The 129,279-nt window shown below is 43.5% G+C and overlaps 1 protein-coding gene across 2 annotated transcripts; it reads left to right on the top strand.

Annotated features, from left to right (window-relative positions):
- Positions 1-13,039: 13,039 nt before the first annotated feature.
- On the top strand, positions 13,040-101,924 carry BAALC (BAALC binder of MAP3K1 and KLF4). Of its 2 annotated transcripts, XM_065895595.1 has the most exons (7): positions 13,040-13,199; positions 29,236-29,244; positions 46,124-46,156; positions 56,169-56,202; positions 58,382-58,410; positions 88,030-88,196; positions 101,814-101,924. In XM_065895595.1, the coding sequence occupies exons 1-7, from the start codon at positions 13,040-13,042 to the stop codon at positions 101,922-101,924; spliced, it is 543 nt and encodes a 180-aa protein (XP_065751667.1). The 2 variants fall into 2 exon arrangements, with proteins under 2 accessions (XP_065751667.1, XP_065751669.1); XM_065895597.1 differs by lacking the exons at positions 29,236-29,244; positions 46,124-46,156; positions 56,169-56,202; positions 58,382-58,410.
- The last annotated feature ends 27,355 nt before the right edge of the window (positions 101,925-129,279 follow it).

Below are 129,279 nucleotides of genomic sequence, written 5' to 3' on the forward strand. Positions count from 1 at the left end.
CACTGCTTGGAACTGGAAAATTTCTCCCACGGCCTTTTTAATCTTCATTTTTCTCCTGTGAACAGTAGGAGAACACACGTAGCTTTCCCGCAGTGGGGTTGCCCTTGGAGAAGACCTTGCAGGCTCTCCACCCCGGAGCCATGACATACGCAGCTACTTAGATGTTTGCAGGTCGCCAGCCCAGGTGAACAGCTCTCAAGTGGGAGATCAGCATTGTGATCAATGAGTGCATGGACTTTGGTCATAAAGACCTGGGTTTAACTCTTGGCTTTGGTGTTATGGTTGACATTGGATAAGACACTTAGCCCCCCTAGGTCTCAGTGTTCTCATCGTGACAATGGGGCTTTTAATGGCACCTACCTCTTAACATTGCTGTGAAGAGTAAATGAGCTAATCCATGTTCAAAGTGCTTATTATACAAAGACTGGGACATATAAGTTCTCTGTAAATGTTGGCTATCATTAGTCACAGGAGCTGGGTGAAGGACTGCTGTTCCCCCGAGTATACCTGTTCCAGCCTGGAAGCCGTCTGTGTGTACAGCCAAGGGCCATCTGATCCACCGTCTATCAGAAAGGTGTTCTTGTGGGGATGGACACCAGCCAGTAGGCCCCGTCAGTTTCCATGGTCACCTCTGGGTGCAAAAGGCAGCTGCCTCTGGGCAGAAACTGGTACCTGTCTATGAGCTCTCTGCCTGTCTGGCCAGAAGTGGAGACACCAAGAAAGGGAGAGGGGCCTCTGTACTTTCGGAGTCCCACTGGGGGTTAACTTAGCTTGTCCCCACTCTTTGTCTTGCTCTGAGGATGCCAGGGCTTTAAGGACACTGTGAGAGAGCAGGTCCAGGCAGCCCAGCAATGTCAAAAACTGGACAGAAAGAAGACCCGGCTGTCACAGTCAGTCAAGGAACAACAGTGACAAGAATAAAACATTTTTAAGGATTAAAATCATAGCTGCCATCTTCTGAAGACTTGCTATGTGTTAGGACTTGTGTTCAGAACTTTCCAAGCACCGTGCCCTCTTTCCAACAACACTGTGAGGCAGGTACCATGCTTATTTCCATGTCATAAATGAGACCAAGGCACAGGAACATGCTTGTGGTCTCACAGTTAGTAAGTGTCGGAGCCAAAATTTGAACACAGGTTTGTTTGAGGGGGAAAATGCACAAAACATTCTAAATCCTTGGTTTACCTACCCCCCAGCACAGGCAGAGTCGGGTGAACCTCCCTAACGGACAGCGCACCGGGAGCTTCATGCATCTGGACAAATTCTGCCTTCAAAATGCCCCATGGGCTCTCTCGGCTTCTTTTCATCAGCTCCTGAGCTGCCAGCTCTCTGCCGAGGCAGTGCTTTCACTGGATTATTACAAATGAAAGACCTGATTGTCTGTCCTGCTCTTTTTTTCCTTCCCCTATTTACTATAATCAGGAAGTCATGTTTTTCATTTAGGGTAAGGCAATTACTTTTCTGCTGACTGAAGACTAGCAGAAAGCAAACTGAGCCTCATTTCTACATTAATTTTATGGGGACAGGATTGAGAGATGGCCTGACTTTCCAGGGTCTCACCCCCTCTCTTCTAGGTCTATTCCTTATCTGATGAAGGCATCAACCACAACAGCCACCACCGAAATGGCATTGACAGTGTAAATGACTGTGGTCCTTTTCCCCTCACCTGGGAAATGATGAATAAAAGTTGCCATCTGCTGCCCTGAGCTCTGCTGTGGTGTGATCTAACATTTATACTTAGGTCTAGTTAACGGTCTGCCTCGCCTGAAGGAGAAGTGTAATAAATATGAAAATCAATTTTTTCACTTGCCTGGGACTCATTTTTATTTGCTCTGCCTGTAGAGGCAAGCAACTCTTTGCAAAGGGAAATGAATAAGACACACCACCTCTCTTCAGTGATCAGAAGTCCAGGTTAACTGTGATATGATTAAGCAAACAGCAAACAAAAATGGTCTGAAAGTGCTTTCTTTTCTTTCAGAGAAAGAATCTCAATTATCTAGCCTACTCTGTGCTACGTGAACATTTCTGAGAACCTTCAAGAGCCCCAAGAAACAAGTTGCCTCCATTTTCCAGGCCACGGTCAGAGGTGAGGAGAACATTCTGTTTCACATCTTTGAGCTTTGCCTTAGAAACGCAAGCCCCGGAAGTGCAGAGGACGATATTATTAATTCAGCCAGTACAATGTTAGAAGACGTAGATCATGATGACTCTAAAGGTTCTTAAGAATATGTAATGCTATGTGGGTATTCTATCAAGACCTTCTCTGGGTTTTCAGAATTCTCTTTGGAAGTAGTTCTGTGTGAATATGCCTTTCTGGATCTATTCTCACCTCTAATTCAGTACCCCTCTTTTCCAACTATCACAATTTACAATTTGAAGTTGTTCTGACAATTAAAAAACTCACCCATCCACCTCATCATCACCAGATTTTCCTCTCCAGGCCATTTCCAGTAGAATGTGGCTCATATTCCTTTGTGAAAGAACAAATTGGTTATTCCTTACATCTTGCTAATGAGCAGTGCTACACAGAAAGGAAGCATAATGAAATCAAAAACTCGGAAATACCCGCAACTGCTTTGTCCCGGGTTTTTATTTGGGGTATGATAAAATGCCACGGGACACTGATTCAGGCACTGAGACAGATTTTGAAGTTATTGAAAGAACTTGCTGAATTTCTTTAGAATTAACCCAAAGGAGCAGACCTCTCTTCTCATGAGAATTATTTGGTTTAAAGATGAGTGGAGGGAGAATTTGTGTTTCATTTCACATTTAAATTTCATTTCCTTTATAAATGTTTTGTGGTATCATATTTAATTACTTTTATTTTCCAAAATTCCCTTTTTCACATTTTCTAACCTCCTCAACCAAGTCAAAAACCCATTTCCCCTTTTGCCATTTTAATATTGATATTTCAGTTTCCCTTTCCTGTTTCCACCCTGGTTGTCACGTTTACCCCATCTGTCTGCATCACCTGAAGTCCAGGTGCATCGTACATTTCCCCCGGGGCATGGAGTCATTCTTCAAAGGCGAGAGATGCATGAATGGGCCCACGTCAACTGGCACTTGCTGACTTTTTTTACCCAGATGCAGAGAATGGTATCAGATTTTGTCGTTTGGGGCGCTAACCTCAAGCTCTTCCTTCACGACAAAAATTACAGTTTGTAGAATAATGAGGACCTGTCAGCTAGCCAAGACTGGGGACTGGGAGGGGTGCTCAGTGGAAGCTGCTTTAACATCCTCCAGAGGGAGGGTAGGGGCTGCAGTTCTGGTTTGCTCTGCTGAATCTGGAGCAGTGGAGTCCTTGCTGAGGGCTGGCATTCAGGCCTAAAGAGACTTACCTGGGGTCCGCCCTGGAGGCCAGAACTATTGCTGCTATTGCTCTTCCTCTGTATTACTTTTTTTCACTTGGAAAATTGAAACTTATAAGGCGGTGAATCTATCTTTACTCATTTTCAGATGACTGATCCTGATGGCAGGTTTGGGGTCCTGTGGAGCTTCTGTTCTGAACCCTGACCGCCTCACCCAAGGTCTCCTTTCCCTGGCTCACCAAAGTTTGGGCAGAGCCAAGCCCAGTGCTCCAGTTTCCACAGAAATGAGTCAGGGGTGGTACCCACCACAAGGGGTGTTAAAGTCTCAGATATGTTATTTTGAGAATCCCATCACGTAACAAATACTACTCAGCAATAGTTTTTGTTGTTTTTTTTAAGGTGTGTAAGTTTTATTTTGTACTGTCTCCTCCTTAAAAAAAAAAAAAAAAAAAGCCTGTACGCCATACAATGTTTTTTGCCACATATTCAGGTATTTTTAAAATTTTAATATATTGACCATTATCTATCTGGCATATCGTGGCTAATACTTATTTTTAAAAAAACTTTCTGTATCACCTGGCATTAGTGAGTATTTCATAAAAGTATGTAGTCCAATATTATTTGTTTGTTAATCCAATCTGAAAAGCCTTCTCTTTAAATGAAGGACTTAAATACATTATTAATTATTATTATATATTTTTCCCATCTTCCTTCTATAATCTAAGTCTACATTTATATTTTTAATATTAGAATGTATCCCTGTTTTATTTTTTTTTAACATCTTTATTGGAGTATAATTGCTTTACAATGGTGTGTTAGTTTCTGCTTTATAACAAAGTGAATCAGTTATACATATACATATATCCCCATATCTCTTCCCTCTTGCATCTCCCTCCCTCCCACCCTCCCTATCCCACCCTTCTAGCTGGTCACAAAGCACCGAGCTGATCTCCCTGTGCTATGCGACTGCTTCCCACTAGCTATCTATTTTACATTTGGTAGTGTATATATGTCCATGCCACTCTCTCACTTCGTCCCAGCTTCCCCTTCCCCGTCCCTGTGTCCTCAAGTCCATTCTCTAGTAGGTCTGCGTCTTTATTCCTGTCCTGCCCCTAGGTTCTTCATGACAATTATTTTAGATTCCATATATATGTGTTAGCATACGGTATTTGTTTTTCTCTTTCTGACTTACTTCACTCTGTATGACAGACTCTAGGTCCATCTACCTCACTACAAATAACTCAATTTTGTTTCTTTTTATGGCTGAGTAATATTCCATTGTATATATGTGCCACATCTTCTTGATCCATTCATCTGTCAGTGGACACATAGGTTGCTTCCAAGTCCTAGCTATTGTAAATAGAGCTGCAATGAACATTGTGGTACATGACTGTTTTTGAATTACGGTTTTCTCAGGGTATATGCCCAGTAGTGGGATTGCTGGGTTGTATGGTAGTTCTATTTTTAGTTTTTTAAGGAACCTCCATACTGTTCTCCATAGTGGCTGTATCAACTTACATTCCCACCAACAGTGTATGAGGGTTCCCTTTTCTCCACACCCTCTCCAGCATTTATTGTTTGTAGATTTTTTGATGATGGCCATTCTGACAGGTGTGAGATACTGCATTCAGCAATAGTTTTGAAAGACATAATCGACTTCATTGCTCTGGATGACTTTGGCTAAGGCTTTCCAAAGTTGCAACCATCCCCACTTTAAAATAATTCATTCTTTTGTTTGTTTTTCAACTTGATGGAAAAAGATGACTAATCCATGCCAGTCGAGTTCTAGATTCTGAACAGATGGTTTAACATAATTTATTACACTTTATATATTACATTTAATTTATTACACTTATTCTGAAAGTTTTGGGAGAAAATTCAGTACCAGCTAGAGAGTCGTAATTAAAGGAGCACAGAGCCAAGCAGAGGCTCCAAGCCCCTATTGAAACTTCAGCTCTACCAGAGACAGCACCTTCTTCTGTGACTCTGGGTGATTCCACAAACCTCTCTGAGCTATGATTTCCTAGTTGGTAAAATCGAAGGACTGGATCAGCTGATCTCTAGGTTTTTCTGGGTTCAAAATTTCTCTGAATTTATGGCACTACATAATAGCCAGAAGAGATTCCATGAAAAAAATAGACTGTTCCTCTGCGATAATGATTTGGTAGGGATGGTGGTAAGAAATTTTGTTTTCAGGAAGGTTGATAGTAGTAACATCATAAAGTGAAGGAAGGAAAAGAAAAAAAGGCTACTATTTACCAGACTTTTGCTGTGTGCTACGCAAATTCACAGACATTACCTCATGTGAAAACACATAATTTCGGAGATTTCCTCTGTAAGGGAGAAAGATGCCATTGTTTCCCCTTTCCCCCAAAGTGCAGTGATAGGTAACATTGATGAGTGCTTTCTATGTGCCAGGCACTCTTCCAAGCCTTTACACCTACTCACACAATTCATTATCCCCATTTACAGATGAGAAAACTGAGGCATAGGTGATAGTAACTTGTCCAAGGCTATCCAGTTGGTAAGTGGCAGCGTCAAGCTCCACACTCAGACAGTTGGGCTCTAGAATCTATATTCTTAACCACATCCTCATACTGCCTCTTGTCATTCATTCATTAAGCAAATATTTGATGAGCATTGACTACATGAAGGCATTGAATTAATCTTTCTTAAGGATTCCAAGCTAAATGAGACAACACCCTTGTCCTTGAGAAGCTTAAAATATACATGGTAGATGTTCAGAAATGTGTGTGCAATCAGTGACCACACTTAATCCGAGAACTTTACAACTATCTCCTGTTTTCTGGAAGTGTTTGCAATTCCATTCACATCAGTGGGCAGTACCTGGCAAGAGGGAGCCCTGCTCCAGGCCCCTGTTCTAGAGGCCCTACTCTGGTTTTCTCTAGGGGCCAGGAATCCAGGGGCCATGGGCTGCCTCCACCTGGAGTCTGGGCCCCAGCTCCTTCTAACCTCCCTTCTGGGTATCCGGGACCTTGCAATTCCCTGCCCCAAAGGCCCTGACCCTACTTCCAGAGCCTGCATTGGAAGCAAGCCCCTTGAGGGCAAATTGCATCCCCCAGTCACAGACTCCTCAGCCAGCGGGTGGCCAAAGGCAGCGATCTGTAGGAGGAGAGCGTAGATGGAACGTGGACTTGTGGGTTTACAGCGATGTGTGTCCACAAGGACTCTTGCAGAGCAGGACTGACTTGGGGGCAGGGAGAGGAGTCACAGACTGGGTCAGCTTGGCCTGCTCTGCCATGTTTGGCGCAGAACTTCAAAGACTCCGAAAATTCTACTTTAGAACCTGGGCTTTCAGGTCGTTATGAAGATAACTTGTCGAGATAAGAGGATAGAACATATTTTTCCTAAGTGTGCTAACTTGGTTTATAAACCTTTAAAAAGTAGATATATGGTATGAGGGTTTCCATTTATACTTTTACTCAGGCCCCTTAGCCTGTCCACAGGTTTTGAATGGGCAGTTGTCTGATCTCAGCACTTTTTAGGGGTCCTTCTACTTGGGGTTTCAAAGTCCTGCTGCTGCTGTCTCTACCATCAACCCCCACGTCTCCCAACCGGCTACCTAAGGGCCCTACAGTAGAAGCTTCTTGGCCTCCATGGAGCCTCACCTCGTCCTCCTCCCCCATCAGCTCCCTCCCACACAGTGGGTTCCATGTGCCACTATTTCAGTCACTTCCTGGTCCCTCTGTCTTTGCACATTACCTCTTCCCAGGCTTGGCTGAACCCTCACTCATCTGGAACTTGCACTCGGGTAGCTGAACTCTGCTGAGGAATCTCCACAGTCAGCAGCCTCAACTGGGCTGAGGACTGCCCCCCAAAACCTACAGCTCAGTCTTCCAGTCTCTGTAATAATGATGGAATCCTTCTCTATTTTTCTCAGTCTCTGAAATCCTCCTCCACCCACTCTCAGTGGCTAACCTTGCTTCTTACTTCACAAAGAAGATAAACCCCATCCCTTTGGAGAACTCTCAACATCCTAGTTCCAAATCTGAAATCCTCCCAGCCCTCCTCCTGCACTCCTGTTACAATAGTACAGATAGAGGTGCCCTCCTCCCACGGGGGCAATCCCATCGCACTTCTGTGGCTCTCCCCCTCCTACCCCCAGGTTTCAGTATCCTCACCTCCTCCTCTAGCCCTAAACACGCTCTAGTTTCTTCAATTAAAAAAAGAATTCTAATGTGGACTTTCCCTCCAGCTGCTACATTGCTGTCTCATCCCTCGCCTCTCCTTTACTCTTGAACCCACTTCAATTTGGCATCCACTGCCAACATTCCACTGAACTTGACCTCCCTGATGTTAGATCCCACGGTCCGCTTCTCGGTCTCCGTGTGATGCAATCTGCCTTTTGTAGATGCACAGTCAGAACTCTCTCCTCTCTCAAGATCGTTGACGTGCCACGCTCCTCTACGATTTCCCCTCTATGGCCTTTGCTGGCTCTTTCCCTTCACTCACCCTCCAAATGTTGAACATCCTCCGTGCTCACTACCAGACTTCTCTTCCCATGCTACCTCCCTAGGATCTCACTGACTCCTCTGGTCCCAGCCTGGACCTCTCTTCTGGACTCCAGCTTTGTATTTATCTAACTGCCAACTTGACATCTTCCTACACATGTCACCTGGGCAGCTCAAAGTCAACGAGATCACAATTTCACCGCACCTGCTCCCTAATCTGACTCTGATGATCCCCATTCCCGCCTCTTTTCACACTCACCACTCCAGCTTAGCCGCCTCCCAGAGCCTCAGGAAGCTGGGTTGGCAGAGTACCTTCCTGGGGTGTTAATCCACATGGGCACTGAAACATCGCTGGAATCGATCAGAAACATGAGGCCAGTTTACGCAGTTTTCCATTCCTGTCTCTGGTCACTGGCAAAATGTCAATTGGCCCTATTCCCAATCGGTACATATGTTAGATACCTTATTTAGAATCTGAATATGTGACAAGAAAAAATGATTGTTACTTATGATCCTCCACTGCCTGGTAATGGAGGATCTTTCAAAGCTGAATGTGGACAATATCTTCGTCCTTCGAGTCTTTGATACGCCTGAAGAAAGTGTTAAGCTGTGGTTGAAATATCAAACGAGGAGTCAGATGCTGGGACAGAGGTAAGTTGCTTCTCATAAGAAAGGGAGCAAGACGGGGGACAGGAGAGATTGAGCTGCAAGGGGTTGGGGGCGGGAGGCAGGAGCTGGGGAGGTTGAACACTAGAAAACAAGAACAGGGAAGGCCAAACTATTTGGCCAAGCTATTCAGGTATATTTCATATGCTGATATCTCCTAAATTAATTTTCTAGCTGAGACCTCTCTCCTGAGTTGTAGACTTAGAGCCATGTGATAAGGAGAACTAGCACTTATAAAGCCACTTGTACTATATTCTGGCAACTAAGCTAAGTGCTATGTGAACTCATGTCTCAGAGGCATTGCAAATTCAACCAAAACGGTATTCCTCATCTACCTGCCATTTCCAGACCTCTCCATGCAGATAACAATACTAGTTTGCCTCTAGGATTCCTCTTCTCAGTACCTGGCAATCCTATCCACCCAACTCCTCGCATCCTCCCACATCATCATCTCTCTCTGCAAGCCTCCTAATGCTCTCCCAGGACCCAGTCTGGCCTCTCTGCCACCCGTTCTCCACCTACCTCCAGAGTGACAGTTCACTAAAGCAGATCTGATGCTGGCAGTGCATGGCTTCAAGCTTACCAGTGTTTCCCATTGCTTTTAGGATGAAGTCTAAATCCCTTTCTGTAGTCCTTTCCATGCCTGGGCTGGCCCAGACTACTCCTGCAACTCCTCTCATGCTCATCTCATTTCCTTTGCTCACAATGCTCTGGCAGCTGAAACAAGGTTGAGAAGACCTGCTGGGGCGTCTTAAAAGGAGAAGCAAAGCCTGCAGAGGAATGGCCAGCCTGGGCCCTGGGGTTTGGCAGGCTCTGGGCTCAGCGTGAGGAGGAGGAGCCCCTGATCTTGGCTCAGTGAGTCTTTGCTCACTTCTGCATTATGGATCCTGATTAGTACCTGCCGGAGGGACGTCTAACAGCTTTGTGCTAAACTAGATCTTCTTTAGTCCACATTACTCATTCCTACTATGTGCCAGGAATGCCCTGGACTTAGCCTACCTACTAGATGCTACATACTGAGTGCTATAGACCATGTAACCTAGTCTACATTCTATCCATTATATAGGATATAATGAATACTATACCTATATTCTGTATACTTTATAAGATATAATAACAGTACACATTACAGTATATATACAATTGGTAATAAACAAAATGTATTAGATGGGTATTATATCTACTAGCAGTGTTTTGCCATAATAGGTATTTAGTAAGTATATGTTGAATGAGGGAACATACCCCAACATAATAAAGGCCATATATGACAAACCCACAGCTAGTATCATACTCAGTGGTGAAAAGTTGAAAGCGTTTCCTCTAAGATCAGGAACAAGACAAGGATGCCCATTCTCACCACTTTTATTCAACACAGCAGTGGAAGTCCTAGCCACAGCAATCAGATAAGAAAAAGAAATAAAAGGAATCCAAATTGGAAAGGAAGAAGTAAAATTGTCACTGTTTGCAGATGGTATGATAATATATGTAGAAAATCCTAAAGACCCCACCAAAAAAACTATTAGAACTAATAAATGAATTCAGTAAAGTTGCAGGATACAAAATTAATATACAGAAATCTGTTGTACTTCTATTCACTAAAAATGAACTTTCAGAAAGAGAAATAAGGAAAATAATCCCATTTACAATTGTATCAAAAAGAACAAAATACTTAGGAATGATTCTGATCAAAGAGGTAAAAGACTTGGAAAACTAGACATTGATGAAAGAAATTGAAGATGACACAAATAAATGGAAAGATACACTGCACTCATGGTTTGGAAGAATTAGTATTGTTAAAATGACCGTACTCTGCAAGGCAATCTACAGATTCAATGCAATCCCTATCAAAATACCAATGGCATTTTTCACAGAGCTAGAACAAATAATTCTAAAATTTGTATGGAAACACAAAAGACCCTAATAGCCAAAACAATCTTGAGAAAGAACAAAGCTGGAAGTATCATGCTCCCTGATTTCAAACTATACTACAAAGCTACAGTAATCAAAACCGTATGGTACTGACACAAAGCGACCCATAGATCAGTGGAACAGACTAGAGAGCCCAGAAGTAAACCCATGCTTATATGGTCAATTAATCTATGACAAAGAAGCCAGGAACAGAAAATGGGGAAAAGACAGTCTCTTCAATAAATAGTGTTGGGAAAACTGGACAGCTGGATGCAAAAGAATGAAACTGGACTACTTTCTCAAACCATATACAAAACTAAACTCGAAATGAATTAAAGACTTAAATGTAAGACCTGAAACCATAAAACTCCTAGAAGAAAACATAGGCAGTATGCTCTTTGACATTGGTCTTAGCAATATTTTTTTGGATCTGTCTCCTCAGCAAGGGAAAAAAAAGCAAAAATAAACAAATGGGACTACATAAAATTAAAAAGCTTTTGCACAGCAAAGGAAACTACCAACAAAATAAAAAGGCAATCTACTGAACAGGAGAAGACATTTGCAAACAATTCCAATATCCACGATATGCAGAGGACTCATACAACTTAACATCAAAAAAAATTGAAAAATTTAAAAATAGGCAGAGGATCTGAATAGACATTTTTCCAAAGAAGACAAACAGATGGCCAACAGGCATATGAAAAGATGTGCAACGTCACTAATCATCAGGGAAATGCAAATCAAACCCACAATGATACCACCTCATATCTGCCAGAATAGCTATCATCAGAAAGACAACAAATAACAAGTGTTGGTGAGGATGTGGAGAAAAGGGAACCCTCAGGAACTGTTGGTGGGAATGTAAGTTGGTATAGCCACTATGGAAAACAGTATGGAGTTTCCTCAAAAAATTAAAAGTAGAACTACTATATAATCCAGCAATTTTACTTCTGGGTATTTACCAGAAGAAAACAAAACTACTCATTTGAAAAGATATATGCACCCCAGTGTTTGTTGCAGCATTATTTACAATACCCAAGATATGGAAGCAATGTAAGTGTCCATCAACAGATAAATGGATAAAGAAGATGTGGTATATAGACAATGGAATATTACTCAGCCATTAAAAAAGAATGAAACCTTGCCATTTGCAACAACCTGGATGGATCTAGAGAGTATTGTGGTAAGTGAAATAAGTCAGAGAAAGACAAATACTGTATGATATCACTTACATGTGGAATCTAAAAAACAAACCAAACAAACAAGCTGAAAACAGACTCATAGGTACAGAGAACAAAAGAATGGTTGCTAGAGGGGAGGAAGGTGGGAAGGTGGGTGAGATAGGTGAAGGGGATTAAGAGGTACAAACTTTCAGTTATATAATAAATAAGCCACGAGGATGTAATATACAGAATAAGGAATATGGTCAATAATATTGTAATAACTTTACGGGGACAGATGTTACTAGAATTATCATGGTGATCATTTCATAATGGATACTAATGTCAAATACTATGTAGTACACCTGAAACTAACGCAGTATTGTACATCAAATATATTTCAATTAAAAGTGTATATATAATCTTGAATGAATGAAAACAATACTTACTCAACACTATGGCATTCTGACAGAGCCTCGTCATTGAGGATTTATTCTTTCAACCCTTCTTTCTTAGCTGTCTCTTTAAGGCAGTTTCCTTCTTTTACCACGTGTCCTGGCTCCTTTGGGACAGGCAAATTCTTTGGCTTACCCAAGTCTGAGCTCTAAGTGTGCGCACATGGAGCACGCAGAGCTGAGTGTGCACCTGGAATATCAAGGCCCTCAGTGGGTTTGGAGGGAAGCCTGCCACACCTTCCAGCCCCATCCAGAGAGAGTGTTCCGGCTGCCCTGCGATTCCTGAGAACAAAGTTCGAAATCACAGAACTGGAAAGGGTGTTAGTGACAGAGAGTCCAGCCCAGCTCTCTCAGAAATTATAGGCCCTACTCTCTGCTCCTCAGACCAACTAGGACAGGCAGGGGGTCTGACTGCTCCTTAATTCTTCGTAGCAATAGTTTCTCCCCTGTTTCTGGGCTGTCACCAGCTCCACTGGTTTTGAACAAGTGGCCAGAAAGCTTGGGGTACCTTCCAAAGCCCCCAGGATGGATGAATGGAACGAAGGTGGAAGGAAGAAAGGGAGGGAGGGAGGGAGGTTGGGAGAGACGGATAAATAAAGGGGTAACCCTAGCCGGCGAGGCTGAACCCCTCGCGGAATCCACCCACTCCCATACCGCCCTCCTCCTGTTCTCAGGCCGCCTCTCTTGCGTCCCACGTCCGGCTGGGGCGCACCGAGGGAGCATGCGGGGAAGCGTTTGACTTGGCACGGGATTGGGGTTAGGGCAGCAAGGGCGAGGGGAGGTGGGGGAGGAGAGGTGGGGAAGGGGAGGGCCTTGGAGGAGGAGGAGAGGAGGGGCGCGCTGGGAGCCGGCGCGGCGGAGGGGGCGACTGGCGCCGCGGGAGCTGGGCGTCTGGCTGCGGCGCGGGCGGGCAGGCGGGTCGAGGGACGCGATGCCGCCGCCGCCGCTGTCGCCGCCGCCGCCGCTGTCGCCGCCGCCTCTTCCTCGCCGGCCGGGGCTGCGCCGCCGGGGCTGAGCCGCCCTAGAACCGCGAACCGAGCGGCCGCTGGGCGCGCCAGCAGCGCAGGAGGATGGGCTGCGGCGGGAGCCGGGCGGATGCCATCGAGCCCCGCTACTACGAGAGCTGGACTCGCGAGACGGAGTCCACATGGCTCACGTACACCGACTCGGACGCGTCGCCCAGCAACGCCACCCCGGACAGCGGCCCCGAGGCGGGCGGCCTGCACGCAGGTGAGTGCGCCTGGCTCCCGCAGACCCCCAGCGCTGGGAGGCTGGGCACGGGAGGGGGAAGCGGGAGGGACGCGGGGCGCTGGGGCAGCCCAGTGCCCCAGAGAATTCTGTGCGGAATGGTGTTGGTGTTGTTGGGGCCGGGGGAGGAGCGGGGAGGCGGGAAACAGCACCTGTCTGCTGACAGACTGACCGACCCAGGCCCAGGGAGCAGCGCCAACCAGAGACCCCTACAAAAGGCTGAGCTAATCCCCTGGGCCTCGCGGAAACCCCGCACGTCTTGGCCTCCGCCCGTGCCTGCTCATTGGCCGGGGCCGGGTTGGGTGGGAGGACAGCCCGCGCGGCTCGCACACCTATCCCGCCGCCCACCCAGGCTTCTCGCCCGCTTGGACTCGCCTCCGCTGGATTTTGGCCCGTTTCCTCCTCTGGCCGCCTGGGCACTCTCTCCCTTGATTTATAGACTGGTCCAGATTACCTGGGTGGTTTCTTCCTCGTGGCTTCCCCCTTTTCTCCCGTGTCTCGAGTTTTGAAAACCAGAATCCCAGTTCAGGGCAAAATAAACAACGGCCGCCCCATCACTAGTTCTGCACTTCAGCTTACTTTTCAGGCAGTTGTTTCATAGCAAGGACTTCCTCTCTACCCCACGGTGCCTCGATGCTTTATATGAGGCAGGGCATGAAAGCGGATTACGACTATAAATTAAATACTCTTACCATTCTGGCAGAAATCTGATAGAAGGATATGCGAAGAACTTTCTGGACCTGTCACAAATCACATTTTGTTTTTTCTTTTAAAGCAGACAGTAATAATTGTAACGTAGAGATGAAAACAGACTGTTGCCACAGACTGACCTTTAATCATAAACTTGTTAGTGACGTTAAACGGAAAGAAACTCACTGCTTATTACATGGATGTTGTCAGAAGCCAGATCAATATTTGTATAAGAATGTTTTAACTATTTCCCTTTATGTTGCTGGCATTTTTAAATATTGAAATCTAAAATAGAAAATGAGGTTAATTTGAAGAATAGCATATATTATAAGGAGGAGGAGAGAAATGTCAACTACTCCTAACACATCAGTAGTCCTAAATTCCTGCCTCCTAAATAAGAGCTGTCACTTTAATCCTGAGACTCTGTCTCCATCTTTTAGGACCAAGCTGGGTCCTTTTTCACATGAACTTTGTGATTTTTTTTTTTTAAGCGAGAACCGTCAGTGAAAATTGTGCAAGGCATAATACTTCATTTGTCTCTAATTTTTCTGACTCACAGTAGCAATCATAATGGTTATTTCGTATTGCTGATGCTTTCAGTGGGCTTTCAAATGGTGTTGGCTGAATTCAGTGTCAGAATGAGGATAAGACATGAGCCTTCAAAATAGACCTGGTAAATGTTAGATGGAACAACATTTCCTGAGGAGGTATGGTACCTCTCAGGAGACACTCAGAAAGACCAGAGCTGCACTCCAAGGAAATAAGGTTAAAAACATCTAATGTGGAAAAGAACAAAGTACAGCTTCAGGGAATGGTTGCCTTGGTGACTGGAAGTATATAGTGTGTGTGTGTACATGTGTATGAGTGTGAGAGAGTTATTATGGGATGACTAAATATGTACATATTTATTTGTTTCCAATGCTTATTCATTTATTACTCTGCCATCCTGAGTCATGTCCCATCATGCATCATGAGATCTGGCTCCCGCAACAGGTGGGGTCCGGGACAAGCATGCTCATTCGTGGTACCCTACCAAACATGGGACAGCCCTGCCAGGCAAGTGGTCCTGAAGACCTGAGTCATTCACAGGAAGGGCTCGGCTCCAGTCTCAGAACAGCGCCCTGAAATTGGCAAGACACTTAGATGGGCAGGATCATTTCAATTCCCTAGAAATTTCCATCAGCCTCAGAGGAGAGGAACAGTTCTGAAGATCAAGATGGACTCAAGCTGTCCCTGGAAATCCACTGGCATTCCCTTTAGAGCCTTTAGAAAAAATGTCTTCTTGATTCTTGTGGATTTTCCAGACTAGCAATTTGTCATCTTTGGTCAGAGTGGGTCATTGGAGAAAGCGACCGTTCTCCTGGGTTTCAGCCACCCTGCGAGATTAGCCAGCATCCTTTATTTTTTTCTTCCCTCCTGCTCCCCCAGCCTCACCCACCTGCTGCCAGTGCACCACCTGTGAATTCAGTTCCAGTCTTCCGGGGGGCACCCACTGGCCCGCAGTGACTGTGTGGTGATGAGAAGCCAGAATGCCACTTTTTCCTGTTTCCATCAACTCTTTTCTGATGGGGGGACAAAAGGAAAAGCTGGATTTAGGGGAATTCAGGTTGTAAAATCATCACTAAGGCCTTCATGACTAGAACTCTAGAGCTGGAGAGGCTCTCTGAAGGTCATCTGTTGAAGGCAGATGGGATTCAGTTAAGTTGCCCAGTCTGCACTGCACAGCCTCCCAGTCCTTTCACAGTTCTTACCCCCAGCTCCCTCAGTCCTCAAGAGTCCTTTCTTTCTGGGCCCCTGGTCACTCTCCTTTAGTAGCACATTGAAGCCACTTTTCTTCTAGCCCTCCCAACCTCAGGAGCTCTGAGGGCAGGGAGTGGACTAATGCATCTTTATATCTTGTCCTTAGCCAGTTACACTGTGGAGCCCCCAGCTGGGATTTTCTTGAATGCGTAGGCTCTCCGTTTAACCCTCCCCTCCCCTGTCAGCGCTTCCTAGGTTCCCTCCCCCTTTGCTCTGCCTTGCATCCCTTGCTGCCGATGTTTTCCCACTTGAATGAGTTTAACCTAGATTCCTCCAAGTGTCTTTCTGAGCCCACAGCTTTTCTTTAACAAGTGCCCTCAGCTTTGCCCTACCCCATTGAAACCCCTGGCCCAGCTCAAAGATGCCATTTCTTCTGTAGCGCCACCACCCCTCAACCTCAACTCCACACCCATATCTACCAAAAAGCCCTATTTAAGCACATCTGCTTGTAAGCCTCATTTCTATTTCTCTTAGTCCAGTCCAGATTGAGGTCACGTCACATGACAGGTGTTCAGTATTTGTTGAATGAATTCTGCATTTCACCGCAGGAAGGAGGCATGTTTTTCTGCCAGTTCCACGAAGGAGAGAGTTTCTTTCCTTCTTCTCCTTACTTACAGGATCCTTACATGATCCTGAGCCTTTGATCTCTGTGTTTGGGGATCACCTCCACTTGCCAGCAGAATTCGATTTTTAGATTTAGCTATTATGTAGGCTGGAATTAAAGACCTAACTGAAGCCGCAGTATCTGATATCCATGGCTTCTCTGTGTCATCGAAGCCTGTCTCTCTGTCACAGGAGGAAATTAAATTGGTCTGGTGTGATTTAGTTCTCATAACATCAGTTTACTGGATTGATTTTTACCTCTGTGGTCTGATGGAGGTCTCCTATGGAGAAAGGGGGTCTCTGAGGTTGCTCTACCCCAGCCTAGCTCAGCCATTCCATACGTGAATAACTTCCTAGCTTCACCTCAATTTAATCACGAGTCCCTTAAATTACATCCTTAAAGATCCCCTTTTCTTTCTTTTTTTTTTAAACCTAGTATAGGACATAGACGATTTTAGATAGTCTATAGATTTTTTCTTTTTGGCTTCATTGCGTTGGGTCTTCATTGATGCGCGCGGGCTTTCCCTAGTTGCAAGCGGGGGCTACTCTTCGTTGTGGTGCGTGGGCTTCTCCTTGCGGTGACTTCTCTTGTTGTGGAGCACGGGCTCTAGGTGCGTGGGCTTCAGTAGTTGTGGCACGTGGGCTCAGTAGTTGTGGCGTACAGGCTTAGTTGCTCCACGGCATGTGGGATCTTCCCGGACCAGGGATCAAACCTGTGTCCCCTGCATTGGCAGGTCCCTCCCCTTTTCTACTGTTAGTATTTTTCTAATGTCTCTAGAGAATAAAACATTTCAAATTTCTCTAAAATGCTTCTACTTTATAGTTTTAAATTGCTATAATAAGTGCTTTAGTGAATGCAAGATGGAAGATTGCAGAATTAGACTCACAGCAAAATGATTTATCTAAATCAATTGAAATATGTCAGGTGAAATGAAGAGCACTTAGTATTACCATTAGCTAACATTTATTGATATCTTACCAAGGGCCAGGCACTATACTTAGTGGCACTTTATGTAAATCATCTCTCTTAATCCTCACGAGGGGGGATGAGGTAGAACTATTGCTATCCTTCTTTTGCAAGTGAGGGAATGAGGCTTAGAGTGTGCAGTAACTTTTCCCGATCCAAGACTCGAATCCAGCTTTTTCTGAATCCAAAGCCCGCACTCCTAAATCCTGCCCTCCTGATGAATGGGGGGATCAACTATAGAATTCTTGATTTGACAGTGGATGGCACTCAAAGTCTAGTGTGGTCTCTTGGCAGTCTAGTCTGGTCTCAGCACAGTTTTCTTCCGCAGCATCTCTGAGGAAGGGATATCTCTTCCCTAGGGATGGAGGTCTACCCATACCTTTGTGGAGCAGTTTCCCTTGCAAGAAACTCTTCCTGCTGCCTTGTAATTTCCACCTGGTCTCACATAGATCGTTCCTTCAACATTTGAAGATTGCTGTTGTATTTTCTCTCACTGTTGGTCCGCCAGGCCAAACACATGCAATTCCTTCAGTCATTTCTCAGACTTGTGTGGGACTGACCATATTTCTACAAATGCACCGTTTGGTTTGTCAAAGTCCCTCTTGATACAAGGGACCTATGCTGCTGACATCAGCTGAAGAGCAGAAGGAAATATGAGGTCTGTTATGATGTGGACACTGACCCTTTCCCGATGCAGGTAAAACCAGGTTAGGATTTGTTTGTTTTCCTGCTGTTGTTGTTGCCACGTTACCTTGATGACTCACATGAAGCTTGCAATTAGTTAAAACCCTTGGATCTTTCTTTCTAGTCACATTTAAGTTCTGTGACATCAGTGACATTGTCTGGTTTTCACTCTACATACCCAGCACCTGGAACAGTGTCTAGAATATAGGTGACACTCAATAAATGTTTGTGGAATGAGTGAATTTTTTTCCCTAATGAATCCTACATTTGTACTATTGATTTCCATATCCCAAATTTGGGATTTTTACAATTCTTCTTGTTAAAACTAATCGTGTTGGTTTCAGTTTCATGTTTAAACTTACTGACCTTGACTCATTTGGGTAGTGCCATGAAGACAATAGTCTAGGTCTTCGTTGCCCTCTGTTGGAAGTCTAAAGATAAAGGACATTTATTTGCTCGTTTGTTTATTCAATATACCGCTGGCACAAAGATGAGTGAGATATGTTCCTCGACCTGAAGAACTTAATAGTACAGGGGACACAGGTGGACACACTTCAGGTCAGCATGATGCACACTGGAACAGCATGAAGGAAGGGTGCTGGGGGAGTGCAGAGGACTGAGTAGTTCATTTTGCCTGGGGAGGGGCCAGTGTGTACAGACCCCTGCAGGAGGCTTCCCTGCAGAAGGAAGCAGGACTGCTCCTGCAGACTTGCACAGCCGGTTACCCTGATTCCCTCCTTGAGTGAGGGCACCTATGCAGAACCCACCAGGGGCTTCCTGGTGGATAAGCCTCCCTGCTTCCCCCAGCTCTCTCTATATACCTGTTACCACTTGGTTATATTTTCAAACAATTTTTTAAATTGAAGTATAGTTAATTTATTAATTTACAATGTTGTGTTAGTTTTAAGTGTACAGCAAAGTGATTTTATATATATATAATTTTTCAGATTCTTTTCCATTATAGGTTATGACAAGATATTCTAGCAATTACTAAGGTCTTCCCCCGTGGGAATGACTTGCTCCGTTACTTAGGTAAGGTGTCTTTCCACTGGCCATTGTAGTCCTGTGCCTAACGCTGGGCCTGGCTATAGTAGGACCTCAAGCAATCTCTCTTGAATGAATACATCTCCTAAAACTTCTGTGTCCATTTCGTTCTTCGTGCAGTGCCCAGAGTTAATGTTTTCTTTCCTCAAAAGTTCCATCTGCTCGTCCTTTTCAGGTTCTTGTCTACCTGATGGGTTGTATAGTAAGAAAACATCCCCACCTCTCACACCCCCTTTGCCAAACACAAGCCCCTTTGTTATAAGGGTGGTTTTGCAAAAATCACTTCAAGAAACAGGTGGCAGCAAACCCGGGCAGTTCATCAACATCTAGGAAGTCTCACCTCTCATGGCCCTGGTCTCTCGAGTAGTCACCCGTCCTGCCCCAGGCTCTCCAGGTGCCTTGTCCAGCCCAGTAAGAGCAGGGGTCATACTGCACTGCCGGGCGTGTTCCCGTCTGTGTCTCGGGGTAGCCTGTGAGCTCTGCCAGGTTGCGGACTGCGTGATTGGCATTTGCATGCCTGGTACCTACCACATGTATGTTGAATGACTGTAAAAGTACCTGGGTGGATGAATGATCCAGCTAGGCAAGTGAGTTGTGTCTGTCTGTCTTGTACCCTCTTTCCTGAGTCCTATCTTAGACGATTTTGTCTTGGACATTAGTCCAGTGAACCGTGTCTTCATTGGACACTAGATAAAGCTATTCTGGCTCTGATCAGAAATGAATTTAAGGCTCCAGGCTTGGGCCCCAATGCGAGGAAGAGAGTCCCCTCTCAATCAGCAGGGAGTCTTTTCGTGCACTCAGCAGTCCCCCAACCCCTGGAGGTCCTGCCTTCACCCTGGGATCTGTGCACCTGTGACCCTCAGCCCCTTCCCGCAGATAAGACCATTCTGTCCTTGAGTGAAGCTGGGAGTCTGAGCCTGTTGTTCCTTACCCATGGTGTCTGGGCTTTCATCCCAGGAGCCCTTCTGTGTCAGGCCCATGGCCTCTAGCCCCTCTCAGAAGACTATTTGACCCTGCTAGGACTCTTACAGAGGCTCTCTGGCTGGTCCCAATGCCACCTTTGCTTCCATCTGTAGAGGGGACTGGGTGGGTGAACCCTGAGCCACATTGTGGTCCAGCCCCTTCCAGCTCAGCCACCAGCAGAGTTCACTTCCTCACGTGCTCCCCTCCCACTCTGCCCCCCGCCCAACTGCCTCCTTCTCTCCGGAGATAAAGCTCTTTCAGAATGTTGCTGTGGGCTAAACTGTGTCCCACCAAGTGTATATGTCGAAGTCCTAACCTCCAGAATGTGACATTTTTTGGTTTTTGTTTTTATTTTATTTTTATTGAATTCAATTTACAATGTTGTATTAGTTTCTGGTATATAGCAAAGTGATTCAGTTATACATGTATATGCATATTATTTTTCATATTCTTTTCCATTGTGGTTTATTACAAGATATTGAATATAGTTCCCTGTGCTATACAGTAGGACCTTGTTGTTTATTTTATATATAGTAGTTTGTATCTGCTAATCTCAAACTCCTAATTTATCCTTCCCCCACCCTCTTTCCCCTTTGGTAACCATAAGTTTCTTTTCTATGTCTATGAGTCTGTTTCAGTTTTGTAAATAAATTCATCTGTGTCACATTTTAGATTCCACATATAAGTGATATCATATGGTATTTGCCTTTCTCCTTCTGACTTACTTCACTTGGTATGATAATCTCTAGGTTCATCCATGTTGCTGCAAGTGGCATTATTTCATTCTTTTTTACGGCTGAGTAGTATTCCATTGTATATATGTGCCACACCTTCTCTCTTTATTCATCTGTTGATGGACATTTAGATTGTTTCCATGTCTTGGCTATTGTAAATAGTGCTGCTATGAACATGGGGGTGCATGTATCTTTTCAAATTAGAGTTTTCTTTGAATATATGCCCAGGAGTGAGATTGCTGGATCATATGGCAACTCTATTTTTAGTTTTCTAAGGAACCTCCATACTGTTCTCCATAGCGGCTGCACCAATTTACATTCCCACCAACAGTGCAAGAGGGTTCCCTTTTCTCCATAACCTCTCCAGCGTTTGTTATTTGTAGACTTTTTAATGGTGGCCGTTCTGATGGGTGTGAGGTGGTAGGTACATCACTGGTGGTTTTGATTTGCATTTCTCTAATAATTAGTGATGATGAGCACCTTTTCACATGTCTATTGGCCATCTGTACGTCTTCTTTGGAGAAATGTCCATTTAGGTCTTTTGCCCATTTTTTTTTATTGGGTTGTTTGCTTTTTTGTTATTGAGTTGTATGAGCTCTTTGTATATTTTGGAAATTATGCCCTTGCCGGTCTCATTGTTTGCAAATATTTTTTCCCAGTCCATAGGTTGTTTTTTCATTTTGTTTATGCAAAACCTTTCATTTTATGTAAGCAAAAGCTTATAAGTTTGATAAGGACCATTTGTTTATTTTTGTTTTTATTTCTATTGCCTTGGGAGACTGACCTAAGAAAGCACTGGTATGATTTATGTCAGAGAACGTTTTGCCTATGTTCTTTTCTAGAGTGTGACGTTTTTTGGAGATAGGGTACTTACAGAGGTAATCAAGTTAAAATGAGGTCATTACAGTGGGCTCTAATCTAATGTGACTGGTGTCCATATGAAAAGGGAAATGTGAACACACAGACAGACACTCAGGGACAATGCCATGTGAAGATGAACGCAGAGATTGAACGGCCAAGGAAGGCCAAAGATGGCCAGCCAAGCAGCAGAAGCTACAGGAGAGGCATGAAACAGATTCTCCCTCACAGCCCTCAGAAGGAACCAGCCCCACCAGCACCTTGATCTCAGACTTCTAGCCTCCGGAACTGTGAGACGATACATTTCTGTTAAGCCGACTGGTTTGTGGTACTTTGTTACGGCAGCTACAGAAGACTAATAAACATGTATTTATGAGCACAGACACTGAACATTTGGAAATAATAAGAGAGAGGATTTCTGTGGTCACTACCTCACACTTCCTTCAGAGATTGGGTCTCTTTCCTTGTCATTTATATTCAAATAGCATTTATTGAGCATCTACTATAGGTGAGAATTTTTCTCTTGGGATGTTAGCTTACATAACTCTCTAAAATTACCTCAGAAATCATTGCTATCACCATCTACCAGATGAGGAAACGAGGTTCAGTGAGATTAAGAGATTGAGCGGTTTAAACACAACACTGTAAATCAACTACGATAAAATTTAAAAAATAACAATACTAGTAATAAAAGAGATCGAGCGGGGTCACCCATCCAGGAAGTGGAAGCACCCAGCTCAGACTCCAGTTCTCTAGTTTCTAAATGCAGGGCAGTACTAACAACTAAGCACAAATTTAGGGCCCTCCTCCACCCCATCTGGTTTGGCTTTTTTGAAAACATGAGCCACTTGGAGTGGGAGCCTCCTGCCAGCATTCTCAAGGATGAGGACAGGAGTCTTTGGAGAGACACGTGCAGCTTTGTGACACCAACGACACCCCCTGCCTGTGCTGAGTGTCCCCAAGTAGGGCTGCCGGGGCTGCTCAGAAAATCACCTGCATCCCACTCAACCTGATGGGCTTGTTAAAGATGGAATAGTCTTTGGGCAGAATAAGATTTTTTTTCTGGTTTCAAACGAAATGGGTGCTCCTCAAGAAAATCTAGAAAGTGCAGAGAAGCACACAGAAGGAAATAACGCCTCTGTAACATTTAGGTTTTGTCCTTAAGGTCCTGCATCTAGGTGTATACGGTGCACATTGTATCTTCTGTAGGGTTTATGTTTAAAGTTTGAGGGGGCATGGGAAAAATATCCCTCAGATTGCTTGGAAGCTCAAAGGCCAAGAAAAATAACTTTTTTGTTTCTTTGTGTTGAGGAAAATATTTAGAGGTCGTGGCAGCCAAAGTCTAGTTTGAATGGGGGAAGAGCAGGGGCCAAAGACCCTGGATCAGCGAAGGGATTTTTCTCCCTGTTTTCTTTCAGCACTAAGCAAACGTAGTTGAATTCAGGTAAGTTATGTACTAGGCTAATGTGTAGTGTGAGTCCATTGTGTGTAACCCCTCCACCTCCCCCTTTCACCTCCCTTCCATCCCCCACAACTGGCTCGGGCTGAGGTTGCTGTTTTATATTCTGCCTAGCTGTTTGCTGGGGTTTAGAGTTGCTTTATGGGTGTAGAAACATGGTGTGTGTGTGTGTGTGTGTGTGTGTGTACACGTGTACCAGCTCTCTGTCTGAGTCACAAATGCCCATGAGGTCGTGCAGGTTGGCTGCCCAGCGTTGGGGTTGCTACAACCCCATACACTGCAGCTCATACACAGACAGAATAGATACGGAGTGTCTGCTTACATCTTGCCATGTGGCTTCTGTGTAATGAAGCAAAGCCAGAAGCCTGAGTAGATTTTCCTTAATCTAGCTCTATCTGCTTTACGAATAGTGCCAGTTTTTCCCAGATTCCAGGATTAGGTTGTCCATTAGTCCTTACTTTGGGTAATGTTGTGAGTCTTGGTTTTTTTCTGTCTTCATAGGCATTTTAATGGGCATTTGGGCAAGGCTGAGTCAGCGGCTCCTAGCTAGATGCCCTTCAGCCTGGAAGTCCAACCCAGAGCCTCTAGACCTTTTCCTCCAAGCCACTGCACCCACAGCTGTCAGACAGCCACACCTACGGGAGGGACCACTCAGCCAGATCTGATCTCTGTTTACAATCTCCTTCTCATGTGACCATGTCCTAACTTTTCTCTTCTTCATCATCATCATCACCATCATCATCAACAACTTCCTTGTTATTTTGCTTGGAGATAGTATAGTTCAGTGGTTAAGGAATTAGACTTTAACAACAGACATTTACCAGCCGTGTGACCTTGAGCAAGTTTCTTAGCTTTTCTGGGTTTCAGTTTCCACACTGTAAGATGGGAGTCATTGCAGAATTCATGTACTCACAAATATGAAGGGCATAGTTTCTTTCTTCTTTTTGTTTGTTTGTTTGTTTTTTGCAGTACGCGGGCCTCTCACTGTTGTGGCGTCTCCCGTTGAGGAGCACAGACTCCGGACGTGCAGGCTCAGCAGCCATGGCTCACAGGCCCAGCCGCTCCGCGGCACATGGGATCTTCCCGGACCGGGGCACGAACCCGCGTCCCCTGCATCGGCAGGCGGACTCTCAACCACTGTGCCACCAGGGAAGCCCTCTTTCTTCTTTTTATACAAAAGGATTTATTAAAAAACCAGTAAGACCCTACTATATCATGACACGGTCACCCTGGGCTTTTAACACAAGACTTGCTCTACAATACTGGGGAGGGCAGGGCATAAAACACAAATTGATTCTGAAGCATAGCCATTAAGAAATAAAGCAATGAAAGCAAATTTATTTCAATGAGAACTCAGAATTAAACTCCAGAGGGACCCAACATCATACTTCCAGTTCGGGGACTTGATACAAAAAATTTAGTTTGAACTGCTATCAGCAGGTGGCAGGGGCCACCTTTAAGTGAATCTTCAATTTGGAAAATACTGCTTCACCACCTGTTGGGGCTAAGTTGCAAATGGAACAATTTAGTATGGTTTGCAGCTGTTTTGATGACCACCTCACCTGGATACTTTCCCATAACCACTGTGCTGGTCCCCACCTCTTGCGCGAGCTCTTCCTGCAAATCCTCCTCTGGATCCCCACTGTTGCTGTCGCTGATGATGTTCCTTCGATATAGCTACTTATATCTCACATTTACTAAGACCATCATTGTGGTATTTCTTTTCCATTATCTTCTTCACTGGTTCCTCTTCCTTAAAGGTAATAAAGCAGAATAAGGGCATAGCGTTTCAGTGCTGCCCATCCTGGCACCCAGGATCCCCTGCCTCTTCAGTCTCGCCAGTTGCGAACCCGGGGCCACCCCTCCTCTGTTTCTGAGTTGCTTGGCATTGCTGTTGAAAGCCGTGAGTGTTGGCCATTGCATCCAGTAGTGATTCATGCCTAGAACCTCAGTGTCTTTACCAGTTCTTGGCAGTTCTGTTAGTTCCTTATTAATGTGCTGTCTGTCTTAGTCCCCATGTAATGCTCCCGATATTATTCCGTTCTTGCCCTCTGAATGCTAAAACAATGGAAGACTTTCTGTGAATTCTCCCATCTCTTCCTCCAGTCACCTATTGTATATCCTTCTTGCCGCCTCAGCATTTTTAAACATCTTTAGCCATCTTCTCTCCTCAGATCTGCCTGTTTGGATTCTAGGCCCACTGATGAGGTTGTTCCTTGTTGTAACAATAGATGAGGCCATCACAGGTGGTTCCGTATTTTTTCTGCTCTTAACGAAAAGTCTGGAGATTGGTAGCCATGCTGCTCAAGGCCGCTATCAAGGACCCAGGCTCTTTGAGCTTATTGTTTTGCCATCCTTGTTGTGTGGATTTCATCCTCATAGTTGCAAGTCGCTGTGGCATCTTATTTTAGATAGGAAGAAGGGGGAAAGGTAGAAAGAAGCATTCCACCTAAGTTTTCTTTTTAATCTGTAAAACAGTAGCTTTCCCAGAATCCAGTAAACTTTGCTTGCATGTCACACTGGCCAGAACCGTGTTACACGGCTATCACAGGCCTCAAGAGCCTAGGAAATCAAGACTTTTAGCTGCGCTCATGACCCCCTAAAAGTAATGGGTCCTTTTGCAAAGAAAAAAACGGGGAGAATCGATATTGGGTAGGCTGCAGGCAGGTGCATGTACCTTTCATCCGAAGACCATGTCAGAGGAGAGAAGAGTAGCAGGAGTCAGGGGAAAGGAGAAAAGGAAGTAGAGAGGGGAGAGGCGTAGGTCTGCCAGAAACCAAGACAACATAATTACTAGTGTTAAGATTTTGCTGTAATAATAATATATAATAATAATAATTGTGTGCTTTTAGCTTTCCCATGTGTCAAGTGAATTCATAAAGGTGAATATTTGCTGAAAAAGTTACATGTGCCAATATTGAACTAATCTCAGAAATACTGCAGTAATAGCCCAAACTGAAATCTTTTTAAATGGTCTTTCGACATCAGACTCTGTGCTGTGTACACACGACGCGTGGTGGACATTTCCTTGTTTTCCACTTCATTTTCTTGCAAAGTTAATGCCAGCCAGAAACTGATGTGCCAGCTGATCCTCTGTGGTACCTATGTCCAACTAGTGGGAGCATTTGTGCAGGTTTACTGTGCAGGGTCGCTCTGATGCCCGGGCTGGGGGCTTCTGCTGGAGAAGCAGCAGACAGCCAATTGTCTAATTTAAAGAGTTGACAGCATTTCCTGTGAAAGTTTTAAAAAAATCACCCTGCTATTGTCTCCAGGTCTGGTGGACTTTAGGGCACAGGGAAACCAAAAGGATTTGTAGAAAATAGCAGGGCTGTTTGGGAAACTGGTCGCCATAACAACAGGGCACAGCACAGCAGCAGTTACAAGGGAAGTGGCGATGGCCAGCGCCCTTCACAGGAGGGACGATTCAGGTTTAAACACCTCCATAAACAACAGTTGTGTTTGACAACGAGGCGTCCATAAATTATTACGTCCAAGAGTCACTTTTCAAGGACTGTCTTCATAGCAGCCAGGTTCAGATTTGCTTGCTGGGGAGATAAGTGATGTGTGTGCCAACACTAAGGAGCATAGCCACTGCCTCGTGAGCGTGGCTTCTGTTAACTGAGTGCCCAGCACGTGCCAGGACTTGCTTATTCAGTATCTAATTCTGTTACCCCCATTTTACAGATTGGGGGAAGTCAGGGAGGTGAGGTACCTTGCCCAAGGGCTGCACATCAGGTTCTCTTGGGGAACCTAAAACAAAGCCTGTACCCCAAACCTGGGGCTTCAAATGTGGTAGATGGGTGGGGCCAAAACTCCTGCATCTTTAACAGCTTCTTTAGGTCAACACTGAGAGGCATTCCCTCTGTCTATGGTGGAGCCAAGATTCTGCATTTCTAACAAGCTCTCAGGTGATGCTTGGACCTCTCTTAGAGAAGGGAAGTCCTAGATCAGAGCCTGGCAAACCTTTTCTGTAAAGGCCCGGATAGTAAATATTTCAGGCTACATGGGCCACTGACCTCTGTTGCAACTACTCAACTTTGCTGTTTTTAGCACCAAAGCAGCCATAGGAAGACATACATAAATGAGTGGCTGTTTGTTTTTTTGATATTGAGCTGCATGAGTTGCTTGTATGTTTTGGAGATTAATCCTTTGTCAGTTGCTTCATTTGCAAATAGTTTCTCCCATTCTGAGGGTTGTCTTTTCATCTTGTTTATGGTTTCCTTTGCTGTGCAAAAGCTTTGAAGTTTCATTAGGTCCTATTTGTTTATTTTTGTTTTGATTTCCGTTTCTCTAGGAGGTGGGTCAAAAAGGATCTTGCTGTGATTTATGTCATAGAGTGTTCTGCCTATGTTTTCCTCTAAGAGTTTGATGGTGTCTGGCCTTACATTTAGGTCTTTAATCCATTTTGAGTTTATTTTTGTGTATGGTGTTAGGGAGTGTTCTAATTTCATTCTTTTACATGTAGCTGTCCAGTTTTCCCAGCACGACTTATTGAATAGGCTGTCTTTTCTCCACTGTATGTTCTTGCCTCCTTTATCAAAGATAAGGTGACCATATTTGTGTGGGTTTATCCCTGGGCTTTCTATCCTGTTCCATTTATCTATATTTCTGTTTTTGTGCCAATACCATACTGTCTTGATTACTGTAGCTTTGTAGTATAGTCTGAAATCAGGAAGCCTCCAGCTCCATTTTTCGTTCTCAAGATTGCTTTGGCTCTTCAGGGTCTTTTATGTTACCATACAAATTGTGAAATTTTTTGTTCTAGTTCTGTGAAAAATGCCAGTGGTAGTTTGATAGGGATTGCATTGAATCTGTAGATTGCTTTGGGTAGTAGAGTCATTTTCACAATGTTGATTCTTCCAATCCAAGAATATGGTATATCTCTCCATGCAGAAAATTATAAGACACTGATGAAAGAAATTAAAGATGATAATCTTTAATTTCTTTCATCAGTGTCTTATAATTTTCTGCATACAGGTCTTTTGTCTCCTTAGGTAGGTTTATTCCTAGATATTTTATTCTTTTTGTTGCAGTGGTAAATGGGAGTGTTTTCTTAATTTCACTTTCAGAATTTTCATCATTAGTGTATAGGAATACAAGAGATTTCTGTGCATTAAATTTGTATCCTGCTACTTTACCGAATTCATTGGTTAGCTCTAGTAGTTTTCTGGTAGCATCTTTAGGATTCTCTATGTATAGTATCATGTCATCTGCAAACAGTGACAGCTTTACCTCATTTCCAATTTGGATTCCTTTTATTTCGTTTTCTTCTCTGATTGCTGTGGCTAAAACTTCCAAAATTATGTTGAATAAGAGCGGTGAGAGTGGGCAACCTTGTCTTGTTCCTGATCTTAGTGGAAATGGTTTCAGTTTTTCACCATTGAGGACAGCGTTGGCTGTGGGTTTGTCATATATGGCCTTTATTATGTTGAGGAAAGTTCCCTCTATGCCTACTTTCTGCAGGGTTTTTGTCATAAATGGGTGTTGAATTTTGTCAAAAGCTTTCTCCGCATCTTTTGAGGTGATCATATGGTTTTCCTCCTTCAATTTGTTAATATGGTGTATCACGTTGATTGATTTGCATATATTGAAGAATCCTTGCATTCCTGGGATAAACCCTACTTGATCACAGTGTATGATCCTTTTCATGTGCTGTTGGATTCTGTTTGCTAGTATTTTGTTGAGGATTTTTGCATCTATGTTCATCAGTGATATTGGCCTGTAGTTTTCTCTCTTTGTGACATCTTTGTCTGGTTTTGGTATCAGAGTGATGGTGGTCTCGTAGAATGAGTTTGGGAGTGTTCCTCCCTCTGCTATATTTTGGAAGAGTTTGAGAAGGCTAGGTGTTAGCTCTGCTCTAAATGTTTCATAGAATTTGCCTGTGAAGCCATCTGGTCCTGGGCTTTTGTTTGTTGGAAGATTTTTTTTTTTTTTTTTTTTTTGCGGTATGCGGGCCTCTCACTGTTGCGGCCTCTCACGTTGCGGAGCACAGGCTCTGGATGCGCAGGCTCAGCGGCCATGGCTCATGGGCCTAGCCGCTCTGCGGCATGTGGGATCTTCCCAGACCGGGGCACAACCCCATGTCCCCTGCATTGGCAGGTGGACTCTCAACCACTGTGCCACCAGGGAAGCCCTGTTGGAAGATTTTTAATCACAGTTTTCAATTTCAGTGCTTGTAATTGGTCTGTTTATATTTTCTATTTCTTCCTGGTTCAGTCTTGGAAGGTTGTGCTTTTCTAAGAATTAGTCCATTTCTTCCAGGTCGCCCATTTTATTGGCATATAGTTGCTTGTAGTAATCCCTCATGATTCTTTGTATTTCTGCAGTGTCACTTGTTACTTCTCCTTTTTCATTTCTAATTCTGTTGATTTGAGCCTTCTCCCTTTTTTTCTTGATGAGTCTGGCTAGTGGTTTATCAGTTTTTTTACCTTCTCAAAGGACCAGCTTTTAGTTTTATTGATCTTTGCTATTGTTTTCTTCATTTCTTTTTCAGTTATTTCTGATATGATCTTTATGATTTCTTTCCTTCTGCTAACTTTGGTGTATTTTTGTTTGTTCTTCCTTCTCTAATTGCTTTAGGTGTAAAGTTAAGTTGTTTATTTGAGATGTTTCTTGAGGTAGGATTGTATTGCTATAAACTTCCCTCTTAGAACTGCTTTTGCTGTGTCCCATAGGTTTTGGGCCATTGTGTTTTCATTGTCATTTCCTCTTTGATTTCTTCAGTGATCTCTTGGTTATTTAATAGTGTATTGTTTAGCCTCCATGTGTTTGTATTTTTTACAGATCTTTTCCTGTAATTGATATCTAGTCTCATAGCATTGTGGTCGGAAAAGATACCTGATATGATTTAAAGTTTCTTAAATTTACCAGGGCTTGATTTGTGACCCAAGATATGATCTGTCCTGGAGAATGTTCCATGAGCACTTGAGAAGAAAGTGTATTCTGTTGTGTTTGGATGGGATGGCCTATAAATATCAATTAGTCCATCTTGTTTAATGTATCATTTAAAGCTTGTGTTTCCTTATTCATTTTCATTCTGATTGATGTGTCCATTGGTGAAAGTGGGGTGTTAAAGTCCCCTACTATTATTGTGCTACTGTCGATTTCCCCTTTCATGGCTGTTAGCATTTGCCTTATGTTTTGAGGTGCTCCTATGTTGGGTGCATAAATATTTACAAGTGTTACATCTTCTTCTTGGATTGATCCCTTGAACATTATGTAGTGTCCTTCTTTGTCTCTTGTAACAGTCTTTATTTTAAAGCCTATTTTGTCTGATATGAGTATTGCTACTCCAGCTTTCTTTTGATTTCCATTTGCATGGAATATCTTTTTCCATCCCCTCACTTTCAGTCTGTATGTGTCCCTAGGTCTGAAGTGGGTCTCTTGTAGACAGCATATATATGGGTCTTGTTTTTGTATCCATTCAGCCAGTCTATGTCTTTTGGTTGGAGCATTTAATCCATTTACATTTAAGGTAATTATCTCTATATATCTTCCTATTACCATTTTCTTAATTGTTTTGGATTTGTTTTTGAGGTCCTTTCTTCTCTTGTGTTTCCTGCCTAGAGAAGTTCCTTTAGCATTTGTTGTAAAGCTGGTTTGGTGGTGCTGGATTCTCTTAACTTTTGCTTGTCTGTAAAGGTTTTAATTTCTCCGCTGAATCTGAATGAGATCCTTACTGGGTAAAGTAATCTTGGTTGTAGGTTCTTCCCTTTTATCACTTTAAATATGTCGCGCCACTCCCTTCTGGCTTGTAGAGTTTCTGGTGAAAGACCAGCTGTTAACCCTTTGGGGATTCCCTTGTATGTTATTTGTTGCTTTTCCCTTGCTGCTTTTGATATTTTTTCTTTGTTTTTAATTTTTGATAGTTTGATTAATATGTGTCTTAATGTGTTTCTCCTTGGATTTATCCTGTATGGGACTCTCTGCGCTTCTTGGACTTGATTGACTATTTCCTTTCCCATATTAGGGAAGTTTTCAACTATAATCTCTTCAAATATTTTCTCAGACCCTTTCTTTTTCTCTTCTTCTGGGATCCCTATAATTCGAATGTTGGTGTGTTTAGTGTTGTCCCAGAGGTCTCTGAGACTGTCCTCAATTCTTTTCATTCTTTTCTCTTTATTCTGCTCTGCAGTAGTTATTTCCACTATTTTACCTTCCAGGTCACTTATCCATTCTTCTGCCTCAGTTATTCTGCTATTGATTCCCCCTAGAGAATTTTTAATTTCATTTATCGTGTTGTTCATCATTGTTTGTTTGCTCTTTAGTTCTTCTAGGTCCTTGTTAAACGTTTCTTGTATTTTCTCCATTCTGTTTCCATGATTTTGGATCATCTTTGCTATCATTACTCTGAATTCTTTCAGGTGGACTGCCTGTTTCCTCTTCATTTGTTTGGTCTGGTGGGTTTTTACCTTGCTCCTTCATCTGCTGCATATCTCTCTATCTTCCCATTTTTCTTAACTTACTGTGTTTGGGGTCTCCTTTTCACAGGCTGCAGGTTTGTAGTTCCCTTTGTTTTTGGTGTCTGCTTGTGTAGGCTTCCTGGTGGAGGGGACTGGTGCCTGTGTTCTGGTGGGTGGGGCTGAATCTTGTCCTTCTAGTGGACAGGGCTGCGTCTGGTGGTGTGTTTTGGGGTGTCTGTGAACTTATTATGATTTTAGGCAGCCTCTCTGCTAACAGGTGGGGTTGTGTTCATGTCTTGCTAGTTGTTTGGCATGGAGCTTCCAGCACTGAAGCTTGGTGGCTGTTGGGCGGCTGGGTCTTAGTGTTGAGACGGAGATCTCTGGAAGAGCTCTCGCTGATTGATATTGCTCAGGGCTGGGAGGTCTCTGGTGGTCCAGTGTCCTGAACTCAGCTCTCCCACCTCAGAGGCTCAGGCCTGACACCAACCAGAGCACCAAGACCCTGCCAGTCACATGGCTCAGAAGAAAAGGGAGAAAAAAAAAATTATAAAATAAAATACTTAAAATAAAAAATTATTAAAATAAAAAATGTAAAAGAAAAAGAGAGCAACTAAACCGATAAACAAATCCACCAATGATAATAAGCGCTAAAAACTATACTAAGATAAACATAAAAATCAGAAACAAGTCTGTCGCAGACAACAAACCCCAAGTTCACAGTTGCTCCCAAAGTCCACCGCCTCAATTTTGGGATGATTTGTTGTCTATTCAGGTATTCCACAGATGCAGGGTACATCAAGTTGATTGTGAGCATTTAATCCACTGTTCCTAATGCTGCACAGAGAGATTTCCCTTTCTCTTCTTTGTTCGCACAGCTCCTGGGGTTCAGCTTTGGTTTTGGCCCCGCCTCTGCGTGTAGGTTGCCCTCGCCTCTGCGTGTAGGTTGCCCTCACACTTCTGTTCTCGCCCAGACACGACGGGGTGAAAGCAGCGGCTGACTAGGGGGCTGTGGCTCATTTAGGCTGGGGGGAGGGAGGGGTACGGAATGTGGGGTGAGCCTGCGGTGGCAGAGGCCAGTGTGATGGTGCAACAACCTTAGGTGCACTGTGTGTTCTGTTGGGGAAGTTGTCCCTGGATCATGGGACCCTGGCAGTGGCGGGCTTCACAGGCTCCCAGGATGGGGGCGGCGGGGGGGGCAGTGTGTGGATAAGTGACCTGTGCTTGCACACAGGATTTTTGGTGGCTGCAGCAGCAGTGTTAGCGTTTCATGCCCGTCTCTGGTGTCCAAGCTGATAGCCACAGCTCGCACCCATCTCTGGAGCTCATTTAGGCGGTGCTCTGCCTTCTGTGGGCAGACAGGGAAGGAATCCGCTCTCCTCGAGCACCCTGAAGCAGTGGTCTCTTGCCTCTTAGGCGGGTCCAGAGCTTTTCCCGGACTCCCTCCCCTTCAGGCTGTGTTCACACAGCCAACCCCACTCCTCTCCCTGGGATCTGACCTCTGAAACCTGAGCCTCAGCTCCCAGCCCCCACCTGCCCTGGCAGGTGAGCAGACAAGCCTCTCGGGCTGCTGAGTGTTGGTTGGCACTGATCCTCTGTGCAGGAATCTCTCCGCTTTGCCCTCTGCACCCCTGTTGCTGTGCTCTCCTCCACGGCTCTGAAGCTCCCCCCCACCCACACCCTCATCTCCGCCAGTAAAGGGGCTTCCTAGTGTGTGGAAACTTTTCCTCCTTCACAGCTCCCTCTCAGAGGTGCAGGTCCCTTCCCTATTCTTTTGTCTTTGTTTTTTTCTTTTTCTTTTGCCCTACCCAGGTACGTGGGGATTTTCTTTCCTTTTGGGAAGTCTGAGGTGTTCTGCCAGTGTTCAGTAGGTGTTCTGTAGGAGTTTTTCCACATGTAGATGTATTTTTGATGTATTTGTGGGGAGGAAGGTGATCTCCACATCTTACTCCTCTGCCATCTTGAAGGTCTCCCCTCTATTTGATGAGTTTCAGTTAATTGCACTTATTATTATTTGTGTGTGCCTCAACTGTTCCATTTTTGACTAATGGGAGCCCCTTGGTTTGATTCCTTTTTATACAACTCCAGTAGTCTTTGATAGTCCTTGCTTTCTGGTATGATGTTTTTTCTAGACTTATATTGTGTTTTTCCTGTGCTAGACTTGGAATTAACCATTTCTCTAAGGAGTCCTGGTTCCTTTAATTGAAATATGATATTTAGAGACTACAGCCTGGGCACCTGGGGTGCTCATTGCTATTGGGTTGGTTGTTGTTTATAGACCTTTTCAGAGGACAGAGCTAGGAGTTATTTTCTTTTTTAAAGAGATGATATATTTGTATTGATATTATCAATTCAAAATGTTCAATTGTAGGGCTTTTCTTATTTAATTATTTTTTTTTTGCGGTACGCGGGCCTCTCACTGCTGTGGCCCCTCCTGCCGCGGAGCACAGGCCCCGGACGTGCAGGCTCAGCGACCATGGCTCATGGGCCCAGCTGCTCCGCAGCATGTGGGATCTTCCCGGACTGGGGCACAAACCCGTGTCCTCTGCATCGGCAGGCGGATTCTCAACCACTGCACCACCAGGAAAGCCCTTTTCTTATTTTTTTTATTTTTGTATTTGTCCTTTTTTTTTTAGGTGCTGAAAATCTTGGTTCCTAACAACATTAGAAGTACTTATTTACTTTTTATATATCTAAAAATATGTTACTGAAAATATTTTTAGATTTTTATGGGATTTTGTCCTTAAGGTGTAGTACAATAGAAATATACAGTTAGATTGCTATGTTTTACAGTAACTTGAAATAATTTCTTGCTGTATCGTTAAGCTATCAACTTGCCATAGAGGTAGGTTATTTGTTTCATTTTGTGGCCAAATTGTTGCTTTTTAAAACTTCAGTTTAATTTTGTTTTATATTTAGGTAAAAAATTTACATGGGTCCAATGACAAATCTACAAAACAAGCTACATTTAAGAAGTCTAACTTTTATTTCTGCCCCATCTACTCTGTTCCCTTTGTCCTCCTCTAGTTTTGGTTATCTTTTCATATATTTATACAATATATACATACACACACACACACAACACACATATACATACATTCACATGCTCCCTTTTAAAGATAAAAAATAGCATACTATACCCTCTGTTTTTTCTGTATGTTGGCCTTTTCACTTAGTATATTCCAGAGATCACTTCAGAGCAGTATATAGATAAATTTCTCATTTCTTTTCATAACTACATATTGCTCAATTGTGTGGATATGTCATAGTTCATCGGGGTTGTTTCTAGACTTTTGTCCATGTGTTTTCTCACTTTTGCTAGTGTGTCTTTAGGTAGATTCTTAAAAGTGGGATGACTAGGCCAAAGGCTGAATGCAAGCAGGTACTGCCAAATTCCCCTCCACAGCACTTGTACTATGTTGCATTCCCATCAGCAGTGTCTGAGAGTGCCTGTTGTCCCATAGCCTTGCCAACGGAGTATATTGTCCAATTTAGGGGTTTTTTGTCACTTTAATGGGTAAGAAATTGTCACTTAGTTTTTTTTTTTTTTTTAATTTTATTTATTTACTTTTGGCTGTGTTGGGTCTTCGTTTCTGTGCGAGGGCTTTCTCTAGTTGTGGCAAGCGAGGGCCACTCTTCATCGCGGTGCACGGGCCTCTCACTATCGCGGCCTCTCTTGTTGCGGAGCACAGGCTCCAGACGCGCAGGCTCAGTAGTTGTGGCTCACGGGCCTAGTTGCTCCGCGGCATGTGGGATCTTCCTGGACCAGGGCTTGAACCCGTGTCCCCTGCATTGGCAGGCAGATTCTCAACCACTGCGCCATCAGGGAAGCCCTGTCACTTAGTTTTAATGAGCATCACTGTGAGTGAGGTCACTGTCTTTTCATATGATTATGGGCAAATTGCCTTTTTCCTAGGTGTATACAATCTGTTTACATCTCTAGGCCTCTTCTTTTGACCATATTCAGTAGTTGGGAATCTTCATCCTTTGAGGATGACTGAGATATTTTGAAGAGCAAAAAGTCCCTAAAGTTATTTGGTGAATGAAATTGTTGGGTTTTTGCTCTCAGGTGGAGCAGCTGGGACTGGCTGGGCATCTTTCCTTATGAGTACAGTCCCAGGGCTTCTCCATATGGTCTTTCTGCATGAGCTAGTTTCGGCTTCCTCACAGCATGGTGACCTCGGAGCAGTCAGACTGTTTACATAACTACTCCGAGCTCCAGCACATGTCCCAGCTGAAAAGGCAGAAGCTGTATTACCTCTCGTGACCTAGCCTTGGAAGTCATGTGGTGTCATTTCTCCTGCCTTCATTTGCTTACAAGTGAGTCACCAACCTGCCCAGATTCAAAGGGAGGGAATTAGACACCATCCCTTGATGAAAGAACAGCAGGGTTCTAGAAGAGCATGGCAGTTTTAAGAACTGTTAAGGGTCTGATATTTTACCTGACAAGTTGGCCTGTGACAGTGTCTTGGAAGCTGGTTAAGACATGAAACTCCTGGGTCAGAAACAAAGGACTTGAGCACTGTGGCACAGCAAGCCTCGTGCGAGTTAGCATTTTCATCAGTTCCCTTTTTCCCCAAGTCTCACAGGGGTGACGCAGATGGGTCCAGGTTCCTGCGCCCACAGTAGATGGCGTTACAGGAGATTTCTGTGCCTACGAATCCACTGAAGCTCTTCTCCCAAAGAGCGATATAGTAAATGCAGAGTCAGCCCTCATTGCCCTTGGCCTCTCTGCAGCTTTCAGCGCTGTCTTGATCTGGCTAATCTCCTCTGCCCACACCCTCCTCCCCACTTTGGAAATCGACCTTCTCCCTGAGTTTTCCCGCCCCCGCCACTGGTGAGTTTCCCTTCTACCTCTGATTGCATCTTCTCTGCCTCATTCTCCCTTTCAGGCTCCTCTTTCCTGGTTTCCCTTCACGCCCCTCCCATAGGTGTGTGGCTCTTCATGCCCTGTCCTGGCTCCCTTTCCTCATTCAGCATGCTCACTGCTGGGGAATCGTCACATTTCCAACTGCTCGAGTGCCTTAGCTCAGGGCCTCCTTAATGTTCACCTTTGAACAGCCTCCCATCGACCTTCCTGCATGTGGGGCATCCTGATGGTGAGGCAGGCATCCCCCTCCTCTCTCGTTGTCCCGTGCTTGTCTCTCCCTTAACCACAGGCTCAGCTGAAGTTTCAGATTTCTCAGCCAGTGAACAACCTTCTTTTCTCCCTTCCTTCCTTCCTTTCCACCAATATTCTTCAGCACCCACTTGGGCGGTAGGAGGCACTCTTTTAGATATCGTAGCAGTGAACGAGGCTCTGCTTTTGGAGCTTACATTCAGGTTGGGTGTAATGGTGATGGGCATAGAAGTAAATCACCAAAGTAATTTCAGATATTTGTAAGCACCATGAAAAAAACCAAGGTAATGAAATAGATGGAGCTTGGGTTAGGGTGAAGGCTAACAGATTGTGTGGTCGGGGTAGGCCTCTTTGAGGAAGTGGTATGTGAGTTAAACTGTGAGTGAAAAGCAGGGCTGGCCTTGTGAACATTAGGGGCCAGCGTGCTCCTGGACAGCCACCAGCAAGTGCAAAGGCCCTGAGGCCGGAATGAGCTTGATGTGATGGAGGCACAGAATGAGGCCACAGTGATTAGAGGGAACTAAGAGAGGGGAATAGTAGGAGAGGATATGTGTAGGGATGGAATATGTAGTAGTACCTTGTGGGTGACGGGCAGGAGTGTGGACTTCATTCCCGGGGCAGTGCGAGCAGGGCTGGGATTACTCCCATGGAGGGTCTGAGCCTCTCGTTTACTTCTGACCTTTCCTTTCTTCAGTCATTCCTCACATTCCTGCCAGGATCTTTCTGGAGCATGGATGTGATCCTGTCACTCAGACCCCCAAATGTTTCATGAGTTCTGTTTCCCACTGGACAAATGATGAAAATTTTCAGCATGGCCTTCTAGGCCCTTGGGCCTCTGGCTTGAACCTTCTATCCCTACCATCTCCACACTCTTGACCCTCACTGCTTCCTAGGCCTGCCCTTTCCTTTCTTCTTTATGTCTTTAGTCTTGCTTGCTCAGATGGAACATTTTACCTTCACATTTGCTCATCGCACAAATCCAACTCCAAAGCCACACTCTCTGCAAAACCTCCTAACCGCCCTAGGTTCTCCCCAGGGTAGAACCAATCTCTGTTCCCCTACTTCCCTATTTTTCTTCTTTTTCTTCTAATCATTATTTCCACTGCTCTCTGGTCAGCCTTGGGTGCACGTGCACGGGTCCGTCCTTCTGCAGGAATGAGGGCTTCCTGGGGGCAGAAATTTTGTCCTGCTCATTGTCTGAGAAATAGGAGCTCCATTAATGTTTTCTGAGATTGACAAGATAGGCAAACACCAGTTTGTTATTCTCTCTTGCATTCAAAGAAGATGGTGGGCTGTTGCTTGGCTGTAACACAGTGGGGTTTCGGGCACGGCTCCACGGGCATTTAGCTGTGTGGTTGTACGGTCACATAACTGTGTGCTGCAGTGACCTCATGACTGCTTTGCTACATGACCACATAACTGCATAATCGCATGGCTGTGCAGTTGTTTAGCTGCATGAGTATATGGAAGCATAGCTAGCCGGCCACAATTTGCACAGCTGCATGGCTGGCCAGCCACTTTGCCATATGGCTGTGTGGCTGCATGGCCGTGTGGTTCCATTGCTTTGACAGAAAAACTTCCCTTTGCTTTTCTATGAATTGCATCAAGATTTCTACCAACATTCTGAGGTTGGTTGGGTTTTCCATAGGGAAGCCATTGGCATTTGGGGTGGGGCTGCTGTGTGCAGTCATAACCATTAACCCTGCCACCAAATTGCAGTATGGTTCTCATCATCAAGACAACCCAAAACGTCCCCGTGCCTTTCCATACTCCCCATCTCCACATCTGTTAAGACCGCTAGATCATGAGGACAGGGGAGTAAGGTGAAGGAAAAGTTACAAAGAAATTGTACGGTGCTTTGTGACCACCTGGAGGGGTGGGATAGGGAGGGTGGGAGGGAGGGAGACGCAAGAGGGAAGAGATATGGGAACATATGTATATGTATAACTGATTCACTTTGTTATAAAGCAGAAACTAACACACCATTGTAAAGCAATTATACCCCAATAAAGATGTTAAAAAAAAAATTGTACTCATCAGAAAAAGCTTAGAGCTGAAAGGGATCCACGTAATCGTTAAGCACAAGTCCTGAAGTCTTTATGAGATAATCAAGACCTGCGAGCTTAAGGGCCTTGCCTGAAGTCCCACAGCTTGTCAGCCACAGGACCCAAACTAGAAAGCATTTTTAAAATCTGTGATCTGTAAAATAGGGATTTACTTTTTTTGTTTTGGCCGTGCTGTGCGGTTTGCGGGATCTTAGTTCCCCAACCAGGGATCGAACCCGGGCTCCCATCAGTGGAAGCACAGAGTCCTAACCGCTGGTCTGCCAGGGAAGTCCCTACTTGTTTTTATATAACAAATACTTGTGTATTTTACTTACTTTGGGCCAGATACTGTTCTAACCACATAACAAAACTCACTGAATATTTGTAGCAACCCTATGAGGTCAGATTACACCCACTTTGCAGATGAGGCCACACAGCACTTACTTTCTTTATGCCACTTAAAAAAAAAATACAACGCACCCCCAGAATGTCATGGGGAGGATCAAGTTGTGTAATATATGTCAAAGACTCAGCTCTCGGTAGTGCTCAGTAAACGCCAGCCATCGTTCATGACGGCTGTGACTTTGTCCCCCTGTGCTCCTCCCCGTGCCCTTCCCTCCTCTAGGTTATACAATTTCAGCTTCAGAGGTGCTAGATCTAACTGTTGTCCGAGTAGGGCCGCCATTGTTTTTTCCCTGAAACGACACACATTGTGGGTACAGGACACAGATATATCTTGGGAGAGGAGGTCATCTTTTCACAAGTGCCTTTAGGGACCCAGAATTTAAACTTCTGCCACTCCGTGTCATGCTTGGTTCTTAGAATCCACTTGCTTCTGTAATTACAGAAGCACTTGTTTCCACCCGTCTCTGCCCCTGAAACGCTCAGGGCTACCCCGTGGTTGTTTTTGTTCAGAGAGTGAGAGAACAAGAGGCGAGGGAGGCAGATAAAAAAGGAGGTAGAAACTACATATTCATCACTGAAGAGAGAGCCCTGCTTTCCCAGACTTCTTTTTTCAGGCCTCAGGAATACTTTCTTTGTTGCCAGGGACCTCCTTGAATCAGGGCTTGAAATGAAGATGTTGTCGCAGGGGAGCACCTGAAAACAGATTCCATGTTTTGGAATATGGGCAGGACACTTGGCAAGCAGGTTCTCCCATTGCCAGCAGGTTGGGGAGAGGGAGCTAGTGATTTATTGTTATCCAGAAAGATCCAATTTTAGTTTTTAAATCTCCAGAGTGGTTTATTCAGATAAATATATTTGAATGTGTCTCTGGTTTGTTGAATTTGTTCAAACCCAATGAACACATTAACCATTAATGAGGTGCTTGGGCATCTTTGAAAGCCTGGTAATAATCCTCTTAAGAGAAGATCATATCTATTTAATCTCTTTCTCTGTGTGTAATGCTGAATACAGCATCTAAAGTGGATTTATACTCCACAATGCCCAAAGTGACTTAGCTTACTACAGTCACAGATACATTAAGGATGCTTACATCCAAATGCAAGTCTTACAGGTTAATTCGAATGGTTGGTTCATAAGACAAATTGAGAATCTAGTTCTGGATGAAATGTAATCCTTTTGCCCCTATGAATCTCTTGACTCCACAATTATGCCTCAAATGATGTCATGAATATTTATTTATTTTGTTACCTAAGTTTTAATTTTCTTTGGTGCAGGTTTTGCTATTGGGATGATATAGAAATAGACATTACTGAAGGGCTTGAGACTAAGGCGAACCAATTATTGACATCCTCCTAGTCATCGAAGTGTCCCTACTTTTTACCCTAAAAAATGAATGAATTAATTTATTCAGCAGTTATTTAGGGAGCCCTGACAAAGTGCAAGACATGGTCCTAAGCACTCAGGATAGATCTATGAAGAGCCCTGTCCGCCGTAATAAGGATCTGAGATGTCACCCGAACAGCAGTGAGAAGCCTTGGAATTGTTATGACCAGGAGAGTAACTTGATCCAATTACGTTTTAAAATTTTTAAAATATTTTTCAGTTATCCATGCGCATAGTTCAGAGTCAGTCATTTCTGTAAGGCTTGTTATGAAAATCAACAACCCCCTGTTACAACTTCCTAGTTTTTCAATTCCCAAGGGGACATTATTTTCACCTCTTTCAGCTGATTCTCTTGATATTTACTTGTCTCTAAATAATATGCAGATCTTGTCTTGATGTTTCAGTTTAAGGCCTGATCTGTTAATTATCTACATGGAAGGTGAGGATTTCTCTCTTTCACCCCCACCTGCACCACTCCCAATATAGTTGTACATAGTTTGGTTAGATCAGTGTTCACTGTTTCTACTGGTACATTTTGTTAACACTGTTTACAACTGAACCATGTAATATACTGTGATTACTTTTCCTTTCACAGAATTTTTTTTTTTTTTGCTGCACTAAGAATTTTTTTTTTTTTAATTTGAACTCATCACTAATTCACATTAAACTGTCCTCCGGGTGTGCAAATCTCCTTTCAACATGTTCAAGCACATTAGGAATTCTTTCAGTTTTTTTCTTTTTGAAGAAATTGCCCTTGGAGCTTTCTGACCTGCTGCAGTCCTGGGCTAGCTGCTCTCCAGGCGAGTGGCACAGCTCTTGGTTCAGAATCTGCCTTCACCATTAATCTGAGGATCCCCTTGGCCTCTCTTTTGTGTTGAATTCCTGGATCCTGTGTCTTCTTTCTTGGTTGGTTCTTTTATTTTGGCCCAAAACGTCTTCAAGTACCTTCCTATGTGGGAGGTAACTTTTTGTTTTTTAATTAATTGATTTATTTTTATTGAAGTATAGTTGATTTACAGGGAGGTAATGTTTTTTGAGACCTTGCATTTCAAACATCTCTTTATGCCTTCTCTATTTAATTGATAGCTTGGCTGGATATAAAAGTCTAGGTTGGAAATCACATTCCTTAGGTTCCGAAGTTGCTGTTGAGAAATCTGATGTCATTCTGATTTGTGATCATTTGTATGAAATTTGGCATCCTCCCCCACCCCTACGCTCCCCACCCTGCCCACATCCCCCTGCATACTCTTTCCTCCCTCCTGCAAGACTTTAAAAAAAATCTGGAACCTAAGAGCTTTCAATTATGGAAACATTTTCTCAAGTTATTTTTTCTTGTAGACTGGTCCTCTATTTTTCTTATCTTTTCTTTCCTAGTTTACATCTCTTTGGGGTTTTTCTGTTTTGTTTTATTTTTCCATTGGGTTTTTAAAATTTCTTATACAATTTTTAAAGGATACAGTCATTTACAGTCATTACAAAATATTGACTAAATTACCCACGTTGCACAATACATCCTTGCAGCCTATCTTACATCCAATAGTTTGTACCTCCCATTCCCCCAACCTGATATTCCACCCCCAGTGGTAACCACTAGTTTGTTCTCTATATCTGTGAGTCTGTTTCTTTTCTGTTATATTTACTAGCTAGTTGTAATTTTTAGATTCCACATATAAGTGATATCATACAATATTTGTCTTTCTCTGTCTGACTTATTTCACTCAGAATGATGCCCTCCAAGTCTATTCCTGTTGCTGCAAATGGCAAAATTTCATTCTTTTTTATGGCTGAGTAGCATTCCATTGTATATATATATATATATATATATATATATATATATATATATATATACCACAGCTTCTTTATCCATTCATCTGTCGATGGAAACTTAGGTTGCTTCCATGTCTTAGCTATTGTAAATAGTGCTGCTATGAAAGTTGGGGTGCATGTATCTTTTTGAACTAGTGTTTTTGTTTTTTTCAGATATATACCCAGGAGTGGAATTGCTGGGTCATATGGTAGGTCTATTTTTAGTTTTTTGAGAAACCTCCATACAGTTTTCCACAGTGGCTGCACCAATTGACATTCCCACCAACAGTGTACGGTGGTTTCCTTTTCCCCAGATCGTTGCCAACGTTTGTCATTTGTGTTATTTTTGATGATAGGCATTCTGACAGGTGTAGAAGAGATATCTCATTGTGGTTTTAATTTATATTTCCCTGATGATTAATGATGCTGAGAATCTTTTCATATGCCTGTATACCATCACATTTCCTCTTTGGAAAAATGTCCATTCAGGTCTTCTGCCCATTTTTAACCGGGTGTTTTTTATATTGAGCTGTATGAGCTGTTTGTGTATTTTGGAAAGTAATCCCTCTCAGTCATATCATATGCAAAAATTTTCTCCCCTTTAGTAGGCTGTCTTTTCCTTTTGTCAGTGGTTTCCTTTGCTGTGCAAAAGCATTTAAGTTTAATTAGGTCCCGTTTGTTTACTTTTGCTTTTATTTCCTTTACTTTAGGAGACGGACCCAAAAAAATATTGCTGCGATTTATGTCAAAGAATGTTCTGCCTGTGTTTTTCTCTAGGAGTTTTATAGTATCCGGTCTTACATTTAGGTCTTTAATCCATTTTGAGTCTATTTTGTTTATGGTGTTAGAGGACAAAAACAGACGCATAGATCAATGGAACAGGATAGGAAGCCCAGAAATAAACCCATGCACTTATGGCCAATTAATTTATGACAAAGGAGGTAAGAATATACAATGGAGAAAAGACAGTCTCTTCAATAAGTGGTGCTGGGAAAACTGGACAGCTACATGTGAAAGAATGAAATTAGAAGATTCTCTTTGGTTTTTTGCTCTACTTTTTGGGAGACTTCCTCAACATTATCTTCCTACTTTTCTGTGGAATTTTCATTTTTCCTACCTTACTTTTAATTTCTAAAACCTCTCGGTTTTCTGAATGTTCCTTTTTTTGTCGCATCCATTCTCATTTTTTACATGCAGTAGCTTTTTGGTGATGATTTTAATTAGGTTGTTTCCCCTACAGTCTTCGTTTCTTCCCGTTTATTTTTCTCTTGTTTGTTTCTCTGCCTGTTGTTCATTTGGAAGTTTTCAGCCCTTGGCTGTTTGCTCATATATAAGGAGAGACCACTAAGATTTTGGAAGCTCCATGCACAAAGTTGGGGCTTGAAAGTCTGTCCTTTTCACTGTGGAGTATCTGGCTGGGTCATTCCATTGAGGAACTCTTGATGTTTGTATTTTTAGGCCTTTTTGAAAGGAGGGAGTGATCAGATTCCACTGGGCAGATTCTTCCAATTTCCTGCCTGGAGGGTATCTGCCTGTTTGAGTTGGGGAAGAAGTCTGGTGTCTCATGCGCCCTATTTTCAGTTTAATGGCCCTGACCACCATTGTTCTAAGTGATCCTCAGTCCAGAAATTTTCACCAGAAAATAACACTACAACCTCCTTCAGGGTGGAGGAGGGTCAGTCATTCAGATCTACTATGTTGGGGAGAGCACCTGGGATTCTAACTGCTTCTTAACCTGATTTCCCACAAATTCCTTCTCTCCCACTTCCAAAAGTCTCCACTGTCTCTAATTCCTGTCTCTAATTAAAGGATATGAACCACGTTCATGCTTCTCAGCTTTCCCATCTTCTGTTTAGGATTCATCTTTCTTAGACGGCTAAGCCAGTGACCACATGCTTATGTCCTTTCCGGCTTCCAAAATTTTGTATTATGTTTTCTCTCCTCTTCTCTTCGTCCTTGTGGGTTTATTCCATTAAAAAAATCCCTTACATTTGTTTTAGTGGGACTTGGGAGTAGAATAGAGCTAACTGCAATTGCAGTTATAAAATTTTCCATTTAAAAATTGGAGTTCAATGAGCCTGCTTAAAAAAAAAAATAAAACCTCGGTTGTAGTAGAGAAAAGGGATTTGATGGTTCTGGTGGTTTTGTATCAGATGAGGTAGTGGATAGAATTGTGTCTCCCAGAAAGATATGTTCAAGTCCTAACCGCTGCCCGCCCCCCTCCCCGCCCAGTGACCCTAACCTCTGAATTTGATCTTATGTGGTCATAGAGTCTTTGCAGGTGTAGTCAAGTTAAGATGATGTTATACTGGATTAAGGTAAACCCTAATCCAATGACTAATGTCTTCATAAGAAGGAAATTTGGACACAGACACAAAGAGAACACCATGTGAAGACAGAGGCAGAGGTTGGACTGATGCATTTACCAACCAAGGAACGCCAAGAATTGCCAGCAGCCACCAGAAGCCGGAGAAACGCATAGAACAGACTCTCTCTCAGCGCCTCCAGAAAGAACCAACTCTGCCAACATCGTCGTTTCAGACTTCCAGCCTCCAGAACTGTGAGAAAATAAATTTCTGTTATTTTAAGCCACCCAGTTTGTGGTACTTTGTTAACGGCAGCCCCCAGAAACTAACACAGATGAATATTGTTATGTAAGTTAGTGTTCTTAGAAATGAAATGTGCTTTGAGAAACGGAAGGTGATTTTCCCTGAAACAGGAATTTGTTCTCTACACCATTTGTTATCTGGAAGTTTCATGTAGTATATGTCTTAACTTTTCTTGAACACTGTCAAATTGTCATTATGTAGCACTCCAGTTTGGGTTCTGCCTCAACTTTGCTGCAGCTGCTTTATCTCGGAATTGTTACTCCAGGATTCGTTTAAGTGTGAACGACTAGGCTTTCCTTTAAATCCAGTTTTGCTGTCCTTACTCTCTCTTTGGACTTCTGCTCTGCTTCTGCCCCTGTTCTAACCCCTGCCCCTGTCCTTGTCTGCTTCTGCATCTGCATGGGACAGTGTATAGCTCCAGCAGACTTTTCTAGACTGCCTTTAAAATAATTGTCTGGGGACTTCCCTGGCGGCGCTGTGGTTAAGAATCCGCCAGCCAATGCAGGGGACACAGGTTCGAGCCCTGGTCCGGGAAGATCTCACATGCCGCGGAGCAACTAAGCCCATGTGCCACAACTACTGAGCCTGTGCTCTAGAGCCCACGAGCCACAACTATTGAGCCTGTGTGCCACAACTACTGAAGCCCGCACACCTAGAGCCCATGCTCTGCTGCAACAAGAGAAGCCACCGCGATGAGAAGCCCGTGCACCGCAACGAAGAGTAACCCCTGCTCACCACAACTAGAGAAAGCCCGCATGCAGCAATGAAGACCCAATGCGGCCAAAACTTATAAAAATAAATAAATAAAATTAATTAATTAATTTTTTAAAAATTGAGGAAAATTGCCCGCCCCCAATTGACAAAAAGCTATTATGAATTCAGTAATGCTTTTAAATGAATTTCCTTTTTTGATTTCACCTACATTTGGAAAACAGTAGTTAACATGTGAGACATAGCATTTTTTCAGGCTATAGGCAATGCTTAATATGTACTTGAATTTGCAGACTTTACCATAACCCACCTGGGCAGTGGTTCCCAAATATGGCGTATGGACCAGTATCAGTCCTGACCAAGTTATCATTGGCTTGCAGCAAAACGAGAAACAGAGCCAGTTTAGTGAGATTTTCACAGTGTCACTGAAGTGTTAGCCCTACAAGGGTAGGGGCCATGTCTTCTTCATACGGTCACTGCTGTATCCTTAGCCCCTAGTACAGTGTCTGCCACAGAGTAAATGTTCACTGTTTATTGAGTGAATGAAAAAATTAGTCAATTTAAAAGACAGTTCTTTATTCTGATATTTCTTAGTGTGATGGTATATAGTAGTTTGATTCTTTCAAGCTTTATTTAGCAAAGTAAAAAGTCCAAAGCCCTGTTTTGTTTCCTGCATCAATTAGGCTTAGGTTTAATTGTGAAGAAGAAACGTGAAAAGTAGTGATTTAAACAAGATGAATGTTTATTTCCCTCCAGGGCCAGTATGGCAGCTCTTAAGTCCTCAGGAACCCAGGCTTCCTCTAGCTCACTGCTCTGCCATGAGCTTACTGCCTCGCCATGTCCAGGTGGCCTTTAAACTTACGGTCCAGGCATAACATTCACATTCCAGATATCAAGATAGGGGAAGAGAGGCTTCCCTGGTGGCGCAGTGGTTGGGAGTCCGCCTGCCGATGCAGGGGACACAGGTTTGTGCCCCAGTCCGGGAGGATCCCACATGCCGCGGAGCGGCTGGGCCCGTGAGCCATGGCCACTGGGCCTGCACCTCTGGAGCCTGTGCTCCGCGGCAGGAGAGGCCATAGAGGTGAGAGGCCCGCGTACTGCAAAAAAAAAAAAAAAAGATAGGGGAAGAGAAAGGAGAAGGACCTGCCTCCTTCCTTTAAGGAAACTTCCTGGTAGTATCCTATATCACTTATATCTTATTGGCCAGAACTTAGTCACATGGCCACATCTAGCTGCAAGGGAAGCTGGGAAAAGTCTTTTAGCTGAGTGGCAACATGCCAAGCTAAAAACCAAGGTTCTGTTACTAAGGCAAAAGCAAAGGATTAACATTAGATGGCAGCTAGCAGTCTGGCCATGATTCCCCCAATTTTTTCAGATCATTTAAAAAATATGGGAACCACTGCTGAAGGAGGCTTCCCCACTTCATGCAATTATACAGGACAGAGCTGGTCAGAATGTGGCAGACTGCTTTACCCTCTTCGGTTCCTCACTTTTCTCATCGTGCAGCACACTGGGGGTCTCATCCCTGTGACCCAGCATTGGGAACCTCTGCCCTGTGCTGTCTCAGCTCCAAAGAAGTTGAGATGGGAGGGGCTGGTGAGGATGGTTCAGTCTCTGCATATGACTGGTTTCCTTCCAGTCTTTTCCGACTGTGGGCTTTCAGTTCCTAGGCTACCAGTTGGCTGGGGTTTTATCTTGCTTAAGTCATGATCCAGGAAGTTTTTCATTATGCCTCAGTGTAAATCAGTATTTCAAAGGAAGAATTGTGGATCAAAAACTTTTGCTTTTTGAGGATGGAGGCTCTGGGACCCTGTCCTCCCTTTCTACTGACTACTGTCCCTTTGCTAGGCTTGAATGAGTTTGAGCTGATGAGTACTGGTTTCTTTTCCCCATGTGTTTCCAAGCCTTGTGTGGGAAGAAAGTTTAGACAAAATGTTCTTTTACTCATTTTACAAAGGTTTTCCTTTGGGTTTCTGTTGTTCAGATGGATAGTCCTCAAACTCCAGAAATAAGATGGTGGGGATATTTGGATCTGAGAATTTCAGTTTCTTTTGGTAGCCACCTATCCCATGCAAAATTCCCCACCTCCTCAACAACCTGTGTCCCTCTGGAACCTGAGTTTCTGGTTTTTACTCTGCATACAGCTGCCTAATATTCCCACAAAGTGAGTAGGGCAAAGGTGATACTTGGAGTCACGGAGTCCAGAGTTCTAATCCTGACTTTGTCTCTTACTAGATTAAGACTCTGGGAAAGTTACTTGAACTTTCTGAGCCCTGGTTTTCTTATCTGTTGTCCTGGGATAATAAGAGCACTTACCTAGTAGGGTAGTTGTGGGTATTAAATGAGAGAACATACCGTAACTGAAATTTATTGAGAATTTATTATGTGCTTTCCAAGCGCTTTGTATGTATTAACTTGTTGAATTCTCCATGAACTTTTTGAAATAGGAGCTATTATTGTTCCCATTTTTCAGAAGAAGAAACTGAATCACAGAGAAGAGAAGTAGCTTTCTTATGGTCATTCTGTGTTCCTGGCACATAGAGTGATGGTTTTCATTAGTATACTCAATGGTGGAGAAATTAGGAACCATCTGGTCTACCACTGTCATCAGAGCTCAGCCTGGAGCTGCTACTTAGTAGGGTGATTTTGTACTGGCAAAGGAATATGTCAAAGTGTATTTCTCAAAATGTTAAAACCTTAATTCTCATACAAATAGTGAGCAGGTGTCACTCTTTAACTCATTAATAAGGGTCACAGCAGGATGATAAAGCCAGGTCAAAAGAGAATATGCGGGTGTGGTTATTAAAAGGGCAACAGGGATCATTGTGGTGATGAAACTGTTCTGTACCTTGACTGTGGTGATGGCTACATGAACCTACATATGTGTGAAACTGGATGAGACTAAATACAGATGCACAAATGAATACAAGAACAGCTGGGGAAATCTGAGTAAGATGGATGGATTGTACCCATGTCAGCACCCTGGGTGGGATCCTGTATATAGTTCTGTGTGAAACTGGTAAAGGACACACAGAGCTCTCTGCATTATTTCTTACAACTGTATGTGAATCTACACAAATAAAAAGTTTAATTTAAAAACAAAATATAGTTCAGAAAAAAATATGAGACACTTTTTTTCTTTTTAATAGGCGGTGGAAAGAAGGAAGCTGAAATAAAGTTACTAAATTAAATATAAAACTCGTTATATCCTATGGGGCAAAAAAGAAAAAAAAACATTGTCTTTGGGGTTATCCTCTCTAGCAAGTGAAAAGAAACACATTATCAGTTCCCAGAATTATAAAATATTTGGGTCATGACCAAATGTGCGAACAAAGTTGCATACTCTAGAGCAGGGTTTCTCAACCTCAACACTATTGACATTTGGGGCCTGGAAAATTCTTTCTTGTGGGAGGCTGTCCGGTGTATTGTAGGACGTTTAGCAGCATCCCTGACCTCTACCCACTAGATGCCAGTAGCTGCCCCCCAGTTGACAACGAAAACGTCTCCAGATGTCTTTAGCGGGTAACGTCATCTTGGTTAAGAACCACGGTATTAGACTCTCAGGGTCCATGGAGCCTGAAGACCTTTAGGTGAGCTTGTTAGGAAGTGTTCCTAGCAGAGATGACATTTATCATCTCTTCCAGCTTTTGGGTAATTTTTCTTCACAAATAAAACTACCAATTACAGGGTCACTGTGCTGGACAGAAGCACAATGAGCTCTACCAAGAGTCACAGACTTTTAGCAGAACAGGCGCCTCAGACATTCCCTAGGTCTGGTCCAACCTCCTCATTTTCCAGCTGTGAGTGGAGATGGCTTCTCTAAAGGCAGACAGCTAGTTCCTGGCAGAGTGCATTCAGTTAAGCTCTCTCTTGTTCCAAAATGGATTTGAGCCAGTCACTGTGGAGTCATTACAACTCTGTGAGCATCAGTTATGGGCTGATGTGCTGGAAATGGTACTGAGGTGGATGGGGGTAGTCGAGGGTCATGGTGGCCTTAGGGTCTCAGGGCTTAGGCATGTGTAATGAGGACTTAGAATTCCCAGTTCCTGATCAAGGAGGGGTGGCTGTACCCACTGCTGGAGCCCTGAGTTGTTGCTCTTGGCCAGAGAGAACGCGAGGCCCAGGCCAGGTCCTGGGAATCCTGGCAGCCCAGGAGAGAATGATAAGAGAGGGGGATGCGGAATTGGGGAGCTGTGAAGAACAAGCGAGAGAAAGGAGCAGATTTATAGCTAAGAGATAAGGGCAAAGGTAGGACAGAGTGGGCTAGTGGGAGGAACACAGTTCCAAGATGGAGAACGGAAGACAGTGGAGCCCAAGGCAGAGGAAGAAACCGCACAGTGTTCAGAACCCAGAAGTGCCAGTGGCTCGTTGTTACTAGTCGTCGTCGGTCCTTAGGGAGCTGACTGCATGGGAACCTGAATCCGGGTCTTCCAGGCTGCCTGCACCAGGGCTCATGCGCTTGGTCACGGGGAAGATACGGCCTCTGGAACGGGGGTTTGAATGCTAACCTCCAAAAAATCTTGGCAGAATCCAGGCCTGGCTGGCACAGGGTCTGCTTCCAAGATATTTTAGATGCAGGGCGTCAACCTCACCACAGTAGCAGTTCAAGGAAGAGGCTTCCAACTTCAGCATCCTTCAAGATCTTCTGTCCTTCCTCGTGACTCACTACAGGGTCCGGAGAGAAGTAAACTAGAAAATAGGGACCAGTGGGAGAGCCACCCTGCCCCAGGTGTCAGGAGGTCCCTGCAGTAGGTGGACCATTTAGGCTTCAGTACAGCTGCCACAGAATCACTAGCAGTGGTCAGTACTTTTCCAACACAGAGCTTGGGGTGAGTACTGCACCTACCAAGCCCCCTCACCCCTGCTGCATACTGCCCCACTAACCGAGGTGTATAATTACTCAAGTTGGTCCCAGGCATAGAAGTCATGGTTGTGTCGTTGGAATACCTAAGTTTGCAGAGCACTGTTAGGTACTAACCGAATTCCAATGTGTGGTCCCTGAAAGCAGGAGGGGAAAACTTCCATGATGCCAGGTATATTAGTTTCCTGTTGCTGTTGTAACAAATTACCACAAATGTAGTGGCTTAACCAACACGATTTATTACCTTCCAGTCTGTAGGCTTGAAGCCTGATGCGGTCTCACTGGGCTAAGGTGTCAGCGGGGCTGCTTTCCTTTCTGGATGCTCTAGGGGAGAATTCATTTCCTTGCTCTGTCTGGCTTCTAGAGGCTGCTCACACTTCTTGGTTTATGGCCTCTTCCTCCACAAAGCCAACGAGCGAAATCGCATCTCTCCACGCCTTCCTTTTGTAGCCAGGTCACCCTTTGAGTCTTATTCTTCTGCCTCCCTCTTCTACTTTTAAGGACTCTTGTGATTACACTGGATAATCCAGGATAATCTATTTTAAAGTCAGCTTAAAATAGCAACCTTAATTGGAATTAGCAACCTTAATTACATCTGCAACCTTAATTCCTCTTTGCCATGTAACCTAATACAGTCACAGGTTCTGGGGGTTAGGAGCAGACATTTGTGTTGTGTGTGGAGTGGCATTATTTCTGCCTGCCACACCATGTCCCCAGTCAGAGTTGTGCTCGAAACCTTGAGATCTGCCATTCATTGAGTGTCTTTTGTGTGTCAGACAGTAAAGTAGGTGCTTTATAAAGTATCTCATTTAACCTGTCAACATTCAAGCCCTAATTTACAAGTGAGAAAATGCTGGCTCACAGAGGTTTAGTCACACAGCTGGTGACTGTGGAATTCAGTCTGTATGTCCTCCAGTCCATGCTGCCTTCTGCTACCCTTTGCTCCTCTCAAACAGGCCCAGAGGCTTCAAAATGTAAGTATATGTGGGGTTGATGGACAAAAACACAGTAAGAAGTCACCTCTGAACTTGAAGCCAAGGAGAATCAACTTAACGTAGATGAGAGGGGCAACCAGAAGCGGTGACTCATCCAAAGAGTATTGGTGACTATTCGACTGCAGACAACAGAAGGCCATGGTGGGGGCAGGCTCGGGAGACCTATCTGGACTAGAGCACAGAGGGCTGTCATTTACTTTGTTGATTTATAACTTGCCTGACGTAGGGCTACCTTTGGAGTCTGATCAAAGCAGGATCTGTGTCATAAGAATGTCTCAGTTTTTTATCCAGCCCTCTGTAAAGGGAGGGCACAAGTGTCATGACAGAGAGTAGAGCAATCTTCCTGTCCTGGGCTTCACCACTCCAAAGCCTGGCTGGAATAGCTTCAGAAGCTTCTCATTCTTTGTGCTCTGTTCTGTACTCACCAAGCAACTTTCTGCCTGATTTGGTCTTTTATAGCTAATTGGCTGTCCTGCAAAACCGTGATTTTAATCCTCAGCCAGGCCCTGATTACTGCAAGTCGACCATTTGACTCAATCTAGATTGGCCTCGTCTCTCATTCCTTTCATTGACCCTCCAAACCTTCACCGCCCTGCAGAACCCCGTTCCCATCACTGGCCCCTTCCTCTCAGGGGAGCATAGGGCCTCCTACTTCTGCTGAGAAATGGACCAAGGAAATTCTTCAAATTATCTTCTCCCAACTCTTCTATTTTTTTCCCTCTGTTTTCAGCTTCTGGATTGTTGTTGTTTTTCTCCTTTCTGATGTTTTCCCCCATTCTAGTTTGGAATTTTCGCAATCTCTTTTCTATTCTACTGGTTATCCTAAAGTTGTAACATGTACACTTAATTTATCAAAATCTGAAGTTTATAACCTTTCCTTGTTCCTGTGTGAGCTTAATTCCTTCCTAGGGGGAAAAAAAAAAAAGACACTGGTGCTTGAGAGTAACACGTGGGGCTCTGTCCCGGGCCTCAAAGTTAAATGATGAAACTTGTGACCAAAGACACCTCAGTGAGTGATCTGGGGAGTTTGTAAACTGGAGTCTGTTGATACCGTGTATCTTTCCTCCCCCAAGCAGGGCCATTCGAGAAAGGATCCAGTCACCTGTCACCAGCTCTGATTTCTGCTAGTCCTTTCTCTTTGATACTAAGTGTGTTAGTTTTCTAGGGCTGCTGCAACCACGTACCACAGATGGGATGGCTTAAAACAACAGGAATGTATTCTCTCCCTACTCTGGGGGCTAGAAGTCCAAGATCACGGTGTCGGCAGGGTGGTTCCTTCTATGGGCTGTGAGGGGGAACCTGTTCCATGCCTCTCAGCTCCTGGTAGTTTGCTGGCAATCTTTAGGGTTCCTTGGCTTGTAGAAGCATCAGCTTCACTTCTGCCTTTATATGGTTTCTCCCTATGTGTGTTTGTATCCAAATTTCTCCTTTTTATAAGGACATCAGTTATCATGGATTAGGACAATTACCTCATCTTAACTAAGTTAACTAATTACATCTACAACAACCTCCAAATAAGGTCACATTCTGAGGTCCTGGGGATTAGGACTTGAATATATGAATTTTGGGGGGGGACACAATTCAACTCATTGTACTAATAGAGTAAGTATACTAATAAATGCAGTAAGTTTAACTATAGTAAGTATACTAATCCTTTCTAATGCATTTGTGAAAAAATCCACATCCGAAGGGTACTTTTGAACTAAGGGTTTAACCTCCATGGTACTAATGAAGCATACTTTATTTTTTTCCAGCTTTATTGAGATATAAGTGACATATAACATAAACTTTACATATAGCATGTAAGTTTAAGGTGTACAACATGATGATTTGATATATGAATATTGCAAAGTGATTACCACAATAAGGCAAGTTAACACATCCATCACGTCGTATAGTTACCTTTTTTTTTTGTGGTGAGAACGTTTATGGTCTGCTCTGTTAGCAACTCTCAAGTATATAATCCAGTATTGTTAACTATAGTCATTAAGATGTGTCAGTACATTAAATCCCCAGAACTTATTCATCTTAAAACTGGAAGTTTGACCACATTCACTCCCCACGCCCACCCATGACAACCACCCATCTACTCTGTTTCTATGAGTTCAGTTTTTTTAAGATTCCTCATGTAAATGAGATCATACAGTATTTGTCTTTCTCTGTCTGACTTATTTCCTTTAGCATAATGCCCTCAAGACTCATACATGTTGTCACAAATGGTAGGAATATTTTCTTTCTATGGCTGGATAATATTCCATTATGTATGTATATGTACGTACTATATTTTCTTTATCCGTTCATCCACCAATGGACATTTAGGCTGTTTCCATATCTTGGCTATTGTGAATAACGCTTCAATGTACAGGGGGTGCAGATATCTCTTGAAGATAGTGATTTAATTTCCTTCAAATATATCCGTAAGTGGAATTGTTAGATAATATGGAAGTTCTAGTTTTAATTTTTTTGAGGAACGTCCATACTGTTTTCCATAATGGCTGTACCAATTTATAGTCCCACCAACAGTGCACATGTGTTCCCTTTTTCTCCATCCTCGCCAACACTTATTTCTCTCTTTTTCTTAAATACTGGCCATTCTAACAGGTATGAGGTGATATCTCATTGTGGTTTTGATTTGCATTTCCCTGATAATTAGTGACGTTGAGCACCTTTTCATTTACCTGTTGGCCACTTGTATATCTTTTTTGGAAAAATGTCTCTTTAGATCTTCTGCCCGTTTTCAAATTGGGTTGTTTGTTTTTTCTATTGAGTTATGTGAATTCCTTACATATTTTAGATATTAACCCCTTGTCAGATACATGATTTGCAAATATCTTCTCTCATTCTGTAGGTTGCCTTTTCACTCTGCTGATGGTTTCCATCACTGTGCAGAATTTTAGCTTGATGTAGTCTCACTTCTTTATTTTTGCTTTGACTGCTTGTGCTTTTGCTGTCAAATGCAAAAAATCCTCACTAAGACGCGTGTCAGGGAGCTTTCCTTCTGTATTTTCTTCTAGGAGTTTTACAATTTTAGGTCTTACACTGAAGGCTTTAATCCATTTCGAATTTTTGTGAGTGGTGTAAGACAGGGGTCCAGTTTCATTCTTTTGCACGTGGATATCCAGTTTTCCCAGCATCATTTACTTAAGAGACTACCTTTTCCCCCAATAAAGCATTATACTTTAGTTTATGCCAGGGCTTCTCGACCCAGCTGGCCTGCATTACTGCCTCATACGTGGTCTGGGAAAACAGAAACCAGTGTGCCTTTTACCAAGAGCCAGGTGTGCATCCTTCCAGTGCCGGGACTCTGTTCTTGAAGGTCAGCTGCGTTTCCATGGAGCACATCTTAACCTCCAAGCAATAGCTCGGTATTGCAATTCCAAAGGTACCATATGTGCTTACCTAGAGGTCTATTTTATTAGGTGCACCTGCCTTAAATTTGTGTGTGTTTGTTTCTCCTTCCCAAATACACCTGTGGGAAACAATGTCTCTCTTAGAAATGGTTGAATGGTGGAGCATCTCAATCGCTGAATTTTGGGGGGCACTAGAACTGGAATGGAAACCCATCCCTCACCTCTGAAGGGAGGAGAGGAGATTGGAGCAGTTTACCGCTCCCTGCTTGCATTGTTCAGTTAGCTAGGAAGCACCTTTCTGCAATTCTAAGAACTCTGCAGGTTGTGAGATCAGCTTAACAGCTTTTAAGAGGGGAAAACACTGAGAGGATAAAATATGGCATCAATTTAAAAATATACTCTAATATCAGAAACAAAAATGTGCTGTTTGGAATTCAAGATGTACACTATTTCCTTTTGGTTTTAATTGATGTATAGTTGATGTACAATATTATATGTTCCAGGTATACAACATAGTGATTCACAATTTTTAAAGGTTACACTCCATTTATAGTTACTATAAAATATTAGCTATATTCCCTGTATTGAACAGTATGTCTTTGTAGCTTATTTTATATATAACAGTACTTCTTAACCTCCTATATTTATTACCTCTCCCCACTTTCTTCTCCCCACTGGTAACCGCTAGTTTGTTTTCTATATCTCTGTGTCTGCTTCTTTTTTGTTATATTTACTAGCTTGTTGTATTCTTTAGATTCCACATATAAGTGATATCATATGGTATTCGTCTTTATCTCTCCTCTGATTTATTCACTTAGCATGATGCCCTCCAAGTCCATTCATGTTGCTGCAAATGGCAAAATTTCATTCTTTTTTGTGGCTGAGTAGTATTGCATTGTATATATATATACCACATCTTTATCCATTCATCTGTTGATGGACACTTAGGTTGCTTCCATATCTTGGCAGTTGTAAATACAGCTATGAACATTGGGGTGCATGTATTTTCTCAAATTAGTGTTTTTGTTTTTTTCAGATACATACCCAGGAGTGGAATTGCTGGGTCATTTTGTAGTTATATTTTTATTTTTAATTTTTTTTGGTGGCTTAAAAAAATTATTTATTTTATTTTTGGCTGCATTGGGTCGTTGTTGCTGCATGTGGGCTTTTCTCTAGTTGCCACGAGCGGGGGCTACTCTTCGTTGTGGTGCACAGGCTTCTCATTGCGGTGGCTTCTCTTGTTGCAGAGCATGGGCTCTAGGCGCGTGGGCTCAGTAGTTGTGGCTCACGGGGTTCGTTCCTCCATGGCATGTGGGATATTCCCAGACCAGGGCTTGAACTCGTGTCCCCTGCATTGGCAGGTGGATTCTTAACCACTGCGCCACCAGGGAAGTCCTATTTTTAGTTTTTTGAGAAACCTCCATACTGTTTTCTACAGTGGCTACACCAATTTACATTCCCACTAGCAGTGTACGATGGTTTCCTTTTCTCCACCTCCTTGCCAACATTTGTTATTTGTGTTCTTTTTGGTGATAGCCATTCTGACAAGTGTGAAGTGATACCTCTTTGTGGTTTGGATTTGCATTTCCCTGTCGATTAGTGATGTTGACCATCTTTTCATATGCCTGTTGACCATCTGCATTTCCTCTTTGGAAAAATGTCTGTTCAGGTCTTCTGTCCATTTTTCAGTTGGGGACTTTAGTTTTTTGATGTTGAATTGTGTAAGCTGTTTATATATTTTGGATATTAACCCCTTATGGGTCATATCATTTGCAAATATTTTCTCCCATTCAATAGGTTGTCTTTTCATTCTGTTGATGATTTCCTTTGCTTTGCAAAAGCTTTTAAGGTTAATAAGGTCCCATTTGTTTATTTTGCTTTTATTTCCTTTGCTTTAGGAGACAGATCCAGAAAAATATTGCTATGATTTATGTCAGTGTTCTGCCTATGTTTTTCTCTAGGAGTTTTACGGTTTCTGGTCTTATATTTAGGTCTTTAATCCATTTTGAGACTGTTTTTGTATATGGTGTTAGGGAACGTTCTATAGTAATTTCATTCTTTTACATGTAGCTGTCCAGTTTTCCCAGCACCACTTATTGAAGAGACTGTCTTTTCTCCATTGTATATTCTTGCCTCCTTTGTCAGAGATTAATTGACCATAAGTGTGTGGGTTTATTTCTGGGCTCTCTATCCTGTTCCATTGATCTGTGTGACTGTTTTTGTGCCAGTACCATACTTCTTAAAAAAATTTTTATTGGAGTATAGTTGATTTACAATGTTGTGTTAATTTCTGCTGTACAGCAAAGTGATTCAGTTATATATATATATATATATATATTTTTCATAGTCTTTTCCATTATTTTTTGTCACAGGATATTGAATATAGTTCCCTGTGCTATACAGTAGGACCTTGTTGTTTATCCGTCCTATACATACTAGTTTGCATCTATCTGCTAGTCCCAAACTCCCAGTTCTTCCCTTCCCCACCACCCCTCCCCCTTGGCAAGCACAAGTTTGTCCTCTATGTCTTTGAGTCTGTTTCTGTTTCATAGATATGTTCATCTGTGTTCTATTTTAGATTCCACATATAGGTGATATCATATGGTATTTGCCTTTCTCTTTCTGACTTACTTCACTAAGTATGATAATCTCTATGTCCATCCATATTACTGCAAATGGCATTATTTCATTTTTTATGGCTAATGTTCCATTGTGTGTGTGTGTGTGTGTATTATATATATATATATATATATATATATATATATGCATGCCCCATCTTCTTTTTATTTTTTCTGGCTGCACTATGTGGCTTGTGGGATCTTAGGTCCCTAACCAGGGATCGAACCCGTGCCCCCTGCAGTGGAAGCGTGGAGCCCTAACCACTGGACCTCCAGGGGTTTACCATACTGCATCTTTTTTAGCCATTCATCTGTCAAGGTTGTTTCCATGTCTTGGCTATTGTAAATAGTGCTGCTATGAACATAGGGGTGAATGTATCTTTTCAAATTATAGTTTTGTCTGGGTATATGCCCAGGACCAGGATTGCTGGATCATCTGGCAACTCTGTTTTTAATTTTTTGAGGAACCTCCATACTGTTTTCCATCATAGATGCACTAATTTACATTCCCACCAAAGTGTAAGAGGCTTCCCTTTTCTCCAACATTTGTTATTTGTAGACTTTTTAATGATGGCCATTCTGACCCACGTGAGGTGGTACCTCATTGTAATTTTGATTTGCATTTCTCTAATAATTACCAATGGTGAGCATATTTTCATGTGCCAATCGGCCATCTTTGGAGATGGCCATCTTCTTTGGAGAAATGTCTATTTAGGTCTTCTTCCCATTTTTCTTTTCTTTTTTTCCCCCATTATTTATTTATTTATTTTTGGCTGCATTGGGTCTTTGTTGCTGCCCGTGGGCTTTCTCTAGTTGCAGTGAGCGGGGGCTACTCTTTGTTGCGGTGCACAGGCTTCTCATTGTGGTGGCTTCTCTTGTTGTGGAGCACAGCCTCTAGGCGCATGGGCTCAGTAGTTGTGGCTCGCGGGCTCTAGACTGCAGGCTCAGTAGTTGTGGCACATGGGCTTAGTTGCTCCGGGGCATGTTGGATCTTCCCGGACCAAGGGTCAAACCCGTGTCCCCTGCATTGGCAGACGGATTCTTAACCACTGCACCACAAGGGAAGCCCCTCTGCCCATTTTTCGATTGGGTTATTTGGGTTCTTTTGTTATTGAGTTGTATGAATTGTTTTTATGTTTTGGAAATTAAGCCCTTGTTGGTCACATTGTTTGCAAATATTTTCTCCCAGTCCTAGGTTGTCTTTTCCTTTTGTTTTTGGTTTCCTTTGCTGTGCAAAAGCTTATAAGTTTGATTAGGTCCCATTTGTTTATTTTTGCTTTTATTTCTATTGCTTTGGGAGACTGACCTAAGAAAACATTGGTATGATTTATGTCAAAGAATGTTTTGCCTATGTTCTCTTCTAGGAGTTTTAAGTACCATAGTGTTTTGATTACTGTAGCTTTGTAGTATAGTTTGAGGTCTGGGAGTGTGATTCTTTCAGGTTTGTTCTTTCTCAAGATTGTTTTGGCTATTCATCTTTTGTGTTTCCATTCAAATTTTAAAATTATTTGTTCTAGTTCTGTTAAAAATGCTATTGGTACTTTGATAGGGATTGTATTGAATCTGTAGATTGCCTGGGGTAGTATGGTTATTTTAACAATATTAATTCTTCTAATCCAAGAACATGGTGTATCTTTCCATTTGTTTGTGTCATTTTCAATTTCTTTCATCATTGTCTTATAGTTTTTTGAGTACAGGTCTTTTACCTTCTTAGGTAGGTTTATTTCTAGGTATTTTATTCTTTTTGATGTGATGGTGAATGGGATTGTTTCCTTAATTTCTCTTTCTGATAGTTCATTGTTAGTGTATAGCAACAGATTTTTGTGTATTAATTTTGTATTCTGCAACTTTACTGAATTCATTGATGAGCTGTAGTAGTTTTCCAGGGGCTTTTTAAGGATTTTCTATGCATAGTATCATATCTAGATGTACACTATTTCTGAGTATCTTCTAAGTGCTGGTGCTAAGAGTATAGTGTAGAGCAAGTTAGACACAGTCCCTGTCCTCATGGGGCGTATTCTCTAACACCGGAGACAAACAGTAGCCAAGTCATTAATAAAATAGTCACAAGTGTGTAAACGGCTTTGAACTTGAAATGCAAGGCACCATGGGAGTGGACACTTGTGGGAAGCTTGGGTTCACTACTTTGTCTCCTTCCCCACTTACTACATGCCTGGAGAGTGGGGCCCACCCTCCATTTCCTTTTTATATGAGTCCTCTTTTCTTTCCTCTGCTTGTTGCCAGGGTCTTGTGTTAGCACTCACTGTAGCCCACATGCCCAGCTCTATACTTGCACATAATTTAAATGTTTGTTCAGTGGGATTGAAGAATGAGATGTCAAGCCCCTTCAGGGCAGGGGCCAAGCCTCATTGGCCTGTGATTCCCCCACAGCATCCATCAAGTAACAGCACCTAGTGATCACTGTCCACTGAAGGAATGTCCAGGAGTCACCTCCTGCTTCCCTTTGGGGAAAGTCAGCTAGCACGTCATAAGGCACCTGCCCTAGTGTCAGGCCTGCTCTAGCTGCTTTATTAGATGAGGAAACTGACACTTAGAGAAGTAACTTGCTCAAGATCATTTAACAAATAGGTGATGTTGAGGGGCTTGGACTCCAGCTCTGTCTGACAGTAAAGCCAGTTCCCATGACTCTATAGCACCTCAGCATCAGACATAAGAGGCCAAGGAAAATGTGGTGAGTCAATGAATCTGGTTCCTTTTGAAAATTCCAAGGGGCCTTGCTTCTTGTCACCAAGCTCCACTTCCATTGCCCAGGGATTGTTTTCTGTCTCAATGCCTCCTCTTCACCCAAGCTAATCTTCCTGCTGCCCTGGAGACTCCTGATTAAATTTGCCTAGGAAACACCTTCTTGCGTTCTCTCTGCCAGTGCACATACCGGAATGTCCACACCCCAGAAATAGAGTCTGGTGTTTATTCCCCTTTGGCTGTGGGTAAATTGACTTGTGACTGAGAGAATAGTAGTGGGTAATCTTGAGCCAAAACTATTTGGTATGGTTCAAAGTTATGGGATTTTCCAGGTTTAATCCAAAGATCCTCAGGTCTCACTGGCCTCTGGGTACAGAGGAGCTCACAGGAAAAACAAAGAGCCTGTTTCACTGTTTCTCACCACTGCTTACTTGTTTTCTCGGCCCCCTAGCCCTTTGCAGTCTCCCAAAGTATTTCAGGGTGTCCCCAAGGTGGGACTGGCCAGCTGCTGTTCTGCTAGCCTGGGGTCCTGTTTTTGCTTTTGGGGATTTTTTTTTTTACTTTCTGTTTTAGAAACTGCCCCCTCATTTGCTGTCCTCACTCCCCACACCCATATCCCGGGCACTGGCATATCTTCCAAGTACCTTTATTTTTGCAACTGGGCATCACCGCCACTTCCAGTGGGCACTGAAGTCCCCTCTTAGTTATGGCCACAACCACTAAGACTCTGAAGAAGAGGTTCTCAATTAGGCAGTTTTGCCCCCTAGGGGACATTTGGCAAGGTCTGGAGATATTTTGGGTTGTCACAACTCGGGGGTGGTGCTGTAGGCACCTAGCGGGTAGAGGCCAGGGTGCTGCCAAACCTCCTGCAATGCTCAGGACAGTCACCCCAGCGAAGAATTATCCATCCCCAAATGTCAATAGCGCTGAGGCTGAGAAACCCTGCTTTAGGCCCGGGATGTCCAGAATGAGCAGAGTTATATTATCAAGTAGGAAAGAAGACTTCTCTCCCATTTCTGTGTTATGCTGTAATCTTAGCGGGGTCCCCCAGTGGTGTTGTTTGTACCCTATGACTTAGACAGAGTTTTGACAACAGCTTTCTGAGTTTTTGCTTATGCTCCCTTGGGTCAGGTTGTGGACAGAAGACAGATCTCAGGGCTAAAGGCTGATTCTCTTTAAAATTGCTCCTCCCCTCCGACCTTGAGGCTTGGCTCTTCTCCTTACTGGGTGAGGCCTGCTGGGCCTGGCTCCTCTTCCCTTAGGGTGAGTTATTTTGGGGAGGCTAATACAAATATGCTGCTAGCTCCCACCAGTTGGTCCTGACATGTCTGAACTCCAGTGCTGGTCCCAGCTTAAGCGCGAACTTGAGAGCATCTTTTGTGAGTTGATGTCCAGTCAACTCAGAACAGAACTTGGATGAGTGCTATTGAAGATCTACACCGTGAGTCAGTTAGGATTCTTTTGGTGGCAAGTAATAAACAAACAGATCAATATCCACCAAGAGAAAACTCTAAGCAAAAAAGGGATGGGAATTGGCTCAGGTAACAGAAAGGCCAGGTGTAGGACTGCCTTGCAGTGAGACTGGGTTCAAGGCTTACATGATGTCAGGGACCCCATGTCTTCCTCTCCGTCTCTCAAGCCCCTTATTCTGTGTGGGCTCCATTCTCAGAAAGGGTCTTCCCTCGCACTGCCACAGCCCCACCTCAAAGCTCCCAGATTCAAGTCTAGTGGGAAAGAGAGCTTCCTCCATTAGCTCCTGCAGAGCCAATCCCATGGTCCCTGAGAATGCAGAGTGTTGCATTCTCCTGAGCCAATCCCATGGTCCCTGAGCCAATCCCATGGTCCCTGAGAATGCAGAGTGTTGATTGGCTTTGCCCTTGGTCACATGCTCCAACTCAGATGACCCAGTCAGAAGGTGGGAGGGTGAGGTTACTGGGAAAAAGATACTGTAGCCCTGGGGGACAAGCTGACTGCAGTAGTTTAGAATCTTAGGTTCTATCAAAGGGGCTGTGGGATTACTACGGAGATCAGGGGGAGAATCTCTAATGAAGAATATATCATTTTAAAATGAGAAAGGATTGATAATTTTATGCTTAAGCAAACTGGACTGCATGGTGTGGGGAGCATGGGTTCTGGGAAGGTGCAGGGAGTTTAAAGGAACCTCTGATGGAAAGGAAATATTGCCTGCATGTTCCTCCAGTTATACTCTTTATAGAGTCCCCTCATTTGACACACCCTCCCCTGCCTCAACCTTTCAATACATGAAATGTATAAACACTTTGTTTGATATTTGCTTGATAATATGCCACAATGTATTCAACTGTGATGAACACTTATATTTTTCTATATCTTAGTTTATTCATGCTTAGAAAATTTTTTTCTTAAAATTTCTTGTGAAATCTCACATCTTTATTTTGTTAGGCAACTTTCTAAAACAATGTTTCATTATTTTCTTTGAAAGTCAAAATGTGGCAATTGGGGCTTCCCTGGTGGTGCAGTGGTTGGGAGTCTGCCTGCCAATGCAGGGGACATGGGTTCGAGCCCTGGTCTGGGAAGATCCCACATGCCGCGGAGCAGCTAAGCCCGTGCACCACAACTGCTGAGCCTGCGTGCCACAGCTACTGAGGCCCATGCTCTGCAGCAGGAGAGGCCACTGCAGTGAGAGGCCTGTGCACCGCGGCGGGGAGTGGCCCCTGCTCACCGCAACTGGAGAGAGCCTGCACGCAGCAACAAAGACCCAATGCAGCCAAAAAGAAAGAAATTAATTAATTTTTAAAAATGTGGCAATTGAAGTACTTTTAATTTCCATTAGACTTAAAACTGCATTTCTTCAACTTCATACCCAAGTGCTATTTTTAAGCATATCTTTTAAATAAAAGTCAATTTTAAAGAAAAAAATGCCTTTGTACCTGTCTCAGTATAGTAGGGAGGCTTAAAAGAAAGCAACTAGTCAGTACCTGACATGTAATAGGCTCTCTATAAATAGAAACTCCCTTCTGATTCTTTTTGGGACCATTAAAAATTCTGATGAAGGAAAAAAAATGGACTATATCCACTATAGTTTGTAGAGATGGTGATATTCATGTTTTCTAAGCGGTTATAAGACTTAAACCTATGTTATAGTTTCATTTTAAATAAAATATGTAATTTAATAATTAAAAATGAATTAGAGAACAAATTGTGTGCAAATTTGTTCCAAAATTATTGTTATATTTCCCATGCTTTATTTAAGAAAAGCATAGTGTTTTTTTTCTTAAAATGAGAGCAAAAACTAAAATGCCAAAGCTCCCTTGAGATCTTTTTTCTTCTTAGGTTAGCAGAAGTAGCTGGGCAAAGTGACAGACTTTGTTCCCTAGGGGATGAACATCCTAACTAGGGAGAGAATACCTTGGCACTTGGAATAAACAAGGAACCATTTAGTGCTGAACTGGGGGATGTTGATGACAGGTGTGGATGTTGTTGAGCAAGCACTGGTCCGTGTCGTCCCTCACCAGGTTGGAAAGGCGAAGGAGGGAAGGAGAGCCCTGCAGGGAAGAGATCACCCTGAGCAGTGTTACCGAGCAGTGTTACCGAGGTGTTACCGAGGTGGGCGTGAGCCTGGCACTTCTGGGGAATATAAGGACGCCAGCCTACCTGGAGGGTAAGGTATGTAGCTGTGTAATGACAGTGAGCCCACACAATGGAGCTCTTTAGAGCAGGGCAGAGGTGTTTGGATCTGATTCAGGACGGCAATATGGTATGAGGAGGAAAGCCAGGCTTCGGGAAGATTCGTCTTTCTGTCATGATTTAGATGTTCTGGACAGTAGAGAGAGACTGGAATCAAGGAGGCCAGCTGCCAGCTATTGCAGTAATCTAGAGGAGAGGTGAGCCGGACCTCTCCAATGGGAGCAAAAGGAGAGTAAAGAGCTATTGGGGAAGATGCATAAAAGAAAGAAATGACAAAGCTTAGTTTCAGACTTGATTGTAGGGAAGAAGAAAAAGAGAAAGGAAATAACAAGCTTTTAAGACCAGAGGCTAGAATAGAAAATTCATGGCATAACTGACATACATGAGAGAGTCAGGAAGGGAACTGGATTGAAGGTAATATGGTGAGCTCCCTTTGCATACGCCAAGTCTAACGTGACCTGAGGGACTTCCATGTAGAAAAGTTGGACTGCAGCTGGTTCTGCAGGACCGTGGGCATCTCCTCCTGAATCTCACCCTCTCGTTTCCCCTAACTATCTTTTGAATCCATCCCGTTCAACCCACTCCCCACCCCACTGTTTGAGTTGAAGTCTTCATCCCCTCCTGGCTCCAGAGAGTGTAATAGCCCTAACCAAGTTTCCTTCCTCCAGTCTCATCCTCTTTAATCCATCATCTTCCATGTCATTGAACTTTTCCTCATATTTCCACCATGCCCATAATTTGGTTTTCCAGATTACTAATTCATTATGGATCTAGGGATATTATAAAGTGTTGCAGTGGATTATGACTGGAACTCCTTTTGTTTATCTCTAAGGAAAGCAAGTAAAGGATTTAGATTATTTTCTAATAATTTAGGAGTGTTGAACGTGGTTTCCTTCAGTCTGATGTCATTCTGAGACTGGAGCACGAGGATGACTTGATATATAAGGACTGCAGTGATTTGTATGTCTGACTTTCTCACTCAGTGTGAGTACCTGTTGGGTGAAGACTGTAACTATGTCTCTGTGAGGCACCAGAGTCTGGTGAAGTGTCTGGCATGTATTGGGTTCAGCAGGTACTGGTTGAGGTGAACTGATAGCAGCAGAGGGTTGGATATCGGATGTGAGTTAAATTGAAGTTTAACTCAGTTGAAGATGAAGTTGAAATTGAAAGTGAAGATGGATGTAGTCTCTGAGAGAGGAATATATTACAACAGAGCGGGGAAAAGATTTTTTTTTTTTCTCAAATTTGGAAGGTGCTCTTTAATTGTGTTGATGCTCATGGGTACCATGGAATAGGGCTCTATCATTGTGTGTATCTCCAACTTCAGTGATTTTGGCTTCTGCTAACAACTGCATAATCAAACCAGATGTTACAATTGGGGAGATACCCAATTCCGTTAAAATTCCTCTGTTGGATGCAAGAATAACTCTCATCCAGAAGAAAGGATCTGCAGAATCTGATGACATGATTCCAAATAGTGGCATCTGACAACATAGTAAAAAGATTATAGCAGTCCATAGTACCTTCTCTCTAAACTGGGTTTTCCTTCCAGGTTTCTGAATTTCTGGTTAGAACTGCACAGAAAGGTTTGATAACTTCTAAAAATTTGATGCCCGTGGCAGCGGCTAGGGCGGCCCGCTGGGCCCCAGCGGCCTCGGCGCCGCCTTCGATCGGGTCCCACGGCTCGGGCCTTGGCGCCCTGCCACCCTGCACAGGCTCCACCTCGGAAAGGACTTTTAGAGTAGCCATCTTCTCAGTGAAGTGTCAGCCGCCATGTGCTGATTTTTTTGGACAGCAACAGCAGAGCCAGGGGTCAGTAGTGGCCTGAGTATGCCAGTCCCAGGACTGCATCTGTCTAAGTCCCTGCATGGCCTTGGGCTCATGAAGTTTTCCCACAGGGCTACCTACCTTCTGGTATGTTCCTGAGGTCTGATCCAGATACTTCGGGAAACTTGGAGAAAAATCCGTTTTGCTATTGTTTTACAATGAAGAAAATCCCTAGAAGGGATTTTGACTTTTCTCAGGCTTCACATCCCTTGGTTCTATTATACCAAACTCAGCAGAACCTGTTTCAAAATGGAATCCGTGCATTTGGGATGGAATCAGGTCACACAAGCAGGTTACTGACTTTACAGATAACGTGGGCCAAACCCTTCCATTGGAAGAGCCACCTCCTTCTGTAAATATCGAGAACGGTAATATGATTTACAGCAAAGCCAACTGCACCTACTCCTGGAACCTTGCAGGAACTTGTTGAGGGTGGGAAGCTTGAACCTGACTTCAAAGAAGAAAAAATTAAGCTTAAACCTGCTTTTAAAACTATCCAGGGAAAGATCAGAGACAGGAACTGGGGATATAAGGGCCAATTAGTGCATTTTAGAAATACAAAATCAAAGCAGCCCCACTGGAGTTTTTATTTCTGCTTCTGATAGAAATCTCACGGTATCTGTCTTATGTGACTGCTACAGAGGGATTTTAGATCTCACCAACTACTTAAACGTTCACAGTGAGCTGTAGAAAATGGCTTGTGAAGCTTAATCCTGTCCATTCTGGCTGTGTCCTTTTGAAATTGTTACTGAAAACCTTTTCATCTAGACTGTGGTTATAGTTGATTATCCTAATTAATTTACTGTTTTCCTTTTCTGCCCCTTTCTTTCTAAATGTTCAGTTGCACTTGTCAGGTGTGTATTTCAGCAAAAGGCATCTTTCTGAAGTGGCATAATTACCAGTCGCGGCCTTCTGAGAGTGGTTTCCAACTTGGTGACTCCAGCTGGGAAGATAATCACCTTAAAAATGCATTCAGAGGGCTAAGGGAGTCTCCAGAAGGGGGCAGAGCCCCAAAGGCAAGGCTCTCCTTGTTGGACTCCCTGCCTCCAGGCTCAAGCCCTTCAAGTGGATCCTCCACACTGTTCTCAGGCTGCCATTGCCCACAGGACACTGTCCAAACTCCTTGACAAGGTACCTATGACCACCCATGATTTGGCCTCTGCCTCCCTTTGGCCTATTTTTGTACTTTGCCACCAACAGTACCTCTTGGACATCTTTCTTGCCTGCATCCTGAATATCTCCACCAAAGGGCAAGGACTGACTCTCTCCCTCCTTCACTGCTGCATCCCAGCCCTAGAGCAGAGCCTGGCACGTCGGAGAAGTGCACTAAATATTCATGAACTGCTGGTCCATGGCCTGTTTTCTCTGGCTCTGTGCATTTCTCTTCAGCACAACAAAGGCCCATAGCTGGCCACGCACCAAATGATCTGTCCTTCTAAAGAAGGTGAGGCCCAGTGAGGGCTTGTGGATACTGTGTTTTATCTTTTATCCCTGTCACATGTGTCACATATCAGCCCTCTGATAACATATAGTAAAGAGACCCTAATGTACCAGCCAGCTCTGTAATCTGGGGCTCCTGCATTAGCTCAACCTTCTGACCTCTTGATGGGCTCCCTGGGGCCCTGTAGTCTCTGGGTCCTACACCCTTTAGGAGTTGCTGTGCCCTGACTGGTTCTGGGACAAAGTTGTAGAATTGCCACAGTTGATCTTTGATAATACTCTTTTTCCCCATCTCTTTTCTCCATTTTCTTTCACCCACCTAGTACCCCCGCATCCCTTTATTCTTAAGAAAAGATCTGATATCAGCTCTTGTTGTGCCTGGGGGTGGGAAGTTGAGAAATCAACCCTGATTGTGTGCCAGGCCCAGAGCCAGGCTCGCCTACCCTTTTTCCCTTTGATCACCAATCTTTGATGCAGATATCATAATTCTCATCCTTTACCCAAGGAAATTGAGGCTTAGTGATGCTAAGTAGTGGGGCAATGACAGAAACAGAAGATGGGAACAAGATGTCTTTGGAGTCACACAGATCTGAGTATTGAGTCTTGGTTCCGCCATTGGCAGGCTGTTCGTCTTTGAGCAAATTTCGTGGCTTCTCCGAGGCAGTGTCCTAGTCTGTAAATGGAAATAGTTATAGCAGAGAGTTTGATACTTGGTAGGCCAAAAAAGGAAAAAGAGGTGAACGTTATTATTAAGTCACTTTGGAAAGGTCACACAGCTTGTAAGGGGCAGAGCTGGGATTTGAACCCAGGCCTGCCTGGCTCCAGTGCTGCCCCACTGTAGCACGCGTGTCCTGGATGTACAGCCAGCAGGCCACCAGTGACGCTTGCTGAATGACTATGAACTTAAGGCATTCAGCTCACAGGCACTTAGGGCCCCAAGAAGTTCAGTCTCGAAATGGAGGCAGATTCAGAGATATGGAATGAAGGGAAAACAAGCAATTCAAGTCCTGCTCTATCTTACAAGAAAAGTATCCCAAAAGAAGGAGTTTTAAAAATCTTTTTCAGCTTTGCCGAGGTTTAAATAACTCTGCAAGATATTAAAAGTGTACAACATGACTTGATACATGCGTACATTGTGAAAGAATTTTCCCCCATCGAATTAATTAACACATACCCATCACTTAAGTTCTACTCTCAGCAAATTTCAATTATACAATATGGTATTATCACCCACTATAATACTATCACCCGCCCATATAGTATTTATATGGTGATTATAACAGTCACCATGTTATACATTAGATCCTCAGACCTTATTCATCTTATAGCTGAAAGTTTGTACCCTTTTACCAACCTCTCCCTATTTCCCCCATCTTCAGCCCCTGGTAACCACTTTTCTACTCTATTTCCATGAGTTTAACTTTTTGTTATTATTGTTAAGATTCCACATATAAGTGATACCACGCAGTATTTGTCTTCTCTGTCTGGCTTATTTCACTAAGCAAAATGCCTTCCAGGTTCATCCATGTTGTCACAAATGGCAGGATTTTGGAAGGAGTTTACTTTTGATGCACAAGAAAACCTCTTTTTTGGTGGGGGGCGTGGTATGCGGGCCTCTTACTGTTTGGCCTCTCCCGTTGCGGAGCACAGGCTCCGGACGCGCAGGCTCAGCGGCCATGGCTCACGGGCCCAGCCGCTCCGCGGCATGTGGGATTTTCCCGGACCGGGGCACAAACCCGTGTCCCCTGCATCGGCAGGCGGACTCTAAACCACTACGCCACCAGGGAAGCCCAACAAAACCTCTTTGAAATCCTCTGACTCAGACATTTTTTACAAACCAGGCAGTGGCTCCCTTCTCCGTAAATCTCTCTCCTTCCTCTTTCTGTCCCTGACATGGCTTTTCTGTTTCTTGCTCCTTCTCCACCTAGACCCTAATAAGTAAATCAACTTAATGTCTCCTTGTTCTTTGATTTCCTTTCTACCCATTAATTACCTGGATTCTTCAACTCAGAAGCAAGCCATGAGATCATTCTAGCATGCAAGAGTCCTCTCTGCTTTTAAAAGATTGGGAGAGGTGGAGAGAGGTGAATTTAAGTTACCATGCTCTCTCTCCTGGAACTAAAATTTAAACCTTAGCACTAATCATAGTATAAAAGATACTGTCCCCTGGGCAAGGAATTTCAAGTACTGGTGGAAAAGAGGGAGCACTTTGGAGGCTGGGGGGTTCTTCTTCTTCTGAACAAAGCTGGCCCTGTAGACCTTCCTGCCTGGACTCAAAAGGCCCAGGGGTCAGGCCCTTGGCACCTTTCCCAGGCCCCACCATCAAAACTCCCCTTCCCCGCAGTGAGGCAGCCATCTGTAGAGAGGGGAAAGGAAGGGCCTGTGTGACTCACCTCTTGCCTGTACCGTCACCAGCCCCCAGGCAGCATTGCCCAGTCTGGTCACCAGCCCTTCCTGTAGGTGGGTACAGGGTGACCTTACTGGGCTGACGTTGTGGGAGAACTGCTTTTGCCAGAGGGCTGTGACATTCATGATCAGGGGAAGCCATCCCTCCTTCCTACAGCACGAGCCCCCAAAGGGCAAATGGAATCTGGGGAGACCTACAGTACTGCCTTCGGGTTTGCACGCAGCCCCCAATCCTGGAAAGACGGCAGCCTTGGGAGCCCCTGGGAGTCACAGTAACCTGAAGAGGAGTGTGGGGTGAGTGGCTGGCAGCATCTGACACGTCTCTCCTGGGGGCTGATGATACTGTTTATGTGAGCTCTTTCCTCTACTCCCTGACACCTCCACAGTCATTGGAACTGCTGGCATGTTGCACGTTTGCACTTGCTTCCTTTGGAATTCCGGCTGTTCGGTACATCAAGGGAGAAAACACTGAATACACAGAGGTCTCTATGGCAGCCTCTTCCTGAGTGATGATACGAGCTCTGGCAACCTGCTCAGTGGTTCGCCACTCTTCCAACAGACACTTCTCGAATGCCTAATGCATGCCAGATCTGGTCATGAACAAGGCAGGCCTGGTCCTTGGCTTGGGGGAGCAAACCACACTAGTGGGGCAGGCAGGTCTGGAACAAAAAATCCCAACAGTAATGAATGCTTCAAAGACGTACAGGGTGCTTTGGGAGGGAAACAGGGGAACCCAAGTCAGTGTGAGGGAGGAGTCTGGGAAGGCCCCCCGAGGAAGTGACGCTCAGGTTGAGACAGAATCAGCCAGGCCGAGGGAAGAGCATTGTGAGTAGAAGGGAGAGCGTGTGTAGGGGGTGAGGCACCTTTTGCACACAACAGGGCAGGAGCGTAGCAGACATGAACCTGTGAAGCCCAAGGAGGCAGGAGAACCCACCAAGAGCCTTGTGGGCGTGTCGGGATTGGGGTCTTTCGCCTGAAGGCGGTGAGAAGTCAGTGGAGGGATCGGCCAGGATTAGATTCGTGGTTCTAAGAGATTGTTCTGGCTGCCTGGGAGGAATGGAGTCCACAGGCCACCAGCCCTTCTCCTCCTCGTTTGGCTGCTTCTCTCTGTCCTCTTGCTTGGACCACCAGATGCCGGAAACCCCCTGGCTTTGTGAGCGTCCCTGGAATTATTTTCCATCCCCAAGCAAGTAGTCATGTTCCCACCTGGAATAGATATTGTCCAAGGCCAACTGGCTGCATCCCTGAAACGGGAGGTGCTGAGTGTAGAAAATGAGTGTTAGGGAATAGACGCTGAATTTTCCATGGGGTACCAGCGGGCTGAGCACCTGGCAGGAGGACAGTATCAGGGGTCCGATGGGTGGAAAATGCACAAATGTAGTTTAATTAAATGTACTCATCTTCCGGCTGTCTGTGCTTCACTGTGACCTTGATGCTGCTGGCAAGTTACTTGGATTCTGAAGTATTCCAAAGACCTGCTCCACCCTGGAGGAGTAAGACCTCTCTGAGCTGTGGATTATCTATAAAACAACAAACCAAAAGCCTTTCATTTATTTCGATGGCACCATACATCTCCTTGTTATTGCCTAGCCCTGAAAAGGGAGAATATGATTCGTTGTAGATTTTTTTTAATGATGTGAGTAAACACAAATGCATGTGAAAGCAAAGGTTCTAGAGTCTGACTGACATTGGGTAGGAGCCTGGTATTGACCTCAAGCAGGTTACTTAACCTCCTTGAACTTCAGTTTCCTCTTCTGGAAAAAAAAAAGGATGGGGGGAGGATCATAACACGTCCTCTGAAGCTTGGTGTGACAGTAGAGTTGGGAATCAAATTCCAGACCTATGCTCTTAAGAGCTATCAGTTATTTCAGGAGCCTTTCCATCTTTATATCTTTTTTTTTTTTTTTTTGCGGTACGCAGGCCTCTCACTGTTGTGTCCTCTCCCGTTGCGGAGCACAGGCTCCGGACGTGCAGGCTCAGCGGCCATGGCTCACGGGCCCAGCCACTCCGCGGCATGTGGGATCTTCCCGGACCAGGGCACGAACCCGCGTCCCCTGCATCGGCAGGCGGACTCCCAACCACTGCACCACCAGGGAAGCCCTATCTTTATATCTTTAGCTCTGAGCATGGAGCTGGCACTTATCGGGAGCCCACAAATGTGAATTTCGTTTCGTTTCTTCTATTACCCTTCATGCCCAAACCGCCCAGTCTTTCCTTTTAAACACTGCTCAAGAATCCTCTCTCCTGTGAGGACTAACCACATCTGAACTCAGTCACATGAGTAATCCCCAGGTTCTCACCAACAACTATAATTTGCTCTATCCACATTTACTGTTAGGGTGCCTCAGTGAACTGTCTGACTGCCCCACAGAGAGTCAGACATCTCATCCCTTGATTTTATTTTATTTATTTAATATTTTTAAAAAATTATTTGGCTGCGTCAGGTCTTAGTTGTGGCACGTGGGAACTTTGTTGCCGCTCGCCGGCTTTAGAGCGTGGGCTTAATTGCCCCGCAGCATGTAGGATCTTAGTTCCCCAACCAGGGACTGAACCCGCATCCCCTGCATTAGAAGGTGGATTCTTAAACACTGGACCACCAGGGAAGTCCCTCACCCCTTGATTTTAAAGTGGTTGAACTGCCTTTATAGAATAGGCTAATAGCAATGCAGTGATTCTTGTGTATCGTCCTTGTTCTTGGGCGTCGTTATATTTGATTACCATTTTTGATAGCATATTTGATGATTAAATGTAATCTAACAACTAAAAATTAAATAGCCAAATATTCTGGGAGCTCCCTGGTGGTCTAGTGGTTAGGATTCGATGCTTTCACTGCCGTGGCCCAGGTTCAGGCCCTGGTGGGGAAACTGAGATCCTGCAAGCTGGGCAGCACAGCCAATAAATAAACAGATAGCCAAATATTCTGGGTGGGTCCAAAGCCGTTACGAAGGAGAAAAGACAGAATATGACCTAGCTCTGTTTTTTTAAAAATCATTTTTATTTCACAAGTAATATATTTAAAAAGTAGAACTGTAATAGATAAGTCCCCATAACCACCCTCTGATCTTGGTCCCCTGTCTTTTCCCTAGAGACAAACATTGTTATCAGTTTGTTGGGTGTATACACACCACACACACACACATATATATACATATAGATAGATATATTTATACACATCTATATGTGTGTATGTATCATTATGCAAAAAAATAACAATAACATAGTTTGTAATATAGATTTTTCTTTCTACGCAAAAGCTGTCATTTGTACATATTTATCCTCTACTTGCTTTATTCCATTCATTATTATATACTAGACTTCTATCTACATAAATCTGTATACTTTTAAATTATTGTATAGAATTCCACAGTATAGATAAAACACAGTTAATTTAGTAATTATCCAACTGATGAATGGCTACGTTGATTCCATTTTTCACTGTTATGGGGATGTAAAGAACATCCTTGACAGGCCTCTGGTAAGTGGTTTTCTACAGTAGATACTGATGACTGAAATTGCTGAGTCATGATGTGCACACATTTTCCACTTGCGTAGATTCTACCGATTGTCCTCCAAAATATATAGTTCCGTTTGCCCTCCCACCAGTAATAAATATATGAGAGAACTCATTCACTGACACCCTTTCAACATTTAATATTATCAGACTTCTTAACTTTTGCCACTCTGATGGGTAAGAAATGATACCTTGTTATTTAAAGTTTGCATGGCTCTATTTTCCAGTAATTCTTAAATAAGCTATTAAATTTCCAATTAAATTACAGAAGCAGGAAAGATCCAGGCAGGCAAGTCTTTTATATCCCCTAAGGACAGCCCAGTGCTAGTAGGCACAGGGGAGGCACTCAGAGATGCTAGAGGACTGATAGATTTCTTTGGATGATTTTAAATGTTCAAGATTAAAATTTCAATTCAATTGACCTAAATCTCCTAATTCTGATTGACCCAAATATACTCCTTACATGTAATAAGGCTTTACCACGAAATTTCTAATGTCCACCTAAGAGAACAATTTAGTACCAGCTACAGCTGGCCTGGAAAGAGCCTGCTGAAGAAGCTGGTTGTACTAAACTTAGAAAATGTCAAGGAGTTTAAAACAAAAAACAGGAAACCAGCTGCCACTTCCTTAAAGGGCTAACCACCCCAAAAGTGATTGAACCAAGGCAAAAAGAGAATTGCATTGGAAGACTTTTTCCCTGAGGACAAGTTTCGCCGACTAAGCAAGAGTCTAGGGCAGGCCATGAAGACTCACATGGAGCCAGCCACGTTTGGAGCAGTGTGAGGTGTAAGCCCCCCAGGTGTTTTTAAATCCCTGACTGATTAGATCTGCAGACTCTGTGGAAAGCAGCCAGGCCACAAGCAGGATGCCTGTCTGGACACATAAGGAAATGAGCTAAGAAAAAAAGATCAAAGTAAGCCTCCCCATTCAAGCTTACTTACCAAGAAATGGGATCACGGAGGGGCAGGGCCGTGGCCAAGGACTGCCCCAGCCACTGGAGGAGTGTCCTCCTCCCACCCGAGTCGTGGGACCTTATCCTGAGGCATCGGTGCATCTCCCTGAGAGAGTGTTCCATGGGAAGGACACCGCTTGTCAAGGTGCCTGTGGTTGCTCAGGTGAACAGTTCCTTGGAGAGGCAGTTTCAGCCTGAGTAAGAAGGTGGGCTCCAGACTGGGCCACGTGGATGAGGAAGGCAGAGTCAGATACATGATGGATCTGATTTATTGTCTTCTAAGTGTCCTCTGCCTTGCCTCACCCTCCATCTCTCACAGAGAATTGTGTCAACACCAGTTCAAATTCTTGTCTTCCTTCTCCCATCAATGAGAATTCAATCTTTCCCTCCATCCTCGGGATCCTTTCTGGTGTGGAACTCGGGGACTTAGAAGAGACCGGGAGAGGCAGGAGGAAAAGGAAGGTGGGTGGGGGGAGGACTGAGCTGAGAAACTGCAGCCCTACTGGACTATCAGTCGCAGGTATAAGCCCAGCACCCAGCATAGCGCCTGGCACATAGTAGGCACTGAATAAATATTTTTCAAATGTTGGGATAATTGAAAGACGGATGATAGAAGAATAAGTGATCTATGAAGAGGAAGAAGCAGATGAAGGAGGAATGAGCCTGAGTAGAAATGGTGTGATAGATAAGGGGGAAAATGGAACAGGCTTAGGGTATAATCTCATTTCTTAAAAACGATGTGTGTCAATGCAGTGAAAAATGTTTGAGGACATAGTAGGGAAAACGTCAACTAACAGCTATCCCTGGTTGGTGGGATTATGAATAATTTTCATTTTCTTATATTTTTCTTACCAATATAGTCAAGTTTTCTACATGAAACATCTATTTCTTATATCAGCAAAATAGAAACATTATTTTATAAAAGGAAAAGCAAGGTGTTACAGGCTGAACTGTGTCCCCTCAAAATTGGGATATTGATGTAACAACCAGTACCCTCAGAATGTGATTAGATTTGGAGATAGACCTTTTAAAGAAGTAATTAAGTTAAAATTAGGTCACTTGGATGGGTCCTAATCCAGTATGACTGGTGTCCTTCTAAGAATAGGTGATTAGGATACAGATAGACAAAGGGTTGACACAGGGAGAAGACAGCCATCTACAAGCCGAGGAGAGAGAGCTAAGAAGAAACCAGCCCTTAAAAAGGAACGAAATTGAGTTATTTGTAGTGAGGTGGATGGACCTAGCGTCTGTCATACGGAGTAAGTCAGAAAGAGAAAAACAAATACCGTATGCTAACACATATATATGGAATCTGAAAAAAAAAAAAAAAGGTTCTGAAGAACCTAGGGGCAGGATAGGAAAAAAGACGCAGACGTAGAAAATGGAATTGAGGACATGAGGAGGGGGAAGGGGAAGCTGGGACGAAGTGAGAGAGCGGCATGGACATATATACACTACCAAATGTAAAATAGATAGCTAGTGGGAAGCAGCCGCATAGCACAGGGAGATCAGCTCAGTGCTTTGTGACCACCTAGAGGGGTGGGATAGGAAGGGTGGGAGGCAGACACAAGAGGGAGGGGATATGGGTATATATGTATATGTATAGCTGATTCACTTTGTTATAAAGCAGAAACTGACACAACATTGTGAAGCATATACTCCAATAAAGATGTTAAAAAAAAAAAGAAGAAACCAGCCTTGTTGACACCTTGATCTAGGACTTCTAGCCTCCAGAGCTGTGAGAAAATAAATTTCTGTTGTTTAAACCACCCAGCCTGTGGTACTTTGTTGTGGCAGCCCTAGCAAACTAAAACACAAGGTAGACATTTTTAAAGTCTAAGATTCAATATGCCTGTAACTTTTATAATATTGTACTTCAACTATACTTCAATTAAAAAAATATTTCTTTAATACAAACAAAAATAACCTGTAAACTTACAGCCACCAAAAAAAAAAAATTATTATTATTCAAGGAAAGACAAAGAGGACAGGGAAGGACATCAGAGACGTGTTTTGAGCAATTTGGGGGGAAGGCTTCAGAAAAGCATAAGGTATTGTTATGGACATAGCAGTATTGCCTACCTTAGAAACAAGATCTTTTTTTTTTTTTTAACATCTTTATTGGAGTATAATTGCTTTACAATGGTGTGTTAGTTTCTGCTTTATAACAAAGTGAATCAGCTATACATACACGGACCTAGAGTCTGTCATACAGAGTGAGGTAAGTCAGAAGAGAAAAGTAATATCTTTGATGGGCGGGAGAACTGAATTTTCATTACAGAGTTGAGACAGCTACACGATAATTAACGCAGAGATATGGCCCTCACCCACCCTGGAGAATCTGCTCTGTAATGATCTCAGAGCAGAGGTGGAAGCCGCAAGGAAGGGAGGTGCCACTGAGGGATCAAAGAGAGAGGGAAGGGTAAGACTGACAGGTTGTAAGGGCATCAGTAGGGAGAAGAAAAGTGAGGTTTTGAGTTTTCCTTTTGGGCTGCCTCCCAGTTCTCTAGCTTGTTTGCTGTCTCCTGGGTGTCTCTTTGGGGAGAGAAGAATTCAGGCCTGATTTCACCAAGGACAGATGGGACTTTCCTTCCTTCTCGTGGTCCTTTCCGTTCCAGCTGTTGCTGTCAGCAGGCGTCTTTCTTGCACGCTGCTGGGTACCACGGTGGCGGAACCATTTCCACCACCAAGCCCCACGGCCAGGGGCAGATGTGACAGGCTGGTGATTCATCTCCAGTGCCCTCCTAGTCAGGACCCCATGACCTTTGGGGACTGTGAGGCTAGTACTGCAGATGTCCGTATAGACTTGAAATCACTGGTCAATCCCTCTCCCTGCCTTTTTTTTTTTTTTGCGGTATGTAGGCCTCTCACTGTTGTGGCCTCTCCCGTTGTAGAGCACAGGCTCCAGACGCGCAGGCTCAGCGGCCATAGCTCATGGGCCCAGCACTCTGCGGCATGTGGGATCTTCCCGGACTGGGGCACGAACCCATGTCCCCTGCATCAGCAGGCGGACTCTCAACCACTGCGCCACCAGGGAAGCCCTCTCCCTGACTATTGCTGTTCAAATCTAAATGTGCTTCATTCTCTCTAGACAGTATAACATTCCAAAATGTGTTGCTCACCATTTTTTAAATTACAGCTTCATTGAGCTGTAATTCATATACCATACAATTGACCTATTTCAAGTGTACGATTATGTGGTTTTTCGTATAGTCTCAGAGCTCTGAAACCATCCCCACAATTTTAGGACATTTTCATCACCTTAAAAAGAAATCCTGTGTCTATTAACAGTCACTCCTCATCCCCGCCACCCAACCACCCCAGCTCCAGGCAACCACTAATTTACGTTTCTGTCTATAGATTTGCCTCTTTCTGAACGTTTCATGTAAATGGAATCATACCATATGTGGCCTTCTGTAACTGGCTTCTTTCACTTAGCATAATGTTTTCAAGGTTTACCAATGTTGCAGCATGTATCAGTATTTCATTTTGTTTGCTGCCAAATAATAGTCTACTGTAGGTATATACCTATTTTATTTATCCATCCATCAATTGGTGGGTATTTAGGGTATTTCAACTTTTTGTCTGTTATGAATAATGCTGCTATGAACATTCATGTCTTTGCGTGGACGTATGTTTTCATTTCTCTTGGGTATATACTTAGGAGTGGAATTTCAGGGTCGTATGATATCTATGTCTAATCCTTGAAGGATCTGCCAGGCTGATTTCTAAAGTGACTGCACCATTTTACATTCCCACCAGCAGTGTATGAGGGTTCCAACTTCTCCACGTCTTCGTGAACACTTATTGTCTTTTTTGTAGCCATTCCAGTGGTTGTGAAGTGATACCTCATTGTGATTTTGATTTGTATCTTCCTGATAGCTAGTGCTGTTGAACATATTTTCATGTGCTTATTAACTATTTGCATATCTTTTTTGGAGAAATGTCTATTCACCTCCTTTGCCTATGTTTTAATTGGGTTATTTGTCTTTTTATTGTTGAGTTGTATGGGTTTTAGGGAGTAAGAATCCCTTACCAGATACATAATTTCAAAAATTGTTCTCCTGTTCTGTGAACTGTCGTCTCACTTTACTCATGGTGTCCTCTGGAGTACAAAAGTTTAAAATTTTGATGATCTGCAATTTGTCTACTTTTTGTTCTTGTTGCTTGTGCTCTTGGGGTCGTTTTTAAGCAACCATTGTCTAATCCAAGGCCGTGAAAATTTATGTTTTCTTTTAAGTGTTTAATAGTTTAAGCAATTACGTTTGGCAATTCTTTGATCCACTTTGGGTTAACTTTTGTATATATTGCAAGGTGGGGTTCCAATTTCAATCTTTTGCGTGTAGATATTCAGTTATCCTACACACTTGAAAAAAAAGTTCTTTCCCCATTGAATTGCTTTGGCACCCTTGCCCAAAATCAATTGACAGTAAATGTAAGGGTTGCTCACCATTTTTAAGGATTTTCTTATACTAGCCATACAAAAAGTTTCGCATAAGCCTCTTACACATTATGTATGTTCAAAAATTACCCATCAGATTGAAGAAATGACAGGCACCTTCCTATTCTAGTTCATTTTGAAAAATGAGGAAACATATTCTCGGTAAGTGGCTGGGTAGTTGCAGTTTATTTAATTTATAACTCAGTTCACACAGAATTACCATCACCTATGTGTTCTGAGCCTGAGCCCAGATAGTGTTTGATGAGCCAGAATTTTATCTGATGTGACAGTAGGAGATTCTTCCCAAACAGACTGCTAATGACTTATACTTTGGATTTTGATCATTGAGGGAATGACTTGCAGGTGGTTTCAGTGACTTTGAAATCTGTGATCACCTTCACTGAGGGCTGAGGAGGAATTGCCCCTTGTCCTGCTCCCGACATGGCTTCTGGCTATCATCCTTAACTTCTATGCTCTGCCCCTCTCCCAGCTCCATTTCCAAAATAGCAAGAAACTGGCAAGAAGTCCTTGGCTGCAATTTGTCATCAAGCTTTGGACACAGCTGTTTGCCATCTTTTGGCAAAGTCAGTGATTTGGCTTGTCTTCTGGGTGGAATGAACATTTTGTGAAGGGTGTCCACAAAAGACATACCCTAGGGGCACACAAATGTCCCTCAATTTACTACCACTGTGGAGAGAAATAGAGATGGACATTTTTCAGGCAACCTTCAAAACCAGTAGGAGTGTTGATCTCTATGGCAGGAGCCTAAAAGTGTTGTCTTTAGAATTCCCTGCTTCAGAATCACTGGAGGTGAGGAAGGATGGAAAGAACTCGTTAAAATGCATGTTCCTGGGCCCCTACTGAATCAGGAGTTCTGGGGATTAGATGTAAGGATCTGTATTTTAAAAGACACTTCAGTTGGCTCTCATGCACACTAAAATTTGAGAACTGCCTGCTTGGGAGTTTTTCCTCAAAGGAAATGTGAATACTTACTAAGACCACAAACTTTGGAAATATACGTAACCTGAGTTAAACTTTGGTTTTTCTCTCCTATAAAATAAGGGTCGCTCCTCCACGTACTAGGCATGAGAGGGGTGGTGTGGAGTAGAGATGCAGATGGAGATCAGTGTCTAGTACAATGCAACTGTCACAACAATGTCCCCCCAGTCTGGGGCACTTGGCACCCAGTAGAGTTGCCAGATAAAATTCAGGACACCAATTAAGCTTGAATTTCAGAAAAGCAACAACAGTGTTTCAGTATTAAGTGTGGCAGCAATCCTGAGGTGAGTTGCCAGGGTCCAGGGGTTGGTGGGACAAGGTCCACAGAAGGATTTGGGACATTGTTCCTTGATTGATAGCCTCTGTGTCTCAACCTCTAGCCCTTCCAGATGTTCTTTGAGCACCTCGGATCATTCAAATGAGTCACTTTTCTACTTTAATTCACCGGTGTCAATTTTTGTTGCTTGCAGCTATGCACTCTGACTGATACAGCATCTGTACCCCCCTACTCAGCAGCTTACCATCTGTTCTCTCTTCCCACCACTCCTCTGAGCTCTCCTTGAAGTCTTCAGGAACCTCCTAATGGCACAACCTCCCTGGATTTTCTTGGTTCTCTGCCCTTTTCTGGTGGAGGAGTGTATAGAGGACACGGTGCACCGGTGGAAACCCTGCCGGGAGGGAGCTACAAAAATAAAGACCCGACCTCAGAATGCTGCTGAAGAGCCTCCACCTCAGTAGCTAGCGATGCCCATTGGCAAACCCAACTAGAAGCCAGTGGGCAAGGGAGCCTGTTAATATGGTGCTTTCAAGCCAGTGTTCTGGGACCTGGAGCAGGGTGAAGGGGAGGGGAGGGTGAGTGTGGAGGGGCAGACAGAACGTATCCAACATGCAGGGTATACATGCTGTCTTAGGTTTGGTTCTCTAGAAGCAGAGCCCGACATGGGGATTTTATGTGAGTGACTCCTAGAGATGCTCCTTGGAGGAGAACCGTGTGAGGGAGGGAACAAGGGAAGCAGGATGGGCCAGGGGGGGGAGCTGGGCAAAGATGCAGTTTCAGGATCAGTCTAGCCCTGGCCTGATCCCCTGAGTTGCTCTGGAGAAAAGTTGCTTTGTAGAAATTGTCCTGCTCAGGGGCAAGGGGGCTGGGCTGTTGTACACACACCTCTCCCCCGCCTATCCCACCTACACACTTTTAGACACTTATCAGCCATGGGCTGTACCTGACATAGTCAGCCAAGCCTCTGCCCGTGAGGGGGCCTCCTTTGGCCAAGGACAAGCCTTAGGAGAAGAGGGCAGGCATGAGCGATCAGCCACCAGCATCCACCGCAGCCGGGGGATGCGTGCAGGGGTCGGGTAAGTGAACCTTGGCGGGGGCACCAGTAGCATCTGTCAGAAGGACATCGCCTCCTCGTTATCGCTGCATGGTGAGGTAAAAATTATTTTTCCTTTGTGCGCTTTTGTAGTTTACAGGTTTTCTAATATTGAGTTTATTATTTTTGGAACTAGAAAATACAAGTCACATTAAATCCATGCAGCAAAACCAGCTGATTTATTGCAGGCAGAAGTAACAGTAAATGACCCCATATTCCTGACCCCCTGCAGCGAACCCTTGGCCACACGGAGCAGATGAGCCTGCTCGCTGGCAATGCCAGCCCCAAGCCTGGCCCTGTCTCCCTGCTTATGGTCAGAGCTTTCCTGCTTGTGTATCAGCCTCAGTGGGCCAGTCTTTTAGCACTTCACAGGGCCTGATTGTGTGACTCATAAATCAAGAATGTAACTAATATGGCTAATGGAGCGAGATGCCATGAGGAGACAAGGCAGCTGGTGTTGGACCATAAGTAACAATAAGTACAATGTATGTGCCAGACATGTTGAACCTTAATACATATTGTCTTGTTTAATCCTTAAAACAGCCCGTGAAGTAGGCATTGTTCTTCCCATTTAATCAATGAGGAAGTCCCTAGATTGGGGATTAAGAAACCAAAGTTCTTTATTTGCCAAGCAGAAATAGAGACACAGGCGTAGAGGACAAATGTATGGATACCAAGGTGGGGAGGGAGGGTGGGATGAATTGGGAGATGGGGATTGACATATATACACTACTATGTATAAAATAGGTAACTAATGAGAACCTACTGTACAGCACAGGGAACTCTACTCAGTGCTCTGTGGTGACCTAAATGGGAAGGAAGTCCAAAAAAGGGGATATATGTATACGTGTGGTTGATTCACTTTGCTGTACAGCAGAAACTAACACAACATTGTAAAACAGCTATACTCCAATAAAAATTAATATTAAAAACAAAATGAAACAGAGTTCTAACTTTTGTTCAGTTACCAATGAAAACTGAAAACACTAGACCAAATGAGTGACTTTCCAGCAGTGTTTCTAGAAGCCCTGGGGCTCAGTAGAGAGGCCCAGGGAATAACTGGGTTCCTTAGAGGGAAGGACTGCCTATTTGTACTTCAGCCGCAGCAGCTCTGCCTTGATCTCTTTTAAGTGTTGTCAGGACTGGCTTCGTGGGTGTGCAACCAGTGCAGCCCCACAGGGCCTGCCGGGTTCAGAAGGGGCCTGTGCTTAGGGTTTAATGCTCTGCAGTCGCCATCTGGAAATTCTTAATAATTTTGTCTTTGAATTTGTGTTTTGTATGTGAAATACTATGGAACGATGGCACGTGTGCCAGGGGCTTGGAGCTCTAAATCATGCCTGGTCCCACTTCCTGTCGCCTCTCTGCTTCCCTCGATGTGTTCTCCACTGTCTGCTCTTGGCCCCTGGTGCCCTCAGCCTCCTCTTCCTGCCTTGCCACCTTCCTCCTGGGTCAACAGCTGGGTTACCTTGTGGGGGAAGGGGGAAGGGAGCTGTGTTCCATGTCCTCTAACCCCCTTCGGGGCCTGGCCACGGGCAAGGGGAGGACTGGGGTCAGGTTTGCATCTTGAAGTGTCTTAGGGTGGGACAAAGTGGGGGTCATCCGGACGCAAGCTGGAAGCACCATGGTGCATTCAGTGGATGGCTCAGGAGGGCCTCTCACCTGCCCTCAACCCAGGTACCAAGTTATGACCCACAGAGAAAATGGTAACATCCACATGGCCCCTTGCGGTAAACAGTCAAGGCAATACTGGCCAATGTTGAATTCCACTCAGCAGCCCCAAGGGCAGGAAGCACCCTACACTTAGGTAAGCAAGGTATCTGCCTTGGTCTTGTGCTTTAGAGACCCCCCTTTCTGCCCACCACCCCCTTCCATACAGGGCAGGTTATCCAGGGGCCAAGGGATCATACCTACAAAAGCCTGCATCCGTCCTTCAGGACTGGTTGCCTTTTTTCCCCCAGTGCATCGCAGACAAATATGTGATCCTATGTGCGTGATTAATACACAGCTCACAGCACTTGTGACTCACCATGTGAGTTTTACAACACTGGTACTGGTCTTATACCCTCTTCGATCAGACAAGTTCAGTCTTGGGTGTTCCAGCAATGTCAGATGGCCATAGATATTTCCAAATGCTTGTGTTCAGTTTTTATACTTATCCCACAGCAGACCAGTAACAACAGTTTGCCTGGACCAAAATGAGAAGCTCTATTTTATTTATATTTATCTATCTATCTATCTATCTATCTATCTATCTATCTATCTATCTATGCATGCCATGCTGCATGGCTTGCGGGGTCTTAGTTCCCAGAGCAGCGGCTGAACCGGGGCCCACAGCAGTGAAAGCGCTGAGTCCTAACCACTGGACCACTAGGGAAGTCCCAAAGCTCTGTTTTAGACTCTTCTGTGGGTGCCAGGACCCTGGAATTACCAGCCCAAATCACACCAAACCTGCTTCCAGGGTCTTCATGGGCCTCTTCACCTGATTCATTCTCTGGGTTTGCACTCCCCTAGGCCAAGGGACAGCTGTTTGCAGGAGCAGTGGGGATGGAGATTGAGTATGTGTACTGGGGTGTCTATACACATGCATTTGAGGCACTGTTGATACAGGATGGTGGGAGGATGGGAAGAGAAGGGGGGCAGGCTGCCAGCTGGTGGAGGAAGAGGGGCACAAAGATTTGGGGCGAGCCCAGCTGAAGGAATCCATTTCTCTGCACATCTGGAACTTAGTCACAGTGCATGCCAGTCAGGAAACTTTGGACCGGGCATCTTCTATTGTGACTTACAATGCTTTGAATTCTGACTTCTATCCCATGGCCATGGTCGAGAGCCTGCACTTTGCAGAGCAGGTGGGTGACACGTGGACATGTGTGTCCTTTGGATCATTACCCCCTCAGCTGCGTTGGGACTGCTGCCTCATTAGTTCTGCTCCTTCCTCCCTTAGTATGTCAGATACACTGTGCCTGCCTCATGGCAAATAATTTCTCAACACTCTGGGAAAGGATTTTGTTTGTTTTCTTTAAGTTTCGTTGAAAGCAAACCTAGGCTATCACCCCAAAAGTAAGATAGGCAAATGACTTGACAATTATAAAACATACACGCAATTAGCCAACAGGCACGTAAATAATATCTCTAGTAAATTAAGAAGTATAAACCAAAGCGATGAGATAATTTATTTTGCCTCTTAAATTGGCAAAGATAAGAAGCAAGAAAACGTTCAGTGTTTGTGAGGGTTTTGGGAACATTGCCATTTCATATACTGTTAGCAGAAGGGCGATAGGGTGTTTGGAGAAAGACTTATAGAGATAAATCTGGCAATGAATTGCAAAAGACTTTAAAATGTGTATATCTTTTGAAATCTTGAAGACATTGTTGCATACTTCCCTTACATCTGTTAGTTGCTGATGAAAAGCCTGATGTCAATCTCATTCTTGATTTTTTTCCCTCTTCTGAAACTTTTGTTATCAATGACATTCTGAAATTTCACTAAGATCTCTCTGGGTTGCGTTTTTCTTTTTATTTGTCCTGCCAAGTGCTTGGTAGGCTATTTCATATACATTTTAAAAATTTTATTGAAGTATAGTTGATTTACAATGTTGTGTTAATTTCTGCTGTACAGCAAAATGACTCAGTTATACATATATATTCTTTTTCATATTCTTTTCCATTATGGTTTATCACAGGATGTTTAATATAGTTCCCTGTGCTATAGAGTAGGACCTTGTTGTTTATCCATTCTATATATTACTAGTTTGCATCTGCTAATCCCAAACTCCCAATCCTTCCCTCCCCCACCTCTCCTCCCCCTTGGCAACCACACGACTGTTCTCTATGTCTGTGAGTCGGTTTCTGTTTCATAGATATGTTCACTTGTGGGGTATTTTAGATTTCACATATAAGTGATATCGTACGATATTTGTCTTTCTCTTTCTGACTTCACTAAGTATGATAATCTCTAGGTCCATCCATGTTGCCATTATTTCATTCTTTTTTTATGGCTGAGTGACATCCCACTGTATATATATATGTCACATCTTCTTTATTCATCTGTCGATGGACGTTTAGGTTGTTTCCATGTCTTGGCTATTATAAACAGTGCCACTGTGAACATAAGAGTGCATGTATATTTTTGAATTATAGTTTTGTCTGGGTATATGCCCAAGATTGGGATTGCTGGATCACATGGCAACTCTATTTTTAGTTTTTTGAGGAACCGCCATACGATTTTTCATAATGGCCGCACCAATTTACATTCCCTTGGTAGGCTATTTCAATTTGGGCTTTCATGTCTTTCTTCAGTTCTGAGAAATACTTAGTATTATTTCTGTGAGTATTGCTTCTGCTCAATTTTTTTCTGTTCCTTCTTTCTGGAACTCCTCTTAGATTAAGGTTGTAATTTCTGGATTTCTATTCTGTGTTTCTTTCTTTTTTTTTTTTTGAGGTACGCAGGCCTCTCACTGTTGTGGCCTTTCCCGTCGCGGAGCACAGGCTCTGGACTCACAGGCTCAGAGGCCATGGCTCACGGGCCCAGCCGCTCTGCAGCATGTGGGATCTTCCCAGACCGGGGCACGAATCCATGTCCCCTGCATCGGCAGGCAGACTCTCAACCACTGCGCCACCAGGGAAGCCCTATTCTGTGTTTCTTAATGTGTTTTTCAAACGTTCACTTACCCCTTCCAGGAGAGTTCCTTTGCTTGCTCTTCCAGTTCACCAAATTGCTCCTTAACTGTGCCTGTCCTGCTATTCAGCTTCTCTATTGAGTTTTTAAACTTCATTTCAACAGTTAAAACTATTATTTCAGGGGCTTCCCTGGTGGCGCAGTGGTTAAGAATCCGCCTGCCGATACAGGGGACACGGGTTCAATCCCTGGTCCGGGAAGATCCCACATGCTGCGGAGCAACTAAGCCCGTGCGCCACAACTACTGAGCCTGTGCTCTAGAGCCCGTGAGCCACAACTACTGAAGCCTGCGCACCTAGAGCCCGTGCTCTGCAACAAGAGAAGCCACCGCAATGAGAAGCCCACACACCACAATGAAGAGTAGCCCCCGCTCCCCGCAGCTAGAGAAAGCCCACGCGCAGCAATGAAGACCCAACACAGCCAAAAATAAATAAATTTTTAAAAAGCCGAAACTATTATTCCAAATATTTCTGATTGAACCTTTTTGGTCACTCTTGTCCTCATATTATCTTCCCTTATTTTTCTGAGCAGATTAAATACACTTACTTAAAATTCTGTGCTACATTCTGTATTAATTCCATTTCCTTTGAGGTCTCCATTATAGAGTCTGTTGTCTCTTTTGGTGTTGACCTTCTCCAACTGTTTGTATATTCTTATTTTTGTACTAATTTCTGTCACTGAAATTTCCTGTTACAACATCAGCTGCATCTCGTTAAGAAGCCAGCTTGGAAGGCAAGGATGGAAACAACTATTGGCTTACTCTACTGGTGCTGTTTTCAGATAGCAAGGCTTCTTGGCATGACTTTTTTCTTTCTCTCAGGTGTCACTAGCCCCTGAGAGCACTGCCCTTCTCTCTGAGCCAAGGCCCTCTCTGTGCTGTTTCTACTCAACTATACTTCTGACACCAAATGTGTGGGTTTTTATCCCCCAAATCAACCAATTCTCCAACTCTCCAGACACCAACTGGGTGTCCTACTACTCAATTCAATTCTGACACTAACTATCTGGGGTTAGCACAGACCCACAGGTTAAGGGCCCAGTCCCCCAAGACTGCCTCTCCCCCACTTCAGACACCAGGTGCAAGTCCCAGGCTGCCACCTGTACTTCTGACCAGCTGGCTATAAATCAGGGTTCTCATACCCCCTCCTCAGGTTCAGCAATATGCTAGAATGACTCACAGAACTCAGGAACACTTTACTTATGTATACCAGATTATTGTAAAAGATATTATAACCGATACAAATGAACAGCCAGATAAAGAGGTACAAGACCTCCAAAAGAGTTCCAAGTGCAGGAGCTTCTGACAAGCTTCTGACTTCATGGAGTTGGCGTGTGCCACCTTCCCAGCACATATATGCTTTCACCAACCTGGAAGCTCCCCCAAACGTTGTCACTTAGGGATTTTTATGGAGGTTTCATCATGAGGCATCATCAGTTACTAACTCAATCTCCAGCCCCTCTCCCCTCCCCAGAGGTTAGAAGGTGGGGCTGAAAGTTCCAAGCTCCTAATCAACGTTAGGTCTTCCTGGCAACCAGCCCCCATCTGAAGCTATCTAGGGCCCACCGGGAGCTGCCTTGTTATAACAAATAGGGCTCCTCTGTGTCCTATCACTCATGAAATTCCAAGGAATTTGGGAGCTCTGTGTCATGAAGTGCGAGCAAATACCAAATGTTGTAACAAAATATGCTGCTGTCACCCCTGTTACTCAGGAAATGGCAAGAGTCTTAGGAACTCTATGCCAGGAACTGGGGACAAAGACCAAATATGTATTTCTTTTTATATCACAATGTCCTACCCTCACAGACTGCTCCGTCAGGCTTCAGCTGGTGGAGGAATAGAATGACTGACCTACCTGGCTGCCCTTGGCCTCCCTGTGGCCATGACAGAGCCCCTACTGGCTTCTCGTCTCCCACTTGGCACTCGCCCTCACGCTCCCTGGACCGCGTTTTATCTTTTCAATCAGATACTCTTTATCCATGAATTTCTCTCTGTAGTCCTCCTCTTGCTTGTTTTTTTTTTTTTTTTTTGGCCATGCCACGTGGCTTGTGGGATCTCAGTTCCTTGACCAGACCAGGGGTTGAACCCATGCCCTTGGCATTGTAAATGCAGAGTCCTAACCACTGGACTGCCAGGGAATTCCCTCCTCTTGCTTTTCAATTAGGCTATATTTAAACTTCATTCTATCATTTCTTGGCATTTCATGGAAGGAACACATGCTCAGTCCAATACCTTGAGGTGGAATTATGTAAAAAACGATATATAAACTTCAAACCAGTAACCCACTTCTAGGAATTTATCCTAAGGAAGTAATTAAGAATAAAGCTTTAACCCCAAGGAGTTTCATCATAGTAACATTTGATATGAAAAAGTGAAAACAGATATCCAATTAGAGGGGTTTAGTTAAATAAATGGTGACACATCCATACAATGACAGAGTAAGTATGTGAAAAATAGTATGGCAGAATATTTAAGGGTATAGAAAAATGTCATTGATGTATTAAGTAGAAATTTCAGGTTACAAAATTATTTTAAAGTCTCATTTTTGTAAAAAAAAAAACCACACATGTTCTTATAGAAAATGGTAGCTCTGCATGGTGGGATTGCTGCTTGACTTTTTTTTCTTGTTTTTGGCTGTCTTTTTTTCCGCACTCTTGGAGATTGTTTTCAGTAACTGCTATATGCAAGACTCTAGTCGCATCCTCTGCTTCCCTCCCCCAGGTGGGCTGGAAGATGGCATGTCCTCCAACAGTGTGCCCCGATCGACAGCCCCAGGTGGAATATCCAACCCAGAGAAGAAGATGAGCTGTGGGACCCAGTGCCCAAATCCCCAGGGCCTCAGCTCAGGCCCCCTGACCCAGAAACAGAATGGCCTCCGGACCACAGAGGTAGGTCGCAGCCACAGAACAGACTTGGGACCGGAGACAGGGGGAGAAGGTTGCTTCAGGGCAGAGCCAAGCTGAGACAGCACCCAGGGAAGGAGCAGTGACAGCTCACCTTGCCAAAGGAAATTCTCCACCCACCCGTGTGAAAATTGTTGCAAAGAAAATAGCAAGGCTCCCCCTCCCACCCCCTGCCTTGAGGGTTGCTGTGTTTTGTTGAATCAGCGGAAATGGGTCCTTGATATTAGCGCTCTAAAGGAAGTGTGTGTTTGTTTAAATACAGCTTTGTTCAAGGACCTCCTTTGCTGTCGCAGCTCTCAGCCTCTTGATAGTGAGGTCTGTACTGGCTACGGGAACTAGTCTCAGGCCAGGCAGTCAGCCATCGCAGGGGTTGGCAGGGAAGAAGACCAGCGTGGTGGGAGACAAGCCTGGTGTTCTACCTCACACCCTCCAACCAGGTGGGCAGTGGGAGGGTCTGCAAGGGGGGTTCTTGTTGCAGAATGTGGTGACAGCATCACCCCACACTGTTGCTGTTGGAGATGAGGCAGGGCTACGGAGTCCCTGGACCTACCTGGCATCCTGTCTGATTCTTTCTTTTCTCTCCTGCTGCCCCGACCACTCCTTAGCAGACCAGCGCAGCCGTCCGCCGTTCCTCCCTCATCTTCCCCATCCCCTCTAGCTCCCACCTTCAAAGTCCACTACTTACCCAATACTCCAAATCCGTTTTACCCCTCTCCCCTGTCAAAACTTACTGGTCCTGTCCCTGAGGCCAGCGCCGTCTGTTTTCGAGGATCCAACTGGGTTATCTAACGATGGAATTCTTGCCCACATCAGTGAGTTCCCTTTCTAATCTTTGGTCAGAAAACCTGTTGCAAATTCAATTAAGTAAGTAGCTTTGCAGGAATCACTCAGTCTCCCAGAGTCTCAGGTTCTTTATCCACACAATGGAAATAGTACCAAGATGAGAGAACAGATGGGCCTGTTCTTTGTGAACTGAGAGGTGCTGTGAGAAAGGCAGTAAGGCACCCAGCACCACAAGCCAATTAAAGGAAACACTGATGGTGGCTCTTCAGACATGTAGAAGGTCATGGGTGGGGGGTAGATCTGAGGGCAGCAGTGGCCTTCCTGGTGTCCTGTATTGCCTGCTTTGTCTGTGCATAAGCTGGCCTTCTAGAGGCCCAAGCATCATTGCCATCTCCCAGGGCAGTCTGGGCCCCACAGAACTATGCTCAGAAGCTTGGTCATTGCTCTAGGGCAGGCCCTGACTTTTGTACCCTAACCTCCTCCCCACACTGTGCCCTCACCTTTTGAGCCAAGATGTTCCATGAATGGGAGGAAGTGGCTTTGCCTGTCACATGCTTGCTTTCCAACCTCACTTCCGTCATCCATCACTTTCAAGTTGTGTTCTGCAATTTACAAAGTGCTTTTAGTTCTAGTGGCTCATTGAATCCTCCCAAGAGCATGTAAAGTAAGCGTCATCCCATTTCAAAGACAAGGAAACTGAGATGCACTTGATTGATGACATGAATAGGTCATATAAGTGCTAGAGATGAGTGTTGGTAACTTTAAATTGAAACAGGTGACTATTAGAAAAGTGGAGCGTAGAGATCTTAAAGTACTTTTTTTGTCAAAGAATAATGTATCAGTCAGCTAATGCCACAATAATGCTGCATGACAAAGCAAATCAACATTCAGTGGCTTAAAACAACCATCTTTTTCTCCTCACAGTCAGCCACAATTTGAATGGCTAGGCCTGACTTCAGGCTCCAGGCTCCAGGTCTAGCTCAGTCTGTTCTGTGTATTTTATTCTGTGAATCAGGCTAAAAGAGCGGCAGCTCTCCGAGGTATATTATCATGGCTACGGCAGATAGCCCAAGAGGGCAAACGCATTTCATGTCTCTGCTCACACCATACCATCTAACCTCCTATTGGCCAAACCCAACATCAGTAGGACAAGGCAGTGTACTCTGTCCCCAGTAGAGAGACAGCAAAGGATTAGGAGCAATAGTGCAATCTACCACTTATAACATATATATAGAAAAATGTACAAGTCTGTCATAAGTCCAGTGAATTTTAATAAGGTGACACACCCGTGTAACCATCTTCCATATGGAGACACAGAACAGTATCACTACTCCAGAAATCCCCTGTGTGCCCCTCACCACGGTGACTGGGATGTGCCAGTCACTGTCCACACCCCAACAATATAACCACTGTCCTGACGTCTAGCATCACAGACCACTTTTGTTTATTTTTGACTTTTATAGATGGCATCATACAGTATTTGCTCTTCTGTGTCCGGCTTCTTTTGTTCAACATTATGCTAGTGAGAATCATCCATGTTGTTGTGAGTTGCAAAAATTTCCTCATTTTCATTGCTATGTATATTTCATTAAATGAATATACCACAATTTAACCCTTCTACTTGAAGGACATTTGGGTTGTTTCCAGTTTGGGGCTATTGTGAACAATATAGCTGTTAACATTCTTGTACCCTTAGGTGGACATTCACTTCTCTGGGGAATATATATATATATATATACCCAGGAGTAGAATTCCTGGCTCATAGGATGGGGATATATTTGGCTTTAATAGATACTGACACAGTTTTCCAAAGTGGTTATACCGCTTTACATGCTGACCGGCAGCAGATAAGTTCCAGTTACGGACCAGAAGAATTTAAGGCCAGTAAGTCGCGCTTAGTCCTGTCTTTCTTCGGCCCGTGAGAGCAGCCTTCCAGGTGCCGCCTGGGGTGCTAAGCACTTCCTTGTATTATCTCACTTGATCCTCACGATGACTCTACAGTGTGATATTGTTGTCTCCAGTTCACAGATAAGAATGGAGACTCAGGCGGCTCAGGAAAGCTCTCCGCACACCACACAGGCGTGCACTCTGGGAGCTGGTCTGGTAGTTAAAACGGGGCCGGGTGGAGCCAGCCCGCCTCGGACTCCAGCCGCAGTGAAAACTGTGTCGCAGGGGAGTGAGGACCACGCACCTCACCAACACAGCACCAGGGGGCAGATGCCACACACTGATAAGCTGGTCACAAAACCAAATGTGAAATTTTGTTTTCACGATTCAGTGAACAATGCTGTGTTGTAAGTATTTCCAAAATAAGATCAGGGAGCGGATAGCTTCAGTTTTAAGCATTCAGACAATTGCTGAAATGCATCAGGGGTCTTCCTGTCCTGAGACCTCACCAGCCACCAGGCATCCTGACTTCCTCAAAGGCAAAGGTTTCTACTTAAGGTGTCAGCTTACAAGACAAGTCAACCTCTGATTGAAGCTTCTGTCAGCAGAGCTATCTCGTACCAACACAGATCTCAGCTGCCTAGAATCTGCCTAAGGAAAATAATTTTCTTCCTATTCCGTCCAGGGCCTTTGACATACTGTCTCTTCCTAGCTTGTTTCATACTCCAGGCTAGAGCTTCCTGCGTTTTCTGTGCCTGGCTCAGGCAGCGTCTGGCTCACCTCTTCTGGTCCGCCTTTGCTCCCCCCAGGATGAACTATTAGCACCTCACCGCGTTCCCCTGGACATCATCGGGCCACTGGCTGATGGTTCTTGGGCACTTTTTTAAAAGCTTTCCTTCTCCAGAAGAACCCGTTCATAAAGCATGCATCCTCATGCACGTGTCTACACAGTGTTCCCGTTCCGATTTTTTTTTTTTTTTTTTTTTTTTGTGGTATGCGGGCCTCTCACTGTTGTGGCCTCTCCCGTTGCGGAGCACAGGCTCCGGACGCGCAGGCTCAGCGGCCATGGCCCACGGGCCCAGCCGCTCCGCGGCATGTGGGATCCTCCCGGACCGGGGCACGAACCCGTGTCCCCTGCATCGGCAGGCGGACTCTCAACCACGGCGCCACCAGGGAAGCCCGCGTTCAGATTTATAGACCAAGTTTGTCCAGTCACTGTGCCTGGAAGATTTCCTCATCAGGTCCTATAAGCACTCTTCGGATTCCTTCATCTAATGTTCATCCACTGAGTGCCATCTGGGTGCCAGGCACTGTTCTGATGCCAAGGATCCAAGAGTGGAACAGGCACACATGCCCTTTGCTCTGAAGCAGTTGCCAATTTTTTTTTTCTTTTCTGATGTTCTAGAAAGGCACGATTTAATAAAATAGAGTCCTTGGTCTCAAGGAGTTCACAGTCTAGTAGAAGAGACATAGCAGTGAATACACTATTATAACACAGTGTGGTAAGTGCTATTATACAGGGGGTCATGTGATGCTGAGGGAGCCCCCAGGAGGGGCACCTCTTGTGGGCTCAGTACAGTGCCTGGCACTTAGCAGGGGAGCAACAAAAGTCTGTCAAGGGATTGAATGAATAAACCCAACCTGGATGTCAGAGAAAGCTTTCTGGGGGAAGAGAAGCCATGTCTGAGAGCAGGAGAAGGAAGGGGGAGGGCTAGCCAGGTGAAAGTGGTGGACTAGGGTTGGGACGAAGGGGCACGTGATATAGCAGCGGAATGTGCCTTGAACTCTCCCAGGTTCTGGAACATGTGCCCAGCTCAGGATGTTGTGCATAGTAGGTGCTCAGTGAAACCCCGGGGACCCTGTAGGGTCTTCTATTCAGGCCTCTGTTGTGCAACTTCAGGAAGCAGCTTCTACCACTCCCTTGCACTGTGTGCACAGGGCAGTCACAGCCTGCAATGCAGGTGCTGCCTTTGGAGTTGAGCAATGTGGTGCTACTTCCTCGGAATCCAGATGTCTCTGTCTGTCCTTTTTGATGCTGTCATCTGGTTCCACCGTGCTTAGTCTCCCTGTTTTCTGCAGTCTTCTCAGTACACACCCTTGGCTCCTGCAAAGCCAGCAGCTGCCAATTTTAATGGCGCTGAGCCTGGGGAGGCAGATAATACAGAATAAATGAAGATAGATTTGAAATGGTGCTGCGAAGGAAAGAGAAGGCCCCTGGAAGGGGATAGCAACTACTCGATTTAACATAGATGTGGTCCACAGTTCAGAGCACTTTCCAAAGGGCCACGAGGGGCAGCTGGCTTTGCTGATGCCTGGGAGCAGCTGGGAGCAGCAGCGTTCGGAGCCCTTCTCCACTCTCTGTCTCATCAAACAAACTACATCTTCTTTCAATTTCCTCTGGCCCCTGTCTCATGCCCAGCGTTAATAGGTGCTAACTGGCAGAAAGATTGTGGCAAAAATGATGTCTCACAAATTGGAACTGTCTCAGTGGGGCGCTCTTTCTCTAGTAAACCTTGATTTGCTCCAGTCACTTGGGACCTTTCTGACTGTGCAGCATCTGATAAATCATCGACTGTCTCCTCCCCCAGCCTTCCCTGAGCTCAACAAACAAGCAAGGGGAAGCTCTGTAGCTGCTTGTTCTCTCCTGCTAATTAATTACTCAGGAACTCTGGGCTGCCTCCAGACATTTACTCTCCAACGTGAATGTGCCGTTTCTTCAGGCTTAGGACTCTTGTATTTCTCCTCCAGAGGTATAGCCTCAAGTATTCAGCTAAGGTAGAAAAGTGGATGGATGGTGGATGTAGCTCAGGGCAGACGAAGCTCTGAGTCTGTGGCGGGCCTCCCAGTGAGCCTTCACGTCTTCAGAAGTTGCATCTCTTTTAGTTGCTTTATTATTCTTGGCAAAGTGTCCGGACCTTGCCAAAGAAATTAGCTGATGCCTGGACTGATTCTCAGCTAAGTAGCCTCATCCTTCTGCGCTTCCTGCCCACCCCTCCCCCGCCGCCCCTCCAGTGTCTGACTGTCAGCAAGTCTTGGTGCGGTCCAGGAAAGGTAGGTGAAGCCTCAGAGACGTGGATGTGACCAAAGAGGGAGGCCTAATCCAGAAAGGAGGATGGGACCAGCCCAGAATTTCTCCTGGTTGGTGGTAATATGAGATCCGTGAGGAGAGTTTGGAAAGTAAATATGAGTCTCTCCTAGAGAAACAAAAACATGACATTAAAAGGAGAGTGAAGAAAAGAAACCATTGAGGACAACCAGAGAGGGAAACCTCTTAGAAGGACACTTTGGTGCATATTCTAGTTTAAGCCTGGGAAAAGGAAGCAATGTAGCAGCATAGGGATGTGTGTGTGTGTGTGTGTGTGTGTGTGTGTGGTGATTTCCACAATGCATCTATATATCAGCTGTTACCTTATGTAGACGAAGAATTGCAAAACTCAGTATTCACCTGAGGGTCTGCAGAAAAACCAATTCGATTAGAAGACTCTCAGGGCAGAGACCTTCTTCTTCTTTGTATTCTTCCCTTGCCCCCTGAGCCTGCTTCAGGGGTATGCACCTAGTGTGTACTCACTGATTGTTGCTTGAATGAGGTCGGCCTAGGACTTCATTAAGATTAGAAAAATTGGGACTACCCTGGTGGTCCAGTGGTTAAGAATCCACCTGCGGGTTCGATCCCTGGTCAGGGAACTAAGATCCCCCATGCCCCGGGGCAACTAAGCCCGCACGCCACAACTACTGAGCTCGCACCTCAACTAGAGTGCCTGAGTGCCACAGACTATTGAGCCCACAAACCCTGGAGCCCGGGCGCCACAACTAGAGAGAAGCCCGTGCACTGCAGCGAAGAGCCCATGTGTCGCAGCGAAAGATCCTACAGGCCTCAATGAAGATTCCTGCGTGCCACAACTAAGACTGGACACAGCCAAAAAAAAAAGATGAGAAAAATTTCCCACGGCTCCACTCCCCACTCACCCCCTTCCCACGTCCAGCCTCCCACCATCTTTAGTTCAACTCAGCACCTCTGTTGACATTGGCCTCAAGCAAATTGCTTTAGCCTAAGTGACTTCAGTTGCCTCCTCGGGAAAAGTGAACACAACTACATTCCTGGCCATGTCTCAGGGATGGTGCAAGGAACAATCAATCACGAGCATGATTGAGATCCTAGGAAAGTTCTAGAATGTTTAGGCAGGGCAATGCAGACAGGTTCTATTCCCCAGGATTTTTTTCTCTTTCTTTCTGAAGATGAATCTTCACACACATGTTCTTCATCAAATTATTTGTCAGAGGTCTATTATGTGATGAGCACTAAGTTAGATGCTGAGGACACTGTGGTGAACGCAACAGACTGGGTCCCTCCCTCCTTGAAGTTTTAATCTGATGAAGATGTAGAAATAAGCAAGTAAACAAGCAAATAAATATATAATCCAAAGTCTGGTTAAAGGCCAAGAAGAAAGTACAGAATACCGGGAGAGAAAATAAGGCGGCCCCGTACTGTGTCTGCTTAGAAAATCCCTGCAACACTCCCTAGGAAATGACTGGCTGTGATTACCTCTGGTGAAAACACAGTGTGGCCAGAGCATGGGAACAAGTGTTACTTCTCACTGTGCTTTTTCTCTACTCTTTGGATTTCTTTTACCATAATTATGTATCATTTCTGTAATTAAAAAATACTAGTTATGCAGAAAATTGGTGTCTGATAAATCATGAACTCAGTAAGCCTTTTTTCTTCATTGTCTAAAAGGAACTGTGAAAAGGTTGGTGCAGCCCTGTGTTAGGTATATTTGTACAGTCAAATTAAAGCAGAGAACATCGCTCTTTCCATTTGGGAGAAAATGAGAAAAGGTGAGCTGACTTAGCTGCCCTCTTGGGTCCGGGCCTCCTTCCACGAGAATGAGCTGGGTGGTTGGCTTCTAAACCCCAAGAGAAACACGTCCATGTGCCAGGAAGTTATCACAGTCAATCTGGTTACCTTTGAGAAATGACAGCTAATAAATGACTTTTAATTAAAGAGGCAGTATCAAGAGGACTAAAATCTATGATTCTAAACCTGTGGAAGTTAAAATGAGGCAAGGGAAGAATAGAAAAGCTGTAAAACCAGGTGAGAAACAAGAGTGTGGCCCATTAACAAAAATCAATGGTGATAAAACTCACAAAACAAGAATTTTATTTTATTTTATTTTATTTGCGGTACGCGGGCCTCTCACTGTTGTGGCCTCTCCTGTTGCGGAGCACAGGCTCCGGACGCACAGGCTCAGCGGCCATGGCTCACAGGCCCAGCCACTCTGCGGCATGTGGGATCTTCCTGGACCGGGGCATGAACCCGTGTCCCCTGCATCGGCAGGCGGACTCTCAACCACTGTGCCACCAGGGAAGCCCAAAACAAGAATTTTAGAAGTGAAATTAGCAGACAGCTGCAAAAGGAAAAGGTACTAAATAGGCTTCTCTCAGCATTGAGTTGGGAAGTATAAGCTTTTTTTTAAGCCAGTAATTGCAATAGGGACACGTTTTCTTTTCCTGTCATTGAATAAAGAGGGTTAAATTAAAAGGTTTGGCTGGCTAAAAACCACATCAGAGGGGAAAATATCTATGTCATACAAAAAATGCCATAGTCCCAGAGGTACAAATGGTGTAATTGTTCCGCGTATCTATATAGCTCTTTTCTCAGAGGAGGGCAAAGCAACTTCTTTCTTAGAACTTCTAGAGAAACTATCTGGCATTGTGGTTCTCTTTCTCATTCATCTTTGTCCCTCTCATTTGGGCTTCAAATCTGAGGTTTCCAAGCTGTGACTAGATTTCAGCAACTACCAACCTCCTCAATGATGCTGCTTTAAAAAGGGTGGGCGCCTCTCTGAGGTCTCAGACTTGGAAGTTTCTCTTTTATAAAACACTTTCAAGTCAATGCATTGTTGTTCTGATTGTTTAATTTGCCAAATTAAATACAGTGTAATTATTTGAAAGTGGATTTGTTTATGGCTTGGAACCTTCTGTGCCCATCATTAGAATACAGAACTCCAGTTTGTTCTTTATCCAAATGTGGATCTTGTAGAGTTATTACTATTATTGGTATTTAGAAGTAGTCGTAGCAATAGTCATGGTTTCAGTAGAACAAGAAAGTTTTTGGTTTAAATTTGGTATGTTTGACTGACATTATTTTGCGAATAGAATTAATGTCAAAAGCTATATAATTGGGGCGACTAACTGTCCAGGTTTGCAGGGGCCTGAGGTGGTTCCTGGAATGTGGGACTTTCCGTTTGAAAACGGGACAGTCTTGGACAAGCCAGAAGAAGTTGATCACCCTGTTAATGCTAAGTGACATGCTTAATTCTCTCCCCCCCCAAAACAAACAAACAAATAAAAAAACCCACTAAGAAGTAGGCATTATCCCTGCTTTTGGATAAGGAAATTGAGATTCAGAGGTTAAAGCAATGTCTCATGCAGCTAACTAATGGCAAAGCCTCGTGCCAAATCCGGGTCTGCCTGGCCCCGAACCTTGTCCTCTGAACATCTCCATTGTCAGGCTTTTGCTACACAGATTTAAGAGATTGCCCCACTATACTTGAGATGCAAACCATACATATTCTGTGGCTGTTCTGGGAATGACTATTTTGTCATTGTAGCCTTTGATTCTTAAGAATCATCCAACTATTGAATGTTTGCTTGAATTTTTAAGCTTATGAAGGCAGACTGAAACGTAGAGCAGAGCACTTTCTGTGTAGAATCTTTAATAACTTTTTGTGAAATCGTGCCAATAACTCTAAAGAAAAGCAGTTATGCAGTTCAGAAAGTTTACATTTCCATTCTGGAAAGCTTTCTTACTGCCCACTGGTTTGAGGGGAATGCTGCCCTCAACTTGGCTCATTTCAAATAAGGCCTCTGTGTCTCTATTCCATGTCCCAGTCCTCGAAGCTTTTATGCAATAACACCCGAAATGGAAATCAGGTGGAATTAGCCTCATAATTGCCACCGTTTTCTTTTGGAAACAAAATTGGTTGTGGGACTTTGTGAGTTCTCTGCTTTTAGGAGAAATAAACCCATAAAAGTCACTGCTAGGCCATAGTGCCAGTTCAGGCCTGGAGGAGCTGAGCGTTAAGACTAAGTCCTTAGACAGCATTGACTTCTGATTTTTTTTTTTTTTTTTCCAGTACGCGGGCCTGTCACTGTTGTGGCCTCTCCCGTTGCGGAGCACAGACTCCGGACGCGCAGGCTCAGCGGCCATGGCTCACGGGCCCAGCTGCTCCACAGCATGTGGGATCTTCCCAGACCAGGGCACGAACCCGTGTCCCCTGCATCGGCAGGCGGACTCTCAACCACTGCGCCACCAGGGAAGCCCTGGTTTTGTTTTTAGTGGCTTCATGACCTTCCATCTGGTCATCTTTAATATTTAATATTTTGTCCCTTTTTCTAGCCAATCAGCTATATTAAGTCAAATACTAGAAATTGTATTTCCCTAAATCTTTTTGCACCTAGAAAAGGGCTTCTGCCTCAAATGTAATGATAAAGATAATAACTAATGTCCTTTGATATGCAAAGCCAACTTTATACCTAATTGTGCATCATGGGCTGCTCATGACTATATGTCATTTTCTAAAATGGACTTAAAACAAATGGGATAACTATGTGTTGTAGGGTGGTAAGTGGAGGAAAATATGGAATTAAATTTTAGAGAAACTGGAATTAAAGAAATATCACTGTTTCTGCTGTTCAGTAGAAAAGATTTTATAGAAGAGTTGGGCTTTTGGAAGCAATGGAATGTAAAATTTTTGAGAGATTTGGTGTTCCAGACATGGTATGTGGATTGGGAAACAGGATAGTTTAAAACAATAGGCCTTGTGTGTTTTCACTGGAAGGCAGAGGCAGATTTACCATGAAGCTCAAGCCTCAGAGCTCCATTTAATTTTACATTTGAAATCTGACCTTCTCTTAAAAAGAGTCCCTAGGGCTTCCCTGGTGGCGCAGTGGTTGAGAGTCCGCCTGCCGATGCAGGGGACATGGGTTCGTGCCCCGGTCCAGGAGGATCCCGCATGCCGCGGAGCGGCTGGGCCCGTGCGCTATGGCCGCTGAGCCTGCGCGTCCGGAGCCTGGCTCCGCAACGGGAGAGGCCACAACAGTGAGAGGCCCGCGTACCACAAAAAAAAAAGAAATGCATGGTGTTTATTCGTTCATTCATCCATTTATTCAACCAAAGTTAAATGGAGGGCCTCTTAGGTCTCAGACTGTGCTAGGCACTGGGAACTTGAAGAGGAAAGCAATGAAATCATATCTCATGAAATCAATGGAGAAGGCTAAAGTTGCATATAGTCAAAATGATCCTTAAACATCCCTCAAATTACCCATAGAGTATTATCTTAGGTCAGGGTCCCTGGAAGCAGAGCCCGCGATGAGGATTCTTGTGCAAGTAAGTGAGTGAAAGCATAGTCTCAGGTGAAAGAAACCCTTAAGGTAGTGGGAAACAGGGTAGGGCAGAGTTCAGCAAATACGTGAGCTCAACTGAACAGCTGTAGTGCAGCCTCAGCCTGATCCCAAAGGGAACTCCAGAGCATGAATGGCATCATAGATTTATACCCCCTTGAGGCAAAAGGACCAGCTTTTATATTCCCAATAATCAGGCATTGGCTTTAGGCTGTCTCTGGAAATTAGGGTATAACCTCTTCGGCATTTCTGGATGAGGTGACTCTGATCAGATGAGGGCAAGTCTCAAAAGAAGGGTGCAGCTCTGAGTGATTAGCGGCCAAAACACAAAGCAGCTGAGGGTTGGATGCACCAGCCAAGTACACAGAATCTGAAAGGGGCATCAGCAGCGGCTACTACACAGGATACATGTGCCCTGTTAAAAACCTGCATATCATTTGCTAATAAATACAACAGAGCAATTTATTTTTCTCCAGTGGTGTGATAGACCACCATTTCTTGGGATGCACTGCAGATGAAGTATTGATACTTGGCTTATGTGCAGGGACCACGTTGTATGAAAAATCTGCATCTATCAACACTAGACTCATATCCAGAATGGGGAGATGCTCAGGCTGTGGGAGATGCTCCCACAGATCTGAGACTGACTGTTTTCCAGGAGGCTGACTCTGAGATGTCATTATATGAGATGTTCTTTGGGAAGTGCCCTGTCAACACTGCGGGAGGGAGGGCCGGAAGCAGGAGCGGGCAGAGGGAGAAGTGGAGCCACAATGCAGGCCCGCTCACAGCCGCGGCTGACCCCACCCCATGGGAAGCTCTGAAGCTAAATGGCAGGTCAGAGCTGTCCTGCTTTGGGTCAGATGGCCAGGCGTTTATACGCCTGCATCGGGCCACCTAGGAAGGGAAGGCCCCGGGTGAGGGGTTTCTCTGTAGCTGAGGCCGCCCTGAAGGGACAGCTGGAGGCTATTTGCCTGCTGCACCCCCTGCAGCTGGGCAGAGGGCCTTCCTGGAGTGGGGTTGGGGGCACACATCTCTGTCCATCCCCGACGGAGACAACTCGTGAGGCCAGTCTCGGGCTCACTCCGAGCACACATCACTGAATGGAACGGGCACAGAATGACCCCCCGGCAGTCCACCTGTCTTCTCTTGAGGGGGAAGGGGAGAATTGTGCACATATGCTTGAAGAACCTGCAGTTCTTAAATACTTTAGTATTTAATATAGATTCTGGACTTTCCTCACTTCTAAGTGGATAATCTACAGATTCAGAGAACAAACTAGCGGTTACCAGTGGGGAGAGGTAAGGAGGGAGGGGCAATATAAGACTGGGGGAAAAATGGGTTATTATGGGATTACATGAAATCATGTATGTGAAACTTCTGAAAATTGCAAGGCACCATGGAATTTAAAGAATCTTTCATTCAATAAAAAAATTGAAAAAAAGAAATGGATAATATATCCTACTTTTTACTTATTATACTTGTCAAGTCTTTTTTTCCCCTCATTTTTAGTTAATGACAGGCATTGTGCTAAGTACCTTACATTCATTACCTTAGGTAATCCTTATAATAACATTATGCGTTCGGTACTATTATTATCCTCCATCTCATGGATGAGGAAACTCATCTAAGGGTTAGAGAGGTTAGAAAAAACTTGCCCACAGTGAAGTCAGTGTTCAAACCAAAGTCTGTCTGACTCCAAAGCTCAAACCCTTAGCTGCTCTACCAAAGCCAGCTGTGAAACCTCTCACATTGCCCTTTTTAAAAATAGATCTTTATTGGAGTACAATTGCTTCACAATACTGTGTTAGTTTCTGTTGCACAACAAAGCGGACCAACCGTATGCATACACATGTCCCCATATCCCCTCCCTCTTGAGCCTCCCTCCCACCCTCCCTCTCCCACTCCTCTAGGTGGTCACAAAGCACCAAGCTGATCTCCCTGTGCTATGCTGCTACTTCCCACTAGCTATCTATTTTACATTCCATAGTGTATATATGTCGATGCTACTCTCACTTCACCCCAGCTTCGCCCTCCCACCCCATGTCCTCAAGTCCATTTTCTATGTCTACCTCTTTATTCCTGATAAAGAAGATGTGGCACATATATACAATGGAATATTACTCAGCCATAAAAAGAAACGAAATTGAGTTATTTGTAGTGAGGTGGATGGACCTAGAGTCTGTCATACAGAGTTAAGTACGTCAGAAAGAGAAAAACAAATACCGTATACTGACTCATATATATGGAATCACATTGCCCTTTGATGGACCTTTGCCAATTCATTCATCCATTCATTCAACGGTGCTTTACCGAGCATTTCTATGCCAAGCTCTGCTCTAGGTTGGTATTAGAGATTCAACAGAGCAGCCTATGAAAAGGAGTATATGTGCATGTGTCCTTGTGGGTCGTTCTTCCTGCATCTGTGTGTGTGTGTGTGTGTGTGAGACAACTTCAAGAGATTAATGCAAATGTCAGGACCTTTGGATATTTCCTAGTAACTCAATTCACTGTGTTTAAACTTTTTAACAGGCTAAAAGAGACACTAAGCGGACGTCTGGAAAAGAAGTCACCATTAACGTCGCAGACAGCATCCGACAGGTGGACAGAAGTCGAAGAATCACAAAGAACTGCGTCAACTAGCAGAGTGTTCAGCCAGTTGAAGGGCAGAGGGACTTCTTTGGTGCCCTTCATATCCTGGACCCCATCACGGAACCTTGAAGACGTGGGTAGCCCTTGCTGTGTGGGAACGCTGCTGAGTGCCTTGGGAGACTGTCTTAGCCTGTTGGGACGTTCTCAGCCTCCTATTTATCACGTAAATGTATTGGCAGAGTACTCCCATAGGGTAATAAACTGCAAATGTATGTTAAGTTTGCCCCTTGCAACTGCTGCAGTGTGGTCTGATGGAAAAGTGGCGAGCAAAAGCACGGGCCAGTTTAGAAAACAGAGAAGTAGAAGGGGTAGGTTCCTGGCTGAAAGAGGCACAGTCGGTTCTGAGCTCTCCTGGCCATGGTCGTGCGCACTGTTTCAGGCAAGCTTATTCTTTCATTCTTCCTTTTTGAAATACCACCATCTCAAAGCTTACTGTGTTCACTTAAACGTTGGCTTTCACCCAACTCTAAACCCACATGTATGAGGAATCAAGAAACAGGAAAACTCTCTGTTACCCTTGTTTCCTTAGCTCAGGATGAGGGATTCAGATCCAATTTTACACAAACTAACCCCACCAACACCCATGGTATGTCCCAGGGAGGGCCTCTGTAATACAGTCACACCCATTTCTGTCTCATCTGCTTTCAGCATCCCCCCAGGCCAGGGTCCACGTCAGCCTCTGAACCATAGTATCACGGTGGTGGTCACCTCGGAGCCCTCAGGGTTCAGCAGACATTGCATTTTTCCAGCTTTCCACTTCCCTTTGCTTGTGTTCTTGAGTGTCTTTTCTCTCCAATAAGGCCATTTGCAGTTGTTAATCAAAGACCAGGCTCACAAGAGGGAGAAAATCTGGAACATGTTGGCTTCCCTTTGGCCTCTCTGCACAGCCCAGGACTGTGTCATTTGGTATCTGCAAAGGAATTGCTTTAAAAAGTCAGTAACTAGTTGGTGTGCGTTCACATGGACATTAGATCCACATGCACTGTGTTAGAAATCTGTAGCTGAGGCAGTAAAAAAAACCAAAATTGGTAGGAATAAAATTTTCTAGCATTTCTTTAAACATGTTAAGGTGGAGGTATTTTCCTCCGAAGTAATATAGCATGATTTTTAAAGGACTGTCAACATGCCTGGAATTAGGAAAGGTAGGACTAAAGTTGTACCGAATGATACCAATAAACTCCATGTTTAGCAGAAATAGGTAGTCTGATGGTGTGTATTTATCTATCATAGTCCGGAGAAGGTTAAAAATTCAGATACTTGGCCTCTTTACCTGCCAACTCTGTTATTCCTCAAACACAAGTGGGCAATGTCCGTCCCTTCCTTCCTTCCCTCCTTCCTTCCTTCCTTCCTTCCTTCCTTCCTTCCTTCCATGGATTGTATATTTATTCAGTAAACATTAAATGCCAACCCTGTGTCAGGCACCGTGCAGATGCTGAGAGATCTGGAGTCTGGCCAGTCACGGTTGTATATCCTGAATTTGACGGTGAGCTTAATAACTAGGGCCTGGCTTAGACGCTGGGGTATAGTGTATGGTGTGAATTGCTCTGCAGTGTAATTTTAATTTTATAGCCAGGATAGGTTTCTGTCCTCAACTCCAGATATGGGCATTCTCCTAATCACTGTCCAGGCCTTTACCGTGCACAAAACTACACTTTCCCAAACCTTTGTCATTTTGTGATTCTTTGAGAAAGGGCTTTTAGGGAACTTCATGTTCCGAAACTTTTAAATATAATAATAAAGCAAAACCTGTGACTTCCATGACCCCTCTGGTATGATTCAGCAGGAGCCACCCACTGCCAAAGTTTGGCATTGATCCTGCAAGTTCAAGGGCTTGCTGTCCCAGGGCACCTGCACTGTGTTTTTGTGCAGAGTGTTTCTTCACCAGTCACTAGCTGACCTCGTTCCTCTTTGCAACTTTGTTTTTGCATCACTTAACTGCAGCTTCTTGTTTGGAATTTATCAACTTGAGAGGGTGTCTCTGTCTTATATAGAAACAGTTTCTCACTTCTGGAGGAGAGGAGAATGAAGGGCATATATGATCCTCCCCTCTCCAGAACAATCTGGATTTCACCAAGACCAGAAGTTAAACCATGTTACTGGAAATTCATCTGGCAACTTTTTCATGTGTGTATGATACAGGAAGCGATTCTTACCGTCCTATTAGCATAACACTTTCTATTGCAAAGTTTGTGTCAGTAAAGTCATCAATTTCAAACACACGGACAGTTACAGAGAATCTTTACTGGAATGTTAAATTTGTGTGTAGAGCTGGTTAGATTTTTTGTTTCTTTCAAACAAAGGGCTTTTAAGTGAATCCTCCAAAAAGCCTTGTGAAATAGGTAAGGGGAACACAATTAGCCCCCATTTACAGTTTAAAAAGTATTTATGGTCCACGCATCCAGTAAGTGGCGGAGCAGGGATTCAAGTGAGGGAAGTTTGCTGGCACATCCAGTGCTTTTTCTACTGTATAATATGAGGCCTTTCCCAGCAGGAAGGTCTGGCGTGGCTGGGAGATTCATTTGGAGGGGAATTGCCACGGAGCTGAGATTAAGCTGGGCACAAATCTAAGAGGGTGACAACAGTGACAAGAGAGGGCTGGTGAGCTCCTGGGGCATTTGGGTTTGGCCAGGCTCCCTTCTCCCTCCAGAGATGGTGACCCTGACCTAGTGTGAGAGGCATCTTCCGTGAAGGTCAGAAAGAGGAGAGACTTTAGGATTCAGAGGAGATTGAAATTGCCCCCCTCAGAAGAGCTGCTAAGAGACGGAAGCCAGGGCAGCCACTTCTGCCAACACCCGAGCCCTCTCTGGGTGCCCAGGTGAAGGGCTGTACCTCCTCATCCTTTCCCGGCTGTCACCCCCCCCAAGTGATCCCACCCGACCCCCACCTCCCAGGCCACCTGAACACGCTGCTGCTTCCACTCCCTGTCTAAGCCCTGCTGGTTACGACCCTCACCAGCCCTGCTCACTGGCTGCCCCACATGCCACAGAAATGTATCCCATCCTTATTTGCTCCCCTAAGTAGGATTCACAAAACTGTCAGCCCTGCTGAACCAGATGGCAGGCGTGCTTTGTTGGCTGTTACGGTGTTAAAGCTTGAGAATGTCACAGAAAGTCAGCTCTGGCGGAGACACCTGGTTTAGAACTCCAGTATCCATTCTCCTCTTCCTCCTGCCCATTTAGAATAAAGATTATACTTTCTAGCTTCCTTTAAAGTTAGGAGTAGCTACATTATTAAGTTCTGGCCAATGAAATGAGTGACGCTTGGAAGATTCCAGGAAGTCTCCTTATAAAAGAATGATCAGGCCCTTTCTTCCCCTTTTTCCCTCCTGCTTCCTGGAATGAGGAGGTAATGGCTGGAGTCACAGCAGTCCCCAGGATCATGAGGTAACCTTGGGAATGGAAGACATGCCACGCTGAGCAACAAGTTAGAAGAAGCCCAGATCCCTGATTCCACTGAGTCTCCATGAGCCCAGGACCATACACCCCAGACCTCTTTTTGTGAGAGAGAAATATACTTCTACCTCATTTAAGCTGCTTTTTCAGGTCATTACTCACAGCCAAACCTAATTCAAATTAATATACAACTTTATCTTCTTTTGAAAACTTGGAAGATCTTTCATCCTTGGGCCCTTGTCATCACTCACATACAGTAAGCCAGAGCTGATAAGGTTGTGTTAGCTGAAGTTGGGGGTCTCCAGCTCATGAGGGCCCCCACCACTCACTGTGGCCGGCACACGGCAGCCTTCCCATTTGTTACCTGCTGGGGCCCTGAGACATTTGTGTTTGCAACCCCTGCTCCAAACTGTGTTCCCAATATATTGTTTTCATGTTCTTTTTAGGAGTCATCAAAATATAGAAGGTCCTTTTACCCCATTCCACATTCTAGAAAGTCAATCTCAGGAGAATTTTATGTGTAGGCAAACTACAAACATGATTTAATGGTTAACATTCTATATTCACTTCCCCTTTCACTTACTCCATACGTATTTACCAAGAAGTTTAATGTGTCAGAACGTGGGATATGGTGAGGAATAAAATAGACTTGTACCCTGCCCTCGTGGAGCTGGTGTTCTAGTGGAGAAAACAGACAATAACGACATAAAGAAAGAAATTATTACGATAATTTAAGGTGGTGATGAATGCTGAAAAATAATGTTAACAGGAGAATGGATTGGAGGGAGGCAGGAATGGAAGCAGGGACCATTTAGGAGGCCACTGCAGCAGCCCTGGGGAGAGATATAAAGAACAGAATAATGGTTGTGAAGATGGGTAGAAGTGGATGGATGCTGAGTACACTTTGGAAATAGAAACATTAAGATTTGCTCATGGTTGTAGGAAATGAAGAGAAGGGACAAACCAATGTGATTCCTAAGTTTTTTTTTTTTTTTTTTTTTGATCAACAGAGTTCTTGGTAAGATAGTATAAGACGAAGTGAAAAAACTTGTTTGGGTTTTTTGACAGGGTGGGTGGCTCTCTCAGCTGGGCCATGTTTACCAGCCTGCCTTGCTGTAAGTTCCTAAACTACTTCAGCAATATTTAATTCTCCTTAAATTACTTCAAATTGTTCCTTAAAACCATCCCTGATGGAAGACCATAAAAGCCAGCATCAGAAGGGATGTATACTTAATTCTCTTGGGAATATGGAACAGTGAAGCCGTCCTGACATTATCAGACAATGGATCACCCAGATTGCAACCCAGCAGAGAGCTAAGTCTGGGCACGTATTGCCAGAGCGAGCGTTGCAGTTTTAATTTCTTAACTAGACCTTCTCGAGGTAGGACTTCATGTTAAAAGGAAAAGGGATAAATAATATTGCCCTTTCTGATCCAAATAGCCGTTTTCATAACATCGCCGTGTGCCAGGGAGGTGGCTGAATTTGTTCGCTTTTTAAATTTTATTATCCAGAGAAAGTCTCCCTCTGTTCTAATAGATAAATCAACCATGGGATGGCCTCTGAAACAAGGGGCTGCAGCCAGCCAGCCGGGAAAAGCAGAGAAGACAGGCTTCAGGTGCAGGAGACAAATCCTAACCTGGCATCTAACAGCTTTGTGCCCTGGGGCAAATGGTGGAGCCTCTCAGGGGAAATAATAGCCGTCTTTCTGAGAGTGTGTTGTGAGGATTAAGTGAGATAACACATGTAGATAACATACTGTGTGCCACGTAATAATAATCACGGCCCTGTGCCAGGTACAGTGCTTGGTGTGTCACACACACGACTTGTAATCAATAAAGCTGTCCCGCCACATGAGCCTTATTAGCCCCCCCTTTACAGATAAAAGGAATGGAGACTAGAAGGTCAAAGGCTATGCAGCTACTAAACGGCAGAGCTGGGATTTGAACCTATGTCTGCCTGTCTGGGAAAACCCCTGCTCTGGCCACTGCAACCATGAGTAAGTACCTAGAATGTGTTAATCTTCTTCCTGTCATGATGGATGGCAAGTGACTTCACAGCTCTTTTTATAGCATTGGTGTCTCAGCACCACCAAGTTGTCCGTGTTAATGCCAGGATCCATGACAGCACCCTGGATACAAATCTGTGAAGTTTCATCATTGTTTCTTTTAAACTTTTTTCTTAACAGCAGCAAAGGCAGTAGCCATCTTTTGGTTGTGCCACAATATTAAAATTCCTCTGAAGGTAATACTAGTAAATTTGGGGGTCTTTCTAAAACGTATTGCAAACCTAAGTATTATAGATCTATCATAGTAATCCCTCCTTCCTCTTTGTTCTAGAAGAGGAAGATGAAGGCCTGGGCTAGCTGGGTCCCCCAGGAGAAAGGGCAGCATTGTGACTTATAGAAAGGGATGAAATGGAATAGAATTAGTTTCTAGTGGAAAAAAAAAATTAGCAGGTGGAAAGAATTATGATTGCTTGGCACTGACAGTTTGCAACATGGCTGCACATTGGAATCACCTGGGAAGCTTTAACGACTATTCAGGCCTGTTCCCTCCCCCAGAGATTCTGATTTAATTGGTCTAGGGTGCAACCTGTATATTAAGACGTTTCAAAACTCCCAAGAGGGTTCAAATGCGCATTTAGGATTTAGAACCAGTGCCTTAGCAGATCACGGACAGAATTAGTGTCTCCAAAACTCTCTGAGAGGGTCTTAAATCAGACTCCCTGGGTTTGGATCCTGTTTTCACCGCTGACTAGGTTTATGACCTTGGGTAAGTCATTTAAGCTCTTCATGTTCCTGTTTGCCTGTTTATAAAATGAAGCTAAGAGTATCTCATGGTGTTACTGACCAGGGTTCTTGGCCTCCTTAAACAATAGAAATTGACCAGAGACCAGACAAGAAATTCAGGCAAGGCTTTACTGGGGCTCCTGCTTCAGCAGGGTGGAGCCAGAACAAGTAGCAGGTTCCCCTGCTTCCTCCCTGAAGTGGGGGCGGTGGGGGGGGGCACGAGCTGGTCCCTTAAATGGGGTGAGGATGAGGGCTGATTGGTTGGTCGGCAGGAGGGGCAGCTTAGGTGGTCTGCCCACCCCCTCCTTGGTGGTGCTGTGTGCAGGGTGCATACACAGTCCCCTGCTTTTGCTCCCAGCTCCTCAGAAGTGGCAGTGAAGTCTTTGGTCTTTTTGTATCTTGTTGTTCATAATTTGTCCCAACTGAGCATGCACCGCAGTTATTTTTAGCCCCTTATAGTTTCTCTGTATTTTGTTGCTCCAGCAGATGTTTGTTCAGGTGCAAGCACCGCAGCAAATGGTCCCAGGTCCCATGTTTCAGGTCCCAGCCTGTCTCAGTGATAGCAGGAGGATTTAGTAAGGATGTATTGATACATGTAAAGCTCTTAGCACAGTGCCCAGCATATGAGGATAAACACAAGGTTGTTTATTATTGTTGAACTGTTATCCAGCCCTGAAAATTCTAGGACATGGGCAAGGCCTGACATATAAAATTCAGCTCTTAAAGGTAAATGTACCAGAGAGCTGGCTCCTTACTTAAGTACTTTGTTTCTTCTCATGCACCATAAATGTACCTTTTCCCAAGTAAATACTTCTTTTTTATTTTTTTTTATTTTTGGCTGTGTTGGGTCTTCATTTCTGTGCGAGGGCTTTCTCTAGTTGTGGCAAGCGGGGGCCACTCTTCATGATGCACGGTGCGTGGGCCTCTCACTGTCGCAGCCTCTCTTATTGCGGAACACAGGCTCCAGATGCGCAGGCTCAGTACTTGTGGCTCATGGGCCTAGTTGCTTCGCAGCATGTGGGATCTTCCCAGACCAGGGCTCGAACCCGTGTCCCCTGCATTGGCAGGCAGATTCTCAACCACTGCGCCACCAGGGAAGCCCAAGATAAGTACTTCTTATCCAATACAAAATGTACCTTGGGCATCATGAGATGAAGACAGCAACCATCTTCAAGAAATCTTCCTAAGGAGCCTGTGCTTTACTCTGGGCAGAAGAACTGACCCAGGATAATGCAGAGGAAGAAAGCTTGCTTAGTTTTGGAAACTTTATGCTGTCCCTTTAAACTTGTCTGAGCTTTCATTGGTAAGTTCTCCGGAGGGTAGTGGTCCCCAGATTGGTAACTAGCAAGTGAGACATGATTTTAGATGTAAAGGAGTCCCGTGTGAGGAGTGGTACAGCCATGGATTTGGGGTTTCCACAGTTTTCCTTGGCACTAATAATGTCCAGCTGCTGGCATCAAATATGCGATGCTGTTCTCTAGGAAGACAGAATGCCCCATTCCAGCATATTGGACGAAGCTGGCAACACCCCTGCAGATCCTGTGCAGACCTGTTTGGTTCTGTCCTTAAGACATCCCAGCTTTCTCCCTGGCTGTCACAACCAGGAAAGATTCAACTAAATATGTATATTCATATTTGAACGAGCATAGGAAATTAATCCTTTAAAAGAAAAGATCCTTCTAAAACACCTTTGAGAACTCTAAAAGAAGAATAGGGACAGTTCACCTACTACTTCTTGAGCAAAATCAAGGCTAACTTTTTTTTTTTTGAATTTTATTTTTTTATACAGCAGGTACTTATTAGTTATCGATTTTATACGTATTAGCATATATATGTCAATCCCAATCTCCCAGTTCATCACACCACCACCACCACCACCACCACTGCTTTCCCCCCTTGGTGTCCATACATTTGTTCTCTACATCTGTGTCTCTATTTCTGCCCTGCAAACCGGTTCATCTGTACCATTTTTCTAGATTCCACATATATGCGTTAATATACATATTAGTTTTTCTCTTTCTGACTTACTTCACTCTGTATGACAGTCTCTAGGTCCATCCACGTCTCTACAAATGACCCAATTTCGTTCCTTTTTATGGCTAATATTCCATTCTATATATGTACCAAATCTTTTTTATACATTTGTCTGTCGATGGGCATTTAGGTTGCTTCCACAATGTGGCTATTGTAAATAGTGCTGCAATTAATATTGGGTTGCATGTGTCTTTTGGAATTATGGTTTTCTCTGGGTATATGCTCAGTAGTGGGATTGCTGGGTCATATGGTAATTCTATTTTTAGTTTTTTAAGGAACCTCCACACTGTTCTCCATAGCGGCTGTATCAATTTACATTCCCACCAACAGTGCAAGAGGGTTCCCTTTTCTCTACGCCCTCTCCAGCATTTATTGTTTGTAGATTTTCTGATGATGCCTATTCTAACCGGTGTGAGGTGATACTTCATTGCAGTTTTGACTTGATTTTCTCTAATAATTAGTGATGTTGAGAAGCTTTTCATGTGCCTCTTGGCCATCTGTGTGTCTTTTTGGAGAAATGTCTATTTAGATCTTCTGCCCATTTTTGGATTGGGTTGTTTGTTTTTTTAATATTGAGCTACATGGGCTGTTTATATATTTTGGAGATTTATCCTTTGTCCATTGATTCGTTTGCAAATATTTTCTCCCATTCTGAAGGTTGTCTTTTCGTCTGGTTTATGGTTTCCTTTGCTGTGCAAAAGCTTTTAAGTTTCATTAGCTCCCATTTGTTTATTTTTGTTTTTACTTCCATTACTCCAGGAGGTGGGTCAAAAAAGATCTTGCTGTGGTTTATGTCAAATAGTGTTCTTCCTATGTTTTCCTCAAAGAGTTTTATGGTGTTTGGCGTTACATTTAGGTCTTTATCCATTGTGAGTTTATTTTTGTGTATGGTGTTAGGGAGTGTTCTAATTTCATTCTTTTACATGTAGCTGTCCAGTTTTCCCAGCACCACTTATTGAAGAGACTGTCTTTTCTCCATTGTGTATCCTTGCCTCCTTTGTCATAGATTAGTTGACCATAGGTGCGTGGGTTTATCTCTGGGCTTTCTATATTGTCCCATTGATCTATGTTTCTGTTTTTGTGCCAGTACCATATTGTCTTGATTACTGTAGCTTTGTAGTATAGTCTGAAGTCAGGGAGTCTGATTCCTCCAGCTCCATTGTTTTCCCTCAAGATTGCTTTGACTATTCGGGATCTTTTGTGTCTCCATACAAATTTTAAGACCTTTTGTTCTAGTTCTGTAAAAAATGGCATTGGTAATTTGATAGGGATTGCACTGAATCTGTAGATTGCTTTGGATAGTATACTCATTTTCACAATATTGATTCTTCCAAACCAACAACATGGTATATCTCTCAATCTGTTTGTGTCAGCTTTGATTTCTTTCATCAGTGTCTTATAGTTTTCTGAATACAGGTCTTTTACCTCCTTCAGTTGGTTTATTCCTAGGTATTTTATTCTTTTTGTTCCAATGGTGAATGGGATTGTTTCCTTAATATCTCTTTCTGATCTTTTGTTGTTAGTGTATAGGAATGCAAGAGATTTCTGTACATTAATTTTGTATCCTTCAGTTTTACCAGATTCACTGCTTAGCTTTAGTAGTTTTCTGGTGGTATTTTTAGGATTATCTATGTATAGTATCATGTCATCTGCAATCACTGACAGTTTTACTTCTTCTTTTCCAATTTGTATTCCTTTTATTTCTTTTTCTTGTCTGATTGCTGTGGCTAGGACTTCCAAAACTATGTTGAATAATAGTGGCAAGAGTGGACATCCTTGTCTCATTGCTGATCTTAGAGGAAATGCTTTCAGTTTTTCACCATTGAGAATGATGTTTGCTGTGGGTTTGTCGTATATGGCCTGTATTATGTTGAGGTAGGTTCCCTCTATGCCCACTTTCTGGAGAGTCTTTATCATAACTGGGTGTTGAATTTTGTCAAAAGCTTTTTCTGCATCTATTGAGACGATTATATGGTTTTTATTCTTCAGTTAACGTGGTGTATCCCATTGATTGATTTACATATACTGAAGAATCCTTGCATCCCTGGGATAAATCCCACTTGATCATGGTGTATGATCCTTTTAATATGTTGTTGGATTCTGCTTGCTAGTATTTTGTTGAGGATTTTTGCATCTATATTCATCAGTGATATTGGTCTGTAATTTTCTTTTTTTGTAGTATCTTTGTCTGTTATCTTTGTCTGGTTTGGGTATCAGGGTGATGGTAGCCTCGTAGAATGTGTTTGGGAGTGTTCCTTCCTCTGCAGTTTTTTGGAAGAGTTTGAGAAGGATGGGTGTTAGCTCTTCTCTAAATGTTTGATAGAATTCACCTGTGAAGCCATCTGGTCCTGGACTTTTGTTTGTTGGAAGATTTTTAATCACAGTTTCAATTTCATTACTTGTGATTGCTCTGTTCATGTTTTCTATTTCTTCCTGGTTCAGTCTTGGAAGGTTATACCTTTCTAATAATTTTTCCATATCTTCCAGGTTGTACATTTTATTGGCATAGAGTTGCTTATAGTATCTTATGATGCTTTGTATGTCGGCAGAGTCCATTGTAACTTTTACTTTTTCATTTCTAATTTTATTGATTTGAGTCCTCTCCCTCTTTTTCTTGATGAGTCTGGCTAAAGGTTTATCAATTTTGTTTATCTTCTCAAAGAACCGGCTTTTAGTTTTATCGATCTTTGCTATTGTTTTCTTTGTTTCTATTTCATTTATTTCTGCTATGATCTTTATGATTTCTTTCCTTCTACTAACTTTGGGTTTTGTTTGTTCTTCTTTCTCTAGTTCCTTTAGGTGTAAGGTTAGATTGTTTATTTGAGATTTTTCTTGTTTCTTGAGGTAGGATTGTATTGCTATAAACTTCCCTCTGAGAACTGTTTTGCTGCATCCCATAGGTTTTGGATCATCGTATTTTCATTGTCATTTGTCTCTAGGTATTTTTTTATTTCCTCTTTGATTTCTTCAGTGATCTCTTGGTTATTCAGTAATGTATTGTTTAGCCTCCATGTGTTTGTGTTTTTTATGTTTTTTCCCCTGTAATTCATTTCTAATCTCATAGCGCTGTGGTCAGAAAAGATGCTTGATATGATTTCAATTTTCTTAAATTTACTGAGGATTGATTTGTGACCCAAGATGTGATCTATTCTGGAAAATGTTCCATGTGCACTCGGGAAGAAAGTGTAATCTGCTGTTTTCAGATGGAATGTCCTATAAATATCAATTAAATCTATCTGGTATATTGTGTCATTTAAGCTTATATTTTCTTATTAATTTTCTGTCTGGATAATCTGTCCACTGGTGTATGTGGGGAGTTAAAGTCCCCCGCTATTACTGTGTTACTGTCGATTTCCTCTTTTATACCTGTTAGCATTTGCCTTATGTATTGAGGTGCTCCTATGTTGTATGCGTATATATTTATAATTGTTATGTCTTCTTCTTGGATTGATCCCTTGATCATTATGTAGTGTCCTTCCTTGTCTCTTGTAACATTCTTTAGTTTAAAGTCTATTTTATCTGAAATGAGTATTGCTACTCCAGGTTTCTTTTGATTTCCATTTGCATGGAATATCTTTTTCCATCCCCTCACTTTCAGTCTGTATGTGTCCCTAGGTCTGAAGTGGGTCTCTTGTAGACAGCATATATACGGGTCTTGTTTTTGTATCCATTCAGCGAGCCTGTGTCTTTTGGTTGGAGCATTTAATCCATTCACATTTAAGGTGATTATTGATATGTATGTTCCTATTACCATTTTCTTAATTGTTTGGGGTTTGCTTTTGTAGGTCCTTTTCTTCTCTTGTGTTTCCCACTTAGAGAAGTTCCTTTAGCATTTGTTGTAGAGCTGGTTTGGTGATGCTGCATTCTCTTAGATTTTGTTTGTCTGTAAAGCTTTTGATTTCTCTATCGAATCTGAATGAGATCCTTTCTGGGTTGAGTAATCTTGGTTATAGGTTCTTCCCTTTCATCACTTTAAATATATCATGCCACTCCCTTCTGGCTTGTAGAGTTTCTGCTGAGAAAACAGCAGAAATCTGCTGTTAACCTTATGGGAGTTCCCTTGTATGTTATTTGTCATTTTTTCCTTGTTGCTTTTAATAATTTTTATTTGTTTTTAATTGTCAATTTGATTACTATGTGTCTTGGTATGTTTCTCCTTGGGTTTGTCCTGCCTGGACTCTCTGCACTTCCTGGACTTGGGTGTCTATTTCCTTTCCCATGTTAGGGAAGTTTTCGACTCTAATCTCTTCACATATTTTCTCCAGTCCTTTCTCTCTCTCTTCTCCTTCTGGGACTCCTATAATGCGAATGTTGGTGTGTTTAATGTTTAACCCAGAGGTCTCTTAGGCTGTCTTCATTTCTTTTCATTCTTTTTCTTTATTCTGTTCTGTTGCAGTGAATTCCCCCATTCTGTCTTCCAGCTCACTTATCCATTCTTCTGCCTCAGTTATTCTGCTATTGATTCCTTCTAGTGTATTCCTTCTAGTGTATTTTTCATTTCAGTTATTGTATTGTTCATCTCTGTTTGTTCTTTAATTCTTCTAGGTGTTTGTTCTTTAATTCTTCTAGATCTTTATTAAACATTTCTTGCATCTTCTCGATCTTTGCCTCCATTCTTTTTCCGAGGTCCTGGATCATCTTCACTCTCATTATTCTGAATTCTTTTTATGGAAGGTTGCCTATCTCCACTTCATTTAATTGTTTTTCTGGGATTTTATCTTGTTCCTTCACCGGGTACATAGTCCTCTGCCTTTCATTTTGCCTCAAGGTTAAAACATGGGAATGCCTCTGGACAAAGCAGATAGAGTGGGTGAAACTCTGGTAACCCTACATTTACTATTGAAGCCTTGATCACATTTAACAGCCTCAGGTCAAGGGCCTGGGAGAGAGACAGACCCAGGCTCAGCTCCAGGCTGGGCTGCTTGTCATTGTAAGCAGCACAGTGGGTAGCACAGCTCCTGGGACATGATTACAATATGGCATTCCTTTAAAATGTATCCTAAATGGGAAGGTTTTCTCCTGCCACTTCCAGCAGTCCTAAGACTTTTCTGAGCGCTCTTAGGTAAGAGAAAGCCCTATAGTCACTGAAGATTGTAAACTTGGTCTCAATTCAGAAATCAGAATGGCAAGTCCTACAAAGGTATCAACAAGTCAGTCTGCACTCAGAGATTTCTCCTCACCTTCCCCCTTGCTAGGGCCTGCAGGAAGTGGCCAACCTGCTGTAGGGGAGGGGTTCTGATCAGCTCACATCACTTCCCTGCTCACTCCCCTATTCCAGAATTTGCCAAATAATAAGGGGAAAGGAATCGAGAGTTCTTACTTGACAGTTAAAAGCTTGCTTTAGTTGTCAGGGTCTTCTGACACTGTAAATTCTTATTTGTTTCCTTGTTGTTGTTTTTGCCTGAGAACTTTTCTGTGTCCTCATAAACTCCCTTGCTGGGCCTCTCTAACTGCCACTCCTGGGCTGGGGGCTGGGTGGCTGCCGTTCCCCACTCTGCCGCTGGTGCCAGGGGTCCACTCCATAGACTCCCTCTGTTGCAGCCCATCACCCTCCCAAGCTGTCCTCTTGAGCAGGAGTCCAAAGGGCTCCAGCCCAGCTCTCACTCCCCAGGCAGAATCTGTCCCAGTACAGGATGCATGGTCAGAGCGGGCCTCTCTACTGACGGAACGTTTGAGCTGATATCAGAGTGACAAGAGGGAGCCAGCTGCATGGAGATCAGGGCAAAGAGGAGTCCAGGCAAAGTCAAGGACAAGTGCAAAGGCTCTGAGTGTGGTTGAGGATTGGGAAAGGCCAGGGTGGCTTGAGCTGAGGAAGGGAGGTGAGATGGGACAGCAAGGCCGAGGCTGGTTTGGCAAAGCCTCATGGGCTGTAGCAAGGAACTGGTGGGGTGTGTGTGTGTGTTATTTTTTAAAGGTCCCTCTGGTTACTGATTTGAGAAGTAGATGGATTTGGATCCACTTTAGAGTTTAAGCCCTCAAAATTTGATTTTGGGCCTAGAATTGGGCCAGAGAACAAGTGAGGAAATCAAAGATGATTCTTAGATTTGGGGTTAGGGCAATTGACTGGTTGATGGTATCATTTACTGAGAAAGAGAAGATAGAGGGAAGAACATGTTTGGGAGAGAAATGAAGAGTTTGTTTGGGGACTGAAGTGTTCAATGCTTATTAGACATCAAGTTGATATTGTCAGAAAGGCAGCTGGATGTTCAGGTCTGTGGCTTGTGGGTAGGAGAGCTTGGTCAGGCCTAGAGATACAAATTTTGGAGTAATTGGCTCCAACGTGTGGGTTTTTTTTTCACACCACCAAGCAATTCTCCCACGCCAGGTGGGTGTCCTACAATTCAACTCAATTCTGACACTATCTACTTGGAGATAGTGTCTTCACCACTTCAGAGGCCAACTAGAAGTCCAGGTTGTCACCTGTGCTTTTAACAGATCTGCTGTAGATCAGAGGTTACCAACACCCCCTCCTTGGGTTCAATTAATTTGCTAGAACAGCTCACAGAACTCAGAGAAACATTTTAGTTACTGGATTACTGGTTTATTATAAAAGGATATATATAATTCAGGAACAGCCAGATTGAAGAGACGCATAGGGCAAGGTGAGGGGAAAGGGCTTGGAGTTTCCATGCCCTTTCCAAGCTTGCTGCTCCCCCCAAACCTCCATGTGTTCACCTACCCAGAAGCTCTCTGAACCCCATCCTTTGGGTTTTTATGGAAGCTTCATCACACGGGCATGATTGATTAAAATCATTGGCCATTGGTGAGTGAACTCAATCTCCAGCCCCTCTCCCTTCACAGTAGATCTAGGGGTGAGACTGAAAGCCCCTCCCTCTAATCACGTGGTTGGTTCCTCTGGCAACCAGCTCCCATCCTTAGGAGTGGTCCAAGTCATCTCATTATCATAAAAAAAGACAGCTTTATTGCTCTCATCACTTAGGAAATTTTGAGGGTTTTATGGAGCTCTGGGCCAGGAATGGGGATGAAGATCAAATATGTATTTATTGTTATAGATCACAATATTGTGTTGGCAATACACGGCATTTAAACTGGATAAGCTCACCTTGGGAGATAATCTGCAAAGATAAGCCCTTCCCCTCATTTTTTTTTTTTTATATTTATTCACTTAACCAAAGTGACAGTAAACGATTTCAAAGGCAAGTGCAGAAAGTCACTGGTAAAGAAACTTCACAATCTGTTATTAAAAGCAAATTAACATTTCAAAGAAAACTTAGAGAAAAAAATCAAATTCTAGTTTTATACCTTTTCATACTTAATATTAAAATTCACTTATTTAATCAAATTCAATCTAATCTGACAGTCTGTTTTTTCTTTTTATTTTGGCTGCATTGGTTCTTCGTTTCGCACCGGCTTTCTCTAGTTGTGGCGAGCGGGGGATACTCTTCATTGCGGTGTGTGGGCTTCTCATTGCAGTGGCTTCTCTTGTTGCAGAGCACGGACTTCAGTAGTTGTGGCATGTGGGCTCAGTAGTTGTGGCTCGCAGGCTCTAGAGCACAGGCTCAGTAGTTGTGGTGCACGGGCTTAGTTGCTCTGCAGCATGTGGGATCTTCCCAGACCAAGGATTGAACCTGTGTTCCCTGCTTTGGCAGGCGGATTCTTAACCACTGCGCCACCAGGGAAGTCCCTTCCCCTCATTTTAGTTTCATAGAAAACTATGCTCAGCAAAGCTTTGTCCCAAATTTTCACAGCTAATCAACAACAGAATCAGGATTAGAATCCAAGTGTAATTCCTGGATTGGGTGACACTGAAGGATTCCAGGATGTGGGACTTTCAATGCTAGACCCATGATAGTCCCAGGCAGCCCAGGACAAGTTGATCACCTTATTCCTAGACCAGTGATCTTCTAGACATTTTCTTCTTTGGTGACAGGAGCTGAGGGAAGTGATTACAGTCGGTGATTTATTATTGTCTTCAAATTTTTTTTATGTTAATGCTCAATTTTTTTGATGTTAATGAAGTATTATGTTCATTTTGAAGGAGATTTAGCTTCTCCTGAGAGGAAATTAGGGAGCAGAAATGATCAGAGCAGGAAAGAGAATCTTTCTGATGGTACCACCTGATAAACCCTCCAGACAATGTTGAAATCTAAGCTGGTGAGAGAGGGCAGGAGAGAATAAAGTTCGCCAAACAGAGCTCAGCCTCTCCCCCAACTAAGTTTCTCCTCCTGACCAGCTACTCCTTTTGACTCTTCTGCTTATATTAATGTCACATCTTTCCTCTCCCATCCTTTTGTCTTTTTTTTTTTTGATCTGAGAGTCAAACATGTTGGTGATTCTGGGTCAGATCTTTTTCCGCTCAGCACCAAAGAATGAGGAGCCAGCCTAGCACAGGGGATGACTCATCGTTGCATTGCTTTCCCTCCCCCTTTTTAAAGGATATAGTTATTAGGTACTACGATGAAGAAAAATCACGTAGATGAAGGGAACATGGGTTATTTAGTCCAGACTGTGTCTCTCAGAGGAGCAATGTTCATTTCATGAGAAATAAATCCCTAATTTGTATTTTTTAAGATAAAGAGGTTAAGATTGTCTTATGAAAGCTATGCACATAAAAGTATATATTTTATGTCATAGAGTACGGTCTGAGGGCTTGGGCTCAGGGGGAGGATGGATGTCTATTCAAATCCCAGCTCCCCAGTTACCAGGGGAGCTGTTTCTGCCTCCATGGGATGAGAATAATAATAGTGCAAATCCACATCATACATTTGATGTGAAGATGAAATGCTGGTGCTGGAAACTCCAAGTGAGCCATTGATGTTAAAAATATGAGAAAAATTGCATATTTAGAATTGATGACATATGGTCTGCAAAGCACTTAGAATAGTGTCTGGCACATAATAGGTGCTCATTAAGCCTCAGCTATGATCAATGTCATCACCCTCTTCCTCCTCATCACCATACTAGCCTGAATTTCATTACCTATGACAACTTTTAGCCCCAAGTTAAGCTATTTTTGTAATACTTTTCTTTCTTTTCCCTCTAATTGCCAATGAATTTCTCCTAATATGTACTATATTTATCCCAATATTTCCCAAAATGGCTCCAAAAAGTGTTAATCAGTTCCCCATGACCATGAGACAATATTGGATTCACGGTAAATGCTCAATACGTATTTGTTAGTTAATATTTCAAAATGTTATCTCTATATACAGTTACTTTATTTTGTGACCCAAAAGTTAGGATTCATCATTATATCCATGGTCTGACAATGGGACAGAACATTTAGAACTGAGACGTCCCCAAATCATCCTGACTACGTACTGTGCTATAGATATTTATTGGACTTGACCAAGCTTTGTCATCAAAATTGCTTCCTAATCAAATTCTGACCTAGGAACCCCATAGCGTGCCTCTATTTAAAGATGGATGGGTCTCCTCTCAAGGAGAGTCCTGGTAGGTTCCTTGTTTGTACAATAGGATGCCAGCTTTCCTCCTGCTTATCTAGTTCCTAGAGTACCTGCTCTCGGACAGCATCTCTACCTGCCAGTATTCCAGAGCCTTATAAGAAGAGATAGTGTCAGTCTGATCTTTTGCTTCTAATTAAGCCCCACTGAGAAAAGAGATGGTCCCTGGTCACTGGCTGAAGAATGTGTTCTTCAGTCTTCTCAGAACTCTAATTGCTAGAGTTGTATCACACTGAATCCAAAGTTATATATGAATATTAATAACTGATGTTTTTTGAGCACTAACTAGTTCCAGGCACTATGTAAGCACTCTATACTCATTATCTCATTTAATTCTCAAAATAATTCTTTGATGGAGAGTCTCTTATTATTTCCCTATGGCTGACCCTGTGGAATGGCTACTCAAAAGTAATTTACATCCCTTTCCTCTTTCGTGACTGAAATGCTGGTTTGAGAATGAGGGTACAGCAGCTATTTTGCAACCATGAGGCAATAAGCATGAAGACAGAGGCCTTCATGCTAAGGATGTCAAAGCAGAAAGACAGAGTGAACCTGGAGCAAGACAACATTCATTAATAGCTTCATTGGCTCATGGATGGACCAATCCTGGACTTTTTATATCAGAAAAATAAATCCCCAGTAACTCTGACAGATTTTTTTGTTCCTGTAGCCAAACATATCTCTAATTAATGCACTTCATTTTATAAATGGGAAACTAAAACTCAGTGAGTTTGGGTAACTTTTTCAAAGTCATGCAACCAGTAGGTATCAGAGACAGGATCTGTACCCAAATCTACCCAACACCAATGCACATGCTCTTAATCACAAAAGCAGCTGCCCTACCCTCGCATCATTGTATCTCTATCAGTTTACCATGGCTCATCCTTTCCAAACTACCTGTCACAGAACTTGGGGATTATTCTTAGGTGAATCTCAGAAGAAAAGCTTCCGTGGTAAAATAAGAGCCACTGCACTGTGTAGTCCTTTTTTTTTTTTTTTGAGAACCACAATGCACATCTACACCTCAAAGCTTGTGAGAAATCCTGCAACAAAGAAATCTGCTTGACTTTGATTAACTCAGTGGTTCCTAAACTTATTTGAGCGTGGAACACATTTTTTTTAAAGTTACACTCATACTAATATTCTCAGAACATCGTTCCCTAGAATATCAATTTGAGAGGTCATTCACAGAATTTTAACTGTTATTTCCTCAGCTTTGTTTTAAAGTAAAACAAAATGAGTCACAAACAATTTGCTACTTTGTGAATATTGTTGAGGATTTTGTCCACCATGCAACTTGGGGCCCCTTATAAAGTCCCAGAAGATAAATTTCTCAGGGCTTCCCTGGTGGCGCAGTGGTTAAGAATCCACCTGCCGATGCAGGGGACACGGGTTCGAGCCCTGGTCTGGGAAGATCCCACATGCCGCAGAGCAACTAAGCCCGTGCGCCACAACTACTGAGCCTGTGCTCTAGAGCCCTCAAGCCACAACTACTGAAGCCCACATGCCACAAGTACTGAAGCCTGAATGCCTAGAGCCTGTGCTCCGCAACAAGAGAAGCCACCAAAATGAGAAGCTCTCACGCTGCAATGAAGAGTAACCCCTGCTCGCCACAACTAGAGAAAGCCCGCGCGCAGCAACGAAGACCCAACACAGTCAATAAATAAATAAAAAGATAAATTTCTCTGAGAATTTTGTTCCAGGACAAAATATGCACCTCCTGAGGAAGTCGTCTGCTTCCTTTTCTCTAATAATGAGAATTATGTGACTTACTGTGCCTTCTCTTTTGCTTTGGCTTTCCGGAAGCTCAAAGACAAATGGGACAATTGCTGGCTCAGATTCCTGGGTTTTATATGTTTAAGTTTTCTTTGTTCTGATCTTGATTTTCCTTGGTCCCGATTCTGTATTTGAATTTTATTGGTAGTATTGTGTATGCTCTTGTGAGTGGTGTCGTATTCTTTGTGGAATGGGGTGGAGTATAAAATAATTAAACAAAGATCAAGACTGTCCTGAAAAAATGTCACACGGCCTCCTTGTCTACATGGTCGTGCTGCTGGTGCATGATCAAAGAATCGAGTTAATTCACGTAAATTGATACTGTAAAACCTGAAGTTAGGTCGTGTAAATATCTAAAACAAGAAGGGGAGTAGACCTCCAAAGGGGGAATATAATCTTGGAGATGAAACATAAATATCTTTACTTTTATTTTACTATGTTCTAATACAAACTGAATATTTATTGGAATGAATTCTATTTCTCTAGATTCCAGAGCTATATCAACATCCATTCCATCAACTTAGGTAACCAAGTTCATCACAACCTTGCAGAAAAATAAAATTAAGAATGATAGACATGCCCTGTGATACATATCTATTTCAGGAAACTGAATTTAGTTAACCATGGTTGAATCACCATTACTTCCTTAAGAAGGAATAGAATATTTGCTACATTCGTCAACACAGAGGAGCTGAGGTTGGTGATCTGTGCCACTCATCGAAGGGGCAAACTGACAAGCCCCAGATCAACTGTTAGAGTTAGTTAAGCTGCATGAAACAGAAAACAGAAAAATAAAAACAAAAATGGAAAAGGCGTAAATATAGTAAATATAGAAGTTTATTTCTTTCTTATGAAAACAGTCTGGTAGTGTAAAGCTGGTATTGTCATCAGATCCTCAGACTTTCTCTATATTTCAGTTCCCTCCTAGTCCTTGTTCCTTGCAGTTGCAAGATTACCTCCTGGTACAAGATGGTTGCTAGAGCTCCAACCATTATATCCACATCTAAAGAAATAGGAACTAGCGAAAGGCAAAGAGTATCCCTTCCCATTGAGTCAACTCACTTACATGGCCATTTTAGAAGTCCCACACGACACTTAGACTTACATTTCATTTGCCATAATTTAGTCACATGGCCATGCTTAGCTGCAAGGGAGCCTAGAAAATATAATCTTTTGTAGGGCACAAAACTGATCTAAATAAAATCAATACTGTGTTAGGGAAGTAGAAAGGGAGAATGAATACAACGTTGCAAATAGCAATCTCTGCCACATGCCTGAAGAGCTCAGGGTGTAAAGTTGAAACCATAAATATCGAGAATAGGGTTATACAAGAGCAAATTTTCTCACCCCAGATGAGATAAGCATCCTTTGGACTGGGTGATGAGGGGAGGGACAGCCGAGAGAGGCCCACAGGCCTGAAGATGCTTTGAGATTGAGATGAGAGGGATGCAGGGTGAACTTCCTGGACCAACCACCAGAGACCACATGGAGAACCCAGATGTCCTAGAAATTTCCTGCAGGGATGAGGTACATCTCTATAGATGCCAGCAGGGGCAGATGCCTCCCCCTCCTTCAACACTGTGGCTCTGTGAATGCTCCGCGTAATTTATACCTAATCCAGAGAATGGAGGGTGGTGGGGAAAACCATGAACTGACTGCAAAAAAACCACCTGCTTTGAATGAGAAAACTCTGATTTGACTAAGTTTTCTTCAGAAAGGCAAGGATTACAGTCTGCCATCAGGCAGAATGGGGACCTGAGATGAAAATTAAGCTCAGTTATAGGAAAAGGAATGTATATAGCTGAGTGTATGACTTGAGAAAACTTATCTGCAACACACACGTTCTCAGCTTGTCAGATCTCACCCTCAGAAATCATTCAGCTCAGAATTTTGACACCTTCTTTCTTCAATTGTGTCTGAAAAGGAGTGACAAATGAACGTTTTGCTGTTTCAACTGAAGTTACTTTGAGAAAGCAGAATTTCGCTGTCACGTTGCTTCAGTAATATTGTGCCTCATATCTATGACTCACAAACACCCTCCCCATTCCCTGCCTACAGGCGGCTCCACAGATGGCCTAAGATGTAGTTCCCAAACCTGAGCTGCATCTGAGGTGACCAGTTTGTCCTGGCTTGCCCAGGGCTCTTCAAGTTTTAGCAATACAAGTCCTGTGTCCCAAAAATCCTTTCAGTAGTCCCAGGGAAACCAGGACAGTGGGTCACCCTTGCATCAGAATCACCTGGAGGACTTGTTAAGCAAGATTCTTGGGCTACCCCAGAGCTTCTAACTCAGTAGGGATGGGGGTGGAGGCCCAAGATTTTGCATTTGTGGCAAGCTCCCAGGGATCTGATGCTACAGGTCTATGGACCATGTTGTACTACCTAAGAGATAGGTCAGTTTTTTCCCCAACGTTACCATAATAAAGCAATGATGTTGATCCATATATTTAATCAATGACAAATTCATGGGAAAAGCTTTGACCAAGAGCTTAACTTTTTCTCCTCTTGCTTTACAGCAATTCCTTGGCCAAGTCAGCTCTGAACTAGAGCTCATCCCTGGGGGGCTTAGCCTAGACCCTGCCCCTCCAGCCCTTCCAGAAGTTCTATAAGAACCTAATTTTTTATAGTAAATCCCTTTCTGCTAAAACCAGTGAAAGAGTGATCTGTTATCTGTAACTAAATCCTGACTGATAAATCCCAGGACATTGGATCACAGGGCTTAAGAAATGGTAAAAGAAGGGGGAAAGGAGTTTGTGCACAACTCAGGGACCAGGAGAGAAAGAAAAGCAGAGATTTCCCATGGGTGCAAAGGCCTGTCTAGGCAAAGATGCCCTTGTACACCTCTGCCATTTACAAGCAAAACACTTATAAATTCAGCTATAGAAAACCATATCAATACATTCCTGAACAATTACTGCAGTCAGCAGAGAAATGACATCCTCCTCCTCTCAGAACAATAAGCCTGGCTCTAACTCTATATACAACAAAAGCAAAATCTGATTCTCTAACAGATGGAAATAAACAGGCTTTAAACTCATGGTGATCTTTCTGTGGTCTAACTTGTCTCCCCCAGTACTATATCTCACCGTAAAAGATTACAAATCGAAACACTAGACACAGTAAAATCACCTGAGCCTTGCGAAGATTGCTAGAACCAGAGACCCAGGTTCTGCCGTACTAAGAGGTTTAAACACAATCTAGAAGAAAGGAGTCTTCAAATTCTCACATATCTTCAAAGAAATCAACTTCAAAACCATTCCTTTTGAACTTTTATTTAAGCCTTAAAAAATTAATTCACTACGTAAGGTAGAAAAGAGATGGCAGACATACTCTCAATTCTAAGGTCACTAATTTGCTAAATCAAGCATGGAGGGAGGAAAGTAAACCATGAAATCTCAATGTAGTCAGTCCTTGATTTTAACTCAGACATGCCCATTAAATTTTTTAAATTGGATTATGCATGTGTAAGGAACCAGTGTTAGATATTAAAGTTAATATTTCTCCTGATGAAGGAGCACTTCTGCTAAGACTCAGCAAGTTGGTCAGCACCCTGATAGCCCCATCCATCAGCGGTGGCATTGACACACTTGGGGAAGTACCACACTTTTTTTTTTCTTTTTATTATTTATCTATTAAAAAAATTTATTTTATTTTCCAGCTTTATTGAGATATAATTGACATATAACATTGTGTATATTTAAGGTGTACAACAGTGATAATTTGATACACGTCTATATATTGCAAAATGATTACCACAATAAGGTTAGTTAACACCTCCCTCACTTCACATAATTACCATTTTGTGTGGGTGTGGTGAAAACATTTAAGATCTATCCTCAGAGCAACTTTCAAGTATATAATACAATATTGTCAACCATAGGCACCATGCTGTACATTAGATCCCGGAAAGTACTGTACATGTCACTAGACTGATTCTCATGCCGTTGTAGGCACCTTATACGGCCAGCTTTGACTCATTTAAAAAAATCTTTTCTGACTTGCAAAAGAAGTGCAATTGACCCTCTTTATGTAAACCTGATTACTATTCTGTAAGGTCCCATTCTTAGGAGACCAAAGAATCAGCATCATCCTTTTTTTACCCTCTCAAAATGTGACTTCTTATCTCAATCGAAACTTTTCACCCACAAGGCTGTATACAAGGCATAAAACAATCATATGTTGCAGTTGTTACATTTTTACTTCTGCTTGTCTCTCCTGCTACACTTGCAATAAACTTCCCATAATAAATTTATACATTCATTGGAAAGCACTTTATGTACAAGAATTTGTCGAGTTATGGGGGAAGAGCAAAAGGGTGGCCGGATATGTAATGACTTGTTTCTACCCTTGCACATCTCTGATCCTTCCTCAACACAGCAGCAGGGGCTTTGCAAAATTTAAAACTGATCGTATCTCTCCCGCTTAAAATCTCTCAGTGGTTTCCCACTGCACTCAAAATAAAAGCAAACTCCTTTCCATGGCCCATAATAGCAGACCTCCTGTCTACAGGTTTTTGTAAGTTCATAAATGTAAAACTCTTGGAACTGTGCTGGCACATAGCAAGTGCCCAGTAAATCTCAGCTATCCTTCCCTTCCCTCCTCACCCTCTTCTCCCTCACTCTTACACCACAAGGCTTTCCTGCTTCTGTCCCTGGCCTCACTCTTCACTCTCAGCCATCTCCTCCCTCCTTCATATGCTGCATCCACACTGCTCATCTTTCAGATACTTGAGCATGTCAAGCTTTTTCCCATTTCAGAACCTTCCCCCAGACTGCTCCCTCCCTTTCTTCCAGGTGGTTCCTCCTAGTCTTTTAGGCTTCACTGGCTCCTGCTCAGAAAAGCTTCTTTGTCTGCTTGATCTCAGTTGGCCTCTGTGCTCTTCTCCCAGGGCACCAGGTTCTTTTCTCTCAGCATCCTAATCACAATTTGTAATTTGACACTTGTTTTACATCTTTAGTGTCTCTCTTTCCCATTAGCCTTTAAACTCTGTTGGGAAAGGGGACATCTGCTTTGTTCACCACTTATACTTGGCATATAATATCTGGGACATAGAGAAAACTCAATATTGAAGGAGAAAAAGAAAAATAGTGCAAAACAACTTGAAATATTTATTAAACCTTTGCTACTTGGCTAGGCATTCTGCTGAACACTTGGCATGTGCTAGCTCATCTCATCTTTCGAATGTCCATGAGGTAGATAATTACCTCCATTTTACATTTGTAGAAAGTGGGACTCAAAGAGTTTATAAAAGCCACATAAGGACTAAGTTTCAGAGTTAGGATTTGAACCGAGGTCTGTCTGGCTCCAAATTGCTTTGAATAACAAGGCGGAGAGGGTGTGTAAGATTACGCAACATGATAAACAGCTGGTTCTACCTCATTTATGGCACCGTAAAGTCTTCCTGAGTGAGCGGTTTAGTTCTCCTGGAATTTGTAACACCAGTGAGACAATTTGCTGAACTGTGATGAGCTTTGCCTTGAGTATGTGCTTTATACTTAAATCAATAAATACTCAGCAATACTCCACATCTTGGGTATGCACTATGTATTAATTGTGTGACTTCAAAGTACTGAACAGATAGCGCTCCCCTGGGGGCTGTGTTTTCTGTCAGGTGCCTTTAGGCTCTTGGCTTGTTATCGTGTGAAAGGGAAAATGGTCCATTTCCAAAACAATCAGAGGCATCCTCTGCAAAACATGCTCACTGGGAAGAAAGCAACTGAGTATTAAAGGGACAAGGGAAAATGATGGGGGAAAATCTGTTGATTCCAAATCAGCAACTGTCAGTCTTAAAGTCAGTAACATCTTGTTATAGATTGAATGTTTGTATCAGCCCCAAATTCATATGTTGAAGCCCTAACCCCCAATGGGATGGTATTTGGAGATGTGGCCTTTGGGAAGTAAATAAGGTTAAGTGAGTTCACGAGGGTGGGGCCTTCATGATGAGATTAGTGCCCTTGTGACTTATAAAAGGAAACCTGAGAGAGCTCCCTCTCCCTTTCCCCCTCCCCTCCCCCTCCCTCTCCCCCTCCCTCTCCCCCTCCCTCTCCCCCTCCCTCTCCCCCTCCCTCTCCCTCTCCAAGCACATGGACTGAGAAAAGGCCATGTGAACACACAGTGAGAAGGTAGCTGTCTGCAAGCCAGGAAGACAGTTCTAACAAGAAACTGAATCAGCCAGCACCTTGATATTGGACTTCCCAGCCTCCAGACTGTGAGATATGAACTTTTGCTGTTTAAGCCACCTAGTCTATGGTATTTAGTTATGGCAGCCTGAGCTAATACACATCTTAAGTTATAAGAGTGATTACCCATAGGCTAAAGGCTGTTTGGCTCATGTTTTATTTCCTATTTTTTCCCAAATAGTGGCATATCCTTAAATATTGAGTTTTAACCTTTCTAAGTATTTCCTTGAAATTTTCTAAGTGAAGCTAATGTTAATTGCAATTCATGCATCACTGGATTTATGACATATTAAGCCTGAGCTAATCAAGCTGGGAAGGGCAGCAGTGAGGCCCAGGAAGAGGCATGAGGAATGGGAAAGAAGGAGAGGAAGAGAACTACTGTCTCTTCACCCACAAAGTAATATTTGTTTGGTCCACATCATATGGCTGTTGCAAGAATCAGAGGATCTACATTTCAGCAAGTGCTTTGTATTCACAGTACACCAATATAAATGAAAGGAATCATTACTGTTTAATAAGCCAGGGAAACAGTTCACTAAATTATTAGTAGTCTGAGTTACTGTTCAGTTCTCATGTATAGGATCATGCCTAAATGTTCCAAAGAAAATTTTGATCTTTGAAAGATTAGTGTGTATCATAAATATAAACTAATAATAGAGTCATTAACTGGCATAAATTGTCCTGCTACTGTGACTTAATGACATGTCAACAAAAATCTAAAGTACATAATAAAATTTTCTCAATATATTGACATAATTTGAGACAGAATTGAGACAAGGATATAAAAGCACTTTGTTAACTGGAAAATGCCAAACAGGTGCAAATTATTATTATCAGTTGAATTAAAGTTTTATTTATCTTCCTTTTTTTTTTAAGTTCATGTTTAAATATATCAACCAATTTCCAATTGAGTCCCATGACAGTATTTATTGGTGCCATCTGCTGGAAGTTCCTGAAAAATTGATGATGTTAAGATGAACCAAATGATAAACAGCACAGTACACAGCATTTTAAGTACATGCATTCCTCACATATTAAAATTCATGTAGGTAAAATTCCTGGCATGCATTTCTTGTATTAAAATTTGCTATGCAAAACATTTTGATGTTGAATAGATGAATATATTTCGTAAATTGTAACATTCAGTCATTGCTTCATTCATTCAACCATTATTTTGAACTCTGGCTGTCTGCCAGGCCTTCTGATGAAAACTAGGGATGCAGGGTGGTGTAAGTAACTGTCTCTGCTCACAAGGGGTCAGGTCCTCCATTTAGTCGGGGGATGACAGTTCCACAAGCAACTAAATGTAACACATTGGGCTAAGCAAAGACTCCATGGGGGGAACTGAGGAGGGAACCTCTCCAATATAGGAGGTGATGGCCTTTTTCACAAAATATGGAAATCCATTATCTTTGCACAGGTGGAGGAGAGAAGGAAGAATTATAGACGAAAAATCAAACTTGAGAAAGTGAAGCCATCATACAAGCAGAGGTAGGAATAAAAAAAACCGAGCTTCCTCCAATTCTGTGAAACATCACAGGTGTCAAGTGGTCTCCATGAACTTGAGTTCTATTCAAATTAATCTAGCCTTTTGTCTATTAAATGCACCATGGATTTCAGTATAGAGTGTATATATTCTGAAGACATATATTTATCATAAAACCCCAGCATAATTTGCCCTGCAGTGAATTCAGACAAAGCACAACTCTATGGGCTTTAATTCTCCTCAGAAAGCCCATGCCAATCAGTTCATT

This window comes from Phocoena phocoena, chromosome 17 (genome assembly GCF_963924675.1).
Source record: "Phocoena phocoena chromosome 17, mPhoPho1.1, whole genome shotgun sequence".
Classification (NCBI taxonomy): Eukaryota; Metazoa; Chordata; class Mammalia; order Artiodactyla; family Phocoenidae; genus Phocoena; species Phocoena phocoena.

Excerpts from the sequence above, each read along its gene's own strand:
- BAALC (XM_065895595.1), top strand. The coding sequence starts at position 13,040 with ATGGGCTGCGGCGGGAGCCGGGCGGATGCCATCGAGCCCCGCTACTAC. Across the intron at positions 46,157-56,168 it reads AGTAAAAAGTCCAAAGCCCT|CAGTGTACGATGGTTTCCTT; the intron begins GTTTTGTTTCCT and ends CATTCCCACTAG. Across the intron at positions 56,203-58,381 it reads TTCCTTTTCTCCACCTCCTT|GGAAGCCCCTCTGCCCATTT; the intron begins GCCAACATTTGT and ends CTGCACCACAAG.